General features: G+C 29.4%; 6 protein-coding genes and 1 non-coding gene across 39 annotated transcripts in view; 2 read left to right on the top strand and 5 right to left on the bottom strand.

The window, feature by feature from the left end:
• Nucleotides 1-6707: 6707 nt before the first annotated feature.
• Nucleotides 6708-16118, bottom strand: LOC112707666 (annexin D3). Of its 2 annotated transcripts, XM_025759534.3 has the most exons (6): nucleotides 15961-16118; nucleotides 15632-15777; nucleotides 15330-15557; nucleotides 8011-8223; nucleotides 7367-7456; nucleotides 6708-7013 (listed from the first exon to the last, which is right to left on the bottom strand). In XM_025759534.3, the coding sequence occupies exons 1-6, from the start codon at nucleotides 16034-16036 to the stop codon at nucleotides 6801-6803; spliced, it is 966 nt and encodes a 321-aa protein (XP_025615319.1). In that variant the 5' UTR covers nucleotides 16037-16118; the 3' UTR covers nucleotides 6708-6800. The 2 variants fall into 2 exon arrangements, with proteins under 2 accessions (XP_025615319.1, XP_025615320.1); XM_025759535.3 differs by lacking the exon at nucleotides 15961-16118 and having other exon boundaries at nucleotides 15643-15952.
• A 9712-nt stretch (nucleotides 16119-25830) lies between these two features.
• LOC112707665 (annexin D4) lies at nucleotides 25831-38275 on the top strand. Its single transcript, XM_025759533.3, has 6 exons — nucleotides 25831-25966; nucleotides 26251-26426; nucleotides 30511-30729; nucleotides 36263-36487; nucleotides 37205-37273; nucleotides 37810-38275. Exons 1-6 carry the CDS (start codon nucleotides 25921-25923, stop codon nucleotides 38020-38022), a joined length of 948 nt encoding a protein of 315 aa, XP_025615318.1. The 5' UTR covers nucleotides 25831-25920; the 3' UTR covers nucleotides 38023-38275.
• Nucleotides 38276-39252: 977 nt separating this feature from the next.
• On the bottom strand, nucleotides 39253-42186 carry LOC112705406 (annexin D3-like). The gene is made up of 5 exons (XM_072200255.1): nucleotides 41911-42186; nucleotides 41060-41290; nucleotides 40389-40601; nucleotides 39524-39613; nucleotides 39253-39462 (listed from the first exon to the last, which is right to left on the bottom strand). The coding sequence occupies exons 1-5, from the start codon at nucleotides 42184-42186 to the stop codon at nucleotides 39253-39255; spliced, it is 1020 nt and encodes a 339-aa protein (XP_072056356.1).
• Nucleotides 42187-48137: 5951 nt separating this feature from the next.
• On the bottom strand, nucleotides 48138-78997 carry LOC112707661 (naringenin 8-dimethylallyltransferase 1, chloroplastic). 32 transcript variants are annotated; one of them, XM_072201415.1, is made up of 18 exons: nucleotides 78536-78993; nucleotides 78245-78327; nucleotides 77498-77701; nucleotides 77278-77424; nucleotides 77080-77159; nucleotides 72932-73101; nucleotides 59062-59109; nucleotides 58487-58754; nucleotides 55885-55971; nucleotides 54526-54600; nucleotides 53828-53911; nucleotides 53282-53371; nucleotides 52453-52554; nucleotides 50502-50594; nucleotides 50324-50395; nucleotides 50133-50228; nucleotides 49304-49408; nucleotides 48138-48422 (listed from the first exon to the last, which is right to left on the bottom strand). In XM_072201415.1, the coding sequence occupies exons 6-18, from the start codon at nucleotides 72985-72987 to the stop codon at nucleotides 48381-48383; spliced, it is 1218 nt and encodes a 405-aa protein (XP_072057516.1). In that variant the 5' UTR covers nucleotides 72988-73101; nucleotides 77080-77159; nucleotides 77278-77424; nucleotides 77498-77701; nucleotides 78245-78327; nucleotides 78536-78993; the 3' UTR covers nucleotides 48138-48380. The 32 variants fall into 32 exon arrangements, with proteins under 32 accessions (XP_072057516.1, XP_072057520.1, XP_072057524.1 ...); XM_072201419.1 differs by having other exon boundaries at nucleotides 77278-77409; XM_072201423.1 differs by having other exon boundaries at nucleotides 72932-73051; nucleotides 78531-78971.
• Nucleotides 78998-86437: 7440 nt separating this feature from the next.
• Nucleotides 86438-89770, bottom strand: LOC112707660 (annexin-like protein RJ4). Its single transcript, XM_025759515.3, has 6 exons — nucleotides 89513-89770; nucleotides 89173-89318; nucleotides 88715-88930; nucleotides 87836-88048; nucleotides 87394-87483; nucleotides 86438-86859 (listed from the first exon to the last, which is right to left on the bottom strand). Exons 1-6 carry the CDS (start codon nucleotides 89583-89585, stop codon nucleotides 86656-86658), a joined length of 942 nt encoding a protein of 313 aa, XP_025615300.1. The 5' UTR covers nucleotides 89586-89770; the 3' UTR covers nucleotides 86438-86655.
• Nucleotides 89771-105840: 16070 nt separating this feature from the next.
• TRNAR-ACG (transfer RNA arginine (anticodon ACG)) lies at nucleotides 105841-105913 on the bottom strand. The gene has a single exon. It is a non-coding gene; the product is annotated as a tRNA-Arg (tRNA).
• A 12837-nt stretch (nucleotides 105914-118750) lies between these two features.
• The window catches only part of LOC112707658 (uncharacterized), a 3379-nt gene continuing 1352 nt past the window's right edge, over nucleotides 118751-120777 (top strand). Inside the window, exons 1-4 of the mRNA XM_025759512.3 lie at nucleotides 118751-119179; nucleotides 120116-120188; nucleotides 120274-120367; nucleotides 120684-120777. The exon at nucleotides 120684-120777 is cut by the window's right edge and continues 35 nt beyond it. Of these exons, the coding sequence (XP_025615297.1) occupies nucleotides 119147-119179; nucleotides 120116-120188; nucleotides 120274-120367; nucleotides 120684-120777 (294 nt within the window). The 5' untranslated portion in view covers nucleotides 118751-119146. The remainder of the gene's footprint in view (nucleotides 119180-120115; nucleotides 120189-120273; nucleotides 120368-120683) is intronic.

Genomic DNA, 120777 nt, shown 5'->3' with positions numbered 1-120777 from the left:
TTATTAATTTTTTTTTTTTTACTACTTTAATTTGGTGACAAATCACAAAACTATAATCAAAGATCATGTGCAAATAATATTATCCATGAAATAATAATCAAAGTCAGTCTAGTAGCTTTCCAGCAACAGATGATGGTTCAGGGGATAAATTTACTTATGAAAATTCCAAAAAAAAAATCCACTATAGTTTGCTAGATTTGTTCATTAATGAAAATATTTTGAACAATTTGATGAGTTTTGTTATTTTATCTGTAATTTTATTTGCATATTAGATTTTTTTTTTTAAATTTTATTTCTACACTAAAAGTCAGATACTAAATTAATCATTTCATATTTGTGTATTATATTTTTTAAAATATATTTTTTATTTTTATATTTTTTATATAAATGACTTATTTAATAATTAATTTTAATGTATATATAACGTAATTGTTATATTTTACTAGAATTTTGACTTTTTTTTAAAGAAGGAGACAGAGACTTATACTAAGAGTATCTACCCTTGCTTTTAAGAAATAGTAAATTAGGTGATTTCTGTTCAAGCTTTTTGGATGAAAAATTAAAGGATGGCAGCAATAATAATGGGAATGGTTTCAACCATAAACGCAAGTTCAAATCATTCATTATTATCTTCAGTACACTAACTTTACAAATTTGATGAAACATCATCGTTAGATCTTGAAATGAAAGGTGAACTATTGCGGTTACATATCATTTTGTGGCAATAAAATGGGTTAAATAAATAAGGGGAGTGTTAGGTAAACAATGATTATATTGAATAACATGAATAATTACCAATCAAATAAAAATACACTACACCTCTAAATTAATCATTTATATTTTAATATTAAAATAATTTTCCGTACACTTAGTGAAATAAACATCTGATATATCTATTGTTCACAGTGTTTACTATTTTCATTGTCTATCTATACTCTTTAATAAATAAAGAACCTTAGAATATTTAATTTACTTCATGTACTCTATTGGCTACTAAGAGCAAGAGTAGTAATAATGGCAATTGAATTCACATACTCTTCCAAAACTCAATCCTTTAATTTTATCCTTCTTTCATTTAATAAGTTATTTTGGTATCCGAAATATTCTAATTTTAATTTTATCAAATAAAACTAATATTTAGAGTTAATTTTATCAAAAATAAAAATTAAAATCCATTATATTAAATTTAAAATATTTTGAATATTAAAATGACTATTTACTTAAATAAATTATCATTTTGGTTTTTAAAAGACATTTTTTTTATAAAATGATTAAAAGATGATATTTTAATTCTTTAGAGAAACCTCAATTTGACAAAATGTATTATTTTCTTTCGCAAGTGGCAAAGGGCTATTTTATTGATACCATTTATTCTCGGAACATTTAGAAAATTATTTCGAAGTACATAAAATACTGAAAAAAAATTGGATTTTTTTTCCATTTTCTTTCTAAAATTTTTTTACCATTCATGTAAAACAAATTCCCAAAAGAAAACGCACTTGGCGTAAAATCGTTAAATTAGGAGGATGAAATGTCTTATCTTTCTAAATAAAGTTTGCGAAAAAATTTGTTAAAAATTAAATTTCTTAGCTTATAACCAAAATGATAGTTTATTCTCTTAAATAACCAATTATTTTGGATGAAGTATAATGGTCTAGACTTTATTATTAGAAATTTAATTAATCCGGTGTAAACATGTATATAAATAGTAATTTATCTACTCTTACATTTTTATATATAGATGTATAAGTTTAAATTAAAACTTTAATTTTATATTTTATCTAATACATATATTATATATTATAGAAAAATTTTTAAATATACTAAAAATATTAGTATTTTAATCATTTTAGCCGTTGTTTTAATTAATTTATTATATATCTTATAATTTATAATCAAAATTAATAACTAAAATTGTTAAAACATTGGTATTATGGAAATACCTAAAATTCTTCTTATATAAACATAAATAATTTAATTGTAAAACATAATAAAATAATAACAAAAATTAGGGGTATAAGTTATTGAACCGGACCAAAAATTATTACAAAATTAAACCGAAATTTATAATAACCGATTTAAAAAAAATCGATTTTTTTCTATTAAAGTCGATGGATTCGGTTCGATTTTTGGTTGATTTATAATGAAAATCAAACCAAATCGAACCAAAGAATACCATGCAGTGCTAATGTTTTTAGAGTTTTACACTTTAATCTCTAACAAAATCTCACTCAAGCCGCTGCGCCTCCCTCCCTCTCTGAAACTCGAAATCTCCATACCTCCCTCCCTCCGTTCTCTTTTATAGAGCCTCCTTCCCTCCATCCGTAGCGTCTTCCTCCCTCTTCTCCATATGCAGCGCTCTTTCTCTCCATCCTTCTCACGCATTTTGCAGCAGTGACGGTGCGTTCCTCGTTGCGCCATCTTGCAAGTTCTAATTATGACAATAATCTTTTCCGTCACTAAAAAGTCTGTGCCATCACCAAGCACTTCTCCGTCGCTAAGAAGCCCTTGCCGTCACCAAGCATCTCTCTCCGTCATCGAGGCGCCATCTCTAATCAGTCGAAAACTATGCACCGTCATCAATCCCTCTTTTACAACTCAATAATGTCTCTTCGAAAGTTATTATATTCACCAATTTTTAGAATAAAATTTGTTGTTGTTGCTATTTCTAAACTTCACTTGTCCTGATTGTTGCTGATTTGCTGGTCCTAAATTTTAATTAGAATGAAATTTGATATTGTTGCTGGTTCTAAACTTCACTTGAGTTAAATTTATTGTTGCTGTTGTTGATTTGCTAGTCCTAAATTTTAATTACAATGAAATTTGATATTGTTGCTGGTTCTGAACTTCACCTGAGTTAAATTTGTTATTTTGCTGGTTCTAAACTTCACTTGAGTTAAATTTGTTACTTATGTTTGATAACAAATTTTTTAGATAAAAATTTGATGCATGTTGTTGTTCATTTGTTATGTTTATATGTATGTAGCCAGCAAGTAATGAACAACCTTGAAGTAATGAATCTGGTTTGGATCTAGATTAATCATGGTAGCTAATTTTGTTATTATTTAGTTCTAAAGTGTGTTTGTTGATTTATAGTTTGGTTTTAAGATGGTGTTTTATGTTTGTTAGACATTTCGATGTGTTTGTTTTATGTTTAGTTATGTGTGTTTATTTTATGTTTAGTTATTGAGATGGATTAAAATTGTATTGAATTTGGATGTGACGTATTCTTGTTATTTGAAGTTTATTAACTATTTTGAATCTTATTTTATTCTGATTAATGACTTGTTTAATAAGATTTAAAAATCGAAAAAATTGACTGAATCAAATTGTTTATCACTTTTGATTCGGTTCGGTTCGGTTTGTGTAAAAACAGCAAACGGATTAGTTGATTGATGCTAAAAGGGAACTGATAAGGTTGGTTCAGTTAGCTTTTGGTTTAAAATCGAACCAAACCAAATGAATAACACCCTTAACAAAAATGCTATTCGTATATTAAAATTAGTTACTAAAATTAATCATAAATATATTTGTGTATAAATATATGTATAGTTTAATTTATATATTTTTAATATATATTTATATTTCAACATATATTTTATATTAGTAGTTGAATTTGCATTGACAATTAATTTTAGTGTATTCGTAACAGAGTCGAATAATAATTATTCCCTGCATGGCACGGACATAAAAATCAGTTGTATAATAAATATAAATTGATGGGTCTGCATCCAGGAAATAATTCAATTGGAGTTCAATTTTGTGGATGATTGGCTTAGATTCTTGGATGAGTGGTCCATCCCTTCATTCCCTTGGCAACTCAAGTGACCCAATCTCCAAGGCCTCATCACGGCCTTCAACCTACTTTCTCTTATGATTTCCTCACTTCTTTCACTTATGTCCAAGCTTTTATAAACATAACTTTAATATTATTAAAAAATAAAAAATAATCGAAAAATAAACATGCATAGGTTATAAAAACAAATAGAACTTTAGTATTATTAAAAAAAAAAGAAAATCAATTTTCAGAAAAATAAATATATAAGATTGCTAACAATAAACACAAATAAAATAATTTTATAAGTCATGCATGCCTATTTTGATGGCTATTAGGTTTTTGTGGCTACAATAGCTATAAGGGTTATTTTAATTATTTACTTTTTGACTTTTAAAAAGGGATTCTTCAACACGGTAAAAATAACTAATAGAGGAGGTAAAAATTTTAAAGGGTAATTAGATAGAAAATCACATTACTTTTTGATAGAAAATTAAAATAAAAGATAGACATCTCCTTTCGAAATTGGTGAATGATCATGTATAATTGACTTAGGGTTCTTGGTGGATTGTTGATGGTGTCCTGTCGCAAAGTTTGGCCATTGAAGCGTAGTTGTTGTAATCGAAAGGAGGAGGAAAAGTCATAGAAAAGTCGCGCGTCGAGATTGCTGGTAATAGCTGGCGTGGCAACGATGAGTGGAGATCAGAGAAGACAGGGCAGATTATAAACAATAAATAAATATAAAAATGTTAAAATAATATACGAATAAATAAATATAAAAATAAAACTTTTTTATAAAAATAAATTAATTTTAAAAATAAAAATGATTAAATTTATTTTACATGAATAATTAAACAAAAATATTTTTATATAAACAAAAATGTAAAATATTTACCCAAATCAATAATTGAGATTTTTAAAATTAGAGACTTTAATCTTCTAAATTTTAAAATATATAAAACAGTCTCCAACTTTTATTTTTGTTCCTCCAATTTGATTCGAAGAGTAACGCATAAAATTCTTTTTAAGAATTTACAATTATCAAAACAGTTTTTAAAATTACTTAAAAATTTTAAAACAATCATTTCGATTACAAGAATCAAGTTAAAGAGAGATTGTATTGTATCACAAAAGAGTAAACATTATAGATTGTTTTGTATATTTTAAAATTTAGAAGATTCAAATGTTTAATATTAAAAATTTTAAATACATTTTTGAAAATTTATTAAAAATTGTATTACATAATTATAATTTAAAATTTTAAAATCTAAAAATTTTCAGATAATTTTAAATTAATATTACAACATTTCAATTAAACATCTATAATTTGTAAGATATGTCAGTGTTCATAATACTAACATAAATAATAAAATTTTATAAAAAAAAATTTCAGAAACCAGTAAAAAGAGAAAAGAGTTTCAGACAAAAAAAGTGTCATAGAGGATATTTTTTCTTCTTTTTTTTTTTTGCTTGTAAATTGGATTTTCTCTTTATTTAGAGTCATATATTATAAATTTGGTTTTCTACCAGTTTAGTTTTAAAAAAAAAAAAACCCCAAGATCTTTTCCTTCTGGTATTTACCAATTTTTGTCCGCATTAATGTTGTGTTTTCCATATTTTTGTTGGCCTAGCACACAGCCCACATCATAAGATTTAATTTTTGGTGCTTAAATTTTTATTTTGTCCTCACAGTAACATTTAATGAGTTATGGCACCTTTATCATTCTCACTATTAATTAAGCAAATTTCTTTTCATAATCTTTTGACCAGGTATTACATATCTATTAGTGGGTCAACAATTAGCCATTATTAGACACCATTTTTTGTGTCACCGTAGAGTTGGCCTTCTAAGAATAAGATCAAACTTTTAAATTTTTTAATATCTAAGTCTACTGATTTAGTTTTTAAAACCTTGTCTATTTCTATTTGTAATGAATGTTTATTTTTCTTTCTATGTAAAATATGTTAGTAGTGAAGTTGATATAAGGTGTATACTAAAAATATAGAGTAAAGTATTGTTTTTTTTTTCAATATTTGAGGTAAGTCTTATTTGTGTCTCTAACGTTTAAATTGTCTTATTTATATTTCTAACGTTTATAAAAGTGATTTAATGTTATCCTACTATCAATTATACTAACAAATCAGATTATATTTTTCAATTATTCTCACTTGGATATATTCATTTTCAATTAGCTATGTCTCACTTGGATGTATTCGATTTTAATATTATATCCACTATTTGTATTTAGATTCAATTATGTCCTTAGAAAAGTGAATTATGTAAATGTTGTAGGAATTAGTTTCAATTTTTGATGAGCTATTTTTTGAAGTGGATCATCAATTTTATCCTAAACATTTGTATTATAATTTCAAGAAGAGATTTTTAAAACTCAAACTAAAGCGTTCATGATGTGTAATTGACGACAAGATAACATTAAATCACTTTTACAAATGTTAGAAACACAAATAGAATTTACCCCAAACATTAAAAACAAAAATGATACTTTACTCTAAAAATATATATAAGTTCATCATATAACAACACTTGCATTGTATCCAATATACTGTAGAAAATATAACATATTTCATATCATAGGAAGACATTAAAATTAAAAAAAAATTAGCTGAGTAAACTGAATAAATAGTCTTTAATTATTTCAATCTTTATTATTAATTCTTTTAAAATACAAAGACAATACATGTGGAGTCTGCGCGCACACATATGAAAAATTTTCAAATGTACTTGAAATATTCATATTTCAGTAATTTTAATCGTTGATTTTAATTTATATATTATATATTTTTTATAACTAAAATTAACAGTTAAAATTATTAGAATACCAATATATTTGATACACTCCAAATATATATATATATATATATATATATATATATATATATATATATATATATATATATATATATATATATATATATATATATATATATTCTAGTCCATCAAATGATCCAAATTTACGCCTTGAACAACATGAGAATTGGTGGATGTTAATTAGGGTGTATGAAATTAAACTCCATTGGGACCTTTCCCTAGCAAAGTCATCAAGAAGTCTCTGTAGTCACCGGAGGTATCACCAATAACGTCATCATCAAGGCTAGATTTGTAAATTTCTGCATATTCGAATCTGACTTTCAATAAGTCAATTTCAGCTCTAGTTACAATAGCTCTATTGAGAGAATCTTCATCGGTTCCAAGTCCAAGAATTGAATCTCTCACAACCTGTTCATGCATAATTCCTCAAAATGAGACTAGAAAAAGTAACTATTATAGTTGCCATGCAAAATGTTGATGCAGCTTGAAAGAAATTAATCCGATCCTCATAGATTTCACTTCTATAAAAATTAGTCAACTATGCAGTTATTCATATAAAAATATATATTAAAATATAAAATAAACATTAAAAATAAATTAAATAATAATAAATTTAATTGTTAATTTTTAGTGTATACATAGTATTTTTTGTTCAACTATTAGCTCCAAATGAAAAAGTGATATCTATATTTAGTTCACAAACCTAAATCAATTTCTCATCTATCTCTCCACACAATTTAGTGAGAAGAAAGGTAAATTACCTTGGCAAAATGTTTCTCAGGGCAGTCTATGCAACAAACTACGACATTTAAGAGAGATTCCAAATCACCCTTACCACAATTCTTTATGTCCTGTAAAAATAAAAATAGCAGAATTCAAATGGTGATGAATACAAAAGCGAGACATAGATAAAATTTTGGTTAACATATAACGAAGATCATTTATACCAAAATTCACCTAAATCGAATTTTAAATAAACATTTCATCAAATACCTTTTGTTTATGTAAATTTTGAAAAAAATATATTCCGTTGATTTTCAAGTATATAAAAAATATAACAAATCATTTTAAATTGACATAAAAGTTTTTAGATATGATCTATAACATGTAAACTTCTAATACATCAGTTAATTTTTTTTTAAATAATCATATGAATAAAAGTTATTCAGCAGTGTAACATTTACTTAAATTGATACCAATCTCATTTAATTCTAACTTTAGTTTCTAAAAATTTCAGTTTTCTGTGTCTTCACTTTTTTGAGGTATTGAAATATTAAAATTTTGAGGACAGCAACTGAAATTTTAGGACCAGTCTCTAGACTAATAAATATAATACTGAATTTCAATCTTTTAATCTCTTTTCCATTACTTCAAAACAAACGCTAACTTAGAGATAGAAGATAACCTGATCCAATGTATTCCCATAGAGGTTCTTGTAAGATGCAAAAGTTTGTCTGAGCTGGAAGACATTCCTGGTGCTAAGTATCCAAACGATGTGATCATCATCCAATTTCTTTTTCTTTATTGCTTCATGCAGTGTTGATGCCTCTGCCCTGCCAACTTCCAAATTTGCAATTACTTTATCATACCTATAAGACCTCACTAGCCCCACTAAAATCTGCATAAATATCGATGGAATTGATACGAAAGCCAAATCATGAATCCAAACAATGTAAGGTTAGTTTGGCAATATATATGATTGGAAGAATCAGTGAATGTTAAATAGTTTCCAACAACGTATTCTGTGATACAGTTTATTTCAAAAGATTTGCATTTATGTTACTATCCAACATTATTGACCCTATTCTTCATACATAATATGCTAACAGCAAAAAAGAAATTTAAAAAATATTGACCTTTTTAATCATATTGTTAGTGTTGCAAGTGTGAGGAGTGTTGAAGTTAGTCCCACTTCAAAGAAAGCAAGGAAGAGTAAGGAGTTTATAAGATGAGAGATCCATTTACTTGACACTTTAAAGTTTTGAGTTGGATGTGGTGTCTTCTCATCTTATGTTCTCTCACCCCCGAAGTCTCCTGGTTGTCGAGAGCTCTCCACGTTCGGCCTAACAAGTGGTATCAAAGTTGATGGTTTAATCGGTCTGGTGGTTTTAAGGGGTATTCAAGGTGAAGCATCGAAAGTCTTCTCGGCAAAGGTGGTCCGGGCGGCGTGTACTCGTGGTGGTGGAGGAGCTAGAGGGGAATTGATGCAGGAGTGTTGAAGTTAGTCCCATATCAAAGAAAGCAAGGAAGAGTGAGGAGTTTATAAGATGAGAAACCCATTTACTTGACACCTTAATGTTATGTTCTCTAACTTGATTCTTCCCCGAAGTCTCCCAATACATGTTCAAGTACCCGAGCGACAAGTGAGGTTGAGTGTGACTACCTCTCTTGTTACATCAGAAAATTAGGTAAAAAGTTGAGTGAGTCTCTTCGATTCTAACTATGGTGTAGACAAGAGTCTGATCCTTTTCTTATCACATCAAGAAATTTGATAAAAAATTGAGTGATTCTTTTTGTATTCAATTTCAACTTATCACTTTTGTTTTAATTTATCTTTTTATTTGGTTTTACTCATTATATTTTTGTTTTTACTTTATTTCCTTATCATTTGAGGTTATAAATAACAAAAATTTTAGGTCTGTACATCAAACTCAATTTAGTAACTAAATAAACAAGATCAAAATACATCAAACTAAATTAAACATTTTAAAAATATAAACTAATAAATTTTAAATAATACTTGATTTTTTCAAATTACGAACATTTGAAGACTAAGATCGAAATTTAGTATTGTGTTTGGTGATCAGAGGCTAGAACTAAAATGTCAGTCTTGCGACACAAAATTTCAGTTCTTTTAGGACATCTAGAAAGTGGAGACATAGAGAACTAAAATTTTTGTAGACAAAAATTAAAACTTTAATAACATTTCTTTTAAAAAATATTTTCATTTATTTTTTCAAATTCTAAATCTACCCCTCAATTTTCATATTTATTTTAAAAGAATGCTAGAAAATTATCAAAATTTATTGTTTTTAACTATTAATTAGCTATTAATGTTTAAAAGTATGGACTAAAGATATGTTATTGAATGAATAGACTAAAAAAATTGAATTAATAACTAAAAGTGATCACCAAAAATAATAAATTTTGATAATTTTTAAACATTTCTTTTTATCTTAAACTAAACATAATATTCAGGTATAACTCCGTCAAATATATTTTATCTTAAATATAATATAAAAATTTAATTTAATTTTTGTTTTTCAATATTTATTTTTCAGTTTTAATTTCTCTTTTGAATACGGTCTAAAATTTTTAAAAAACATAATATGTCTAAATTGTTTTTTTTTATGAGTGTCTAAATTGTATTTAAATATAATGCGTATGTTGTATAAGTGTATTGCTGTTTTTTTTGGATATTACAATAAAAATTTTATAATTGTCTTTATATAAAAATATTTTTTTTTTACTATTGGAGGATAGATTGTATAGTTAAATTTTAATATTTATAAAATTATTGTCTTTATTTAAAATATGACTAAACAAATAAATTATACTTTTAAACAAAATATTTTTATAAAAAAATATTTTTATCATTTTTTTTTATTAAAAGTTTCATCTCTAGAGGTGTGTTTGTTTGAGAAAAAAATGGAAGGAAGGAAATAGGAAGGAAAATAATAATTTTCTTTTGTTTGGTTGAATGGAAAAGTTAAAGAGAAAAAATGAATAGTGTAAAAAAATGGGTGGGACCCATTAAAAAAATTTTTCCTCCAATTTTGTATCAATATTCCAATATTACCCTCTATTTTTTAATATATTTTAAAATATCTAAAAAAAAATTGTCTTTTCATAATATTATATACTATTTCTCTCCTCCTCATTTTCCTTTCAACCAAACATATTTAAGGAAAATAAAATTCCACTCAATTTCTTTTCTTTCTCTTCTTTCCTTTTTATTTCTTTCCTTTCTATTTCTTTCCATCTAACCAAACAATTGTTAATGAGAAAAAAATAGAAGGAAGGAAATAGGAAGGAAAGAAATTTGAAGGAAAATAATAATTTTCTTTTGTTTGGTTGAATGGAAAAGTTAAAGGTAAAAAATAAATAGTGTAAAAAAATAGGTAGGACCCATTGAAAATTTTTTTCCTCCAATAATGGATGGAAAATGGAAGGAAAATGTATTTTGTATCAATATTCTAATATTATCTTCTATTTTTTAATATATTTTAAAATACTTAAAGATAAAATTGTATTTTCATAACATTATATACTATTTCCTTCCTCCTTATTTTCCTTTCATCCAAACATATTTAAGGAAAATAAAATTCCACTCAATTTCTTTCCTTTCTCTTCTTTCCTTTTTATTTCTTTTCTTTCTATTTCTTTCCATCTAACCAAACAATTGTTAATGAGGAAAAAATGGAAGGAAGGAAATAGGAAGGAAAGAAATTGAAAGGAAAATAATAATTTTCTTTTGTTTGGTTGAATGGAAAAGTTAAAGAAAAAAATGAATAGTGTAAAAAAATGGGTGAGACCCGTTGAAATTTTTTTTCCTCCAATAATGAATGAAAAATGGAAGGAAAATGTATTTTGTATCAATATTTCAATATTACCCTTTATTTTTTAATATATTTTAAAATACTTAAAAATAAAATTATCTTTTCATAACATTATATACTATTTCCTTCTTCCTTATTTTCCTTTCATCCAAACATATTTAAAAAAAAAAAAAAATTTCATTCAATTTCTTTTTTTTCTCTTCTTTCTTTTTTATTTTTTTTCTTTTTATTTTTTTCCATCCAACCAAAGAAAGCCTAAAAATTTCGGTGGAAACTATATAAAGGAGGAGAATAAGAATAAGAATGAGACACAATTTCTCTATGGCAGTATCTGAGAAGAGTTTGGGGCTCGAGGACAGAAAGCATAGTCACCCTGCCTCCGCCCAATGGACATTTCTATGTTCATGAGTAAAATATTAAAATAGTCCATAAAATTAATGACGTGTACTAAAATAATTTCCAAAATTTCTAGTTACACAAAAAAATATATATATATATATCTTGGAATTGATTGATGTAATCTAAATTAGTCCCTAACCTATTTATGGTTAATGACATGCATACTAAATTACTAATATGCTCTAACAGTGTGGATGTTATATCATAATTTGATTATATATAATAAAGACGTGATTTATTGACATAGATAATAATGTCATATTTTATAATATTATTATACATGTGTCATTTTGCTATCATGTGCCATATTATAATTTGTCTACATGTATTTTATAGGAACTATGAAATCTTATTTAAACTTATTTTTTTATCTTATTAAAAATAATTAAGTAATAAAATAACATTTTAATCAATTATATAATTATTTTATTGAAATAACATACTTATATATTATAAAATTTATTAATATTAAACTATTGTAAAAAAAATGATATGATCAAAATTATATCTTAAAAATATTTACAAAAATATTTATCTTTAAATATGAGAAAAAAATAAAAAATATTAATAAATTAAAAAATTATTGAAAATTTTAAGTTTATAAAACAAAAAAATGAAAAATAAATTTATTTATGTACTAATTTAACGATAATGTTAGGGAGAAAAAAAACTATTTGTACAATAGGCTATTGAGTTATAAAATGAACATTCTCGTACTATCTAGAATAATCATCCGAGTACTAGGATAATAAACATCTTCTCAAAAGATTGTGGTTCACTAAAGATTGAACTCTTGACCTTTCGAATCTAGTGTTTTAATATCATGTTATGATACCACTCATCCCAAAAGTTTCAACTGATAAAAAAAGATAACATTATTGGTTATATCTCTAATACTCTATAAATTTCTATTGTACACATTATACAAATATTTTATTGATTCCTCGTATTTTTTTTAAAATAAATTATGACTTTTTTGGTCATAATTTAGTATAAAATCAAAGACTAATTTAATTCATCTGTAAGAATGACATGAGAAAAAATAGGTGAACAAATCATATTATATTACGTGGTATCAAAAGAACAAATAAACAAATAATACGAAAATATAGGTTATTATTGCTTATATTAAAGGAAAAAAGACAGATAGGTCCCTCACTTTTCAAACTTTTGATAAATATATCTCTGACAAAATTTAAATAAAAAAAGTCCCTGACTTTAACAAACGGAAGACAATTTAGTCCTTCCGTCTATTTGCCTCTCATACACCTAACGGAACTGGCTGACGTGGCTTAAACGGTGTACAGGTATCCGTTACGGTGCCACGTTGGAAGGGAAAAAAAGTTCGAAAGACAAATAAGTCATTGACGTCATTTTACAAATAAAGTTCGAAGGACAAATAGGTCCTTGAGAATTTTTTTTTTCATTATACTTCTATTATGCTTCTATTATGAGAATTTAGTTTATAAAATTAGGCTAATTTTTTTTTGTATGGAAAAAATATTGGTGTTTTTGTTGAAAATGGGAGAATGTAGTGTAATTATAGATGGGTGAATTTTTTTTGGGAAGTCAACACGTGGGGGGCGTGGTGCAACACGTGGGGGGCGTGGTGAACACGTGGCATCATTCTGGCCAACACGTGGGGGCGTGTTGAACACGTGGCAGCATCTTAGCTAACACGTGGGGGCGTGTTGAATAATTTCCACAATACTGTAATACACTTCAAATGTCAATATTCAACCAAAACACTAATTTTCTTTCCATATTAAAAATAATTTATGATAAAATTATGCTTGTATTTTGAAATCTAGTTAACTTGTTTTATTCTATAATTTAAATTATTTGTATTAAAATTGTAGAAATTGGGCTTGTTATGTTTCTACTCTTTTTCTTAAATTGCATTAGTTTAGTTTTAGTGCATTTGTGTATTATATTAGAATTTGTTAAATTGCATTAGTTCAGTTTTCATCATACCAGTGGCATTAGTTAGCATCAGTTCATTTATGCATCAAGTTAGCATTAGTTCATTTGTGCATCATTCATGTATTAAGTTAGCATTAGTGCATTTGTGTATTATATTAAAACTAGTATTTTTATGCATAATAACATTACGAGAATATATATTTTTTAAATTATAGTTTACTTTGTTCTAACAGTATAAATTATGCATGACACAAAAGATTTATAAAATCAAACTACTTTTACAAAAAAGTCGTAAGTTGACAAAAGTTTTTGACTAAAAAGACCAAGATATCTGCAGATAAAAAATTAAATAATAAGATTTTTAGTTATTATTTTTATATGAAAAAGTCTAATTTTTTATTAGTAATTAATTTTAACATTCGTTATCTAAAATTTAAAATAATTTAATGTGTATAATTTTACATTTAAAATATTTTAATTGTAAAAAAATATCGAATGACATATTTTGATTTGTCAAATTACTAATATAAAATATAATTATATATAGAGTAAAAATAGTAGAGAGAAATATAAAAATGGAGAGAGGTAGATGAGAGAATTTAGAAAATGAGTTTATTAATTTTGAAAAAAAAAATTCTCAAGGACCTATTTGTCCTTCGAACTTTATTTGTAAAATGACGTCAAGGACTTATTTATCCTTCGAACTTTTTTCCCCTTTCAACGTGGCACCGTAACGGACACCTGGACACCGTTTCAGCCACGTCAGCTAGTTCCGTTAGGTGTATGAGAGACAAATAGACGGAAGGACTAAATTGTCCTCCGTTTGTTAAAGTCAGTGACTTTTTGGTATTTAAATTTTGTCAAGGATGTATTTGTCAAAAGTTTGAAAAGTCAGAGACCTATTTGTCTTTTTTCCTATATTAAAATATTATATATTATTCATGCTACACATCTAAATTTTTTATTAATTAAGTCCAATCAAAAAATTATTCTAAAGGATTATTACAAAGATTTAATTATTAAAAAAATCTTTAATACTAAAATTATTAAGAAGTACTACATTTGTTTATAATATTTAAGAAGATGAATTAAATTTTTTTATAAAAAAATAAATATATCTTTAATTATTTTTTATTTATTTTTTAAAATTTTTATGTTGATAAATTTTATTTCTCTTAAATTTTTAGTAATTTTATTAATTATTTATTTTTATTTATCTATTTATTTATTTTTATAATCTTCATCTAACAAAAAAAAGACAAAAAATCATAAAAATAAAAATAAATAAATAAATAAATAATAAAATTTACTAAAATTTTAGAAAAAATAAAAATTGTTAATATAAAGTTTATAAAAAAATAAATAAATAATAGTTAAGAATTAATATTTTAATAATTAAATCTCCTTAACAATTTTTTAGAATAATTTTTTTAAAATTAATTAATTAATTAATCACAAGTGAATATTCATACATATCTATATAGGATTGAGAATCAAACAATATATATTAAATATTATAAAAAATAAATAAAAAAATAATTAAAAATATATTTATCCCTTTATAAAAAGATTTGGTTATTCTTTTTAAATATTATAAAAAAATTTGATCATTTTTAATAATTTTGACATTAAAATTTTTTTTAATAATTAAATCTTTCTAACGATCTTTTAAAATTATTTTTTTTAATTTAATATAACAAAAATCAATTATACCTAATATTATTTTAAATTTTATAATTTAATTTAATTGAACTTAATTGATAAACAAACTTAAATATGTAGCATTAGTGTCCACTTATTCACACACCATCTCTCCTATGTTCTGCTTTTTAATTTATGTTACCTTTTGGAGCGGTGGAGAAACAGAGGCATGGATGTCTTCCTCGAGCGAGCAATGAAAGAGAGAGCAGTAAGCTTGCCTGACAGCCATCAGATGGTTAGGCGTTGATGCGCAGCTTATTTCCACCAAAACTTGTAATTCTTTAATCCCCTTCCACCTCGCTTTCATCGCTTTTCTCGCCACTTTTGCGTCCCTTTCAGCAGGGTCTTCACTCCACATAATCACAGCATTCTGTTATGTTGCACAATGAATTAATATAATAATAATAAACAATGTAATCAAATAGCAAGAAAACCTCGGCATACTCTAAAATCACCCGACAGTTCAGAATGAAGACGATCAATGAGTGATTCATTGTAAAGTTTTTCATAAGTTTCTCTGATTTCTTTTATTTGCCTCCAGTTCCTGTGCCCCAAAACCAGGATTATCGCCTTCTCATTTGTTCCCAATCCTGCCTCCATTTTCAACATCACAATAATAACCACTCAAAAATTATACAACACACAGAAATTATCATTTTTTTAATGTTTTGTAAAAAAGTAAAGAAAAATCACTTATGAAACATGTATAATTCTCCTGATTGAAAGAAAAATTAAGAGAACCCAATTATCCGTCATCATTAATATATGATGACCTTGGAAAGCGTTTCTGAGCCGTTGACTGTCCTCAGTTGGAGAAGGAACAACCTCTGGCACTTTCAACGAACCCATTTTTTCTTTTATTGCTCTCTTCTTCAGAGAAAGAAACTGCTTCAGCTGCGTTTTCTTGTTAACTTGTAATCCTGTCTGTCTATTACCAAGGACTTAGCTTGGTTAACCAATTTACGATTTTACTATTTTGCCCCTGCTTTTGAATTCGGCAACGATTTTCATTATTTTTAGCAGAAGCCCTTCGTTTTAATGAATTTATGGAAAGCTCAGAAAATTTGAAATATTTATGTTTTCACCCCATTTTTTTATTTTTTTTTAGTATTTATTTCGATACGATAATAAATTTATATGTATCAATACAATAAAAATATAAACAAATTAAAATACCACACGTAGATTATAATTTTTATATCATCATTTAAATTTTTTTAAATATATACCATATCATTATTTTTACTAAAACATCCTTATAATTTAATAGAAATAAAAAATATTTTTTAATATAATTATACAAAAAAACTTAAATATCCTTCTTTTTATATTGGACATAAACTATTTTTAAATTAATTAAAATTCAGAATTCAATTAACTTTAATTTATATACAAAAAAATTTAGACTAATGATAAATTTCTAGAGCTTTCTACGTTATTACGTTTTCTAAATATTGGTATATATTTCTATACTACTTCATTATATTATGTTTTAAATATTTTTCTTAAACTACTATTAGTAATGTAAACAACTGTAGTGATTCTAACCAATCGTATAGCTTTTAATTATATATTCAAACTGCAAAAAAGAGTCATTGTTATTAATAGTAGATATTATTTAATTTAATTTAACATTCATTTATAATTTTATATTTATAATATTTATAATGATATACACTAATTACATCTAATATTACAGAACTATAATAATAATAATAATAATAATAATAATAATAATAATAATTAAAGAGTACAAAATAAAATAAGTAATAATTAAGAAATATAAGATAAAATAATTTTAAACTGTTTAATTAATTTTTTATTCTCTCACAAATATTTTTTTTGAAAAACTAAAAGAATCTTAGTAGAAATAATTTTAATAATCAAATTTTATAACTTATTAGTTTACTTAAATAAATATTAAGGGTATATAATTTTTATCTTGTACATTAAGCAATTTATTAATTAATAATAAATTTTTAAATAAAATTTAAATTTATAATAAATTAATCTTTAATTTATCAAAAAAAAATATCGTAAAAAAAAAAGCTAAGTTAGCATCCTAATAAATAAACAAAATAAAAGTGGATACAGCTGTGTCCATCATCTTTAATACGTAATTGAGTTAATATTACTTATATTAAAACAAATTAAATGTTCTCATCAGCTTTTTCCTTTTTCTTTTCTAAATATAAAATATACGATCTTTAATAAATTATTTGCAAGTTGCAACCATAGCCGCATAAAAATATACATGAATTTGCACTTTGCACTTTACACTTTACAATATTCATTCATCTTCTCCGATGCTAAAGTATATATGAACGTGCTTGGGACTTTCACACAATATTTTTTACTGTGTTTTCAAAAGAAAAGGAAAGAAAATTGTAAAGGTCGTTTAATAAGCACGTGATGAATATGATCAGTAGACTATAAATATTAATAAAAACAATAAAATACGTGTAAACCTTTTAATTTATTAAACATAAAATATCAATTTATATTTTTGAAAAATAATTAATTCTCCTCTAGTCCTGAATGAAAGTGTTATATATACACGAGAAGGAGTTAGATCGTGCTTAATTGTATTTCTTTCCAAAATAAAATTAAAAAGATTTATGAAGTTGTTTAGACTTGTGAGCAGTAAAAGTTATATGTTAGTGAAGAAAAACCAAAGATACAAGTTTAGATATTAGTTTTTGAAGTGTGGGACTATTTCAGAATTGTTTTAATTAAACATAACTTATAAGGTATCCAAGAAGTATAAATAATATTTATTTATTTATTTATTTATTTTTAATTTTGACAAACCTCACTTGTGAATTAGGCATTATCTATCGCTGTGCGTATATCAATCATCATTCATAAAATAATGACTTCAATTGTGTGGACTGATTTGGTGTTCACATCATGTATGTAAACTCTATGGAGATTTGAAATTTTGAATGTATGACAATTATGTGAAAAAATAAACATTTTTAAAATGGGAACGTGTAATGTGAAATGTATTTAAACTTTGCTTAATATACATCTCTATCAAATATCATCATCATAAGTTTCAAAAATATAATCGGATAATCTAGTTTTATAAATTCTAGATGGATAGAAATTATGTTGCCATCTCCACATGTCATATTCATTTATATATCCAGTTAAAACTTAAAAATAATAAGGAAAAGTATAGGTTACTAATATATTATCTGCCAACTTCTGTCAACTCTTATTTATATTTGTGTTTTATGGAAGTGTGTTCGTAGATGTGTCTAATAATTAATATATTTTAAATACATATATAAAGAGACACATCCAAAAAATATATCTATAAAGACACTTCTATTAAATACAGTTATAAAAAAGATATTTTTATTAGACACATCTATGAACACACTTCCATAAAATATAATTATAAATAAGAGTTGGCAGAAATTGGTTGATAACGTAGCGGAACCGAAATAATAAAATAAAGTCAACACGTTCGGTTGACCTGTCAGAGAAAATAAATCAACGTTTTTACATGTAAGTTGTGAGGATATAGGAAGTGAATATTGTACAATACTACAATGTACACCTAAATAATTGATAATCTTAATTACATTTGAATGATTTAATTTATTTTACTTCTAATATAATAAGGTACACTTACAAATTACAATAACATCTTATCAAAATAAAAATGATATTATGATAAATGGAATGATAATATTCACTATTTAAAATTTAATTTAATTTAATTTGTTTAATTTTAAAAATAGGTTTAAATTTTATCTATTATTTCATTATGTATGTTATGAATTATTTTTATAATCACTTTCAAATACAACTATAAATATATTATTTATGTAAAAATTCAACAACCACATACCTCACCCTTATCAACCTTAAGTCATATATATAATAAGATTGTATATCATATCGTGAATTGCAAGGGATCACACTTAGCCAATATGGCAATATTAATAATAGGAAAAGTATAGGGTACCAACATATTATCTGCCAATTTCTGCTTTTATTTATATTTGTGTTTCATAGAAGTGTGTTCGTAGATGTGTCTAATAATTAATATATTTTAAATACATATATAAAAAGACACATCCATAAAATATATCTATAAAGACACTTCTATTCAACACAGTTATAAAAAATGCATTTTTATTAGACACATCCACAAACACACTCCCATGAAACCCAATTATAAATAAGAGTTGGCAGAAGTTGGCAGATATGCTGTTGGTAACGTAGCGGAACCGTTAATAATATTAGGAAATGTTGTAGAAAAATAAAAAAATGGTGAGCAAATAATGCAATACAATTTTTTATCAACAATGCTAGGAACCAACTCTATATAAGCCAAGAATCAGCCAACTGGTAAATTAAAGGTACCGGTGACTTTAACTGGATGTTACTACTGATAGGCACACGGATGTTTCTTTTTCTTGTAAATTGGATGGTTTTGGATATGATTTCTATGTTTCATGTGTTACGCATTAATAAAACATAATTAATTATATGGAATCAACTAATGAATGATCAAAACATCTGTTCCGTGATTCTCTCCTATCACTAGCGTATCTTTCCTCATGTTTTAAACATGGTCAACAATAATTTAAAAAATAAATTAAATTATAAATTAATAAAACTAATTATAATTAATTATGTTGTTCTATTCTTGGCTGATTATTAGTTGTTCCATATATTTTTCTATTTTTTATTTATTAATCGAGTATGATCTTTAATTATCAGGGATTATTGGCTATCACCTTCTAATAGACTGTGCTATTCGAAGGTCAAAATTAATTTAAATATAGATTACAATTCTTAAATGCATTAACCATATATGCGTTACACGGAGATCATTCACTAATCACTAACTACGTTATTGAACAGTTAACGATTGATTAGATTTATTTGGTGGATATTATTTTTTATGATTATAAGTTAATTTTAAATTTTTTTATGATAAGATTTGTTAGAATTATAATTTTTTATGATTAATTTAATGCTTTAGTAAAAAAATATATATGGCAAGTTACGAAGATAACTAGTAGACGTTCTCATGAAATTCTTCTATAAGGACAAAGAAATCAAGGAATTTACATTTTTTGAGAGCTTGCTATAAAGTTTTAATATGAATTTGAGAGTAAAGATAGCAGCGTGTGTGTGTTTGAAGCAGAGCAGAAATTGAAAGAGAATTGTGCTATACATTTGACACAAGAAACGAAAGTATCCACTTATTCTCTTATATGAATTAATGATATCTCACTCCTAAATTACTATCATTAGAATTATATTTTACATCTAAGTCTTTTTTTAATTAAGTCCAATTAAATTAGTTTAATATAACAAAAATAAATTATAACTAATATTATTCTAAATTTTATTATTTAACTTAGTTAAATTTAATTAATAAAAAAATTTAAATATATAGCATTACTCTTATCATTATAGTATATATATAGGAGTTAAGACTCCTTTATTCAAGAAACCAAAACCAACTTATAACAGGAATTAACTTTCACCCACTTATATCAGCAGTGTGTAAGTAGTTTTAAGTAATTATCCTCAACATCCCCTCAAACTTATGGAAGGTTTATTAACTACCCTAAATTTGTGCTTAAATTTGCTAAACAGAGGGAAGGACAATGGCTTGGTGAGAACATCAACTACTTGGTCCAAAATATGAATTATATGTAACTTTTTTTTTTAGGTTAAATACGATTTTGGTTCTTAAGGTATAGATCGAAAAAATTTTTTGTCTTCAGCCTTTTTTTCATATAAAACCGTTCCTAAAATTTAATTTAATTTTAAAATCGTTTTTTTTAACCTAAATTTTAAAATTTTTTACTAAATTATCTCTAACAAAAAAATTATAAAATAAAAAAAAATAGAATACGAAAAAAGGAGAAAGACAAAAGAAAAAAAGAAGAAGGGGAAATGGTAGAAGGGAAGACGAAGAAGGGGGAAGAGGAAGGACGAGAGACGGACGATGGGAAGAAGAAGAGGAAAGGGCGAGGAACAGACGGACGTCGACGCCAGTGTTTGACGTTGATGCCAGCAGATCTGCGAGGGTGGACATCGCGCGCCGCTTATTATTTCTACTCCTCCTCTTTGCTCGCTCACCGATCATTGTTGCTCCTCTCCAGTCGCCGCTATGCTTCGCGTCTTCGCCGCTGGTCCTCCATAGGGTTCCAATTCTGCTTCTGATGTGTTGATTTTGTTAATTATATTGTTGATTCTTTTATTTCTTCTATTAATTATATTGTTGAATTTTATTTATTTGTGGATTTGTTAATTTTGTTAATTACATTATTTCTAATTCTGATTCTATTATTGTTGTTGATTCTAATTCTATTCTGTTTCTATGATTCTTTTGTTTCTGTATCATTTATTTCTGATTCTACTTTTGATTTCATTATTCATTGTTATTGTTGATGCTTTTGGTTGCTTCTACTTCTTTTTCTTTTGTTGTTGTTGTTCTTTGGAGTTGAGAGAGATAGTGGTGGATATTATACAGATTTGTTTTTTTATTTATATTTTTACTTTTTTTTATGTTTATTACATTGTTTCATTGTTATTGTTGCCGATGCTTTGACGAAGAAGAAGAAAAAAAAGAAGAGATGATACTGTGATGGAGAAGAAGAAAAAGAAGAATAGAAAATGAGGATTTTGGTAAAAAAGGAGAAGGATATTTTGGTCCAAAGGATGATTTTAAAACCAAGTTAAACCTTAAGGACAAATTCAAATGCAAAAAAAGGTTGGGGACAAAAAAAATTTTTAACCCCTACCTTAGGGACCGAATCGTACTTAACCCTTTTTCTTATTTACCATGTCTCTGAGGCAGTGCAGATCATCTCAAGGTGCTTACATCTGCTGTAAAAAATTGGATTTATAGCAAGAAGACATGCACTTTTATTGTCACAAAACATTGTAGGAGCAATCAATTGAAAAATCCTAAGTTCTCCCAATAATTGCTGAATGTTGAGAAGTTTAGATTGTGCTACTGCAAGTGATCTGTACTCGACTTCAGTGCTACTTCTTCTCACTTTGCTTTGCTTATTATTCTTCCAAGAGATTAAATTATCGCCAAGATAAATGCAATAACTAGTGATTGATTTTCTATCATCAATATTTCTAATCCAATCAGCATATGCAAAAGCAAACAAATGAAAATTAGTGCTTTTATGACAGATTAAACCATGATCTAAAGTTTTTTTGAGTATCCATTTGGCATTTTTACTGTACTGAAAATTCATGGGTTGAGAGTTCTCATTTCGTATATATTCTTATTTTTCAGATGCAGGTCCTAGTCTTTCACAATGAGCTAGAGTTCGTATGAAAAATGGCAAAGTTTATTTTGACTATGCTTTGTATTTTGTTTAGAATCTCTCCCCTTATTTTGGAAAATATTAACGATGTATATGTATGTATCTTTATTTTGGAAACTTTGCCTATAAAGGCTTTGATGTATCTTTGGGAGAGTTAGGATTTGTTATCAGCTGTTTTATTTTACTGTAATTCTAGTCGACCTAAATTTTGTAGCTCGTGACTAATGGCTATCATACACATACATATATATATTCTGTCTTTAATCTATTCTACCTTTAAATTTTTATTTTACCCTGCTTTCCAAGAGTGTTACTCTTCGTCACGTGTGTATTTTTTTATCGTGATTTATCATTGACCTATAACTCGAATATAAGGATTTGAATGTTAAAATGTTACAAAAGTCACAACACCATTGACGACTCTTATGCTATGAAGCTAATTCTCATTCTTGGTGACCCACCACAAAGCACCCCTGGCAGAAGTATAAAGGTGAAACAAAAACGACAGGAAGAACAAGTGGCAAGAAGAGAAGGTAGAGGGTGTGGACATAAAGAACCTCACCGTCATAGAATGTGGCCCTGTGGGTGCAGTGGTCTTGAAGGAAGAAAGGCAGAAAATGGAGAAGAGCTACTAGAAGAGGGAGTTAAAGGCGGCAAGGTAGTAGGCGACATTGCAAATACTGACAGCGGATACAGTGACCCATGTGAAAATGGAAGAGGCAGATATAGAGATGAAGGATAAGAGAAGGCGCTTGAAGGAAAGGGCGATAAAAGGGTTCTCGAGAGGGAGAAAGCGGAAATTGAGGGAGCACCAGATGTTGACAAAAGACCGCATCGGCTTCATCATCTACGTTTCCATCTTCTGTCGTGCCATTCGCAGCGCCACCACCATCTATTGTGGCTTCTCCTCCGACGACAGTAATAACCTTCTCTAGTTCAAATTCGTAAAGAAGCTTCTACTGTTGAATGAAGTCTTTTTGTTTTGTGATTTTTTAATTTGTGTGTAGATTCAATTTTTATTTTTTGTGATAATGGTAAATGGTAATGATAATGAGAAGAAGATGAGTAGAGAATTCATAGTGAGGGTAGATAGAAGTTTGGGAGAAGAGAATATTTTTTTAGTTTTATTTTTATTATGAGTATTTTAGTCTAAAAATTAATATTTAAATAAAAAAAGATTTTTAAAATAATTTCTAATATTGATGAGGATAATATTAATAGAAAAAGATATCGAAGGTGATTTTAAAAAAATTTATTGACGAAAAAAATATCTAAACCTTAAATGGGCGTTAGTTTGAGCACATTTCGGATTAAAAAAAGGAAAACAATACTTGTTCAATCATACGTATAGTATAACCGTAAACTAGATTTGAGCTTTCACACCCCATACCTTAATGTTAAGAAAGGAATATGGAGTTAGGTACACAACAAGCTGATGAATTATTAATGCCTTTTGCATAATAATAATGACAATGGAAAGAAGAATAAAAGAGACCAAATAGATGACTATGACAAAGGAATATATTCTTTTTTCATTGTATCTATCTATCTATTATTAAAATAATGATTCTGCTATATTTTAGATTACCACGCTCTGAAGCAACAATATTTTATGTATACTGGGCCATAATAGAATTTTTATTTACCTTTTGTAAATTGAAGGGGCCAAACAAGAAATTGAAACAAATATATGGCGTTATTTGTATATACACACAAAAGAGGGACATGGCCGCAGTTACAAAATATTGATATCTTTTATTAACTTGTTGAAAGAACGAGTAGTGCATGAATAATCTCTCATTATTTTTCATCGTATATATCATTTGTGACAGAAGCATCGTCAATTAGAAAAAATTAAAATTAAAATTAAAATTAGGGGTGTGCATGGGTCGGGTAAAATCGGGTTTGATGTGACCCAGATCCGACTCGAAATATATATCGAATCTATTTATTAGACACGAATCCGACCCTAGACCCGATGAAACCTATATACTTTCGGACCACAATTATACCGGGTAAAAACCGGATGAAAACCGGACTGTTAATATTACATTACCTTGATACCTTCTTATAAGTTAGCATGTGAAAATATCCAATTTTTCAAAACTCCAACTATTATTTAGTATGGTAAAATTTACTTAAAAAAATATAACAAGAATCAATTCTTCTCTGAAATTAAAGCATAATCATAATCAATACTAATATTGTCTAATAATACCAAATATTTAAATCAATACAAATAACACAATATTATGCATTTTAAACATAAAAACATTGACTTATAGTCTTATAATAACTAATAATACAAATATTAAGGTTTACAATACTTAAATTCCACATAAGAATAGCCATCATCCATCACTAATAACACAAAATATTAATTGTGTATGATGATCGGGCTACCGGGCCGTCTTCGGGTGACTCGAGTCATGGCCCGGACCCGACCCAAAATAATGGCCGTGTCTATTTTTGAGACCATTATTCGACTCTATACCCGATAAAATCACACCAAATTAACCCCTAAAATATTCGAGACCGGACCGGCCATACATACCCCTAATTAAAATATCTATCAGGCTTTTGTAACTCAAGTCTGTATGTAACTTAAAGTTAGAACTAATTTGGGTTTTAAACATTAATTAGTTTAAATGTAACTTTAACATGTTGATGGGTTTGTAACTTCAAATTATAACATAACTATCAACTACTTAAGTTGATATTGGAAAATTTATTTGTTATCAATTTATCCTAATCTATTTTCTGTTAGGATTATATTTCATCTTTGTCCTTTTAATTTTACAGAATTTTTTTTAGAATTATGCATAGAATAACAATTTTTCTCCTCTTCCCATAAAAATATTTTTAGTTAAATTGACAAAATCGGAAAAAATCTAAAAAACGTATCTAAATCGTAACAATTTTAGACAAAATAGGTCAACAAATGTTAATAATTATTATTTATAGGTAAATTAAAGTCATTAAATTTTTATTATAAATGATTAAAAACACAAAAAATATTTTTGGCCATTTTCAGTTTTATTTTAATAAAATAAAAAAAGAAAAGTTACATTGAAGGTTTTATACATTACCAAACACAGAAGTTTAAACTGGTTCCTAAGGGACAAATGTGTCATTTCAAGTCTTTGTGATGTAACCATTTTTCTAGAGTATTTATTCCACGTGCAAAAACTACATTGTTAATCAATTAATAAATATGTTGTTACAGCAAATCAAGCCTTAATTTGAATTTTTTTAAAATTATTCCTACATTTCAATACACACTAAAATGACGAAAATAACCTTCCAGGCTAATATAAAGTGAAACATACATGCCCTTCGTCATTGAACACATCTCAATCTCATAATCTCATTTTCTTGTGCTACATACACAAAACTCCATAATCTTGGAAAATGGAACTCAATCAAGAGTTAGAAGCTCTCACCCAAGCACTCTCAGGTTCTTTTCTAATTTCTTTCAAATCTATCCAACTTCTATACTATTCCATCCTTTTAATTTCAAGAATTACATTAAGTCACTGTCACTTTTATAGCATATTAAAAAAATATATCTATATTTTATTTATTGATTTTATCTATATATTTAGAGAACCAAATTTTCATGTGGTCCCTGACATATTAATAGATAATCATTTGACAATCTAGTTATATGAATTAATTTAACTAAATTAATAGTCGATCAGATATTTTTAAATTATAAAAAATATTTAATTTTATTGTCAGGGCATGGAGTGGAGGAGAATGCATTGGTAACAACATTGGGAAAGTGGGATCCATTGGAGAGAGAAGCTTTCAGAAAGAAGACACCAAATTTGTTCATTGAGGATAAAGAACGCCATTTTCAGAGATGGGATGATCACTATGCTCGTCTTCTCAAGCATGAATTTGTCCGTTTTAAGGTACATTCTTAATAATTTTATTTCTTCGATTTATTTACTTTATATATATTTCACAATAATTAAACGTATAGTCGTGTATTTATCCCTTATTCCTCCTTTTTTTTAGATATTTTTATAACCTTTATTATCTTTACTAAAAGAAAAATATGAAATTCATGCTGACTAATTCATATATGAACATATAAAAAATGTTAATAAAACAATACTAATTGGTTTAATAATATAAGGGAATACCACGGCGGCCATAACTAGTGATTTTAATGATTATGAAAATTTGGTAAAAATTAAAAAATATAACTAAAATTAAGGTTTTTTATTATTTATAAGCAAAACTATTTAATAATTTTTTATTTTTTATTTTCAAAATAAAAATCTTTTCAAATAATAAAAAAGATTATTTTGATTTTAGTTAATTTTTTAAAATATTGTTAAAATTCATTATCACTATAATTATAGTGCATAAAATATACCTTTATATAACGATATTTTATTTTAGAAATTTTGATTTAGATTTTTTTAGTCGAAAGATATTTTTGAATTAATTAGTTTTAGATTGCATTTGACCCAAAAAGAAGAGAGAAAGAGTAGGTAGCTTTTTCTATTTTTTTTATTGTTAAGTTACATCTTCGACCTAAATGGGGAGAAGAGTTTTATCAGTGACTTATGGTTGATTATATAATCTCTTCGACATTGCAATAATCTTCCATCTATCGATGTGTTCGAAATCTTTTTCCGTTATGTTGAAATTGTTAGGAAATTATTTTAATTTTTTTATTTGTTTGTGTGTAATATATATATTAAATTATATTATTTTAAATTAAATAATTTATATAATGGTAATATTATTTATTGTTTTAAATGCTGAATTGAATAAGTTATTATCATGTTTTATTTGGAATTAAATGAGAATAAAATTGAATATTGTTTTTTGTTTTTTAGATAATTATCTTTTAAATTTTAGATATATTATCTTTTGGACTTTAGATACAATTTTATTTGAGATTTAGGGTTTAATGCATGATCTGGGTTATTGAAATTAATTTAGAGAAAGTATAAGGAGCCAATGAAATATTTATACAATGTGTACAATGAAAATTTAAGGAGTATTAGAGATATAACCATTAGTGTTATTTTTTTGTAAACTTTTGGAATGAGTGGTATGATGACATGGCATCAGCTTAAGTTTTTGGGATAAGTGGTTTTATGACATGAGATGTTTATTATCCCTAGTACCTAATTTTTGAGATGAGTAATTTTATGACATGAGATATTTATTATCCTTAGTATTCAGATGGTTATTCTGAATATTATAAGTGATGTTCATTTTATAATTCATATAACTCATTGTACATATTGTAAAAATATTTTATTGACTCCCTAACACTTTTTTTCTAACAGAAATTTCAGTATCTAACAATCTTTTAACAAATTCACCCATTTGTTTCTTTCAAAGTTGTGGTTTCAACTTCTGGTATATTTGTTTGTTGTCAATTGTGTCAAAGTATGATTCTTTGTGACAATGACCAATTTTTCCATGGCTGTTATTACTTCTTTAAATATAAATTGGATTACCGGTTCTACTTCTTCAACCTCTGCTGCCATATTATTAACTGCATTTAAAAATTTACACAAAAATACTAGAGGACAATGGTTTGTATTTAAAATATATCCTTCTAGAGAGGGACGGACATAAGGGGGAGTGACTGTCTCGGCCCTCAACTTTTATTAATAGTAATAAATTATTATGTATAATTTAATTTAAAAAAATTATTTAGTATTTAGTCTAATATAAATAAAAATTCAGTCTAATTTAAATATTAATAATTTTTAATATCTAAAAAGTAAATAACAATATTAAAGAAATCTGAAAAATATATTATTTACTAATATTTTTTAATTAAATAAAATTTTTTAAATTTCATCAAGTGAATTCTTTTTCTTCTTGTGGTCGTCTTTTTTTATTCATTTGATATTAATTCTCTTTGTTTCAACTGATATAATTAAGAGATCTTTTTCAATTATGAATATTGTGAAAAATAACTTAGAAACAAATTAAAATAAAAGATGAATTTCTTGCTAATTGTCTTTTAATTATATTGAAAAGAAAATTACTAAAAAATTTGACACAAATTCCATTATCGGTGAATTTTATTATACGAAGAATCGACCACTTCGTTAGTCAAAAGTATATACATATTTTTTTATTTTAAAATATATTCTCTGTCGATATATTTTTGTAAGACATCTTATATTATATAATTTTTTACATAATTTTTAATATTATATGTATATATCATTTCTGGATCCGTCCCTGCTTCTAGTGTCATCATTTGTTTTTTTTTTTTTTTTGATACACTCCACACAAAATTACTATCATATTTTTCTATCTCCTTTTTAAAATTTTTTTTCTCCAAACTCCTCCCTAGACTTTCTATCCTCCTATAATAACTCACATTATTAAATTTATCCCATTCATACCAATGATATAATTTTCTTTTTTCAAACCTCTTCTCCTTTAACTTATTTATTCTTAAATATTCTTTTATTTCTCATCTTCCATATAAACTATATAATAGCAAACCATAAATTGATTCATTTCTTCCTTACAAGTCTAACCACTTTTGATTACACCATATATTAAAGAAAGCCTTAAAGTCATTCGATCTAACCCGAGTTATCCCACTCATTTATATTGTTTTTATCCACACCAAATTCACGTAATTGTAATGGATAAAGAGGTAATTTTCGTTCTCAACAACTTCCGATCCCCACATAACACACAACCAGCTTTATTATGATTTATAATATTCAAATTTACCAATCTTTTTTTTCTGTTTAATCTTTCAAGGATTGTACTCTAAACCATGATCTCTATCCTTAAAGGTGTTGTTCTCCTCCACACATTGTCAAAAATTTGTTTCGATTCAATCAGTTCCAGATTTTTTTTTTCTACCGCCGCATTAACGAGGAATTTGATTGAAAAGCTTCCATCTTCTCATAAACACCATATTGCTTCATTTTAGATATATACCTGAAACTAAAAAAATGTTTTGTAACAAGTAATATAATTTCTCAGTGTTTATTCTTTCACTTAAAAAGACATTTATGTCATTATAAATTCCAGTACCAAGATAAACCATTCGAGAAACCACAATTTGCTATTACTTTAGCTTTGTTTGACAAGATTGCATAAGGTCTAGAAAACTTATCTTTAAGGTATCATTTCAAAATCATGTTTTATATTCATTTCCCACGTATATTTTAATTCTTTTTCACGCAATATTCTTTAACCAATTACATACTTTGATGCCTTTAATAATGTCACTCCAAGGCCCATTTGATTTAGGTTCTCTATTTTCTATGACAAATTTTGTCATATTACTACCATTACATGGTACAAAGTGCTTTTAAAGGGGTTCGTCTTTCGTTAAAAATCTCCGCTACCATTTAAAAAGTAATGTAGTATTTTTTTTATGATATTTTTGACTTCCAAACCTCGGTATTCTTTAGGATTTTGTATTTGTCTCTAACTAATTGTAGACATCACATTTTTCTTTCTCTTCTCTCCAAAAAAAACTTGATTGGAAGGAAATAATTTTTTTACCATTGTCTTCGACATTTTGAACAAGCTCATATGATATAATGAAAGATTATTTATTACTGCTTTATTATGACTAATTTTTTTTAACTTTTGATACGTGTTCCACCTTCCATTTTACAAGTTTTTTTTAATTTTTCTATCATAGGCTCCTATATAGACACTCTTTGAATTTGCCCTGATCGGTATATTCAAATAAGTCATTTAGAAGTCTACAAATTAGACATCTCATCTTTTCTACCAACACCTTTAGCAATGATATTTGATATGTATATTCACATCTTTCATAAATGCAACTACACCAAATAAATTGTTTGATAAGTAGTGATAACTAATAAATTGTTTTTATTTTTTAATTAATGTCAAACTAAACTATGTTTGAAATAATCAAATTTGAGTTATATTAGGTATTAAATCCTTTTTTTCAAAAAAATATTTTATTCTCAATAATCTAAAATGTGCTATCCTAAATGTATTTGATTTCAGAACACAGTTATGTTGTGGTCCATGCATCCATGGGAGAGGGATGCCCGTTTAGTAAAAGAAGCAATAAAGAAGGGAAAAGCATCATATGGAGTGTTGGTTGAGATAGCATGCACAAGATCTTCTGAAGAGTTATTGGGAGCTAGAAAGGCATACCATTCTCTCTTTGATCACTCCATTGAAGAGGATGTTGCCTCTCACATTCATGGCATTGAGCGCAAGGTAATTCAAAAATACTAAATTACTAAAATCGTCTCTAATTTTTAAAAAGCTATTTTTTCAATTTTTTAATTGTTTGATAAAGTGTAATTTTTTATCGTTCAATATCTTTTCTCACGTATTTTTTCTTGGTTCCACTTAAAAATTGTAAGGTGAGATATCACACTTTATCAAACAATTGAGAGAAAAAATTGAGCGGATCCATTTTTCGATAAAATATCTTCAGTTTTGTGAATGATAAAAATGTCTTTAAAATATTTTAAAACGTGACAAAAATATCTAATGTAAAATAGATATTGATGGTTTCAGTGGCTAAGAGAAGGGGGTTGAATCTTAATCCTTTTTTTCACTTAATAACACTTGCTGGTCTTTGGAACAACTTCTGGAGACTTTTGGATTTTTGTCTCGTACCCAATCACGAGAGTTTTTCTTTTTATCTCGTGACCCGGCATGAGATATTTTTTGTTTTATCTCCTGTACAGCAGAAACAGAAATAGAGTAGAAGAGAGAGAAAATTACACCCAGATATATCCTGGTTCAGCTGTTAAGTGCAGTGCAGTCTACATCCAGTCTCCATCACAACAATGATAGAATTTCACTATAATCATCTTTGATTACAAACACCAATTCTCCCTAGGAACTACCCTTCCTATCTGGGACAAGTCCAGAATCAAAACCCAATCCTGAACTTGACTTGGTCATTGCCAAGTTTTCAACTATAAAGTGCTAACCCAACTTACAAGGGGATTCTCACAGAATCATGATACACAACACAGATGTACAAAGGAACTCTAAGGACATCTATGACTTTTTCTTTTATTGCACTCTCTGCCTTTTTTCGCTCTATGCCTTTTTCTTACAAACCTCACAGTTTGTCTTTTTTCATGAGATTCAAGACAGACAAAATTAAACAGAAAAATACAAAACAGAATACATTAAAGGAGAAGAACATATGTTAGCTTAGGTAGTTCTGAGAACTCTGTGCCTTGCACTCTCACTCCTTTCTTCAAGCCCTGGCTGTTCACCCTTATTTATAAGGGGAGAAGCCTCCACGGTTGAAACCAAAAGAACCAAGCTAATCTTCTTCTTCTTCATGCAAACCGGTTCGGTCAGAGAGAGAGGAGAAGTAACCGAATGCAATAACCAACATGCAATTACCTCTGGTTTTTCCTTGGTCACCAATAATCATCAATCCGAGCCTTTCATCTTTCTTTGCACTCAAAAATGGACTCCTAGCCCTTGATGCTTCATGATGATGACAACTTCATCTGCTCCATCCTCTGCCTCTTCCATCACGTAGCCACTATAGCTACCTCCTGTGGTGCTTGAGCAGAATCAGAGACAAGTCATCCCTCCAAGAATCTTCTTTCTCTAACCGAGATCTTCTCTTTCATTTTTGGTATGGAGAGGCTGAGATCTCTTCACCAAATCTTTCCTTTCTTGGTTAAAGATCTTAGCCACAACATACTTTTTGTTTTATTTTTCTTGCCATCATTGTAATGATCTTTAGCTGCTTCTAGCTTCATCTTGGTAGCTTGCAAAAGCTTACATGGTTGCTGTGATGGAAGTGACCGAAAGTGAAAAGAGAGATGAGAGAGAAGATAGAGTAGAAAGAGAAGCAATTAAATGAGTTTGAACAAAGTAATCAAAAGTGAGTTACTTTTGTTTCCCTCTTTGCTGAGTAGCGTGCTTTCATTAAGGCCAACCATCTAATTAATCATAATTTCTTTCTTATGGTTCTAAGGACTGCATTAATTCATCTTAATAAAATTTGAATTCCATCACATGATAAAGAAATAAGATCCGTTGGAAGCATGAAGCTTTGTTTTCTTTGCTTAATGGTTTCGGACCAAGCAAGCTAGTAAACAAAATAATTTGGGCTCATAGTAAAGATTAAATTTTGCCCTAACTAAACAATTCAGCCAACATTCATATTATAATTGTGCATGAGGCTGTCTTCACTGGGCTTGATATTGGCTCAATTTTGCAAGACTTTATTTCAGCTAACATAATCTTATCAATTTAACATCAAGGCTGAAGGTAAAGTGCATATATGGGTTTGCAACAATTTTCTTTTATTTTCGATCGGCCCAATTAAACCTGCATAGCAAAATTAATTAATCAGCATATGAATTAAAATCATATTAATAATTTTGTAATTAATCATATTAATAATATTTGATCATCATCAACTTAAATTAGAGTTTTTCAAACTCATCAATCTCCCCCTTGATGACAAATATTATTAAAAATTGAAATGGAAAGAAATTGAGGATTAGAATACTCCCTTTTGAATACTTGGATTCCTTCCTTTCCACTTGTTACATGGCTCCCCCTCAATGTATGCTATTTTACCAAGGGAAGCTCTTACCTGTAACATTTTTATCAAGCCTAAGGCAACAATGTTATTCAACATATAACATGTAAGATATTGAATGGCTTGATTTATGAGCAGAATTGGAGTGATAAACAAAACTCATTTGTTATCATAAAATTGATTTTCTGCTCAAACTTACAAGCAATTGAGTACATATCAACCAATAATATTTTTGATGCTTCAAGAAGTTGCTATTCAATCTATTCGAAAATATTTTTCAATCAACATATCAGAGCAAAATAATCAGAGCATGGAAAATATTTTTAATCAAGCATGATCATCTCAAAACATGGCAACTATCAGAATTTATTTACATATTACAGCTTAAAGGAACTGCCAAAAGTAAAAATATTCTTAAAACAGTAAACATATTCACCAAGGTAAATCAAATATATTCCTAATCCAAAGCATATTTACCAAGGTAAATCAGATGCATCCACAAGATAAATCAAGACAGATCAAATGCATATCTCTAACTCAAAATACAGTAGTCATATCTACAAAGATAAAACTGCATCACAAGCTATAGGCACAAGCATCAACCAGATTCACCACAACAAGGGTTATCATAAATCCACAAAGGATTTCATCCCCTGTTTTCTTAATTTCAATTTTTCAATCATTTTCTCCCACTTTTGTCATCAAAGGGGCACCTGCAAAAAATGGCATTGGAAGCAAAATATTCAAAGTATAACCAAAATACCAAGAGTATATCACAGTGTCATAGGTCTAAAGTATCTAAGCAAACGACTACAATATCAGATTGAGTCGAAACAAGCCAAATATCAACAAAAGAAAACCACAGTGATTAATCATCAGATAAATTGTACTCAGAACCATCTGTATCATCATCAGTGGCAGCATCCATCTCTTCCTCAAAACTCTGTAGCATGAGATCTACCCTATCTTTGCACTTGACCCAAGCCCTTTCATTTTCATAGACTAGTTTGTGGGCTTCCTTGTATGATTTCACCATTAGCTTTAACATGTTGGAGAACTCTGTGAGAATTTCTTTGATCGATTCTGTTGTCTTGGAAGACTCAGGCCGACTTTCAAACTCACTGTCCGAGGGTAATGACTTCTTTCCTTTGGTTCCCTTCATAGCTCCTCCTCCTTTAATCATTGAGACCTTATTCTCTATAGCTTATTGGTTAAATCAACTTTAAAATATTCAAAGATATTGGTGAAAAATATGCCATAAGGCATATTTGTCTTTTTGGTACTCTTAACTGATTCCCACATGTGTCTTATCATAAGATAACTGAAAGAGATAAAAGAAAAAGTAACAAGAGTAAAGAGTACAAGAGAGTCAGAAACAGTTACTCTGTTATGTGAACCACTTTGAGGAGTAAGAATACGGGTGATGATTCAGTGCAGAAGAGAGTTTTTAGTCCGAGGACCTTGTGAGTAGGAATAGAGCCATCCAAGCCAGATAAGTTAGCACAAATGTGTTGCAGAACAACTTTGTGTGTGACTCCAACCTGAGAATCCCATTTCTCAGTCATGTACGCTCTTGGTCCCTCATCTGTATAGCCTAGGGCAGCGCTGATGGTCTCATAATTCAGAGTCATGTATACCCGCTTCACATAAGAGTGAATGGTACCATCAATCAGTCTCATATTAGCATAGAATTCTCGTACCAATCCAGGATAAATATGTTTCTGAATGTAGAGTAGAGGAGTCCATTGCAGTAGTTCAAACAGAGGAGAGACGTTGATTCCTTTTGTCGAGAGTGAGTCCAGATTCACTAGGTAGGTAGGATAGAGGTGGCGTTTCTCCAACACTTTCTTGTGGAATTCATAGGAGGCACATGAATTGAATCTGGCTGGGTTATAGTGTGAATGAGGTTTGTTGAACTTAGTTTTGAATTCCAATGATTCCAAGTTTGTTGGCTCCCTCGTGTTGTGTAACGTGAAGCTCTTGGTCTTTTGTGAACTATGTCCAGGTGTTGTCTTCTTTGGTGGTGATGACGGTGGTGATGGAAGAGGTGAGGTGTGGGATTCTTCTTCCTCTTCAGCCACGGGTTCCTTCTCCTTCTTTTTTCTTGAAGATGTCTTTGTTGTTATTACTTTTCTTTTCATGGTGTCTGTGTGCTTGGATGGTGGTGAGGGAGAGGATGAAGAAGTAGAATGAATGTGTATATGAGTGTGGGTTTGAAGAGTGAAAGGTTTTTGGGAGAGGAGAATTCGTTCACTTTTTCTTGGAGCAATTTTTTTTTCATGATAATGAAAATGGAGAAGTAGAAGGAAGAAAATGAAAAGAGAACTAAATTGAGTGGAGAGATGTGGGAGGTTAGGGGTGCATTAAATGTTGAGTGGTGAGAGAATTTGAGGGAGTTAAAGACCATTAATGAGCGGTTATTAATCAAAGAGGTTTTCTTTTATTTGAAATTAAAAAACTAAAAAGTTGTTTCCTAAAATCAAGGGATGAAAAAAGAGAAAAGATTTGATATGACAATAACCTCTTCCAACAAGATTTGATGAGACAAGAAAAGAAATTGTGATTTACACAAAGAGGAACTAACAAAACGGTAAGAGTGAGGTCAAAGGAATTTGGTGGAACCCAAAAGAATTAATGTCTGCGCAGTCTCTCCCTTGATCATAGCCCTTTCAACACATCTTGATTTTTTATCCCTCCCTTCTCTTAGCCACTGATATTAAGTAATTTTTTTTTGCGATTTTATTTTGTCAATAACCAAAAATACTTTTAAAAATAAAAGTTTATAGAGATTGAAATTATATGCATTTTTTTATTTGTATATACTTTTTAAAGAGTTATCCAATTATTCTACTAAAATTTTGGATAATCATATAAGTAGTTTATCAAATACAAAAAATTATTTATCATCTATATAAAAAATAATTTTTTGTGGTCGTTTCTAATATTTTGAGGATATTTTTTACGTTATCAAAAGTATAAGATATTTTTGTTTGTATTATAAAAAATTGGAGACGATTTTGATATAGTTTACCCTAAAAAGAAAATAGAATAATAATTAAACCTGCTTCAATTATAGTTGTATGTTGTTCGAGAAATTATTTTGCTTTAATTCATTATTAACTTTTACATTGATTTGATCGTATATATTTTATGCCAATATTTAACAATTTATAATAATTTAATTGAATAACATTATTTATTGCTTTTGGAAACAAACAGCTCTTGGTAGCACTTGTAAGTGCTTATAGGTATGAAGGACCAAAGATTAAGAACGAGCATGCAAAATCAGAGGCAAAAATAATTTATGATGTGATTAAGAATGCTCATAAGAAACCTATCAATGAAGATGATGAAGTCATAAGGATATTAGCAACAAGAAGCAAGCCTCATCTCAAAGCACTATACAACCACTACAAAGATATTTCTGGCAAGAACCTTGATGAGGTATCTAATTATCGATAATGTTAGGAGGATAAAAAATAATTAATTTAAATCATTTAAATTTATCTTATTTAATATTTATTTATTATTTTATTTAATATTTATTAATTATTACAATAATTAATAAATACTAAATAAAATAAATTTTAACTTTTTTTGTTTCTCTAGTATTAGCGTTATAGTTTTTAATATTATTAACCTCTGATAAACTGAAATAAAATAAGAATAAAATAGTTTCTAATATATTTTAGAAAAATAACAAATTGATCACATATTTTTTTATGAACAAATTATTTAATATAATAATTAAATTGTTTGATTTTTTACCGTAGTTTTCAGTCCAACAGACTAAAGACTAATCCACCGCGGTATTGAGCTCTATTTAAGAGTTTGTTGCTACATGCATAAAACGGAAAATTAATTAATTTTTCCTTTTATTTTATTAAGAATTCATTCCACTATTGATATTTTAAATGATCATAGACCTATTTTTTAGTTTACAATCAAAACATTCACGGTCGAATACAGTGATTAATATTAATCATAAGAATTTGACCCTCTATTATTAAAATTTTGGTTCGGCCTCTGTATCTATTTGTAGACACTAGAGAGCAAGAATTTTATAATAGTGTAGTCCTCATGTAATTTTATTGTACACCATTTTCTGTTGATAAATCTTAATAACTAGTTCTTACAAAAAATTTCACCTCCTTTTACTAGGATCTTGATGACATAAGGTTCAAAGAGGCTGTGCAATGTCTTTGTACCCCTCAAATATATTTTTGTAAGGTAATATTTGAAGCTGTATATACATATATTGAGAAATTAAATCATGGTTTAATTATTCTGTTAGTCCCTGTAATTTTACTGAATTTTTAATTAGGTCTTTATATTTTTTTTTGAGTCCCTATACTATATCAAATTTTGTAATTAAGTCCCTATCATGATAAAAACGCTGGAATTAACGGAATATTCCGTTAAGCAAAACGAATATACCTAACACTTGATTGAATATTCTATATAGTTTAACAGAATATTCTAATTTCAACGTTTTTGTCGCGGTAGAAACTTAGTTATAAAATCTGATATGGTATAGAACCTAATTGAAAAATAAAAAAGTATAGGGATCTAATTAAAAATTCGATGAAACTATAGAGATCGACAAAATAATTAAACTTTAAATAATCTATCTCTAAAGAATACATTATTATTCTTTTAATTTATTTTTTATATCTATAAGTATTATTATTATTATTATTATTATTATTATTATTATTATTATTATTATTATTATTATTATTATTATTATTGTGTTGTGTCCTCAGGTTTTGGATTCAGCATTGAAAATTGATGTTGATAAGAACACTAAAAAAGCACTTGGTCGTGTGATTGTTACTCGAGCTGACATTGATATTAAAGAGATAATGGCCGATTACAATAACCTTTATGGAGTTACTTTACCACACAAAATACAAGAGATTGCTAAAGGGAATTATAAGGATTTCTTGCTAAACTTAATTGCAAGAGGATCTAATTAATTAGTTGAAGAAATTAAATTACAAAAGAGACCCACTTCCCATTTGAAATTTGAGATTTGAGATTTGATTTTGTATTATCTTCTTAAATAATTTGTATCTCCCCCCTTCCCAAAAAAAAAAAAAAAAAAATTAAAGGGGAAAAAAATATTCCTTTGGTTTGTTATTGATCTTTCAAAGCATGATGCTTTACCTATTGCTTCTATGATTATCTGTTATTATTAAGAGAAAATAAAATAACGCATTAATAGATAAATGTTGCTAGTATTGTTTAATTTTTATACGGTGAATTTTAATATGATTATTTTATGGTGGCTATAGTAATTATATATGTAAGTATTATTAAAATTCAAGGTATATTTTTTATATTTTAATAATATTTTTTTAATTAACATTTTTTAAAAAATGTTGTTTAATAATAAAAAATATTATTTTAATTTTAGTAATATTTTTTAAAATACCATAAATATTATAATCACTATAACATAGTCATATTAGTCAAAATGATTCCTTTATATAGATAATAATAAAGTTGGTTAAGAGACAGTAAAATCGAATATGCCTAAAGTCTCAATCAATTTATTAGACTCTAATTACTTTAAAACTAATTGATTTAAGCTAGTTATCAAGAATTATTCTTGTGATGGGATTACAAAATCTGCATCCCTTATTAAAAGTTTGGTTCTCGTTTCGGGATTAAAAATGGAGTGCAAATTTTTATGAGAAATGTTATTTATTTTTTAATTAAACTTGTGTTTCAAGCAAAACATGGGAAGAACAAACTAAACAAAATGGACTTCAAAGGGAATATTCCCTATGCTTTCAGGTTGAGAATCAAATGCTTTTCAACACAATTATTCAAGCTACTCAAATTTGAGGGTAATACTATGAATTTCATTAAAATTTAATTATTTTATTAATTCTTATAGTTTTACTAAATTTATAATTAGATCTCTATATTTTAATCATCAAGATCTTGTGTTTTGCGAGAATTTCTTCAACCTGAGTTTTTCGTAAGATTAATTAACCCTAAATCGAACAGCCACGTTCACAACATTATCATCGTGACAAATCCCGAAATATCACAATTTCGTCTTAAATAAGTCGATGCTACTTTAAAAAATATTTAATTAAAATATTCTTACTTATATTGAATAAGTATTTTATTATTATTCATTGTGCAATCTACAAAGAAATTGAATGTTGAAGAGCATGATACATTATCCATCAAGATTATTCAAGAGGATCTTTCCCCATCAAAGTCATCAAGAAATTTTGATAGCTTCCTGAGGTATCTCCACAGACATCTTTTACAAGGTTGGAGTCAAACATGGCAGCATATTCAATTTCTATTTTCAACATGTCAACTTCTGCTCTACTCACAATTGCTCTGTTCAGCGATTCTTCATCGGTTCCAATCCCAATCATAGATTCTCTTATAACCTGTTAAAGATTCTTTTTAATTTATTATTCTTAACAACAAATATTATTACAAAGCACCCACCTTTGCAAAATGTTTTTCAGGATTGCATGTGCACCGTATTGCTGCAATTAACAGATTTTCTAAATCATCCTCGCCACAATTTGCTATGTCCTACAAACAAAGAAAAAAAAAATCAAACGTGCATCTAATAATTAAGTAATGTGCTTTTATAAATACCAACATGGATAAATATCTACTCAATTTAATTACATAACTAACTATCTTTTGGTTGATATTAATTTTTTTTAAATTATATTTTTACTTTTTTTTATCTCTTTCTTCTTCTTTTTCTCAACAACTCAATTTCACTCTGTCGGCTAATCACTGTTATTGTTGGCCACTTTAAATCCTAAATCCTAAAAAATCATAACTCATAAATTCTAAATTCGAAACGATAAATCTTAAATTTTATATTCTAGACCCTCCAAAAAATTAGTGTTAAAAAAATAATTTTACTATAAAAAAGGTGACTAATAGTAGCTAATTAAAAAAATAAAAAATAAATAATAATATGAATGATAATAATAATAATAAGGTTTAATTACATTGTTGGTCCCTATAGTTTAACGAAATTTTTAATTAAATTTCTATACTTTTTTTTCTTTTAATTAGGTCCCTGCACCAATTTTTTTTTTCAGTTAGGTCCCTCTTAGCAGTAATTGACTTAATTTTATAGGGATCCAACTAAAAAAAAATTGATGCAGGAACTCAAATAAAAGGAAAAAAAGTATAATGACTTAATTAAAAAAAATTAGTGCAAATACTCAATTAAAAGGAAAAAAAGTACAAAAACCTAATTAAAAAATTCGCAAAACTATAAAGATCAACAGAATAATTAAACCTAATAATAATAACAATAAAAAAATAATAAATAATAATAATGAACCTGCTCCAATGAGTGGTCAAAGAGTTGTTGGTAAGTTGCAAAAGTTTCCCGGAGCTGTGAAATGGATCTGGTGGAAAGTATCCAAAGAAAGCTATCATCATCTAATCTCCTTTTCCTAATGGCTTCATGCATTTTAGATGCATCTTCCACTGCAATTTCCTTCTTTGTTGTCTCTTTTGAATGCCTGTTTGAGCTTATTAGAGCTAGCAAAGTCTGCACAAAAATATATAAAATTATAAATATCTTCATCCTTGCATGTATATTGTTAATTTGATTCATGACATTTTCAATGGCAGTAATATAATAGAACCAATAATTGTTTCTCAAAAATGCTAAATTCCACTAAAAATCAGTCATTAAATTAGTTATATATGTATTTATAAATAAATATATGTGTTGAACTTATTTGTAAAATATATTTTATATTTTAATATATATTTTATATGAGTTATTAAGTTGGTAGCAGATTTTTAATATATATTATATATATATAGCATAATTATTGTTATTACTTTAACATGTATTTTATTCAAGTTGCAACTTTAGGAAAAGACTATATTATTTTGACTGAAAAATTTTTTTTACGTAATAATTATTACATGTTAATAAAAATCATTAAAACACAACTAAAATAATTGGGAAGAGAATTTGAGATAAGTTTATGTTCTCACCTTTTTAAGTGGCATATCATAAACACAATCTAGAATGTCCTCCTCAATTGTGCAACCATAGAGATCAATATAAGCTTCTCTCACAGCATTAACATACAGAGTTTTATTACCACATGCTATTTCAACCACAACTTGTAGTTCTTTAATCTTATTAGTCATAGCCTTCAATGCTTTGTTTGCCAACATTGCATGCCTTACTTCAGGTTCATGAACCCAGAGAACTAGGGCATTCTGGTGCATTTCACAAATTCTCAAGTCAGTATGAAAAAAATATCATGTATAAGTAGATGAAAATAAATAGTCTAATTAGGGAATATAAACTTCTAGTAATTAATTTCAACGTCTCTTTCTAAATGATCTTTTTGTTTTTAGAAAAAGTATATAGGAGCAATGCTTTTTCTGAACAACGTAAATAATAGATTAAAAAAAGAAAGTTAATTTTAATTTTAAAAATTAAAGTTTGAATTAATTAGGTTTTATCATAATTTTGAATTTTTTGAATCATTTTTTTCAAACGATGTCACCTTCCATCTCTTTGCACCGTTCTCCCATTTTCTCTAACCGCCTGTCGTTCAGACTTCCGCCGCTAGGCTGTCGCTGCTGTATTGTGACTCCGGTATTTTTCACAGTTGCTGTCTCGTTATTTATTTCTTATCAATTAAGTCGGATATTCATTTTACTATGTATGCAGATGGTTCTTTTCATTCTAAAGTGGATGTTTATTTAGATATACCATTGGTAATTTACTTAATTTGCTTGATTCTACATGCACATACTCCTTAGGATGTTCATTTTACAATATATGTGGATGATTCTTTTCACTAAGATGTAAATGTTTATTTGGGTTATACCATTTGGGTGAACGAAGCAAAGCGGCACGCGATGAAAATGGTGAAGACACGATGCAGCAGCATGGAAGCAATGGCAGAAGTGTAGCGTTGGAGCAATGGCAAAACAAGACTTCTAGCTCGACGACAATGCCATGTCATGGAGGGGAGAAGAAAACACACAGCGGCATCGTCGTTTGCGGGAAGAATAGGGGTAGTGTGACACATGGAAGAAGAAGGTGTGGCAACGTTGAGAGCAGGGAGCGCGATGCATGAAAGAAGAATGTTCAGTGGAGGCATCGGTTGCAGAGAGCACAAGAGTAGCATGATGCATGGAGAAAAAGGCACAGCGACAATACGGTGCGGTGCATAATGCATTGCTTCTTCAAACAGTGACGGTGGCAGTGGCGGTGAGGTGTGTTGGTGACGGCGCGACAAGGAGAGTGACTAAGGTTGTGGTGGATAAATGAAGTGAAATATTTTTTTGTTTTAGTCAACACATATATAGTACAATCCATTATTCACATTATTTGTAGCTCCATTGTCTACTCACCAAAATTCTTACTTTTATATTCACAATTTTTTCCACCTCTTTGTTTTCTAATTAATACATTCTTAACACTAATATATATAACTTTATTTTTATGGTTGTCATAATTTAACTCTAAATTTTTACTCTTAATCCCTAAATCTCAATCATCATTTTTTTAGTGAGAGTTAAAAAAAATAATTTTAACAATAAAAAATTAGTTAATATTAACTAATATTTATACACTTTCGATGAAATAATACTAAAATTTCTGCAATAATCAAATGAGAATTAGATCAAATTCGAACAAGGTTAAAGTAAGGAATAAGTAAAATACATGATTTTATTAATAATGCTTGTTATCTAAGAGCCTACCTATGCATACTTAATTAATCAATTATGTGCATAAAGAAAATTAAGCCTGACAACTTCAAATTACGGAAAATGCACAACCAATTGCTAAATAGATTGTGTATATATAATTATATATACACACATATATAATGCATTGTTCTATTTACATTGTCAAAAAATATTTACGCATTATGAAGTTAATTAGATTACCGATCTTTTGATATTAGAAACTTTTCAAATTCGGCATACTTAATTATCAAAATAATATAATATAATATGATTTAAAATTAGATCAATAAAATTTATATAGTATAAAGAGGTATTTTATTATTCAGTAATTTAAGCCAATTAAATTTACTCGAAGTAAATATCCGCATATCCAAACATATATTTAAACAATTTTATTAGGCAATCAATTAGGCTACTAGTTAACTATAACCACTGTTAGTTGAGTTAAAAAAAAAAACTTCTTTTCTTACAGAAACACTCTTTCGCACTGCTGCCTCCACCACCTCACTACAATTGGTTCTCCACTGTTTCCGTTCACGGCCTCGTCCATTGTCTACGTTCTCATTTGTCGTCTATGTCGCCTGCCATGACTCGTCTGCGTTGTCTCTGTCAAAGCGTCACCGTCGTTGTGGAGCTTGAGCTTTGCCGCCCTTCCGAGCCCAAACTGTTGTTGTTCGGAGACCTTACCTTGGCTACTCTCCTTCACTCCGCCACCAAGGATCGAAGACCTCATCGCTCACGGTCGTCGTCTCTCGCTGTCCCGCTACTTCTCACGTTAGCAATGTGTTTAGGTTTTGCATGTTTTTTTGTTAGGTTTTAAATGTTTTCTTATGTTTTGATTATGGATGTTTCTTTTTTGTTTTTTGATATTTTTTTTTTCAATTATTTTATATTTTTTTTGTTTTGATTTAAATATTTTTTTTAGAGTTTCAAATCTGTTATTCAATTATTAGTTTTTACGAGGTTCAAATTTTGGATATTTTTATTTGTTATTTTGAATTTTTTTATGATTTTAGATGTTCTATTTTGTTAGATTTTGGACGTTCTTTTCAATGATTTTAGATTATTTTTAGTAGTTTTTTTAATATTTTTTCTATAATTTTAAATGTTTCTTTTTGTTAAGTTTTGATTTGTTTTTCAATGATTACTGATGTTTTTTTTTTCAACATTTTGTTATAAAATTGACTGATTCGTTAAAATATTAGCAAAATATATAGTGTTGGTTACATACACTTTTTTTCTATTTCAAATATAATTAGTTACCTATGATCAAATGACATTTATATAACTTAAACCAAAATACATAAAATCATATGTGCCAACGAACTTTCATCGAAGTTGAACAACCACACGAGTCTAACATCAAAGAACTAGCTAGTTTTTATATCCATTATAAAGACAAATACATTAAATTTATTTAAAATGAAATTTTATAACAATAATATATCTATGAACTTCAAGATTCTAATTCAAAATGGGTTTCATAAAAAGAGTATACACGGATGAAATGGGCTTTAATTCATACACCTATATAAAATGATTACTTGCAATTTCTTAAATATAAAATCAGAGATTCAATAAATTGCTAGGCGGTTATACATGGATGCAGTCATGGTTGTAGATTTGTATAGTTGTTGCAAATGCGAGTATTGTGGCATGAAAATTGGTTTTTTATGACTTTTTATAATCTACTTTGATATGACTCACTCTTTAAGATTGTTTACAAGAATAAGAAAAAAAAAAGAAAAAGAAAAATAAATTAGCTGGGGGTAAAAACGGAACATACTTTTAAATCACCAGAGAGTTTAGAATTGAGATCATCAAGAAGGGAGTGATTGTAGAGGTGTTGATAAGTTTCTTTCACTACTTTTATTTGCTCAGCACTCCTGTGTCCCAAAATTGACACTATTGTTTTCTCATCTCTTAAGAATGCTGTGTAAAAAAAAATTAAAAACAACAAGGTTATGTTATTTGAATGTAATATTTGAACCACATTTTGTTTTCTTAAGGAAGGAGTTCAACACTAAAAAAGGGAACTTACTATAAATTAGGAAAAGAAACAAAAAAGATGTCGATGATGAATAGAACATGTTTTTATATGTAACATGAGATTCAACTCGAATGAAGCTCGATATTTCATCAAATAAAACATAAAAATAAACCAATACTATATCAAAAAATGTTATATATACATAAAATTATTCATATTTTGAAAGCAAAAATCTGATATATGTAGAGAAAGGAAAGAGTTTACACTCTGAAGCTTTTTTGAGTCGTGTACAGTCTTCTTCAGGAGGAGGCAGAAAACTTGGAAGTGGCACAATCAATGAGGCCATTTCTCTGAGAACCTTTCTTTTTTTTGGAGTTGAAGAAATTGAACCTTAACATTTTGGCATTTTGCTTATTAAATAGCTAAGTTGATTTCCAATTTTCTATTATTGCCCCTGGTTTTAAATTTGCCAAATAAAAGAGAGTTTGTTTTTATGTTATATTTGACATGCATATTTGTTCTAATGAATTGCTTTTTTTTTTTAATCAAATTTGTTTTAAGTTAAATTTAAATGCAACTCTCCAACCTAATTTCTAGCGAAATTCACAGATTTGACCAATGTTACTTGGGTGATTTGGAAAGTGATTTTTATGGGCCAATTATTTTAATAGCCGAGCTATAAGTGTTTTTAGTAACTAAGTCTAATCAAGTTGGCTCAAACTCACTAAAAATAATTTTTATCACACCAACGTGTACACACGCGCATTTCAATAACGTAAAATATATCTTTTTTCGTCTTTGTCTTCTTCTTTTCCATTTTTGTTTCCATCTTCTTCTTCTTATTCTTCTTCTTTTTCTTTTTCTTCACATAAACTCTTGAGGGAACTGATTCCTTACTTTGATCTCTATCATGTATTCTTGGACACGTACTATGAAAAAAATCTACATAACCCTTATCAAGATAGGACATGCACGAATTCAGGCGGTATCATACTTTTCAGTATTTATATTTGTATTTTTTCTTTTTTTGTTATTTTTATATTAATTTATTTATATTAAAATATTTTGGTGATGGTAATAAATATTGACCAAATATTTTATTTCTTAAGTAATTTCGATTCATTCCTTAACTTATTTGAGGTTCATTTGGATACAAAAATGAATTTGATGTGTTTTTGTTGATGATTGAGTCTTTTTGAGTGGTTGTTCAAATCTAAACTGATTTGTTTATATTAAAATATTTCAGTGTTGGTAGAGGATAATTTTCCTGAAAATTAAAAGTTGTGTAAAGCAAATTGAATAAGCAGCGGAAGGAGATTATTGATAGCTTTAAAGGTGCTACTTTGGCGTCTTTGACAAAATCTGTGACGGATATGAGTGTTGAAGGAGAAGGAAACTTGTTGAAATTCAAGACGACTTTCAACTTCTTTGTCCAGAAATGGTTTTTGTTGCCGACAACAATAAGTACCGTCTCTCCGATCCATAAGCCACATGTCCTTCATGTGGAGATAGTCCGATAATAAAATTAGCTTTCTAACATATATCGTTAGAAAGCTCTGAAAGTTAGCTTTCTAACATCGTTGAGACTACGTCAATTAGATCTCTATAACTCAAGATATACTCATTGGAATGCACGAAGGTCAGGTTTGACAACATCTTGCTATTCTTTCTTCGTCTCTGAACAAGATTCTGCCAAATTCGCCCAAAATTCACCTAAAATCATAAAAATAATACAAAAACTCAAAGTAGCATTCAAAGATGAACTTTGCACTAAAACATAGTAAAACTTAATAAAATTTAACTAAAAACACCATAAAAACAATTAGAAAAATGGTATAAGATGCTCACGCAGCAGTGTTCCTTATTTTCGTAGAAAAACTAGCAAGTTTGAAATAATATTTGTAGAACTTTCCAACTTCTTCAAATGTCTTGAAAGTTATCCCAACCTTTGGGACAAATTATTCATCGACAATACACCTGGACTGTAAAATGAATCAAAATATTGTCATAATAAGGCCATTATGTAATAACAAATGAACCGAAATATGTGCATTCTATAAATTCAGAAACTTTTGCATTCTATCCAAATTCATATTCATAAACAATACTGATTTTAGCAAAGAAGGACGAAATTATTCATGATTACTTTATTCAATGGCATTCCATTCCATTTAATTCAAAATTGTTGAAGAATGAACCGAAATACTATCATAACAAGACCCTTGTGTAATAACAAATGAATCGAAAATTGTCTATTATATAAATTCAAATTCAGGAACTCCTGCATTCTATAATGAACCGAAAATATTATCAAAACAAAATCATTGTATAACACCCAAATAATGAACCGAAAATTGTGTTCATAAACAACACTGGTATTAGCAATGAAGAATAAAATTATTCATTATCATTTTATTCAATTCAAAATTGTTGAAAAATGAAACTAAATAAAATTAAGACCAATCCAAACCTCGTCCACTTGATTCGATTCAGAAGAATAATCTAAGTCGCTCTCAATGATTTGAACTTGAATCATTCATTATTTTGATACAGAAGAATAATACATTTTTCGATTCAAAAGAATAATACGCTATTTAAACACAAATCAAAATTTAAAGAGAAAGAGAATAAAATCATATGAGAAATACAACGAAAATAAAAATCTAAAGAGAAAGAGACAATAATCAGAAAAATCATAAAAGAAGGGAAGCTTTCCGTTGAAGAAGAACAAAGAAGGAAACTTTAGTTGAAGAGAAAACTTTACGTTGAAGAGGTTTACATTAAAAATCTGTTATAAAGTTTACATTGAAAAGGTGGTACAACGCGTGAGAGAAAATTAGTTGGACTTGATTAGTGAAATTACTTGAATGCAGAGTATTATTATAAAATTATTTGATCATTTCAGTAATTTCTAGTTCAAATATCTTATATTATTACATTAGGTCACAGTCTAATCTAAGTCTTAATTAAGAAGATTAGTCGAATATCTAAGATCTTAGTTGATGAAGTAACGAATCGAATTTTGAAAGGCTTGAAACAATAATATTTATGATTCTTAAATTGACAGATAATACCCTTTTGTACATTTATTTTAATAATAAAACTCAAGTAGTATAGTATTTTAGAGGACTAGATATAAGCATTTTAATCGAACCATACTTTTCACTTATTTTAGTTAAGAGATTCTCAGTTATGTATGAATCACAATTTGTTGATATCTCATATTTTTCTCTAACCTAATTTGAAGTCGTCCAAAGATCTCTTAAACAATCTTACCATTTAAAGCATCTCATATAGCGTTTTTAAAATATATGCTAACATATCATTCAAATAATCATGTTTTATATCAATATGTTAAAGGATCGGATCTCTAAAAAATGATATTTATTATAAATAGAAGAAAACTCTACAACTTTTACTGGTTACCAAAAATCAACTCTAGAAAAAGTCCAAAGTCTATTACTTTCTGAACTCTCAACAGTGAGGCATAGTCCCAACTCCCAACATCAATCGAAAAATATGAAACACATCAAATTTTGAACTTATTGATAGTCTCCATGGTGACATGTGATAAATGTTGAACAATTTATAGAATCAAATATCATTCCATCTTCATCGAACAAAAAGTACAAGGAAGTTTTCCACAGAAAGAAACTGCAATGGAAAAAGACAAATTGGTAATAAGTTTTTCATTGTATATATATTCACAATTGTCATCAACATTGAGTTTTCACACACAATAACTTTATGTATGAGGTATATTTTAATTATTATTAAGTAATTGAGTTGATAAAGTAGCTAAACAATTAGCACCTCTCCTTTTTAATTTTTTTTTCGACCCACTTTATCATTTAATCAATAAGGCACACTAAACTATCGAAGCTAGGAATAATTATAATTGTATATGTGGCAACCTTCTAGCTATAACAAAATTAGTGAAAACTACTATAAATATTCTTTACATTTCTAGGAATTTATTGAGAAGTAATTATGGCTAAAAAATTTAAATATGGAAGTAAAATATGTGATATACTTTAACATTGTAATTTTGGGTATTTTTTAAAATTGTCGGATGTACACAAATCGGAGGGGTCCGATTTGTGTTTAAAAAATTAAAAAAAAAATTAATTTTTTAAACACAAATCGGACAGTTTGATTTCTATACTTTTTACAAATCGGACTGTCCGATTTTAGCTTCTGACACCACAGCTACGTAAAGCACCTATACACTTCATAACTGCGTCCTACACCATTTTTTCTTCCATATCTATATTATATATCTCGAGTAATTATAGCTGGTCGTTCTTTGGAGAAAAAAAAGGAAAAAGAGAGACAAAATAAAATAAAATATTTTGTTAAAATAAATTTAATTTCTAACTACTTTTTGTTTTCGGATTAAACAAATATATATGACCTTTCTTTACCAAAAAGAGCACATGATTTATATATATAGTACAAAATTTATTATGAAACAATGTACACTCAACTTGAAATAAATTCCTCAAATCATTTGATTATGTAAAGTTATTTCTTACCACAAAGATAGCCATATAAAAGGATTGTAACGAATCATTGTTCGATAAATCTACGGAATTTGCACGATACCAAAGGATTATGGACATGATGAAATGTGTCACAACCTAACAAGCAAGTTGAAATGTTACTGAAATAATGAATAACTTAACTTTTATTTGATATCAATCAACTATGACAATAGAAGAAATTAAATCAGTAAAGAGAACCATTAGTTTTATCTTTGTACAGAAGATTTTGTAGCACAATGATTTCTGAAATAAATATTACTACTCTCTCTCTCCCTCTCTCTCTCTTCCAAGGTTCCTAATAATAATAATAATAATAATAATAATAATAATAATAAGTAAAGAGAAGAGGTGGTGGGTGATGGGTGATGGTGACGATAGTGGTATCGAGAGTTGGATGAAGAAGAATCGGCGGTAAAAAATTATGGATTCAAATGGTAATAATAAATAATTGAAAATTAGAGATTGAGATGAATAGGTTATGGTAAAAAGAATAAATTCAGGAAATTTTTGAATAATATTTTAAGATTTGGATAATTTTATCAACAAAAATTCATCTTTCATAGGTAAAACTTTTTTTTTTTAGATAAATTTATCAGTGTCTTGAACTTTCGTTGGTAGAAATAATTGTTTATTAATAACTTTCCATCAAACATTTAAACAAAAATAATCATAATAAGATTACTGAATATCACATTATCAAAATAAAATTCCAAAAATATTAATTTCTTAAGTTCATTGATCAAAATTTTACTACATGTTTAGTAAACATTTGTATATGATAAAATATAGTTGTAAATTGCATAAGTAAATAGCACATTACCGTAAAAATTTTGCTCCATAGGATAGGAGATAATGCTCCCATTATAATAGCAATTCCATATGTCATTTGAAGGAGCGAAATGCAAAACCAAAATACCTAGTAGAAGATGAAACAAATAAAAAATGTGGGTATATATATAATAGCACAAAAATTTAGTATTCATATATTGCATGAAATAGAAAAATATATACTCGTCTAGGACCCAAATGTATTGCCAAGGTTTTGTGACCTGCTGCTTTATCTCCTTCAATGTCAGGTATATCCTATTTGAATTCAAGCTAATAATGTTACATCACATAATTAAATATATAAAATAAAAAGATTCATGTAAAAAAAAGAAAGATTTATTCAAAAAATTAAAAATATTACCTTTGCCAAGGATATAACTGTATAGAAAAGGCTGACGACCACAACAGTAAAAACTAGTGATCTCGGATAGTTAAGTGCCTTCTTGAGCACAGTCTTGATATCATGTCATGTATTATTTAAAATAAAAGAAATATGTTAAGACTTCTTGAAAGCTTAATCATAAGAGGAAAATTTAGTTATTAGAAACCATATTAAAATATATTCTTATTTTAAATAAAGTACACTTTTTTTTCCTAATGTTTGTTAGAAATTTGTAAATTATCTCTAATATTTTTTATATATCTCAATTTTGTATTTAATATTTTAAGTAAATTTTAACTTTACATTTTCTGTCAAAATTTAACTTGTGAAATAATTAATGGTTTTTTTTTCTTTTTGTGTTTTACTCTTATTCCTTTATCTTTCTTTATTTTCTCTTTCAGTCACACGAAAGAAGATGAAGAAATAGGGTTAAGATTGGGAAAAATGTTAGGTGGATTCTATTATGAAGATTTCATAATTGTCTTTATGTAAAGATACATTTTTTTTATTATTAGATGATGAATTGTAGGATTTGATGTGATATGTTATAAAAATATTATTTTTTTAAGTATAGCCAAATAAATAAAGTACACTTTTAACACAATATTTTTTATAATAAGATATTTTTAATATCTTCATTTGAGTAGGTATCAAAATGTGAAACTATTAATTGTTTAAGGAATTTGGACGAAAACGGTAAAATTGATTTTTTTTTTTACAAACATTAAGGATAAAATCATATTTATTTTTGTTATTATATACTGTTAAAGATATAATTATTTCTGTTATTTCCTCCTATCAGTTTAAATTTGGGAGAAGTGGCTGGTATTATAACATGATATTAGAATTTTATGTCAAAAAATTTAAAGTTCGATCATTGGCGAACTTCAAAAATAAAAAAAATAGTATAAGACAAATAAAAAAAATAAAACCTATAAAAAAATCAAACAAACACAATAAAGGTTCTTATTTAAAAAAACTATTAAAGATATACTCATTCATGATAATTTTTTCCTATAAACTTAAGTTGCACTTTTTTTTTCACAACATTAATAGGCTTATCTTTCAAACTTCTCATTAGTTTTAATACTTAACAAAATTGATCATATCAATATGGGCAATATTGGGTATTGGAAATATCTATTAGTCTATTTTCTAGTTAACGTGAATATATTATTTTATTTATTATTTATAATGGTCTCAAAAGAATCTTAAACTCAATACTTAACAGGTCTCACCAACTATGAATTTGGTTCTATTGTGTAATTTAATATTTATTTTTGTACTCTTAAATTTTAGTATTCATGATAACATTCAGAGAGAAATGCATAAGTTGAAAGAATTGATAAACTCATAAGAACAAAGAGAGTAATAGCAGAGATGAGAGAGATGAATGGAAACTTATGTTAAAAGTAAGTGATTCTGTGTTACAGTGAAAGTGTGAAGCTATCTAGATTAGCACAATACCTGAAATTTCGATTTAATTTTTAAAATTTTTTAATATTATAATTTTAAATTAGTCAATCAATTTTATAAAATTTGTATTAAGTCGAACGAATTTACGATTTAAATCTTATTAAGATGGTACGTTTTACATACTTAATTTACTTTTTCAATTTTACATAAAATTTCGATTTTTTCTACTTGCTATAACATGGATAATAGTATAAACTCCACTGCAATTATAACAGAAGTAACAACAGAATGAACTTTCTAAAAAAAGTAATAAAAGAATTTTGAGTTTTTTAACTGTTATTATTCTGATAATTCATGTGATGATTAATAACTCTAGAACAATTTTATTCAATATACATTATTTGTGATGTAGTTTTGGAATTTTTTTCAACAAAATATTGTTGTCACTGTTTGTGAAAGCTAATGAAAAAAATTTGCAACAACAAGTGTCTAAAGATTATATCTTAGTTGATACCTTCATGTGAAGAAATGGTGCAATATGTTGTCCAATTGTCATAGAACTTGCAAGAGATAATGTTGCAAGGATTGTGGATCTTTTCCATCTCAACAAGGGCAACTGAAAATTTTAGAAATAAATAAGTTACAAGATTATTATAAATAACGTTATCATAATTAAATAAATATTTATACTTGAGAACATTAAAAAGTGTGAATAAATTTGTATAATTCCCAGTATGTGCGAGCTAATGTTTCATATCAGCAGTCACCATTAATGATTAACTAAGGATCATCAGGAATATATTATCTAATAAAAATAAATATTAAAACTATTTTATGTATTTTAAAACTTAAAACACAAAAATATTAATTTTTAAAAATCTCAAATATTAATTTGAGTAACTACCCTGCATATATTTTTGCCATGAAGTTGCAATAGTGGCAAAGGAAACTTCAATTTCAAACATTATGACATCACTCCCTCCATCCAAGTCCAAATTAAGATTACCCAGTTGTATTTTGTGAAAAAAAAAAGAATGATCTTACAACTTTCATGAAGACAGTGAGAGTTGGTTCAAACATTTAGAGGGTCAAACAACATTGAGAATTAGAAAACTATTAATGATGACCACCCGAGAGATCTTGGACCACTTAAACTATATATATTATCTTTCTAGATTTTATTTTGATGTTCTCATTGTGGAAACCCTTTTTCTAATGGCCTGAATTTGCTATGTTATTTTCAAATCAAAATAATCTTTAGTGATAAAAATGTGTCTTTATAAGAAGAAAAAATCTAAAAGCAATTTAAATGAAAAATACATTTTTTTTATAACTTAACTCACATTAACTGAATAAGCAGTCATGAGCATAGTACTGATGACTAAACACCAAAACATTGGCCTTGATCCTAACACCCACGCAGATCCAAAGCCCTATAGAAAAAGAAACATAAAGAATAACAATACTAGCAACATTTATCTTGAAACAATAATATAATTAAAGTAATTACATCAAACGAGTTAAAAAATAGCTTTCATCATATCATATAGGCATTTTACTTGTGAAAAGCTAATGATGAACAATAATTTAGAGAATTTATTAAAGAGTAATCGAGTGCGTGTTATCATGTTATTTTTTAAACTGCCACAAAAATAATAAAAAAAATGCCACAATGCATTAATTCAAAACCCTCCACTCCCACAAAATGGACAAGAAACCGCCACTAAAGATGTCCTGATGGTTTTATATAACTTCAACAAATAAACTTGTGACACTTCTAATTTTGGGAGTTTGAAAAACTGTCGTAAAACTTTTTATGAAATTTGAAATCGCCACAAACTAAAAAAAGAAACCAGAAATAATAAGAATATTATAGATATATATGTTACCATTAGAAGAGATGATGCGACAATTATTATTGCATTTCTTAAGGAATATTTCCCGGATGCCAATGGAAGATATGGTTTGTTAATCTACAATGAAACATATAGCACATGTCAAAAATAAGAGGGAAAAAAGCCTTATTAAAAGGAATAAGCAATTAACAAATGCTTAGTGACCAAAATATATATATATAGTTGAAAATGTATATGTATATGTAAGTGTAGATTTAGACTTAATTTGATAAAATTATTATTTTTAAAAGTAATTTATTAAAGTTGTCTTTTAAAATATAGCATTTTAAAAATTGTGGTATTTATGTTCGGTAAAATTAAATTAAAATTAGTTTTTAATAAACACAAATAATAATTATATTTGATAAAATAATTTTTAAATTTTAAAAAAATCATAATAAGGATAAATATAAAAACAAATTTGGATATTTATTAATATATGATATTATATTAAACTTTTAATTTTGATAAACGCAAGTTAATAGACGAGCCTTATTTGTTTTCATCATTTAATCTATACAAGTGATTGATATCTACTTTCATGAAACCATACTGATGAATAAAATACTTATCATAATGATGATCTTCAAGTAACTATATAAAATATAGAACTTTGAAACTAAAAGTAATAAAACGTTGAATGTTCATCCAAATTGTTTACTTTTAGTAATGAAGGAACTAAATACTCATACCTTGTCTATTTCAATATCGGCTAATTGATTCACACCAACAATATATTGAAACATGATGCAGTTAGGTATCAGAAACTGAAATAATAAGGGGGAAATGAGGATTATGAATTATTCCAAATTAAACTACATATAATACTCCATAAATACAAAAAGAATTGATCATAAAGACACTTCCGCTGTGAGATTGTACATAATAATAATAATAATAATAATAATAATAATAATAATAATAAAAACAAAAAATAATTATTCATCCCATTTTTAGACCAAATCATAACTGTATATATATATTATTAATTTTTATGAAATAGTTTCAAAAAAGGAAAGAAGGTTAATTGGATTGTAAATAAGGGTGAAAATTGGCTTAGTCGAGTCGAGCTTCGATTTAGACGAACTTGATTTGTGTTATAAATATATGGTAGTCTGTTATTTTTTATAGGTTTTTTTTTAGGCTCAAGTTTGATCTGTTTAAAAGTCTGATAAATCCATGAACCTATTTAAAAGTTTGTTTTGTGAATTATAACTCAAACAAAAAATTAAAAAATATATATAAATTAAGAAAATTTAAAAGAATCTATAATTTATAATTCATATTTTGTAAATCACAATTCGTTTATATATATCATTAATGGTTAGTTACATATTATAACCATACATATAATTTATAAACATAATTTTTTTTTGAAAAAAAAAAGCTAAAATGTTATCTAATCTTGACTATTTATTTGTTTTAGTTTTACTTTAAATTTATTATGAGTGAATAATTGAAAGGTCAATTAAGAATAATTTATTTTTATAAAAAAATATTTTGATGAACCGGCCCGACAAGTTTCATTCTATAATCTAACCTTTTTGACTAATAGATTTTAAAGAGTTTAAATTTGGCCTGTTTAATAAAACAAGTCCACTCAAACAAAACCTAAAACAAACCGAATCACAAACTCACGCCTAATTGTAAATAAAATATATATATATATGTTCCAATAACAATTGGCTATGGCTACTGCAGCACATACAATCTTGCTAGATGATTAATTAAAGAATGTGCATCAAGAAACATAATATTTTTATTCCAAATTCTAGAAATCATTTTGAGAAATATAAAATATTGTTATTTTTCAGTGGAATAATCATAATGAAATCCATGTAAGTTTAATAATCTTTTAAAATGAAGATGTACACTAATAATATAATAACTAGCATTTGAACGTATGAATCCGTTAATTATTGCTCTTCTTTTATAATAAGATGGGGTATCAACAATTAATATAACAATAATAAACATTTTGATAATGATATAATAAGTTGCCTTTTTCTTCTTCCATGCCATTTGTAAAGAACTGAAATCTTAGAAACTACCTGCAAGAAGCCTATTAAGAACATTTTTGGAGATATATTTGATAAATTGTCCACCGCAAGGAGTGATGAAGAAAGTCCACTTGATATCTATCCAAAAACACAACATTAGCAATTCTTCATTTGTTGCTTGGTTTCAAATTGCAGTCACACATAATATTCAAACTCAGAAAACTAATAAAATAAAAAATAATTGTCTGATCATCTTTAGAAAAAATAATCCTTTGCATATATATGTCTTTTCTTAGATTAAAAATTTGAAATAAGTTCTCAAAATAAAAAATAATGGTTAATTATTTTTATTTGTTTGTCCATTAGTCTATATTCTATTATATTATGTTAAAATTAAATTTCTATACTTAATATATAATAAACTGACGTAGATATATTTTTAAAAGTATTTTTTAATTTATTTTTTATAATTTATTAAGCCAAATTAATTATAATTAAATAATTATACTAATAAATTAATTTAATTTAATTAAATATATAAATATCTTACAATTTATTATAATTTATATCAATTAATTAATTTAAACATTTATAAGTTGTATATAATAATGCTACAAATAAAACAGAGGAAGATAGATATGTTTTTTTAATATTATTATGTTATTATCGTATTATATTAGTATTACAAATGATAAATTAATTATACTTTTTTTGCATAATTGTCATAACTAAACCAGTGATCAAACTAGTTAGATTATTAGGTTATTGATTATTGGTTCAACCAGTAGATCATTAATTAAATTGATTGATTTAATTTTATGTAAATAAAAAATAATTAAAATTTAAAATTAAAATTTAAAATATATATTTTTATTAACATTTTAAGAATATCTATCTATTCTAAAATAATATAGAACAAGAACAATAAATATTTTGTTATTTTTAAAAACGACGTCCTTTTAGAATTTCAACAAAACAAAAAGTTAAAACTCTTCCTTTTGATCACTTCGTCTTCTCCTTCTTCACTAAACTTCAAATAGAAAAAACTTAACTCTTCTATGAATGAAAAGAATTGAAGGTTTCTAGAGGAGAAAGTGTTTGTGGTCACCTTTTGATTTTCACGAAGTGTGTATCAACATTGTAGAGGTTAAAAAGGGGTTTAAGATGATCACAAACACTTTCTCTTCGAGCAACCTTCAATTTTTTTCATCCATAAAAAAGTTAATTTTTTTTTTGAAGTTCAGTGGAAAAAAAGAAGACGAAGTGATCAAAAGAGAGGGGTTTAATGTTTTAGTTTTGTTGAAATTCTAAAACGATGTTATTTAATACCTTTTTTAATATCAAAATGCATGCAACGTTGTTTTAATATGTCCAGTGTAGCAAGAATTGAACTACATTACTAAAGATGTTGAACTCTGATGACAGAAAATATATGAGAGATTATATTTGTGCACTTTTTTTTATATATGAGAGACCGAATTGTAGTAATTGAGAAGTCAAAAACTAAATCGTTACAACTCGATAATTTGAAAGATCAAAGTGTAACTTAACTCATACTTAAACTTCAAAATACAACTAAATAAAATTGAGGATTCTACATGGAACATCTAACCCTATTCTACTAAGAAAATGTTGTTAGTGAAAAGCAAATTTTCAATTTGGAAAAAGATTTATATGATTAATAGATACTGTTAATTATGAAACACTTGAGAAATACTTAAATGCTAGTAGAAGTTTTTCTTTTTTTACATATAATAAAGATTTGTGTTTTGAAAAAAAAAAAGTAGATGCAGTGTCATAGGTAGATTTTGACAAAAATAATTTTTTATAATAGTGTCTTTTACTATTATGATAAAAAAAACTTTAAGGACAAATTTTATCTTATATTAGTTTGTACTTTCTCAAATCAATTTTAACATAAAAAAAATTAAAAATTAAAAATTTTACTTATAAATGATGAAAAATGTATGCAATAATTTAACTATTAATATTGTTTAAAAAAATTTTAAAAAATAAAATTCTGATATAAATATTTCAGTTTAAATAATAATTATTTTACTTTAAAAAAAATAAAATAATTATTCATTATTTTTAACATTAAAAATAGTTAGACTTTGAATTTAATAAACTCTACAAAACTTTTTAACAATAATTTTTATGTGTGTTTTTATTTAAAAATGAAAAATAAATATTTTATATATTTTCGTATATTATCAAAATAGGCATTGGTACATATGCTAGTAAGTTATAAATTGTGGTTATTCTCAAAATTCATACAATGAAATATTTTATGAAAAACCAAAATTTAAAAGAAAAAACTGTTTCATCTCACAATTTATAATTTAAAAGTAATGGCCTAATAAACAAATATAAAAAAATAAAATGGGTGTTAAAAAAAATTTAGGAACAAATTTGAGAATTTTACTCTATATATATTTGTAAACCATTTCCCCATTCAATACAAGAGTAACGTAGTTTCAGAATAATAATGTGTTTGATTATAAGCTAATACAGAAGAAATTTGTATAGAAAAGTTTCATCACGTGTAATTTTGTCAATCAGATGAAACTTATTCTTAAAAAGAAAAAATCAATATATTTTCAGCCAAATATATAGTTGATGCTTAAGGAAGGGAATTGAGAATGAAACTTACGAAGCTAAAGAATGCGTATAATCTGGAAAACTGGCGAAAAGTATCCATGCCATCTTTGATAAACTCCAAAATAGGTTGTGATTTTTTTGGTTCATCATGTGAATTTTTTGAGGTTGCATTCACCAAGTATTTTTTCTCAAATTTATCATCACTCATCATAGATCCTCCTTTAAGGTTGGTGCAATGATTCTTCCAATAATTATGCTGCATCTTGATACAATATTCTTTTGATAGTTTCCCATTGTTGTTCCATAAGGCTCTTCTTGTACTAGAATTTAAACAATAATGAAATTAATTACCTTCATATTGAGAGAAAAAATTTTAATTTATTATTCATTATTTACCATGTTTTTTAAAAATTCACATCTAGTTTATCCTCATTTAAAATTGTTAGTTAAAAATTGTTAAATAATAATTTAGTCAAATCAAATTATTCAACGATTTTCAACCAATAATTTAATATGAAGATAATTATAGGTGAATTTTTTTTTCCTGTTCATGTACTTGGAGAAGTGGTTATTAAAACAGCAACAATAAAATTTGAAAAAGAGAAATCTGAATATGTAAACATATACTTGCGTAGTGGTTGTTTGTGAATTTCTCGCTCTTTCAGAAACTTCCACCTACATATATTAATAAAAAATTTTGATTAACGTACAAATTTTAAGATTTATTAGGGTTCATAATTCATGGAATGATTTATTTATTTATCCGTGACGAGGAGGCCACAGTGAGATAAAGGTGGAGCCGTGGAGCCATGGAGGTAATTGCGCGAAAATAGCGGCAGGTGAATGAGGGGTGGTAATAGTGGAATAGTGGATGTTGTGTTCAATTAAGATATTATTTATAGAATTTAAGACTTAATTGTTTTTAAAATATTAGTAAAAATATATATTTTAAATTTTAATTTTAAATTTTTTATTATTTTACATTTTTTATTTACGTGAGTTTGATTTTATTTGGTGGGACCAATAATTTATTGGTTGAATCAATAAACTAATAATAAATCAGTAATTTATAGTTCGATTCTGATAACTATGATTCTAATACAAATACGAAGAGAGGATTTTGAAGGTCAAGTGGAGTAGTTGGATAAGATTTTTTGAATATTATAATTATTATTTGTATTAAAGATAAATTTGTTAAGATTTTTTAAAACACAAAAAACAATAAAAATGATTTTAGTTTTTGATAAAAAATTCAAAGAACAAAACAGTAATATGTAACTTATGTGATTTTTTTTTAAGAATTAATTATATTCATTAAATAATTTTCTACATTTAAATAATTTTATATTTAAGTGATTTGAGTTTCGTATTTTTTTTCGTTTTCTTCTCTTCTTCCCTCCTTCTCATTATTTATTCTAATATAAGGTTCATTAGCATAGTATTAAAAATTAATATAATTTAAAAAATGAATAATATTTAGGAATTTGGGCATATAATGAGGAGGTGATGATGATAATGAGACTTGTTCAACTATTTTAATCGATTAGTAATTGTTTAGCAATTGTTTGATATGGTTGGATAATATTATTTATCAATTATTAGTGACCCACGGTTTAATTAAGTTTATATTTCTGTTTGCTAGTCTATTGTAAGTATTGTCATGTGACTTTGAATACTCATATTCTATTACTTATCATAAAAATAAGTTCAACCGGTTCACATGATGTCCAACTTTTTTATTATTCAATAAGTACCTTGCTGCTATAAGAAACTAAAATTCTATTCACAAGAGATAAAATATATGTATTCAACCCAATAAGGTTCCAAAATGTCAAATATTTCACGTCAGACGTGTTATTGTTAACAACTATCCTCATTTTTTTTTTATTAAAAATAAAGAGATTCGAATTCACAATCTGTTAGATAAAAAAAATATGTAAATTAAAAAAGTAAAAATCTAATTATCCTTAAATCAAGGTGATAAAACTTACACATGATAAAAATTACACATTCGATAATGATTAAGCGTAATCACCCTTATATATAAAGATAATAGGATTTCGATAATGATTAAGCGTAATCACTCTTATATATAAAGATAATAGGATTTACGCATGATAAAAATTTGATGTTTTTAATTATATTTAGGGCAAAAAACGTATTTAAGCCATGGGAGTGAAAAATTTATCGAAATCAGCCAAACTGAATTCCTAGACACCATTCAACCAGAACCAAATTTTTATATAATTCGAATCTAATCGACTCGAATTATACTCTCATGTAGTTCGAAATAAGTTAATTCGAATTACATCGAAGGAATAGCATCAAATAATTCGAAACAATATGTTACGAATTATAAAAGAGTAATTCGAATTAAGTTAATTCGAATTACTATGATAGAGTGAAATAGCACATAATTCGAAAGATATTGATTCGAATTATTGAGCAATTGTAATTCGAATCCAATTGATTCGAATTATATATATATAGTGCGAATTTAGTTGATTCGAATTACAATGAGCCGGAGCTGTATATATATGCTGTGAACTCATGTTGCTCTCAACAAAGAGGTGAGATGGCTAGTGAGGATAGTTTCCTAGTGCTGGTACATCACAGAGGGTCGATTAAGAGAAAAACTCGAGACCTGCAGTTGCTTCATCCTCCGTTCCTGTGTATGAGCCACCGATGCAGCCTGTTGCCACCCCTTCGTTTGCCGTTGATTTGAGCGGCAATGTTGGAGACGAGGTTCGATATGGGGAACATGTTCCCACCGAAGTGCATTGTCCTACACCCGCTGGTGTTGTTGAGGATTTGTTTGATGATCCAGATGACGATGACGTCAAGCCGGATATGATCGCTGATGAGAGCGGCGATGATCTTGGGACTACTGATCCGAGAAGGGCTACAGGTGGATCTAGTTCTGGCACACAGCAGTACCCACCCCATTTTCATCGTTGGACCTGGATGCCATGCGGCAGGACGAAAATACTGTGCAGGCCTCTGGATTTGGTGCTAGAGATACGGAAGGGTCTGCTGGTATCACCGAGTTCGAGGTTGGCCAACAATTTCAGGATAAAGATGAGGCGCTGTTGAGTGTGAAGACGTACAACATCTGCCGAGGGGTCCAGTACAAGAACATCCCGACTCGTGCTCTTCTCTCAATACGACGTCTGTCAGGAACATCCTCAACTCGGTCCATATCTGGAACTCGGCCTGTACCCCTCTGCGTCGCCTCATCCGGAATAGGAATACCTCTAGGATCCCTCAATAACATCTCTGGCGACAGGAACCTCTTTCCGTGCTGATACCACCATGTCAAGAAATCATGCGACGGACCGGGGTCGGCCACGATGTCGAACTGTAAAATGTGCTCCGCACGCTCCTGCCAGTGAAGATGCCACTCAGGTAAATGTGCCGGGAACCAACGGTCACCTCCTCTCCTGTCCTTCGACATCAAGAAGTCGATGTTCAGGGCGGGACGCGGTGTGGGCTGAACGCCGCCTAACTGCGGTAAAACTCTATCAACCTGATGCCACTCGACCACCGCAAAATTAATCAGGGACGTCCTATACCGCCATAACATCGTATGCCGAGGCTCCAACACCTCCGGATGGACAACCTGGATGACGTCGAGTGCGCTATAGGGCATCCATATGAACTGAAAAAAACAAAATAAAAACATTTTTGCACTTCTGCTAGACAATATAAACTGAAACAACGACTGCAGATACATATGGGCTCAGCGTACTTACATCCCGAGGTTGTAACAAGTCGATCTTCAGGCGAGCCATCTGTACCCGAGGTCCCTTGTTGCTAATCCCAGGATTGTAACCAGACCATTTGTGTAAGAAAATTAAAAAATTCTATTGTGTTCATGACTCACTCTACAAGGCATGAAATTGCTTGCATAATCGAAAATAAATACACCAAAAATACATAGTATAAAACAATAACGGTACCTCGAGGCAAGGGGCCAGCTAATCTCATCATACCCAGTAGGGCTAAAAGTAGGAAACCTCCAGAAGATCCAAGACTGCAGTAACTGTAAAGGGCCAGCTAGCTTCACGACATGTCTGTTGGCGACCCGGCACATGCACCGGTACAACCATGCTAGTGCTGCCGACCCCCAACTGTAGCGACCCATCTCCTCAAGCCGAGCAACATAAGGTAGCCATCTGATGTGTATACGATTGCCGGACTTATCGACAAACAGCTGCGTGCCCAATAACATCATGATATAGGCACAGGCAAAGCGCCTAACTGTCTCCTCATCAGCCCCGTCTGGACACTCTTCAAATGTCTCCTGGAACTAGGTGCAGTTGACTGCGAATTTCTGCACCTGGTTCTCGGGAGGTACAACACCGAGCAACTCACGGAACCACTGCCAAGCTGGCCTCCCACCCTCAATGTAAAGGTGGAAGTCTGTCAGGCAACCACTGACGTAATCTCCGTCCACTGGCAACCCCAGATGGTATGCGACGTCCTGAAGCGTGATGGTGCACTCTCCAAACGGCATGTGGAAGGTGTGCGTCTCAGGCCGCCACCTCTCGACGAATGCGTTGACTAGGGGCTCGTCTAGTCTGAACCATCTGTCGTTCAGTCTCGCAAGATGGTACAATCCAGCCATCTGCAAGTACGGAACATACCTCTCATCAAGACGCATCCCCTGCTGCCGCCTAACGCTGGATATGCAACGACGACGCTGGCCAGTACATAAACCGCATAATTAGAACAGATGCGCAAACCAGTAACATATACAATATATTTCATAAGGAACCAGAAAATAAATCGTTCAACATAACATATATGAAACAAGCGACCAACATTTTATTCTCAAAAAACGCTTACAAAAAACCATTTCACTAAAATCACTATCCAAAACCATTCGCTAAAACCACTATCCAAAACCATTCACGAAACCACTATCCAAAACCATTCACTAAAACCACTTGCCTAAACCGCTAACACTAAAATAAACCGCTATAAAAAACCATTAACAAGGTCCACTAGCCTACACCAGCATCCTAAACCACCACCCTTAACCGCTAACCATCACTAAAACCACTATCCAAAACCATTCACAAAAACCGCTTACAAAAAACCATTTCAAAAACCACTAACAAAAACCACTTGCTTAAACCGCTAACACTAAAATAAACCGCTATAAAAAATCATTAACAAAAACCACTAGCATACACCACTATCCTAAACCACTATTCTAAACCACTAATAGTAACATAAACCATTATCAAAAACCATTAACAAATACCATTATCATAAACCGCTTTCATCAACCACTAACAAAAAACACAATCAACAGCGCAACATCTTAAACCACTAACCTTGTCGTTGATCACACCGGCGATATGAGCAACTCCATCCAAACGATAAAGCCTCCCTGGATCGTCCCCCATCGACTGAAAATGCCGCTCTGGTCTTACTCGACCCGAATGTTGGTCGTTTTCTTTGGGATTTGGTGAGGTTGGAGAATGACAAAGTGATTCGAATGAACTAGGTTCGAACTCCTTATATAGCCGAAACCCTTGTAATTCGAATCAACTTGATTCGAATTACTTAGTAGAACGAAATTCACCTAATTCGAATCAACTTGATTCGAACCTCTCTCGTGCACTTCTCCATCTAATTCGAATTAATATCACTCGAACTAGCCTTTTATAATTCGAATTTATTCGTTTCGAATTACTAGGGAGGATTGCAAGTTTAATTCGTTTTGTATTGATTCGAATTAGCTTGTAGTTGTTTTTGAGAGTAGTTCGGATTGATTCAATTCGAATTACATGTAAATTTAATTCGAATCTTATTGATTCGAATTATATATAAATTGGTCCTGGTAGATTCAGGTATGGAAGTTTGATTTGGCTAATTTGAGTTATATTGAGCTCTCCTTGGCTCATTTGGGTTTTTTACCCTTATATTTACGGGTATGGGTAACTTGACCACCTGATCAAAATTGATCTGACTAAATTATATTGGTTTTATATTCAATAGATCGGACACAATAATCAGGTCAAACTTAATTAAATCTTACCTTAATTAGTTATGGTGTTGATTTTGAGGTTTAAGATTTATATTAATTTGATCTGCATCCAATTATTCAATTAGATTTATATTAATGTTTTAAAAAAATATAATAATATATACAACTTTATTCTTTTCTCATCCAAATTATACAATTTATTTATTTATTTAAGTATAACTTTTATGGTGTATTAATTTTTTTTTACTATTACATATTATTTATATACATTTTTTATAGGGTAAAAAACTCAAATGAGCCAAGGAGAGCTCAATATAACCCAAATCAGCCAAATCAAACTTCCATACCTGAATCCACCAGGACCAATTTATATATAATTCAAATCAATAAGATTTGAATTAAATTTACATGTAATTCGAATTGAATCAATCCGAACTACTCTAAAAAACAACTACAAGTTAATTCGAATCAATACAAAACGAATTAAACTTGCAATCCTCCCTAGTAATTCGAAACGAATAAATTCGAATTATGAAATGCTAGTTCGAGTGATATTAATTCGAATTAGATGGAGAAGTGCACAAGAGAGAGGTTCGAATCAAGTTGATTCGAATTAGGTGAATTTCGTTCTACTAAGTAATTCGAATCAAGTTGATTCGAATTACAAGGGTTTCGGCTATATAAGGAGTTCGAACCTAGTTCATTCGAATCACTTTGTCATTCTCCAACCCCACCAAATCCCAGAGAAAACGACCAACATTCGGGCCGAGTAAGACCAGAGCGGCATTTTCAATCGATGGGAGACGATCCGGGGAGGCTTTATCGTTTGGATGGAGTTGCTCATATCGCTGGTGTGATCAACGACAAGGTTAGTGGTTTAAGATGTTACGCTGTTGATTGTGTTTTTTGTTAGTGGTTGATGAAAGCGGTTTATGATAATGGTATTTGTTAATGGATTTTGATAATGGTTTATGTTACTGTAAGTGGTTTAGAATAGTGGTTTAGGATAGTGGTCTATGCTAGTGGTTTTTGTTAATGGTTTTTTATAGCGGTTTATTTTAGTGTTAGCGGTTTAAGCAAGTGATTTTTGTTAGTGGTTTTTGAAATGGTTTTTCGTAAGCGATTTTTGTGAATGGTTTTGGATAGTGGTTTTAGTGATGGTTAGCGGTTAAGGGTGGTGGTTTAGGATGCTGGTGTAGGCTAGTGGACCTTGTTAATGGTTTTTTATAGCGGTTTATTTTAGTGTTAGCGGTTTAGGCAAGTGGTTTTAGTGAATGGTTTTGGATAGTGGTTTCGTGAATGGTTTTGGATAGTGGTTTTAGCAAATGGTTTTGGATAGTGATTTTAGTGAATGGTTTTTTGTAAGCGTTTTTTGAGAATAAATGTTGGTCGCTTGTTTCATATATGTTATGTTGAACGATTTATTTTCTGGTTCCTTATGAAATATATTGTATATGTTACTGGTTTGTGCATCTGTTCTAATAATGCGGTTTATGTACTGGCCAGCCTCGTCGTTGCATATCCAGCGTTAGGTGGCAGCAGGAGATGCGTCTTGATGAGAGGTACGTTCCGTACTTGCAGACGGCCGGATTGTACCATCTTGCAAGACTGAACGACAGATGGCTCCGACTAGACGAGCCCCTAGTCAGTGCATTCGTCGAGAGGTGGCGGCCTGAGACGCACGCCTTCCACATGCCGTTTGGAGAGTGCACCATCACGCTTCAGGACGTCGCATACCATCTGGGGTTGCCAGTGGACGGAGATTACGTCAGTGGTTGCCTGACAGACTTCCACCTTTACATTGAGGGTGGGAGGCCAGCTTGGCAGTGGTTCTGTGAGTTGCTCGGTGTTGTACCTCCCGAGAACCAGGTGCAGAAATTCGCAGTCAACTGCACCTGGTTCCAAGAGACATTTAGAGAGTGTCCAGACGGGGCTGATGAGGAGACAGTTAGGCGCTTTGCCCGTGCCTATATCATGATGTTATTGGGCACGCAGCTGTTCGCCGAAAAGTCCGGCAATCGTATACACATCAGATGGCTACCCTATGTTACTCGACTTGAGGAGATGGGGCGCTACAGTTGGGGGTCGGCAGCACTAGCATGGTTGTACCGGTGCATGTGCCGAGTCGCCAACAGACATGTCGTGAAGCTAGCTGGCCCTTTACAGTTACTGCAGTCTTGGATCTTCTGGAGGTTTCCTACTTTTAGGCCTACTGGGTATGATGAGATTAGCTGGCCCCTTACCTCGAGGTACCGTTATTGTTTTATACTATGTATTTTTGTTGTATTTATTTTCGATTTTGCAAGCAATTTCATGCCTTGTAGAGTGAGTCATAAACACAATAGAATTTTTTAATTTTCTTACACAAATGGTCTGGTTACAATCCTGGGATTAGCAACAAGGGACCTCGGGTACAGATGGCTCGCCTGAAGATCGACTTGTTACAGCCTCGGGATGTAAGTACGCTGGCCCATATGTATCTGCAGTCGTTGTTTCAGTTTATATTGTCTAGCAGAAGTGCAAAAATGTTTTTTGTTTTTTTCAGTTCATATGGATGCCCTATAGCGCACTCGACGTCATCCAGGTTGTCCATCCGGAGGTGTTGGAGCCTCGGCATACGATGTTATGGCGGTGTAGAACGTCCCTGGTTTATTTTGCGGTGGTCGAGTGGCATCAGGTTGATAGAGTTTTACCGCAGTTAGGCGGCGTTCAGCCCACACCGCGTCCCGCCCTGAACATTGACTTCTTGATGTCGAAGGATGGGAGAGGAGGTGACCGTTGGTTCCCGGCACATTTACCTGAGTGGCATCTTCACTGGCAGGAGCGTGCGGAGCACATTTTACAGTTCGACATCGTGGCCGACCCCGGTTCGTCGCATGATTTCTTGACATGGTGGTATCAGCACGGAAAGAGGTTCCTGTCGCCAGAGATGTTATTGGGGGATCCTAGAGGTATTCCTATTCCGGATGAGGCGACGCAGAGGGGTACAGGCCGAGTTCCAGATATGGACCGAGTTGAGGATGTTCCTGACAGACGTCGTATTGAGAGAAGAGCACGAGTCGGGACACGTCGTAGCCAGCGTGAGTGGAATTGGGTGGATCATGCTATGGATGACGTCGAGGACGCAGTTAGGGGTGGGGGGAGGCGGCGTGGTCGTGGAGGCAGGAGGAGGGTGGCTGCTGGTGGAGAGGGTGCCCATCAGCTTGGGGGGGTGCAGCTGGAGGAGGTGATGTTGCGGGGGTTTATAGGGCCTATCAGGGCGGGCATGATGGTGAGTGGCATGGATCTGCTATGGGAGATCCCACGAGTCACACTGACGCTGGGCTTGGGGGCGGACCTCTTGGAGATTATTTCGTAGGTGTTCCCGGTGACGATCAGACCCTTTAGGAGAGTACTCCATGGGTGAGTCCGGGCTCGATGTTTCCAGACTTCCTTGCTAGTGATGGGATTGTGGCCGAGTTCGGTGGACCGCATTTCCTAGATGATATCCGGACCATCATGCAGGAGGATGAGGCTGCACCAGGACGGGTTCACACGAGAGGGACACAGACACCGCTAGATGTAGATCTGAACGAGCCTGCCATGGTGCCTCCTGCGCATACTTTTGCCATGGGTGGGACGCCAGCATTGGCCTAGACTCTGGGGTCACATTCAGTTGCCGGCCCGTCATCATCCAGACCCGTGCATGTTCTGCCCATGACCCCGACAGACGCAGTTCCGGATGACAGCGACGACTCGATTGAGGATGAGGAGCCACTTATACGTAGGGGTTACAGGACACGAGTGCCACGCCGATGTGGCACGGGGTCGCACCTATTTAGATGATTTATGGATAGTGGTGTATGTCGTGTTATTATGTTTATATTATGTACCTTCTTTGTTGGTTATCAGTGTTATGTTATGTACTTTGATGTTATGTTATGTACTTTGATGTTATGTACATGTTATGTTATGTACTTTGATGTTATGTTACATATTATCAGTCATCCCATCAGATAGTGTAGTTTGTTTTAGTCACTAAATTCCAAAATTAGAAAGACATTCAACATACATATGTGGTACGAATTACAAGTTTCAACACTTATAGAATACAACTTACTTCCACGTAGAACAATGGTTGCTAACTGAAATAAAATACATCTGCTGATATAGTAAGAAATAAAAACAGACAAACCAAATCTCCTATTAATTCCCAGCATTCCCGCTGGGTCCTGCCGCTTGTGGACAACTACGACGGGTGTGTCCTGGCTGCCTGCAAAGGCCACATCTCTTTGGCCGGTTCGGATCTGCATTATCCATGTTGGTGCGAACGTGTGTGGACCTTGGACGACCCTCCCTCGCACAACTCATGTTCGGATCCGGTATAACGATAGGCCCGGCATATGGTGGCCAGAAACCCTCCGAAATGGGAGGTGTAAATCCCATCTGATAAACACCGAAAACGGAACTAAGGCGATAGACCTGGTGGACGTAAGGCTGCCATGTAAGACGTGAATAAGCACAGCAAGCTAGTGCGTGAGGACACGGGAAATGAAGTGCTTGGAAGTATCCACAATCACAAGTCTTGGACCCTAATGAGACCCTGTACGTACCAAGTGAGAATGAACCTGTCGGAGTCGTCTCAGCCACGGTGTACTCCGAGTTATCCCTGTCATAAACAGTCACCGTGAAGCACATGACTGTCTTCAGGTTGGCCTCGATACACTTTACTAGGTCTTGACTGAATTGTTGTCCAGTACCCATCTGAGCCTCGACCTCCCTACCCTTTCGGACAAATAGCTCAGCCAGCCTTCCGTATGTGGCCTTCACCAGCGAGCAAACAGGGAGGTTTCTTACCCCTTTCAGGATTGAATTGACACACTCCGAAATATTGGTCGTCATGTGTCCGAATCTTCGACCCTCATCACAGTACTGTGTCCATAACGAATACTCAATTCGGTTCGCACAGTCACACATTGCCGAATTCTCAGCGCAGAATGTCAAACCAGTAGTCGAACTCCACTTCAGTCTTCGCATATGCTGCGTTAACAAGAAGCCTCCGGGCATCTTTTCCCTTGAAGGTCAGGGCGAAATTCGCTATAACGTGTCGAATGCAGAACGCCCGGTATGCAGCCGGAGGTAGCCATCCCCCATCGGGAGCCTTGAGGGTTGCCTTGATGCCGTTATGCCTATCTAAAATAACTAACAGACCCGGCTGAGGTGTCACGTGCTCACGGAGGTGGGAAAGAAAGAAAGACCAAGACTCAGCATTCTCACCCTCAACTAGTGCAAATGCCACGGGGAGTATGTTAGAGTTTTTGTCCTGTGCAATCGCGACTTGCAATGTTCCCCCATACTTGCCATATAGATGGGTGCCGTCAATACTCACCAACGGCTTGCAATGACGGAATCCCTCGATACAAGGGGGAAAGTCCAGAACAGCCTATGAAAATAAGCCTGAGACTCGTCATGCTGTCCCCCAACTCGAACAGGGCAAGTCCTGAGGACGGCTACAGTGCCAGGCATCGTCAGCTAAACTCCTAAAACCCACCTAGGGAGCTCGTTGTACGACTCATCCCAGTCCCCATATATGATGGCAACGGCCTTCTGCTTCGCCATTCATACCCTCCTGTACGTTGGCATGAACCCAAAGTGTGCAGCCGTGGCATTTTGAAGCACCTTGATGTTGACGGCGGCATCAGCCCTAACCATCGGCATAATGAATGTCGCTATCACATGGTAGTCCAGACTCCTATGGTCGCTGGAGATGGAGGTGGCGAGACAGGTATGCGGTCCGTTGTACCGCTTCACTTCCCAAATCCCCTTCCGCTGTCGGAGACTCAACCGAATCAACCATGCGCACCCATTCCCAAACTCAGAACACTTTCCCACATACCTGCGATAGTCAGACTCAACGACCTTGTACTGGACCCCTCGGCGGATGCTGTACGTCTTCACACTCAACAGCGCCTCATCTTTATCCTGAAATTGTTGGCCAACCTGGAACTCGGTCATACCGGCAGACCCTTCCGTATCTCTAGTGCCAAATCTAGAGGCCTGCCAGTATTTTCGTCCTGCCGCATGGCATCCAGGTCCAACGATGAAAAATGGGGTGGGTACTGCTGTGTGCCAGAACTAAATCCACATGTAGCCCTTCTCGGATCATAGTCCCAAGATCATCGCCGCTCTCATCAGCGATCATATCCGGCTCGACGTCATCGTCATCTGGATCATCAAACAAATCCTCAACAACACCAGCGGGTGTAGGACAATGCACTTCGGTAGGAACATGTTCCCCATATTGAACCTCGTCTCCAACATTGCCGCTCAGATCAACGGCAAACGAAGGGGAGGCAACAGGCTGCATCGGTGGCTCATACACAGGAACGGAAGATAAAGCAACCGCAGGTCTCGAGCTCGAGCCGGCAACTGCGGCTATAGTATTGGCATTCCGGTTCGAACCACCCGAACTAGATACCACATCAACCAGCTTTGCCAACAACTCTGGTGTCCTTACCTCGGGAAACTGCCTACGACAAATAAACATAACCTGCAAGTCCTCATCACTACCGATCGTGAAAGAATCATACTTCATGGTGTCATGGAGCACCGTTGTTGGAATGCGATAGAAAAACTTCTTTACCCTTTTAACTCCTTCGAGACCAAGCTTCTCCAGCACATAGCTAACAAGAGCATCGTAGGTGGTTGTTGGCCTCACGATAATACATAGGGGATCCTTATCAGTGAACTTCACGCCAGATCGAGTTTTTCTCTTAATCGACCCTCTGTGATGTACCAGCACTAGAAAAATCCTCACTAGCCATCTCACCTCTTTGTTGAGAGCAACATGAGTTCACAGCATATATATACAGCTCCGGCTCATTGTAATTCGAATCAACTAAATTTGCACTATATATATATAATTCGAATCAATTTGATTCGAATTACAATTACTCAATAATTCGAATCAATATCTTTCGAATTATGTGCTATTTCACTCTATCATAGTAATTCGAATTAACTTAATTCGAATTACTCTTTTATAATTCGTAACATATTGTTTCGAATTACTTAATGCTATTCCTTCGATGTAATTCGAATTAACTTATTTCGAACTACATGAGAGTATAATTCGAGTCAATTAGATTCGAATTATATAAAAATTTGTTCTGGTTGAGTGGTGTCTAGAAATTCAGTTTGGCTGATTTCGGTAAATCAATTTTTTTTATTTTATTTTCAGTCAGATATTCCAATTACCCGAATCGATCAACCCCCTATTTCATTGATTTGGATTAGTTAGAATTTACACAAAAAATTTCATATTCGAACTAACTCCACCTATGATACTCTTAACTTTATCATTATTTTATAATTTTTTTCAGATAATAGAATTTATTTTCTTTATTTTAACAAAGAAATAAGGAAATCAACAAATAACTAAATTTGATCTCTTTTTTTGTGAATCGAAATTGAAAATAAGGTTGTTGCCTAGATTGAAAAACTGTTCATGACCAGCTAAAATAAGGAGAAAAGCATTAATAAGAATAATTTTGTATATAATGGCTTCAATAATTTATCTAAATTAAATTATTTTAATTATTTCTTAATTTACGTAAGTAATCATAACTGATGAATTATATATTTATTTTCCTTCACTTTTCTCTTGGTGATTCTATTCTTTTGGAAATTAAAGCATAATTGCTTTCTCCGTGTTCCTCTACTTTTGCAAAAACTTGTCCTGCTATTATTTATATAATTATTATTAATTTAAATTCTTTAAAAAATAGTTTTATAATATGATATTAGAGCTTTTTTAACCTAAATCTAAAATTCGGTTATCAACTCTTGATGACTAAAAAAAATGAGCATAAGATAAAATAAAAGAAAAAAAAATATCTATGCAAAGTTTGTGAAAAATAAGGACATTATTTGAAGAAAAAATATTATATGTATATTAAAATTAGCTATTAAAATCAATTACTAATATATTTTTGTATAAATATATTTGTAGTTTAATTTATTTTCAATATGTATTTATATTATATTTTAATATGTATTTTTCACTGATAACTTATTTTGATAATTGATTTTACTGTACATGTTACATGGTTATAATAATAATAATAATGGGATAAAATATATTTTTCATCTCTAAAATTTGCCAAAAATATTAAAAATACTTTTAAGTTTTATTTTGTTTTAATTTTGTCTAAGAAATTTTCGATTTGTATCAAATATACTATTGATAGCTATTTTTTTTAAGTTTAAGATTATTCAACAATAATACATGATAACTATATCAACTTTGCTTATGTTAAATATTGTTATTGTAAAAATATTATTGAATTAGTCATAAATCTTTTAAAAAACTAAATGTTAGAGATAAATTTGATGCAAATCGAAAAATTTTTATAATTAAATTAAACTAAAATAAAATTTATATCTGTGAAATTTTTAATAAACTTTGAAGTCAGAAGATTTTTACTGTAATAATAATAATAATAATAATAAAAGGTGTACCCGTGGTGGTGGAAGGAGCGAGATTTGAGAAATGAGGCGGAGAGTCCGAAAGGCATTTGAAAGCAGCAAATTTGGGCGATGGGAAGTTGAAAGTTGGAAGCTGTGTTGAGTCTGTGAGCACTGAAACTAAAGGAGAGCTCTTTGTGGAAAGACTAGATAATCCATCACTTCTATATAACATGAAACACGAAACAATGTAGTCACTGTCACTACTTCCTAACTACTCACTAGTTGTTACTTGTTTGCTACATTATCATTATTATTATTATTATTATTATTATTCGTTTTTCTAATTTTTGTAAATCAGTCAAAAGTTTACTTTTTCAACATCTAGATTTAGTCAATAACTTGTTTCAGCAATTTTTTATTTAAATTAATAAAATATAATATTTACAAAAACGTTTAATTTATCAAATATTTACCAATATATGTTATGTGACACATTCCGAGAATTGTGCTCTACATCAAGGGAAGAAATCCAAGATTCTAAAACTCGAATTGCTCTTACTAATAGTTTATCGGTTTATTGATTCGATTGTAGTTTAACTTTATAGTTCAATTTGAATAATTATTTTATAATAAAATAATAGATAAACTATTAAAAATACATCTGAATAATTGTTACTAATAAAAATATATTTATTATCAGCAAAAATATTCTCAAATAATTTAAAAATATAACAAAAATACTTAATATTAAATATGTGTTCTCAAAAATATTTTAGAGATTGAATTTTAATGTGATTTTTTATAAATATGATTAAAAAAATGAGATATTTTTATTTTTAAAATTTAATAATTTTTTGTTAAGTATATAATTTTTTTTGTCAACAGCCAATAATATTTTTAAAAAATAAAATAAAAATAGATATCAAAATTTTATGCTATTTTTTGCGTGTATTTTTTAAATAGTTATCTAAACATTCTTATAAAATTTTAGATCAAATATATAAACAATTTATCAAATACAAAAGTCGTTTGCCACTTAAAAAAATGAGGCACCTGCGCCTGACAAAAATAGTGGTTTTATCCTGCTAACTTAGTATTGCGGTGTAAATGTGGGGATGGTGGTTTTGTCCGCCCACATTCCCTCTAAAGTGTTTGCGACATACTAATATTTAGGTAGTATTAATTTCTTTTTTTAAATTTACTCCTAATAATGATATAATTTTTAACATTTCAAAATATCTCTTGACATTGTATTAATTAAAATTTGTGCTAGAAAGTAGTTACTTCTGTCTTCTTACCTACATAAGATTTCATGCATTTCATTTTTCTTAATTTGTGAAATAAATGGTTAAATTAATCTTTAAATTTTTTTTAAATTAGTTTTCCAACAAATCTTTTAATTAAATTCGTTTTTTAAAGATTTAAATTAGTCATGTTAGTTCTTCTGTCACTTTCATTATTAATAGCGTTAGAATTTGTTGATATGGTATATTAAGTAACATCACAACACATACTTAATAGTTTTAATTAAGGGATAAGTATTGTTTTGGTCCCTAATGTTCAAGGTCAGAATCGAAACCATCCCAATATAATTTTTTATTTAGAATCGTCCTTAACGTTTTATTTCGTATTAAAATCGTCCTTTTTAATAAATTTTTTAATTTTATTACTAAATTACTCTTATTCTAATAAAAAAATTATAAAATTAAAAAAAAAAAAGAAAAGACACGAGGGGGAGGGGAGAGGGGAAAGGACGCGAGGGGGGAAGGAAAAAGGGAAAGGGAGAGGAGGAAGGGGGGACGACGCCGACGAAGCTTGGAGCCGCCGTCGCCGTTGTCGTTGCCATCGCAAGCCAGGGAGAGAGCTTCTACTTTTGCACCACTGTTGCTCGTCGCCTCGCCGCTGCACCTCGCCGCTTCTGCTTCTTGCTTCGGCCTATGTTTCTGCTTCGTCTTCTACTTCATCTTCTGCTTCTTACTTCTGTCTCTGCTTTCTGCTTCTACTTGATGAGCTTCTGCTTCTTCTGGGTCTGCTTCTACTTCTACTTCTAATCTGATTTTGATTTGTTATTTTCTGATTTTATTGTTATTATGTGTTGATTTGGTTGTTGAATTTTATGTTGTTATTTCTAAATTTGAATAATGTTTTAGTTGTTGGTGTTGTTGAATCTGATTATTAGTATTTGTTGAATCTGAATTTGAATAATGGATTTGTTCATCATAATCCCTAATTCCCTAATTTTTTTTTTTGGTTTTGTTCTTGTTCTTATTTTTGGATTTCTGTTGCTTTTTTTGTTTTTGGATTTCTTGTTTCTCCCTAATACCAAATGATACGAAATAAGAAATAAATAAAAAGACAAAGATTGAAATTGAATAAAAAAATAAATTGAAATTGAAATAAAAAAATAAAAGGAATAAATTAAAATTGAATAAAAAATAATCATTTCATTTAATTTGATGAGTTTTGTTTACATTTGTTATTTCATCCATCTCATGATCATTCGCGAATTGATTATAATAATAACAGGTTAGCATTTTCTCTATTTTTTTATTTAATTCACAGTACTACAACTTGTAATTCCTGCATTTTTCATATGTTTAAGTGCAAGTTTTTACTTGTCTCTCAAAAGAGTTTATATAAAGAGTTTATATTTCTTGTATCAATGACGTTTTTGGACTGACCTTTGATAAGGAGACAGATAAATTTGACATCTAAGTACGTCTTGTTTTAAATGAAATACTCGTATTTGAAATTATTCCATGTTTTTGTCTTGTTTTAAATGAAATATTCGTATTTGAAATTATTCCATGTTTTTAGGGAAAACGTTTAGCTTCTATGACTTTGGATGGCTGTCTAACCTGTTAAATAAATTCAGCGAATCGATTATTATAGAGATGATCAACATTGTGAATGGTTAAACAGCCATCCAAAGTCACAAAAGCTAAACGTTTTCCCTAAAAACATGGAATAATTTCAAATACGAATATTTCATTTAAAACACTTAGATGTCAAATTTATCTGCCTCCTTATCAAAAGTCAGTCCAAAAATGCCATTGATACCAAAGAAATATAAACTCTTTTAAGAGACGAGTAAAAACTTGCACTTAAACATATGACAAATGCAGGAATTACAAGTTGTAGTGCTATAAATTGAATTTGAATTAAAAAAATAGAGAAAATGATAACCTGTTAGCATCATAATCAATTCGCAAATGATCATGAAATGGCTTAAATAACAAATGCAAACAAAACTCATCAAATTAAATGACAGATCTAGGGCCCACCAAAAAAATGACAAATCTAGAAAAATTAAATTATAATTTTCAACTCACCTTGAAGAACAAGGTCGCGTAAATGCTCAGACATCGGGCATACAATATCTATGGGAAAAATTTGTAACCTATAAACTAAGACACAACATAGTACTGCAATAACATTAATATACTTAATCTAATTAAAAAACTCGCCTCAGAGAACGATTTGTGCAGAGGACCTAGTATATTCCTTAAAAATCATAGGCACATACCAAAGAAAAAGAAGAAAGAAATAAATAAATTACTTCAAAAGAAAATGTAAGGATTTACAATAGATTGAAAAGAAAATGAAGAAAATCAACATCAGTTTACCCCCTAAATTTTCAATGGAGTCATTTTTTTAAAAAATGAGAAAGAAAGAAGAAAGTGAGACAGTCTCTAGGTAGCAGTAACTAAATTGCAGCAATGAAATGAGGAAAATTGCTATCGAAGAGGGCAATTTTGAAGAGAGAAAGGGAAGGGGGATTGAATAATTGATGTCTCGACCCATTCCTCAATTGCTTCCCAATTGACGCAATTAATTAAAGTGTTATAGACTTATACCCACTAAAGCATTCATATTTTGAAACCAGTCTATTAAACCGGCTTTGGGAGGTCAACAGGCTCTTGCCTCCTAAGAATAATCGAAACAGAACGCCACCATCAGCCACATGGAAGCCGAGAGAAAGACGCATACACTTATGCTAACTTGCTAAGACGGGAGCCTAGTCAATCAAAACAGGGTAACAAATTTTTATTTATCAATGACGCCATGAATGAAACCATGAACCTCCCATCATCCTCTACCCTCCCAAATCCTCAACTTTACTTGGCAAAGCATGAACCATAACATATAAACAAATTCTTATGTCAAAATGCTTTGTCAGTTAAAAGAAGAATTATTACCTCCTCTGATTGCTGCATTGGCGACCAGCATGATTAGACTGCACAGCTTTCTGATTTAGTTGCCAGCTACAGTAACCGATCTGTTGCAAACAACACAAAATTAGTTGTATAGTTACCCCAACATTCAGCTAATGGAAAAGGTGTCCATCTGGAAAGAGAGGAATGACACCATATTCTACCCAAGGTTTCAAATCATACCTTCGAAATCAAAGAGCAATATCTCTGCTTTTGTAATCACTCAAGATCGATCAGGCAGCCATGAGATTGGAAGGCCCCCACGCCAACAATGACCAGGCCGCCGCGTCCTCCACGGTCTTCCATGCTCAAATACTATGCAGACGCAGCCTGGATGCCTTAGAAGCGATAATAAGGAGACAATAACGGGAGCTTCATCAGAGAGCAGGTTTAAAGGTTTTACCTGTCCGTTTTAACAAGATGGCCGCCGCTCTGGTAGCAAGCAACTGCCTGAGTGAGTCAATCATCAGATTCGGATTGCCTGGATCTCGTGGAATCTCGCAAGAAAGAGATCGGTTTTGGTTGTGGTTTTGGAAGCCGCCATGGTGTTCGAGGAATCTGGAACTAAGAAGAGGAGTTTCTTTCCTTGCATATCCGAAACTTGTTACTGCACCAGAAAGCCAGATCTTGGATGAGCCCAAGGTTGCAAGAACCGAACCGGTTAATAAACTGATGGAGTGATTGGTTTAACGGTTCAAAGATTCAACCGGAATTCAACCGGAGTTTAACTGGTTTAGTAATTTCTAATATTTTTATACAAAATGCAACATAAAAATATATCAGTTATTATCATTTTAAACTCATGAAGAATAACATAAATAAAAAATAAATAAAAAGAAACTATTCTAAGCTTTAGTAATTTTCTTCGACTTCAAAGACTCAATCTCCATTTAGTGAAGAATTCTTTTTTATTGGCTTCAGCACAGTTATATTTCAGAATCAATTCAATTTTCATGTTTAAACATTATTATTTGTGCACAATAAAAACTTTAATGCAATCATAGCATTTCAAAGACATCAGGTATATTATATCTGTGGATTAGATTTTCTGCATATACCAATCCAAAATTCCATCTCTAGTAATGTCTATAGTAACAAATAAAAATCATAAACAATGACTACCATCTCCAACCTCTCTTTGGATCCACACCTTACAATTCTAGAACAGGCTTGCTATCAAGAAAATCATCAAATTCATCGTCCAGTTCTTCGTTCTTTCCATCATCATTAACCCTATCATTTAAGTCCTCATCATTGTCACTTAAGTTAACAAAATCTCAAGCAGCAAGCCTATGTGAAGCTTAATTAGTTTGAAGTAGTAGAAAAAATGAAAGGCTAAATTATTTTTCAAGAGAAAGATGTCAAAATAAACTTTTCGTCAGAGTCATTGTGCCAATAGAGAAATGCTTTGAAGAATTGTAACAATGAATTGCTACCTTACCCACTTAACCTCTTCTAGCTGCCCATCACCACCAGTTAGCTGAACACCCAACAACTCAAGAAATTGACAAACCGTCAGCCACTCTTGCTAATTAATTCTTTTCTTATGAAGAGTGAGGAGCAGAGAAGCAGAGACCACCTAGCAAGACTGGTGAGAAGGCAGAAAAGCAGAAATGACAAACGGCGAGGAGCGGAACAACGACGACCCACGGCGAGGAGCTGAGTAGCGACGACTGACAGCAAGGAGAGAAGAAGCAGCGAGGGCGCACGCAGTGAAGAGAGACAACGAAGGGAAGGGAACGACGACGGAAAAGGGGCTGTGGGGGCTGCGAGGTTGCGGAGCTGCGGGGGCTGCGGGGCTGCCGGCTGAGGGCTAGGGTTCTCTGATCTTTCAATTTCAAAGTTCAAAATTTAAGATGGGAGAGGAAAGGGAGGAGAAAGGGAGGACTGGGCGACGTTGGGGAGTTTTAAGCTTTTGGCCATTTAGGTTTTTTTCTTTTAATAAAGGTCAAAACGCGCGTCGTTTTGGAGGGTGCACCAAACCGTGAAATATCTAAAAAATTGATCGGTTTTATCGGTTTATCGATTAACTATCGGTTTAACCGGTTTTTTGACCAAATTTTTTGCCAGATGGTTTTTGAGGTTAACCAAACTGTTTTAATGACCGATTTTAGGTTAATTCGGTTGAATCGACCATTTCGATTCGATTTTTAAAACTATGGATGAGACTCTCTTATTTAGGTAGCGTTTGTTTTGAGGTACCGAAATAGAGATTGGGAGACTGAGACTCAATATCATGTTTGTTGGTTCAAAGATTGGTACTCAAATTTTTGTCTCTATCTTCAAAATTTCAACATTTCAGTACCTCCAAAAAGTAGAGATACAGGGAACTGAAATTTTTAGAAACAGAGACTAAAACTTTAATAACATTTTATACCTAAATAAGCTCTTTTCAATTAATTAATTCCAATTTTATTTTTTGTACAAATTAAATTAGAACTTCATTTTCTAATTTGTATCAAAGAGAATACTGATATTTCAGTTTCTGTTTCTAAATCTCAGTCTTTCAATTTTTGTCTCTGTACTAAATACTACTTTTAGGGTACATTTTAGACCGATTAGTTGTAAGATTTTTTTTAAAATAAATAATTTAAATATTTTATTTAAATAATAAATATAGGTAATTTCTAATTTGTAATATATTTACCCATCTTCATTTTACTTTTATATTTCGATTATAATGTAAACGAATTAATATTACTTATATTTTATTTACAAAATAAATAAAATATGTATATCTATAAATATAAAATTATAATTTTTAAAAAAATTAAAAATATTAATAAATTAACTTAAAAAATAAAAATTATATATTTTATTATTATTTAAATTAATTTTAATTAATTTATATTTTATTTATATTTTAAATTTTAAATTAATAATTTTATTTATTTGTACTGAATTCTTAGCAATAGAAGCTTTTAAATAATACAGAATAATGAGAATATAGACCGTTTAAAGTTATAAAGAGAGATGGGCGGTTTTAATTAGAGAATATTTTTTGTCTCTTTTTAATTAGGAGAATATGAGAGTAGAGAATTCCTCTCTCGACGTTCCTTATACTTTTTTTTAGAGTAAATACCCAGTTTTGTTTTTGTCTATTTTTACGAAAGATAAAGTGATTTTTGTCTAAAATAAAGAATACTTCAATTTTTAACTTTTTTTATTTTGGGACAATATGATTTTTTTGTTAAAAAAATTATTTAAATAAAAATAAAAATTAATTTTGTGAAAATTTTATTTATATTTTATGGAATTGTAAACTTCCACAAACTATTAATGAGTTTATTTTTAAAAAAATTTTTCATTAATAGTAGTTAAGTGAAAAAAAATTATCGATAAAAATGATGCCACAAAAAAAAGTAACTGTAGTACAAATACTTTCTAAAAGAAAAAAATAACATCGAATAAAAAATGCAAAAAATAACTTTAATGTTGATAATATTAGTATTGGTGATAATGAGGGTAGAGGAGATAATGATGATGATAAAACAATAAAAATAATCGAAGTAGGAGTGATAATAATGAGGATAAAGAAAGTAGTGGTAGTAGTGATAGTAATTGATTATATTATTGAAAATAATTTTGTGAAGGTTTAAAACCCTACAAAATACAAATATAACTCCTACAAAACTAATTTTTATTATTATTTAAATAACTTTTTTAACATAGAGAGATCATATTATCCCAAAATAAAAAAACTGAAAAGGAATAACTTTGTCTTTAGTAAAAATAATAAAAAGTATTAATATTATCAATAATCTAAACTTTTAGCATGTAATTATTACATAAAATGGTTGGTAAAAGAGATTAAAATAGATATGTTTGATCAATTAGTACTCAAAAAATTAATAGAATAGTGAAAAGAAAATTGAAACGATTACGTTATCTCCCATTATCCAAGTGAGAGATAAGCGTTAATTCTTTCTCCGTTATTCCATCAATTTCTCTTAACAATTGATAAACAGTTATTTTTATTTTTCAAATTTAAATCAATCCAATTGAATCATAATTTAATTTAAAATTTTTTAAAATAGATATATTTGATCAAATTACTACTCAAAAAAAAGAGTAACTACAAAATTTTAGTTATTAAAAACTCATGTATGTGGTTTCAAATTTGCACGTGCCTTTTACTACATGTGTCATGTTTCCATTATAAATAAAAAAAACTCTCGTTCTTAACAAAACCTAATTTTTTTAAATATATATTTTATTTTAAAATTTATTAAAAGATGTAATAAATTTAAACTAAAAAATTATCCGAATATATTTATTTTTTGATAAAACTAAAATATAAAAACGGTTGGAAATAAGAAATATGACCACAATCCAATCAATTATGTGTTAAATAATTTGTTATTATTATATTAAATATTAATATAATAAAATTCTTGATTAAATTTAGAAGTTTATAATTATGATAGTGATCATAATATTGAGAGATGAATCTTTTATAATTTAATCTAAATTATTCTTGGTCATGGAATTATTAAAAAGGACATTAATAATCTGAAAAGATCAATATATATATAATGGTCTTCATTGGATGAAGATTAATACATCTCATTTATTAAATTATATATATAGATGGTGCATATAGAGATATGACCATTGAACGGACTCACTTTGAGAATTCCTAATAGTTGTAATTACCGTATATTTGTCAATATGATATTCTAAAGATGAACATAGTAATAGAGTTTTCTTTGACCAGCGAATGTCAGAGTAATTAACAATGTATTTATTATACTTTGATTTCAGGCACCTAATACCCTAAGGTGCTTGTTGAATGCATATTGGGTATGATTTAAATACTTGTAGAATTAATAATTAGTCAATAAGGAATCCATCAACTTTCGGTAAAGAGTTTGAACTCTATGATTATAATGACTGAGATGAATAAAACCTTGGCCAAGAAAATTGAATGAATGAATAAATGAGTTTCTTAAGTCATTCACAGTACATTATAATAACAGTAACAAGTTAGAGTTTGACAATTAAACTATACTCTAAGGGTTAACCAAGAGTTGAAAAGATGGAAGAAATTCTACTTTGTTCCTCTCAGGTTCTTAATAAAAATATATTACTTCATACTATCGGGTCGTTGAGGAGTGTTGCTAGACGCCAACCTTGATTAGTAAATTTAGTATGATTAATTTACTACCCGCTTAGTATTAAACCTATGGGGTCACACACTAATGAGTGTTCTAATATTTGCTGTAGAATTATTTAATTATTATTTTGATTTGATCAAATAAATAATTATATTAATTCAAATGGAATATTATTGTATTCTTTGCTAGCACCAAGAATATAATAATAATATGAAAATTGAGAATGTTAAATGAGTTTTGAGAATAATTAGTTATTCTGTTTCTGAATTTGAATTATAAATTTGGATGAGATCCAAATCGATTATGTTTTAAATTGTTATGATATGATTCATAAAATTTGAAGGATTCAGATTTAAAGTTTCAAGATATGATTTAAATTTGAATTGAGAATCAAATTTAAAATCAATAACAAATCTCATATTATATATATGTACGTCAAGAGTACAGAAAAGTGACGAGAATAACAAGAGTTTTATTCATTTACCTCTGCACATATAAGTGTATGTAAGCCTAATTCTTGGAGAAGAATTTTATGGTGTGCAAAAAGTTGCAAAGAGATTCTCAGTTTTGATCAGATATCCATTGGTCAAAGAGTTGACAGCAAAGGTTGGTCTCGGTGTGGATACACATAACGCCTTCGTACTATTGAAGGAGAAAAAGATTTTTACTAGCGTACTCAGATATTTAGATCTGATCTACTATATATTTATTATTAGAATAAAGTTTAAACACAAAATAAATCTTTAGGATTACCTTCTTTTCTTCCGCTGTGTGTTATGAACACATGGTAGTATTTCAAAAGCTATACTTATTTTAAAAGTGATGGAGTATAAAAAACACATGGTTAAGTATAATAGCTGGCTAGCTAGAACAAGATTATCTTTTTGAGTATTAATTGATCAAATATATTCATTTTAAAAAATTTTAAATTAAATTATGATCCAATTGAATTGATTTAAATTTAAAAAAAAAATAACCGTTTGCCAATTATTGGAGAGATTGATGAGATAGTGGAGAGAGAATTGAAACGGGTATCTTTCATGTGGATAATGGGAGATAGCGTGAGAGATAACCGTTTCAATTCTCTTCCCACTATCCCATCAACTTTTTTGAGTACTAATTGATCAAACATATCTATTTTAATCTCTTTCACCAACCTTTTTATGTACTAATTGTATGCTAAAAGTTTGGATTATTGATAATATTAATATTTTTTATTATTTTCAATTTTTTAAAAAAAAATACAATGTAAACGAGGGAGGTCGGAAGGGTAGGATATAGGTTGCTGGCACCCATGGATAATGGAATTTTCCGATTTTGGCTATTTCGACTTAAAGGGGACGAACATGTGCGACTCATGTTCGATATCTATGGGAGGATTATGGCGGATCAAGTGATGGAGCTTTTTGCCGAGGTTAGAGATGTTGGTCGTGGTGGTTCTGTACACTCGACCTATGTATAGGACGACCACCTCTCGCACCACTACCCATTCATGTCGCCATTCTAGTGGATGAGGCGAAGGAGGGCGATGAGAAGTCAGACGAAGAATATGTGCTAGATAGTGCTGACATTAATTCTTTCGAAGGGGGCAATTTGGAGGAGTTTGTACCGAAGATGTCCGCCCAAACTGTGGCGCGCCATGTCTTGCCTCCACCTCACTCAATACCGGCGCTATCGGTAGTACCAAGTCACTATCATAGTCTGGATCTAGACGTCATACATGAGAGGACTCCATTTTCTGACACGGGTGAAGAGGATTATAACCTAGACGGTGGGGGTAGAGTTTCAGGTCAACCATAGATTCAAATGCCGAGATGCAATGCTGCAGGGTGTGAAGAATCAAACGTTATAAATAATGAAACAGCTAGGAAACGATTTGCTGCATGCTATCATAAAAAGAACCCACCGAACCGAACAACATTTACTTGGTGAATCAAAATTACAAAAGCCACCGAAACGAACAAATCTCAAAACCCTAATTACACTATCCACTGAATTGAATGAAAATAACAACAAATTTAATTCCAAGGCCTAGTTATACTATAAAAATACATTCACAATAGTTTGATCTACTAAACGAAGCAAATCAATTCGGTAAACCTAAAATGCAACTAAGAGAAATGCGACATTGTAAAATTTTAAATGAACAGTAGTTTTCTCATACCTTTGGAAGTCTTTGTTGCAGTTTTTATTCGTTTCTGGTTGTTGCTTGCAAAATCTTCTCTCGATTTCTTTCCAGTAGTAGTCTCTACAGAGAACGTGATTGAAGTTTGAGTGATGTTGAGAAAGATTCGAAAAGAATGAGTCGTTTCGTATATTGGTTTCGTGTTGAAGAAGATATAACGTTTTTTCACAATGAAGTGCGAATGAAAAAGGAAGAGTTTTGTTCGTCTCTGGCGCGTGTTTTCACTTGCCATTTAATGCGCCTGATTCTATTTGGGTTTGGGCCAACTTGGTTACATAATTATATGGATGTGTAGCAGCCCTGTATAATTTTTAACATTTCAAAATATCTTTGACATTCTATTAATTAAAATTTGTGCTTCTATAGGAAGTAGTTATTTCTGTCTCTTTACCTACATAAGATGTCATGCATTTTATTTTTCTTAATTTGTGGAGTAATTAATTTGTGGAGTAAATGGTTAAAATTAGTCTCTAAAAGATCATCTATTTTTTATTGTCACTTTCATTATTAATAGCGTCAGAGTTTGTTGATGCGGTATAATCTAATTTCATAAGCTTATTATATTAATAATTGATTAAGACAGTGTTATTAGAACTGGACCGGCCAGGCCATGTCTGGCCGGTTCGATTAGTCGTTTGGATTGGATCCGCAATTAAACCGATCAACAGTGGTCAAACCCGTTAAAAATCGGCCGGACCCGCACGTCGCCGTACCATGGTAGAAGCTCCTGTCAAAATTACTCCAAAAATGAGGGATGCAGAATTCGAACCCAAGGAAGCTAGCAAACACGCCCCTCATCCTACCACTGCGCTAGCATGCATCTCAGTATAATGGATGACAAAAATTAAATATATCATAAACTATAACTGAATTTTTATGTTTTTTTATCCTTTTAAATATGGATTCACATAGTAACAACACATAGTATATAAATATATTAATATATTGATATTGATTATGTTATGTTTTATTTTTTTTGTTCATTAAATTGAGAAAGTATTTTGTATTAGTGACTAATTTATTATCTCATTTTGCACCATAAATTATATATAAGAATTGATATTTGATTGTTATTAATATATTTTTGAAAATATGTATTAAATTTTTAATTTTATTTCTATAATTGTATAATAAATATAAATTAATTAATAAATTATTGAAAATTAAAAATAATAGTTATTTTAATATAAAAAACAAAATAAAAATATCTATAATAGAGTAAAAATAATAAAATATTTATTGTTCTTATTCTATATTATTTTAAAATATCTTGAAATTCTTAAAATGATAGTAAAAATATGTATTTTAAATTTTAATTTTAAATTTTTAACTACTTTTTTATTTTTAATTATATAGGACCGAGTCAACCAGTTCAACCAGTGACCCACCGGTTGAACCAGTAACTTAGTGACCCAGTAATCTGACTGGTTTGATCACCGATTCGATTTTGACAACTATGAATTAAGATCCCTAACCGTGTGTTGATGTGTCACTTGACGTACTACATTAATAAATTTTGACACCATCAATAAAAAAAGTAACAAAAAAACTAACATGATTACTTTAAAATCTTTAAAAAATAAATTTGATAAAAAAAATTTCAGACATGAATTTGGAAAAGTGTGTTTTTCTTTTTTAGAACTTGATTCTTGTATTTTTTATTTTAAAAAGTTATATTTTCGTTACAATTTTTTTATTTATTTGTCATCCATAAACACATCATGGACTCTAAACTACAAGTTGAATGATTTAAATATTGGTATTTAAATTTTGAATTAAAATTTTGGTTCATCTAATATCAATATATCATTATTATTGATCTTTATATGTAACTATCAGCCCAAAAGAACTAGTCCTACAGGTACACAAAAAATTGAAGACTTATAAGCGCAAATAGAAACATAACGCTTTTTAGCATGTTCATCACGCACGTAATTAAATTTGTGTTAAAGTAATTTTTAAAATATTAGATTTTAAAATTAGTTATTTAATTTATGTAACAATACACAATTGCATATGAAAAAACTCTGACACTAGCATATATATATGAAAATAAAATTTATTATAATAATATCATATTCATAGTAAATATTAAAAGAAGAACATCCAAGTTCCAAAAGAAGACTGAAAATCAAAATCATACTCAACACTCAACAATGAAAACCAACACAAATTAAAAAGCCAATAGAACACTTGATGTCTTAGAAAAACTCATAATATATGATCCCAGTAACCAAATTAACAGAAAAAGCTATTTATTTATTCTTGTTTGCCCAAGAGAGTGAGGAGGAAGTGCTTGTAGTCCCCTGAGGTTTCCTTGGCCACAGCATGCTCAAGAAGAACACTGTTTCTTTTGTAATACACTTCTGAGATGATCTTCAAATCCTTCTCCGCCCTACTCACCACCACTCGAGTCAGTGCATCCTCGTCCGTTCCCACCTTCTTGATCGCGTTGCGCACCACCTTATACGATATCATCATAAGATTTTGTTGTAAATATTATGGTTTAGGATTTAGGATTTATTGTTGCGCATCACTTTATACTTAAGAATCCAATACATTTTACAAACTAAGAGTGTATTTTGTATTAGTACTTTTTTATTTTTAGAATATTATGAAAAAATATAAAAAATAAAAAAATTTTACATAAAAATAAAAAAATACAAATACAAATCAAGTGCCCTCTAACATTTAACCAACTAGTAGATAAAATTAAAACACAAATGCTGAATAGGATTTTTTGATATTTTGTTTTTGGGTGCATCTTATATGCTATTGATGATTTAACTATCTTATAAGCACAAGGAACAAAATTCACCAAAAAGTAGGGTAGAAGAAATTATAAAGAAAAGGTGGGTTCCAAGAATATATACACAATTGTGCAAAAATTCAAGTACTGATTTTGTCGCATTGAAAACACCAATAAAATTTTTCAATGACAAAAATAAAGAAATAAACGATATTGGTGTAAACTAGTAGGTAGAGAGTTGGTTTTACCTTCTCATAGTACTTAACATGATCATTGATGCAACGAATGGCAGTGTACAAAGCCTTCTGAAACTCATCGGAAGCTTCATCCAACAGTTTCTGCATCCAAAATTCCAAATATTTACAAATAATAAGTTAAACATCGGAATATCCCTTTTTTTTTTCCAAAAAGTAATATATTATAAAAACATAAAAGCTTTCAAAAAAATTATTCTGGTATTACTCATTAGATTATTCGAATAAATATTAAATATGATAAGACATATGGAATTAGTACTTAACCTACTATGTCAATATTTAATAAAATAAATTAACAAAAAGAATAAAAAATAATTAAACGTTCTAGATCAAAACAAGGGAATAAAAATAATAAGCATCTATCAAACTCAAAATTCATCTATTTTACAGTATAAACTATAGAGAACATAAGAGGGTTAAGATTTATGTATACCTTGGTGATGGAAGTGCCATGGGTCTCTCTGTAACGGTTGAAAGTAGCAATGAGTTGAGTCTTGCTCCTTGTGCTAAGGACTCTTATGGCTTCTTCTTGGCTACCTTTCTTCTCTTTCACAGCCTCATGAAGAATCTCAGCTTCAGATTGTGCCAATTTTGCATTGATCTCATCACCAGTGTATCTGTATGCAGTCACTAGCCCCAACAAAAGCTGCACAAAATCATCCGCAATAAAAAATCACATATCATCAATAGTTTAGGAGTGTTCATAGATCGGATCCAATCCGTATATTCATGGTGTTTATCTCAATTCGATTTGAAAATAAGCAAGTAAATATTTTTTTTATGTTTTATTTCAACTAATAATTATCATACATGTTGTATTATTTTAATTTATTATTTAAAAAATATATGTTTAATATTATTTTAAGAGTAAATATATTTAAAAGAATAGAAAAAAAATTTTATTAATATTTTTAAAATAAAAAAAACTTTTAAAAATATTTTTGTGTTTTGCAGATATATCCGATATCCATTCCGATCCGATTCACAAATATGCGGATTGGATCGGATCCAAACTTAAAAACTGCGGATATTAGATCTGATCTAATGATTTTAGTGCGAATCAGATCGAAATTTTTTCCATATTTAATCCGATCCGCGTTCATCCCTAAATACCATAACATATTATAAAATAAATATGTTTTTTTCTTAATAAAATTTAAGATATTTGATTTAGCTAAATACCTGTACGTACCAAAAATTAATCACTAAATGGTATGTACAAATTTGATAGCTGATTTTAGTATGATATAACATTATTATTTATTTATAAATTAACTATTAAATAATAAGATAAAATGAAAAAATGACTTGCCTGGCGAAGATGTCCGGAAGTATGCGCCGCAACATCTTCCTCCAAGGACCGCTTGTAACGGTTGAGGTAAGCGCGCCTCACCGCTAAAAGCTCCTCAGGGGACAGAACACATGAAATTTCCACAATGATATGGTAGTTCATGCCATTCCTAATGGCTACATTAGCCAAAACAGCATCGCGATCCGCAGGTTCTAGAATCCACCGATAAACAGCTTTCTGTTTTTTCAGTACCAATAGTAAACAACAGAATTAGTGACGGTTTTCAATAATTTTCTTTTTCAATAGTTCAAACACTCACAAATATTCAAAAAATTAAGTGAGAAGGTTCAAATACAAGACCACAAAAGACACAAAATATTACCAAGACTAAAAAGAATCAGGTAAAATTTGTAATAAACAAATAGAATTAGTGAGAGTTTTCAAAATAACATTGATGATAGAATCATATAACATGGTACCTCAAAGTCTCCTCTGATCTCCGATTCGAGGCGCTTAACAAGATCTTCATGGAAGATCTCTTCATAAGCTCTTCTGATTTGCTGCCTCTGATGAACATTTCTATGACCCAATATTGCTATCACGCTCCTTTCATCAGTACCCCATCCTACAATATAAGTTCATATATTTACTTAATTAATTCATTTCAAATTCCGATCTAAATAGGACAATCAGATGACATAAACTATTCAATTCTCCGAAGTTTTAAAAGAAAATAATATAACAATAAAAAATGTACTAACAAGTTCAAAATAGAATCAATGCATATATAAGACTGAGAAACAAATGTAATTGTTCCACCTTGGAAAGCCTTGTTGAGAGATTCAGCATCTTCCTGGGGAGAGTGGTTGGGTGGAGCAATAAGGGTAGCCATGGTTTTGAATCAATGTATGTATAGTGTTTCTATGAACTATCACAGATGTTTTGATGATGAAATTTTCGTTCAGAGATCATCTATTTATAATTCATAACGCCAATGCTTTGTACTTATCCTGTAATTTTTCTATTGCTAATTGGTAATTACCAATTAGAATATGGAATACAACTATTAAAAGTTTTTATTGAATAATAAATCAACCTTAAAATTAGTTATAGATATAAAATATATATTAAAAATGAATTAAATAATAATACATAGAATTTAAAATATAATAATTTTTGGATTAATTGTCTTATTGAATAATGGAAAAATGAAATATGTCAAAATTTTTTTCTTTGTAAAATTGGATTTTGAAATCTATTTAATAAAAAATAGATTTTCAATTTAGAAAATAAAAATAAAATAAAATAATTTTTTTTTCTAAATTTTAATAAAAAAAATAAACAGAGAGAGAAAGAGAGAGGGGGACGGGTAGAATTTATTATTACATTAATTTTCTTTCCTTTTCATTTTGAATTTTGACTCAACGGATACGAATTCTAAGCCAATTTTGGGTAATAATTAATAGCGGCATAGCCTGTACTCAACTACAAATGGTTTATTCAGATTGGAGATCATTCACAAATCACTGTATCACTGCCACATACATGGATTAGTGAACGGTAGATTGATTTCATTATAAATTAATACCTTGATGATGATGATGATAGATGCTGTGTACCCACTAAAATTTTCTTAGTTAAATATAAATATGAGTATATGTCTAAAGTATTAAAATAATATTTGAAAATTTATATTTAAATTTTTTTAAAATATATAAATAATTTGTAAAAAATTTAAAAATATCGCAAAAAAATAAAAAATATCATATTTTTATTAAAATAACTTTTGTATTTAACAAGTGATTTATACATTTAATCTAAAAATATTTTCCAAAATATTTGAGTAATTATTAGCAAAAAAAAAGGAAACACTTGGATGACTTTTTTTCCCCATTTTCTTAAAGAATTTGTAGTCGTTTCCAGAAAAATTTGAAAAAAAATTCTTTAGTGTAAAATTATTAAATTTTAAAAATAAAAATGTTTTATTTTTCTAATTTGATATCTCAAGCCTTTTTAAAAATATATTTCATGTCTTTTAATTTTTGAGGATTATTTGTTTTTCATATTCTTTTTATCAACGAGAGATAAATTTTGAATTCAATTTTAATAATTTATCCTAAAAATATAAAACTTTCAGTAATTAATGTTTTCAATTAAAAATAAAAGCTGCATATACAATTATATATAATTCTGTGCAGCTTTCTTTTCCATTGGTCTTTTTTTTTTTAATTTATTAAAAAGTTGATGTACTTGGATACACTTTTGTCTAAATTAAATTCTAAATATATTAATTTTTTAGTAAATGAAAATAATGAAATAAACTAGAAAAGAAAGAGTTAACATTAAAAAAAAAAAGAGGTTTTGATAATCTTTTCTCTTGTCCTCTTCTGCTCTTGAAACACACACACTATATATTGAGTATTAACTAACTAATAAAATTGTAGGAAAGTCCAACCTAGTGTAGAAATGATCATGCAAAATGATTTATGAAAAACGGAAAAATAAGTAGAAATTAGTCTCCGATCTTAACTAAAACGGTACAAAAATCATATCCTATTTATAACACAAATTTTATAATTTCAGAATATTTCCATAACTACTAGCTCGTAATAAAGTGTGAGACTACAGCCACATGTTGGATTAGGTACATTATTCTAATGTCAGAGTTTGTTCAACTAATTAATAATCATGTTACTGAAATTTCTGGAATCCTTGTAGGATATAATGTAAATTGAAGCCTAAGGTGGGTGGTTACTTTTGTCTCCCCTTAATTTTATTATTAATAAATATTTTTTGACCAACCAATTTGGGTTAATTGAACAATAATAAATTTTTAAATAATAAAGATATAATTTAAGATAAATTAGTTATTAATCTGTCAAATTAAAATATATGATAATAAAAAAAACAGCTTTTCGATCAACTTGTAAGTTGTAAGCAAATAAATTAGAAAACTTATGAAATAGTTTAAAAAACCACATAATATCCATTGTTTATATTATTATTTCAGATCACTAGAAATAGTTATTAATGACAAAGAAATTAAATTATCTGCATGCAATTTTGTGTTTTAATTTAATTTTCTAAAATTGTCATAGCTATAGAGATAATTAATTAATTATACAAAATTCTTCACCAAATTTGAGTTTTTGATCAAAACTTGTTTAAAAGATATTTTTTTGCTTGAAAATATATTAAAGGAAAGATAAATATGGGCATGATATGAAATTATTATATTAAGGAAACATATATATTTTGTTTCTTTTTTTATTTTCTTTTCTGGGATGAGTAACTGATGAAACATAATCTACTATCTGGACATTTATATCAAGTAGGGAGGTTTTCTATTTTGTAATTCAAATATTTTTTGTATATAAGTTATTTACACAAATAAGTCTGATTTATACAAGTTTTTTTAACTTAATTCACCTCATGCGCCATTATTTAACTAATTTTTCAATCAATGTGCGAATATATTACTGCATTTTTTTAAAGGATTTTGTTTTCTTTTCAAATTTTCTCAGCGTTTTTTTATCTGCGTTCTCTTTTATTTCTGCATTTCTCTTTGTTCATTCTCTGTGTTTTCTTTTTTCGTTTTTTGCGATTTTTTCGTTCTCTACGTTTTTAAAATCAAGCTCTAAAATCAATTTTAAACAGTTATGTCATTGTTGAAGATAATAAATTATTCAAGTTCAAATTGCCAATTGAATCAAAACAAAGTGGATTAGTACTGTTTTAAATTTTAGCAGCAACGTTGGATGTGTAATGCTAGCTCTTTAGGATTTTCTCATTTTTAAAAATAAAAAAAAGCAGATAATGCATTTTCATGTTTGAAGTGATAACAAAAAAGAAAATTAATGTATTTTATAACGTATTTTCATGTTATAACAAAATACGAAAATAATTCTTAATAAATACAGGATAAATGCCATTTTCTAACGTACCGTAGCTCTTCCCAATTCACGGAAAAGAAAATCGAAAAAAATACGTTATGACAACTTATGATAAATAGTAGTGGTAACAATTTATGAGAATCCAACGCGTTTGCACCACTATCGTTTTTGAAACGTTTTCAATTTATCGAAACATGCGTTACTGAAGTTATTTAATTAAAGATCAAACCAAGCTATATGAATAAACAGTTATTTTTTAATAGATGTTACAATATATATACACCACTTGGTCTTAAATCATATTGCATGCAAAAAATGCGTTAGAAAGCGTGTAGCATCATCACGGATGGCTAACCAACTTTGGTCTAATGGTTAGTTCATTAATTCGTTTGAGTATGTGTTAGAAGTTTAAATTCCGTCTTATACATATAGCAACTTATTACAGTAGAAAAAAAAAATCATAGATGGCTTGCTTGTATCCCTCTAATATCTTTATGAAGTAGTATATATGGATATATAGAATGGCAAAAAACTGGAGGAATCCTAATATATTTTATAACGATAAAGATTTTGTGCATAAAGTACGTAAATAAGTCACATGGGAATGCATCTAGATTAAGGAACGAAATGCTTGTGAAAAGTTCATGCAGAGGAAAAGGGTTTCATACTTGATGGAACTTGTTGTATTGTAGTGTGAAGAATGTGAGTGCATATTATGAGTGCTGTAGTGAAGTGTAAAGAATGTGAGTAAAGTGCTGGCTGGATTATATTATGCTACAGACTTACATAAACTAAACCAAAGAATGTTTTAATTTTGAACACACGTTTCAGTTTGTCAATAAATAATATATTTTTTTCCACGAACTTTTCTCTTTACTGAAAATATTACAACGTATGCATGGCTTGGCTGGAAAGTGGTTTTATTTAATTTCACAAACCCAAAAAAATGTTTAAATATTATTTAATGACAATTACACTGATATCCTTTGGAAGTTAGAAGGTAAATTTCTTTTCTTATATATTATTGCATAATAAATCTAAAGTGTTTGCTACGGTACATTGATAAATTCATACGTATCGATATATTTAAAATATAGATAAATAATAATTAGCCATGTGAAATTTATTTTCCATATCAGCATGTATTTTTTTAAAAAATATATATATATATATATATTATATCACCACTTTTACTATAATACCATTTTAATTAAATAAAAATAAAAAATTTATTTTATTTAATTTTATAAAAAATCTTAAACATTTTTTTTATTCGATTAGGCAAAAATACCCTTTTAAATCGATCAAATTTTAAAATTAAACAATAAAATATAACAAAAATATATCTAAAAAACAAAAAAATAAAATAAATTGTTTCTGAAATTTAGGTTTCAAAAAGCATCTTCCCAATTTTTTTTAATAAAACATTGTTTTTGAAATCTGGTTTCAAAAACTCTCTTCATCAAGTTCTTCTCTCCTCCTCTACGTATCTCTATCTCTCTTCACCTGGAGCTCGGTCTCTCTCATCTCTCTCACCGTGGCGATGCTGTTTCTCTCGTTCTCGTCATCGTCTTGCACATATATAGTCGTGCGTCTTCGTTGCGCTCTTCATCGCCGGTGGCAGAAACAGCAGGTTCTGGGACTCATCGTCTTCTTGCTTCGAGTGCTGTCGTCAGCCCCCTTCGCGCAATCAAAAGCTGCTTCATGATTTGGTGAGTTCTAACAAAGGTAGGATTTTATTGTTCCAAGTTAGATGAAATTTGAAACCGTGACACTGATATTTTCTTCCCTTTTTATTGGAATCATCGAAACCAAAGCCACACACTGTTAAAACCAGTGTTCCTCGGTTTTAAAGATGCTGCCTGATCAGAGAAAAAAGGTAAAGTTCTTTTATACTCAATTGGATCTCATGACTGATCTTCTTGGAACATTGGTGTTAACAAGTACAAATAAATGCATAAGAGAAGTTAAAAGAGATGGTGTTCCAAGAAGATCAGTCATGAGATCCAATTAAGTATAAAAGAACTTTACCTTTTTTCTCTGATCAGGCAGCATCCTCAAAACCGAGGAACACTGGTTTTAACAGTGTGTGGCTTTGGTTTCGATGATTCCAATGAAAAGGAAAGAAAATATCAGTGTCACGGTTTCAAGTTTCATCTAACTTGGAACAATAAAATCCTACCTTTGTTAGAACTCACCAAATCATGAAGCAGCTTTTGATTGCGCAAAGAGGGCTGACGACAGCACTCGAAGCAAGAAGACGATGAGTCCCAGAACCTGCTGTTTCTGCCACCGGCGATGAAGAGCGCAACGAAGGCGCACGACTATATATGTGCAAGACGATGACGAGACCGAGAGAAACGGCATCGCCACGGTGAGAGAGATGAGAGAGACCGAGCTCCAGGGGAAGAGAGATAGAGATACGTAGAGGAGAGAAGAACTTGATGAAGAGAATTTTTGAAACCAGATTTCAAAAACAATGTTTTATTAAAAGAATTTGGGAAGATGAGCAGCGTTTTTGAAACCTAAATTTCAGAAACAATTTATTTTATTTTTTTGTTTTTTAGATATATTTTTGTTATATTTTATTGTTTAATTTTAAAATTTGATTGATTTAAAAGGGTATTTTTGTCTAATCAAATAAAAAAAATGTTTAAGATTTTTTATAAAATTAAATAAAATAAATTTTTTATTTTTATTTAATTAAAAGAGTGTTATAGTAAAAGTGATGATATAATATATATATATATATATATATATATATATATTTTTTAAAAAATACATGCTGATGTGGAAAATAATTTTCACATAGCTAATTATTATTTGTCTATATTTTAAATGTATTAATACGTATGAATTTATCTACGTACCGTAGCAAATACCTAAATCTAATTGTATATTTATTTTTTTTGCGATTAATTGTATATATATTTAACATATGAACTAAATCCCTTCACATATTTTGATTTAAATATTTATTTTTATTTTAGAATTAAACTTTAAATAATTAATTTATCGCATCATTTCGTTCTATATGACTAAAACTTGTGTAATTTTAGAGTATATTTAGTGCTATGTTCCAAAAGTTTATTTTTATTCAAACTGTAATTATTTGTTGAATTTGTTAAATGATGACGTCTCTGGTGGTGAAGATGGCTAAAGATGACTCTCCAATCAAATTCTTACCAAGATAATTTTAGAGAGCTAAAACCAACAACATTAACTATATCAAGGACGATAAATTTTTAATGAAGACTGAGTAAATATTTTGTGTATGTAATAGAAATTAATTAAGAAGCAAATCATGAATGTTGGAATATTCAGGCCCGAAAGTATGTCCGAAATTAATAGAACCTCTATTCCTGATCAGACTCAACAGAAATTGCAAGATGACACATTTCCTTTCTTTCTCTATGGTTACTGTTGTGCTACGAAGAAGACCACTTCTCGAGCGCCTTCGCTTCCAGTGTCTTCTGCTATTGCCATCAGCCGTTGGTATCCACCGTTGCCAATCGGTTGTGAGACAAGATGTTTTCGAAGACATCGTCACTGTTGATTACTGAAAGCCTGGTAACCACGGTCGCTATTGCTTAATATTAATGTTTGGATTAGTTTCTTGCCGGAAATTGTTGATGATGATTTTGACCCTTATTGCAGTTTTTTTTTTTTATGGATTTAAATGCAATTCATTTTTAAAACTCAGACTGATTTTATTGAAATTTTATCGGACAACTATTTTCTTCTTTGTGTGGGTTTTGGCCTATATTAAATTTTTGTGTTATTTTTATTTGTTATTTTATCTTTTTCTTCTAGAAAGAAAATTTGTTAAATTTATCTTTTTTAAATTAGTTATACTTATATTTCTCTAACGGAATCATTTAGAGATTTTGGTTGTTTTAACTTATTTTAAAATTCAAAATCAGTTTAGTAATTAGTATAAATAGGCAGCATTATTTTTCCGTAATTCAATAACAACACAATAATAAAAATCCTTAATTTTTTCTTTTTTTTATTCTCTCATAGTTTTATTATGGTATCAAAACTATAGTATCTTCCTTGAGGAGGATATATAACCTATCATCTTTTCTGTGAGAAATCACCATACTTTTTTTTCATCCCTCCTACAATGAATAATCAATCTTTCAATTTAGTTCAGGATCCAACCAATCCCTATTACATCCATCAAAGTAAAAATTCTATCTCAATCTTGATTATCCCTGTTCTAACAGAAAATAACTATCATTCATGGAATAGATCATTCACTATAGTCATAATTTCCAAAAATAAATATGAATTAGGGTTAGGGTAATAGGGGGTGACCGCACTGTGTGTGAGAAAATGGATGAGGCAAGTGTGTGTTAGGGTTAATGATAAAGAAATAAAAGATAAATAAAAAGATAAGAATTTAAACTGAATAAAAAAAAATACATTGAAATTGAAATAGAAATAAAAAGGATAGATTGACATTGAGTACAAAGAGAATCACTCTATACTTCTACCCAATTTTTTGACGCAACAAGAAAGAGACTCCTCAACCTAACTTGTCAACGCCATAGTTTGGGAATTGATTGGAAGGGACTCCTGAACTTTCTATCTAATTCCCCGATGCAACAAGAGAGACTCCTCAACCTCAAGTCCTCAATTGTCCACACCATGGTTTCATCACGAAACCAAAAGGAATTTTCAAACCTCTAAATCATTCTATCTTGCGACTACCCTAGTTTATGAGATATTTATAACCTCTTATTAGGTTAAAATATAAAAAACCCTTAGTCCACAAACATAAGGCCCAATCTAGTAATTAAATAAATAAAATCAAAATACACCAAATTAAATTAAAACATTCTAAAAATATAAACTATCTTCTAAATAACACTTGAATTCTTCATATCAAAAACATTTGAAACACGTATCATTACCTTCCTCTTCAAAAAAGATTCGTCCTCGAATCTTGTAGGTGAAAAAATAGTATATGAAAAGGACAATAATTACAAGGAAGATAATTTTTTTTGTTTTTTTTCTTTTTGTATATATTTCTTTTTTTAATTTTTTTTGCACTGTATATTTTTTTATTTTTTTAAACAATAAAATCAACAATAATAACAAAACAATAATGAAATGCAAACAAAAACAAGAACAAAAGAACTAATGAAAGATGCGAGACTCTTTTTTATGATAAAATAAGAACAAATATAGATTAATAAGAATTAATATAATACCTGAGTTCTAATACCAAATGATAAAGAAATAAAAGATAAATAAGAAGATAAGGATTTAAATTGAATAAAAAAAGATTCATTAAAACTGAAATTGAAATAAAAAGGATAGATTGAAATTGAGTGCAAGGAGAATCACTCTACTTCTACCCAATTTCTTGATGCAACAAGAAAATGACTCGTCAACCTAACTTGTCAACGCCATTGTTTGGGAATTGATTCGAAGGGACTCTTCAACCTTCTACCCAATTCCTCGATGCAACAAGAGAGAGACTCCTCAACCTCAATTGTCCACACCATGGTTTCATCACGAAATCAAAAGAGATTTTCAAACCTCTAAATCATTTTGTATTACAACTACCCTAGTTTATGAGGTATTTATAACCTCTTATTAGGTTAAAATATAGAAAACCCTTAACCCACAAACATAACGCCCAATCTAGTAATTAAATAAATAAAATCAAAATTCATCAAATTAAATTAAAACATTCTAAAAATATAAACTAATATATTCTAAGTAACACTTAAACTCTTTATATCACAAACATTTGAAACACGTATCAACAATGATATCCATCACACCACTATTTACAAACAACAGAGGACAAAATATGAGCCAATGTAGTAACAACACCCCACACTATATTTAAATTAACGTGTAAAATAACATTTTAAAAACAAATACAAACACACTCCTACCTAAAAACTAATAAAAATCTCTCTGAAATGAACTGAAAATTGATCAAAACGGGTATAGATATATGCAAAGAGTTCAAACCTAGGCTAGTTCATGACATTATAGTGCAGAGAGTGTTTAAATTGCTAACCACATCTATATTGTTGTTACAGTAGTCACTATCACAAAATGTATTATATAAGGAAAAGTATAACTAGACAATGAAAATATTAAACAATGTGAACAATGGATATATTGGATGTTCAATTTACTAGGTGTGCGGATGGTTATTCTAATATTAAGATTTAGGTGAGTAATTTGAGGTGTAGTGTGTTTTACTTGAATTGGGCCAATTTTAGAGCCTCTTATTCATGTTGTTCAAAAAACTTATTGGTTACCTAGTATAACCACTATATAATTGCAGTAAAGCACGAACTAAAATAAATAATAATTTAGTCACAATAATGTAAGTACATTTTCTATGTCTCATGTATCGTTTAAACTCAATAAGAGATAGGAGAAACTTTCAATCTCTTGTCATCTTTTTTTGATCGTCCTTACCAGTTTTGACTCAAATAAGATAAATATGTCTTTATTTGACTTATAGTCAATTTTCTTTACTATTACTATCAAGGACTAACTACAAATCACAAACTTTTGTGAATGACAACAAACACACTTCAAAGCCTCAACCACTAAGGCATATAACAAAAGCCTATATACAAATTAAACTAATCCTCACACATACATAACTCATAAAAGTTTTAATCAAATAAGCTTCCATTTGCAGTTATCATCCTGTTAGCAATCCAGGTACACTTTTTGCTATTTTTGAAAAAATAAAGACAAATCCCAACCAAAAAAATAACACCTCACACATCCAAATAAAATGAGCCACAACACCTATAGTGGAATGGAACCCTTGTAAGGAAAAGATACTTCAACAAATAAAAAAAATTACTCAAGATTCTTAGTTGCTAAAATGGAACGACAATTCTTCCACAACTAAAACAAAAAAAAATTCAACATTAGAATGTAAACCCACTGCAAATAGGGTAGTCAACATTGTTGTCAAACTCGCGAGGTAACTCGTAAACTCGTCTTTAGGTAGTGGAATCGAATTAACTCGGATACAAACTCGTTTATGGATAGACTCGGATAAACTTGATCAAACTCGTGAGTCTATTCATGAGTCAACAAGTTTGCTTTGGTTGGCCTTTTTCGCCAAAACGGCGCGTTTTAGGATTAAAAAAAGGAAGGTAGCAACGTAACCTAAACCAGCTAAACCCCTCACTTTGCTCGCACTCACTCTCTTCTCCAAGCTCTCTTCGGTCTTCGTATTTCGTCGTCCGTCCCTCGCCGCCATCCGTCCCTCACTGTCGTTTGCCATTCGCCATTCCCCAAACAGCTCGACACTGTCTCCCTCTCCACCGTTCTCTCACTCTCACTCTCTCATTCTGCTCTGTGTTGACCCTATTCTGCATCGAAGAACGTGAACTCGTGGAGCCTCTGCTGTCCGCCACGCTGCCGTCGCTCGTTGTGTCCTCTGACAGTCATCGCGCTTCCGCCGTTCATTCTGTCAGGTGTCAGCCCGTCACTTGTCTACACAACATAGCACAGCAACGCCTATGTCAGCTGAGCCTACTTCATTTAGCCATTCAGATTTAGCCTTCAGGTATGTTTAAAAAAAATTAGTTACTGAATTGATGCATTTGGTAGTTGTTACTTGTTACTGTGAGTTTGGTCTGTTCTAAATTGCTGCATTTTGTAATTTGTAGTTGTTACTTCTTACTTGTTAGTGTTAATTAGTTGTTATTGAATCTAAATGTGTGAAACTCTGAAATCTGAATTTGTTGTTATTGAATCTGAGTTTCTTCTATCGCTTTCTTTCCCGTATTCAAGAGCAGATCTTGTTTACTTATTTGTATTTCTTTGTTCTTCTATTTGATGCCAAATAATTAAGCTTTACCTTCTCCAGCCATAGGAAAAAATTGTCAAGTGCTAGTATTTATTGCTTTAATTTTCTAGGAATGCATTATGCATTGTGGTATTTTGTGGTTTTTAGTCTTGGAGTTTAGGTGTTGTCTCCATTCTGTCCTTTTTTTTTTTTGCTCAGCACAATGCTATGCAATTAAATTTTTTATTTTCTTTATATTGTGTAGTTTGTCAGCTTTAACTTATAAGTCCATAACTACAGCTCACTTGTAAAATAGTTTTTATATCCTAAATCTAAATTTGTAGTTGTTACTTCTTACTTGTTAGTGTTAGTTAGTTGTTATTAAATATGAATATCTGAAACTCTGAAATCTTAATTTATTAACTTTGTTAACAAGGATAAGTGGATACTTTTGCTTAATTATTTAGTTTGTATTTTGTTGATTTGTTGATTTAGGGAAAAAATACAACATGGGTGAAGGATGTGAGAATGAGTTCATTAGGGATCCACAACAAAATTTAATGGAGGAAGATCATGAACATGTGAATGATGATAATTCTATTGGCTGAGTCGAACCTGAACTTGAAAAAATGATGTTTCTAATGAAGATGGTGAAGATGGTGAAGATGATGATGTTGATGCCATGGATGATGAAGATATTGGAGGATTTTAGTTTTAGACTTTTAGTTTATTAGAACATTTAATTGTTGCTTTGTTGTTTCTTTTTTTCAGTTGTGTTATATGAAACTTTGATTGTGTGTGTGTGTTTTATGTTGAACTAGATGCATACTTGTGAAGGATTTGAATGTGTTCTAGAGTACTTGTTATAATTATAGTATTATGTTAATTTATTATGTATTTTAATGTTAAAATTATTAAGTTTGAATACCTATATTTGAGTAAATATATATATATTATACACGATATATATATATATATATATATATATATATATATATATATATATATATATATATATATATTTATAAAAAATTTATAACAGGTAAACTCGTTCGAGTCTAGGTCAGCTCCACGAGTTTACCTAGACTCTTGAGTTTGACAACCTTGGTGGTCAAGCTTATCATGCCACCTTTATAGTAAACAAACAGAGGTAAAGATAATGCCAAAACACAATCTTACACTTAAAATAAAAGAAAGACAAAGAAAACAAAAAAGAGAAAGGCTTAAAACACAAATGACATGAAAGCAAAGATATGCATCACACCACTGTTTTTAAATAACAGAGGACAAAATATGAGCCAATGTAGTAACAACACCCCACAAATGATTACAAACAAAAGCAAACAAATTGCAAGAAGTATAAAAATAAAAATAAAAAACACATAAATGACAAAAATTACTCGAAATTAGAAATGAGCAAAAATGAAGATCGAAGAACACTATGCCTTTTCCTTCAAGACAATTGAAGCTTTCAAAAATGATGAAAAAACTGATATGACAACAGAAGAATAATATTGAAAATGGTCACTTATAACTTCCTCAAAATGTTTCATAAGATGGAGCAAACGAATGAACCTACCACATTAGCAAAACCATTGCATTCGAAAAAACATTCATGTTCTCCCACTAACACTTTATATCCCGAACAAAAGCATAATCATGTCAGCATCATCATTCGCAAAATGCAATGTGGACAAAGTGCATGAGGTGGAAAACCTCCCGTAACGCTTATGCGTAGCTATGAACCTTAGCAAACCACTCTATCATGGAAAACCATACATGAACTTCTTAACAGTATCGACTTTAAGTGGACACAATTTACGACAAATCTACTATTTTAGGCTTAAGAAAATAGCTAGTCCAAGAATTCCACTTCTAGACCATGCCGACCATAAATGCTTAATCTGATCCACACAAAATTCTTATTTAGAACAAACCTACTTGGATTTCTCTTTGGATTTTTCTCCAAATGCCATAAATAAATGCATGATCCACCTAAAAGTATATTATTTAACAATAATCATTGTACCTCTTTAACTTTTATTGTCTTAAGTATCGGAAGTTTTTATGGATATCTCACTTAATTGATTAAAAGTCCGTCATTTTTTTCCGGTTTAATTACTTTGCAGGTCTTTATAATTTATCGAATTTTCAATTAAACTCCTATACTTTTTTTAATTGGGTCCCTATATATTATTTTTTTTTTCAATTTAGTCTTTGTTAACATTAAACGTCAAAAAAACGTTAGTAAATTGTGAAATTACTTGTATACCCCCTATTTTTCACCTATAAAAGGTTCATGTTTCTCTTAGATTTCTCTTTTTTTTTTCTGTTTTCTCTTCTTTCCAATTTTCCTCTTCCAACACACATTGTATTCTACCCAACTTCCCTCACAGCTCGGTTTCTTTTGATCGATGGCACAAAGTTCATTCTTAACCAACCCAATAGTTTTGATAGTTAAATAAAAGAGAGTACTAATAAAAGAAGTTGTTCTACACCTAATGGAGCTTCACCTACAACATAATGAAAATATATTAAAACATCGGACATAAAGAGCAAGCCCCGTATACATGATGGCATGAAAAGAGAAAACCAATAGCAGTGTTATTCAGTATATATCTTCATATACAGCAACTTACAAACTTGCTTACACATTTCCACTTGCGAACCAAGCAAAAATCATAGGAAAAAACATATGGTAATAAATGCATTTTCTTAACATCATAATTTATAAAATTATAGCCTGTGTTAAAAGGAAAATATTTATAAAATAAATGGCAGCACAAAATAGCTAACCTCAGCTAAATAAATTACAAAATCACACGAAAAAACACCACCAAGCGAACACAATTCCTGTTGTAAGCCACAAACAAAAAAACCCATGACATCTTGATTCAGCTTGACTCCAGCTTAGCAGAAAATTCAAACTCAAACCTCAAACCCATAAATGTTAAAGTATGGCTTCAATTTAAATAAAAAAGACTACTATGCGTAACAAAAAACTAAGAAGTAAGAACCATAAGAAGGAACATGATTTATCCCTTTCTAATTGAGAAAGATTCATAAACTCTACATATTAAATAAAACAATAAAAATAAAGCAGCCGAAACCCCTTCAGAACCACTCATAACCCAATCTAAAGCTCAAAATCCATTATCTAAAAAAGTCATACCAAAATGTACTAAACTGTATTGTTGCAGCCAGCTACACACCAAGGCTTCGAACGTTGTAATAAAACATAAAATAGTACCAAATCAATTTTACAAAGAAATTCCTAGCAATCAATAGCCTAAGCCAAGCAGGTTATTTTTCTAAGACTTTTTACCATGATGTAGGTCTATGAAGAAATCCAAATCTCCTATCACTGCAGAAAAAAAAAGGAAAAAGAACTGTAATAAACCAGCATCATCACAGCAACAATAATCAACAATTAACAAATTCATAATCAGTAAACTAATTAAACAATTAACAAAACATATATATATATATTATAAATCCTAAACCATTATATAAAAAAATTCAAAAATCAATTTAAGAAATAAATATTCAACCAGTACCATATTCTTTTTCAATCAGCTCATAAACTATTACATCAAAAAAATTGAAAAACTGGAAATATATATATATATATATATATATATATATATATATATATATATATATATATATATATATATATATATCATCACCTCTTGTTGCAGAGCTAGATTAGACAGCAAGGGCGAGACAGAGGTGCGGCACGGCGAGGCGAGGCAATGGATCCACTAATGGCAGACGAACAGAGCATAGCAAAGCACCCGTCGACAACGTAGAGGGACGACGACCATCAAGCAACGGATGACGACCACGCCACGGACAACGGCATCACAATGCGACGGAAGAGAAACGCGGCTAGACGGGAACTTCGGAGAAGAACTTAGGACTAGCTAGGGTTTTCTGACTTTGGGACAAAATGCTAAGGATTTTTTTGGTATTTTGAAAATATGGAAGTGTCCTCAATTAGGTATTTTAACCTAATTCTGAGAATATTTATTTTTTTAACAAAATATTTTCTTATTTCAAATGTTTTTGTCATAATAGAGAATAAATTGAAAAAAAAAATTAACGTATAGAGATTTGATTAAAAAAAAGTATAAAGACCTAATTAAAAATTCGGTCAAACGATAGAAATATATATAATAATTAAACCTTTTTCTCATTTAGGCTAACCCACGTTGTTGTTCTCTTTATAAAAATAAAACAAAGATAGTAAAGACACGTAAACGGCATTCTAAACGCATGATGTAAATTCAAAGTATTCAAATGAAATGTATGAAATTTAACAACTAAATTCTGTGTTCAACTACAATACTACCCGTGTTTTGTTCATATTAAACTTGAAAAAAAGTTATTTTTTATTTTTATCAAGTTTGCTAACAAGGATTGAAAATTAGAAATTTTGTATAAAAGGTAAGTTTTTAAGTTTTTAATATGAATGCTGCATGTATTTTTGTAAATTTTTACTTTTGAATTATCAACTAATGTCCTTAGCAAAACGTAATATTAACCAAACTTCTCAATCGTTAAAACATCTTTTCTGTTGTTGCTTTTTATTAGTACTACATAATTTTTCGATTAAAATTTTTACATATAGATAATTTCATAATGAAATATAAGAATATTTGATTATTTTAGTATTTTATATTATTATACTGATTTGTAAAAAAATATTTTTTAATTATCAAAAGATAAAATATTATTGACATTTTGTTAAAAAATATCATTTTAGTTATTAAAAGACAAAATGTCACTTATATTTTATAAAAAAATATTATTTTAATTATAAAAAACCAAAATATTTTGTAAGAAAATATTATTTTACTTATAAAAAGATAAAATATCACTGATATTTTATAAAAGACCACAACAACGTATAATACATAACTTAAATCATCTTTAAAAGAATTCACTACTTATAATCTAATTTAAAAAAAAAATCTAACTTTTTATCATTTATGTTTTTTTGTGTGTTGCTTTTTTGTTTTTGGTTCGCGTATTTTGTTGTTTTTTTTTTTCGTACACATATTTTGTTGTTTTTATTATTACTATATCATAATATTGTCTTTTTTGGTCTTCATCATAATGTTTTTTTCTTCAGTTATCAGTTATTCGTATAATTGTGCTGGAGGACTCCTTTTATTTATTTATTTTTTGGTAAGAACTTTTATTTTTTGCCATTGCTAGAGGTCCCTTGAACGTTAATGATTTGTGTTTTTATTGTTGATGGATTATTCCCATTTCTTTAGCCCATTATAGTAGGTTACATTTTACTATTTTAGTTTTCTGGTCTGGATGAAGACTTAAAAATAAAATAGGGATCGTGTGAAGAGAATCTAGGACAGTAAAAAGAATAGTAAAAATTTACCAAAAAAGAAAAGAAGTAAAAAATTGAAAAGCGAAAGTTGAAGGGGAAAAAGTAGAACACACGACTCCACTGGGGATCGAACCCAGAATCTCTGGTTCCGTAGACCAGCGCCTTATCCGTTGGGCCATGGAGTCCTTATACGAAGACGACAAAATACATCACTTAATCGTAAAAGTTTAAAGTAATAAACAAAACCTTACAGAAATTACACCACCCTAGTGCCAAACCAACGTCACCTTTGCAAAACAATTTTACATTCATTTTGTAATAGGTTGCAACAAAAGGGACTTTTTCAATAATAAAATAAAAAAATTTATTATTTTTCGAAACATGATTTTTGTACTTTAATTCCTCAAATACAATATTCTTTTGTATTTAAAGTAAGTTCGTCTACTCCCATTTAATTTTTTTAATTCCGCGTTTTTAATCCATTATCATCATCTCCAAATAGTATATAGATCTACAAATAGTATATAGAAGTACACTAAAATACACTTTTAATTATAAATTAAAAAAATAAACCATATTTAACAATGACAATTATTATCATCATCTCCAAAAATACACAGGTACACCAGAATAAGCCTATTTAACAAGGATTTTTTAAATTATACATCGTATTTTATTTAAAATATGACTTTTTTTTAATTTATAATTAAAAAAATCCTTGAAGAAACCATGCTTGTTGTCTGTGTATTTTAGTGTACTCTTATATACTATTTAGAAATAATGATAATGGATTAAAAACACGGAATTAAAAAAAATTAAAAGGGAGTTCGCCGGGGAGCAGCGACCTTACTCTAAAAAAAATGTATTTTAAAAATTAAAGTTCAAAAATGATTTTTGAGAAAATATGAAATTTTTTTATTTAAAAAAAATCCATCATTATGGCATTATGTGTCTTTCTCTTCTTTTTTGTCTCAAAAAGCAAACACTAAATGTATGTTAGGGGTCATGTTTTTAACTGGTATGTCTGCATATTTTTCGTCAGTTAATACTTAAATTGATCTCCAAAATATTGCATCAAGTTTTAAATTGGCTCTAAAATTTATAATTGTCTCAATTTAGACCTGAATTTTCACTTCTTTACTCATATTAGTCTTTTAAATAATTTTCATTAACATCGTGCTAATGCATGTAGTTAGTACTGGTACCGCATATAAAAACAACATTTGACTAAGTGGAAGGAATAATGAAGTGCCTATTATTATCACATAGCTTGTTGACTAATTTGATTTGTGTATTTTAATTTTTAGGGACAAATAAATTATGAGTAGATATTCGGAGGTTAATTGGAATAACTTACAATGATAATATATTAGTGGCACGAACAAATTGTGTTATGACACGTGATATTATTGTCTTATCAGTAAGACACGTGTCACTCACAGACACTTCATTATTCTATTCCACCTGGTTGAATATTGTTTAAATATATATATGACACTATACACTTCATTATTCTATTCCATGGTTGAATATTGTTTAAATATATGACACTATTTATCTATGTCAGTATGAGACATCAGTACAACGTTAATAGGAATGGTCCATCTAGTCTACAGATGTGTTTTGGTACAGATTTATAGATTTTTGTTTTTTATTGATTTAAAAGTGTATCACTAAAAGTGTTGCTTAAAGAAAAAGTGTTACTCTTAATCATTAATTTGGCTCTGATACCAAATTTTTTAAAGTAAAATGACTTTGAATAATTCATAATCAAAAGTATTGACCATAATTCTGGTTTTTATAGTTTTTCAATCTTGTTTTAGTTTATAATTTTTTTTTTGTATGGATTATTGTATATAAAATCTTTTATCTGTTTGTCTTTTTCTTTAATATATTTTCTTAAATCCTCAAAAACTTCTTTTATTTTTACACTTTCTGTTGTTTCTAAATATCTTTTTAATTTTTCAACTTCATTCTCCATTTTTTTCTTTTAACATCCTTAATTCTTTTAAGTCATAATATGGTTTTCTAGACATTTATAAATTTTTTAAGTTTAACTCCAACTTGTTTATATTTATTCTTATTTCTATCCTTTTTATTATAAGGTCATTAATTTCAATCTGAAAATTATTTAATTCCCTTTTATACTCCTTTATTTTACTTTTTAATTTTTTCGCCCTTTTCCTTTTTATTTTATTTTCTGGTTTCTCAATCCTTGTATGCTTCATTATTTATCTTAGAATTTCTGCAAATTCTATCATCGATTCATCACTATTTTCTAGAGATTCTATTAATTTTTCTAACTCTTCGACTTCTCTTTTTAACTTGTCATAGATTATTTTTAGAGCTTCAAATGCTCTTTGATTTATTTCAGAAAACTGTAAATAATTCAACCGATTTTCTCTTTCAAAGAGCTCTTGTTTCTTGTCTTGATAAGTTACATATATTTTTTCTTTATTTATTGTCATAATTTAATGTTTAGGGTTTCATTTAATTTTTCGACCTTTTTTGTTAATTCTTTTATTTCAGAATTTTCTTCTTTAATCTTTAACTTGGATAAACTTAAAGGGCTATTAATTTTAGATTCTCTTATTTGAAAATTCGATGAAACTAATTTTCCTGATGGTTCTTTTAATAATAGAACTGGATTCTCAATAGCTTTATATTTTGGTATTTCTGTTTTTACAATTTTTTGAAATAATTCATCAACATAAATTCTTTCTCTGTTTTTAAATATTATACTATGATGGCTATTTGTTAAAGCATAATTTATTGCATATGTAATTGAAAATGGTTCATTGTCTTGTTCCATTAGATTCTTTCTGTGGAATTTATAGGCCAAACTTATAGATCTTCCAAGGTTTTCAGTTGATAAAGGTATAGCATATCCAAGATGGGCATTGAATTTAACATTTACGTTTGCCAAGTTTCCATGAACAATTCCAATTATTTGATCTATTGGGTCGTCAGTAATTCTTTTGTCACAGATTGCTAAGCTTATTGGTGAATTAATTCCTTTCATATATGTAGATTTGATTAAGACTTGTATAGTACTAATATGAATCCATCTAATTTTAGATCTTTTTTGTTGATCCTTAATTTTTTCAATCTGTTTACTCAATTCTTCATCATTTATCAAAGCTATTTCAAGTTCTCCATTGGCGGATTTTATCTTTATAGGAGCTTCAAGTTGAATTTTTCCATAGTATATTATATTTTTTCTATTAAAAACTTCTTTTAAAAGATTTTGTTTATTAAAATTTTCATTTGATTTGAGATTTAATTCTGTTTTTAGAACAGCCTGTTTTTCATTATCTAATAAAGCAGATAATCTATAATAATCAGATTCTTCCGTTAATTCTAAACTTTCTAAATAATTCATAACTAAGAGATTAGGATAAAGGCGTACCTTTCTGAAAAAACTTCCTTTATTTAGAATATTTTACATAAGATATTTTTATCTCCAGAGGGGAGATTGTAGATACTAACTCCATAGGGGAGTTTAGAATTGAGTTTTCCTAAGGGAATTCTTCTTCAGACTTTAGAATCGCCTTGGCAGCTTCCTCCTTGCTCTCCTAGCATATGAGTACTCTTAGCCTTCTGCTTTCTATTGTCTGATGCCTTTTACAATTGCCTAAGCAACCTATTTATAATGGTTGGGTCTGATGGAAAATTCCCATCCTTACCCTTCTTATGACGTCATTGCTTACGTCATTGTTTATTATCTTGCACCAGCTACATTGTTGGTGCTCTATGACCTAAGCGCTTACGTCACTATGCAATAATGTTGAGAGATGCTTCAGATGTGCTGTCTTCTCCTTTCATCATGTGACCTTCAGATGCGTTGTCTTCTTCCTTTATCATGTGGGTTGATTCCGTTTCATTATTGCTTTCTTCAGATAACTCTGAGACACATAGCTGGCACTTGTGGTCTTCTCTGTCTTTTATCAAATAGCAGAGATTCCTCTTTATCCCTTCGGGGAGCTTTTCTAAGAGTCCAGATAAGTTGTAGAATGCTGATTCAAATTCCACTAAGAGTCTCATCTCTCTTTCTTCAATTTCATTCCTTTTACTGGACACAAGCAAAGTATTTCTGCTTTTATAATTGATTCTTGTGTGAGATTCCCTTGTTATCTTTTGAGTTCTTTCGAAGACCCTTGCTAGTGTGCTGGCTAGTCTTCCTTCATGACTGTAGATTGTTAAATCTTGAACTTGATCAATTGGTTGAAAATTTCCTGGGAAGACGGACATGAAGATTACTTGATGTGCTGGAACCAAGCATTCTTCTTCTTCATTAAAAATAGGTTGACTATTTGTAAATTTTAGGGATATATCCCTTGGATTTACGTTGTCAATCATATTTTTAAATCTCTTTACTGCATCAATGAATCCTGCAGGAAACTCACTAATAATTTTCAAATCATTAAAAATTAAAATTGTATCAATTAATCCATACTGGAAAAACTGATAGGTGTCAGATGGGGAAGCCTCTGGAAATATAACCAGCTTTATTAGCTGTTCTTTGGCAATAGGATAATATCCCAAGATTGCCCTTTTTCTTCAGTCCAATTTAGGACTATGTTAAGGGTTTCTCTGAGATTTGATCTACAGACCCTTTTCTTTTCCTTGATTTCAGCCCTTGTAGGAATGTTTCTTATTATTCATGTTCTCTGGGTTTGAATTGGAGCTTTATCTGCTCTTTTTAGGGTTTGCTCTGGATGAAGAGCTTCATATTGCCTGAAAGATTCATTTGCTTCTTCTAGTGTTAAAAACCCTCCTTTATGAATTATCCTTGATTGATGTGTAAATGGTGCTGCTTTTTCCCAGGAATCATATACTCCTTTCATGGGGCCATTATAAATTACATAATATTTTTTATCTTGGGTGGATTTTTTGATAATTTCAGCAATTGTTTTATTTTCTGAAATTTTTTCTTCACCTGATTTGTCCACCACGCTTAGCTGGCTGAACTCTGATGGTTTTGGTTGTTGTGTTGATTTCATTGCTTCGATGGCCTTTTTGAGGGATTGAATCTGTGTCCTTATTTGCTGACAATGCTTGCACTTTTCGAGTTTTTGTTCGTATTTTGAATTTCTTGATCTAATGCGTTGTAGACGAATTCCATTCTCTTGTTAATGTATCTGCAATAACATTTTTGTCACCCTTAATATATTCAATTTTTATTGGATATTGTAACAAAAATAATTGCCATCTTACCAATCGTCCATGATTATAATCAACTTTTAAATTATATCGTATAAAACCTGTTAGGTAACTTGAATCTGTTCTTAATGTAAATTCTCTGGGTAGTAAATCAATTTTCCATTTCTTAAGAGATTTAATTGATGCTAGAGTTTCCTTTTCATGAGTGGTATATCTCTGTTCTGTTGGAGTAAAAGTCCCTGAAATATACCTGCAAAGTAATTCCCTTGGGGAATATTTAGAATCTAATGATTCTTTTTATTGTTCCAAGCTTTTTATAGCTTTCTTAGCTTTTAGACATCCTGACCAGGTTATGTCTGAGGCATCTGTTTCTACTATTAAGTAGTCATGTTCTTTTGGAATATAAAGTTCAGGAAGTTTTTCACATAATTCTTTAATTCTTTGAATTTGCATACTATCTTTTTCATCCCATTTCCATTCTTTTTTAGTACTTATTTTTGGAAATAAGCTTTTAGTGTATTCTGTTATATTCTTTAAAAATTCTTGATCAGAGATATAATTTATACACCCCAAAAATCTTTGTAATTGTTTTCTATCTTCTATTTTATTAGGAAATAAATTTACCTTTTCTAGAACATTTGGTTGAAGTTTTAGCTTTCCTTCGGTGGATAGAATTAATCCAAGAAACTCTATTTCTTGTTTTGCTATTCTTGCTTTCTTTTTGCTAAGAACTAATCCTTTTTTCTTTACATCTTTCTAAAACTATTAATAATTTTTGAAGATGATCTTCCTTTTCTTGTTTTGTAAAAACTAGTATATCATCAATGTACACTAAAACAAATTCATTTAACTCTTTTAGATTTTCTTCCATAAATCTTTGATAAATACCTGGGGCTTGTTTTAATCCGAATGGTAATACATTCCATTCATAGAGCAACACACTTGTTGATTCTTTTGTTGGGCAAGTAAAAGCAGTTAATTTCTTTGTTTATTCGTCTAAACGAAGTTGCCAATATCCTGATTTTGCATCAAGAGATGAAAACCAAGTTGCTCCTTTGATTTTTTCTAAAATAGAATCTTTTCTTGGAAGTTTATGAGCATCACCAATAGTTGCTTCATTCATCTTCTTATAGTTAATAACCATTCTTCGTTTTCCCCTTTTAATTTCATTATTGTTTTCGACATAAAAGGCTGGAGCTGCATGAGGACTTTTACTTAATCTTATAATTCCTTTTTCCAAAAGATCTCTACATTCTAATGAGAACTCTTCTCTATCTCTTACGAAATAGGGAATTTTATTTGGAACATTTATCTCTTTTGTAGGGTCTTTTAATTTAATGCTTACTAATTCGTTATTTGTATTTTTAATATCTAAAGGATTTTCAGCACAAATTTCATCAAAATTTCTTCTATCTTTGTTTCAAGATTATTTTTTGGAATTTTTATTTGAAAGTATAAATTTAAATAACATGTCTCTAATATAGAAAATATTTTAAATTTTAGAATCTTATCTATAGTAGTGGTTGGTATTTTTATACGTTTCGATTTTTGATTTATTGAAGAATCGTGTGGAGCTTTTAAAACTATATATGTTAATTCTTGAATGAATGGATGATATAGCTTTAAAAAGTTATTTCCTATAATAAAATTCATTCCAGAATCTAACATATATATAGATGGAACAATGAACCTATAATTTTGAATAAAAATTTCAGCCATTTCTGCTTTTTAGTCAATTTTATGTATTGATTTGTCAGCTATTCTAACTCTTAATGGTTTCTTTAATTTTTTCCAATCAAGTTTTATATTTGAACTAGCAAAGCATTGTGTTGCTCCAGAATCTATGAAAGCATTTATAAACTTTTCTGTTATTTTTATAGTAATAAATGTGGCATTATTACTCAATCTTTGAGTCTGTTTCTGAGACATATTCAAAAATATAGTCTAAGTTATCATCAGATTCCTCTAATGGTTCCATGAAACAAGACTTAGCAATTTCTATTTGTTTAGTAAGATTCTTTTTATCCTTCTTTTTTGGACATTCATTTGCATAGTGTCCTTCTTCTTGGCAATACCAACACTTACAATTTTCTTTTTTATTTGGGCAATAGTTATTTTTTTGTCTTTTGTTTTTATTGTTATTTTCCTTCCTAAAATACCTCTTTTTTCTCCAGTTTGGATAATATTTTCTTTTTCTAAATTGATATTTTCTTTTTCTTTGAAGGTTTTTATTAAGACAATATTTTTGAGGTATCTCTTCATTATCCTGACAGCAAATTCTAATTATATTTGCAAATCTTTTTTGAGTCGCTTCTTGCATACAACGTTCTTTTATTTCCTCTCTTATTGCCGAGGTTGCTCCACCAAAATTATTTTCAATTGTCCCTCTATTTATCTCTCTTATAAATCTTCCCATTATAAATTCATTAGCAGGATATGGAAGTTTTGTTATATACATACTAAGATAATGATTTTTATCTTCTTCTTTTAATTTGTAATAATGTATTCTATATTCACATATATAAGACTCTACATTACATAGATCATATATCTGAATATTAGCTAGATGGTTTTTTGCTTCTTGATATTCTTTATTATAGACTTCTTGTCTATGATCTATAATATTTTTTCCAAAAAATTCTTTATATAGAATCATCATTATATATAATATTTTATCATAAACTGTTGTTTTTTTTGCTAATTCTTCTATTATTTGGTTCTCTATTGATGTCATATAATCTCTTATAGTTCCTTTAGTATGAAACCCTATGTAATTCCAAATATCTCTTCCAGACAAATCACTAAGTTTTGGATTAGTAAAGGCTTCTAATAAAAAGGAATTCAACCAATTTTCGAAAATTTCCTTTTCATTCTTTTTACAGTCTAAGTCAAGCATTCTTTCTCCTTCCATTTCCTGGATTTTAGGAACGTATTTTGATGGTATTTTTGTATATTTTGAATCTTTATTTATAAATCCTTTTTTGCAAGCATAATTATCAAAACCTGTTTCCCATTTAAATTGAGATTGATTATCTTTAGATGTTCCAGCTTCATTCTTTACTTGTATTGGAATTGCTGGTTCTTCGTCACTTGAATAATATAGGATGTGTTCTTCATTTTCTATATTTTCAGAATTTACTAATTCTTCTTCTATTTGAAATCCTTGTTCCATAATATCATTTTCTTGAGCCATTTTTAATTGTTTAAAAAGCATTGTAACTTCTTATAATTTTTCTCAATATTCATAATTTTAGTGGTGGTTTTACTTTTAAATCTGTTATGTTGATTATATTTTGAAATTTTTCTTCTTTGGGATTCTCTTTTTCCTTATTTCTTTGAAATTTTATGGATACTAATATTTTTTCAAGCATATCTACTATAGAATTTAATTGTGGGTTAAAAGTATGATAAAGATGTGGGGAATCATTTCCATGGTAACATTTCTTAGAAATTCCGTGTGAAAAATAAGTTTTTTTCAGGTTTTTGAAGTCCTTCAATAAAAACTTATAGTAAAATAAAGATTTTGAGAAAAATCATTTTGTATTGATTTTAAGAATTCGGTGTCATTACAGTTAACATTAGTTAAAATCATTAATTTTTGATCTATTAATTTTGATAACTTAATTATTTCTTCTCTTAACTCTTCTAATTTACTTTTTTCCATTAGGTGACGCTTTTCTTTGTGAAGAGTTACGGTTTAAAGTGTGACTTTAGAAAGTGTGGTGTAAGCAAATCTTTAAATCTGTACAGATTTAGATCTGTACCATATAATTTTCTTAATAGGAATCATTTGAGAAGCTAATGTAAATTATGAATTGAAAAATTTGGATTTAAATTGAGACAATTAAATATTAAAAAACTAATTTAAGATTTAATACAATTTTTAGGGGCTAATTTGAATATTAACTTTGTAATATTTTATCACACAAAATTTTATATTATAGTCATAAATCAATAGTGGTGAAATATTACGACACTTAAAAAAGATATACTTATATAAATATAGAAGAAAAATATCATAACTAAGAATCCGTGAAGAAAATAAATAACGAAAAACCGTTAAACCCACACGGACTTGTTGAAGTGATAAACGTCGTATACAAAAACAGAATATACATATTTATAAGTTCAAATGAAAATAGAGAATAGCGTATATACATAATGGTTACTAGTCTCGACCAGAAAAAAAAAAAAACCGACTAGAATATTACAATACTAGAGAATATATAAAATAGAAAGTCTACTAAATAAAATTCTCTAAGAGGAATATATAGTCGTATACAACAAAGTTTCAAAAGTGGAGAAAACTCTAGTGTCAAAATAAAATATCTCAAAAGTAATCTCTTCGCTTCGTCATCTAAAACTTTCACACTCTCAGCATGGTGCGTTACATCCTATATCTGAAAAACAGAATAATAATAACGGATGAGAACCCAAAAGTTCCTAAATAAGAGTTCTAAATAAAAATTACATAAGAAAATATAAATTCTTTAGGCAATCCTGATTTTCAACTTCATAAAAAACCAAACCCAGGGTCTTAACTAATCTATACAGGGTTAAATTTGTTAAGGTAAAGGCACTTTAATCTACTACTAGTCTCATCCACTCCTAGTAGTCATCTTCAGTGTTCTCAGTCTCTATACTTTCAATGGAATGCTAACAAAAACAAGCATTCATACCAAATAATCACAAATAAGAATATTTAGAACAATTAATATAATTAGTAGTTAAACAAAATTATCAAATAGACAAATCAAAGCAATTATGCACCTCAAATAACGGCAAACAAATACACATGATGTATGCCTGTTCTACTAGTCATGAGCTCACGTGCCGGTTAAACTACCAGACTCGACACATCGGGTAGCTAACCTAGATATCGTCTATCTATCGCGCATCCCTAGAATGAACATCCCAAACTTATCACAAGTTGGTCTCAGAGAAAGAGTACCCTGTCACCTTCTCACTAAAGGCAATCCTATCTGAGATATAGTGTTCGACCACCCTTAACGACCAGAGAGAATGTGGGCGGGACAAAACTACCAGCTCCCACATCCACACCACAACATTGAATAAGTAGGATGAACCACCATCTTTGTCAGGCACGTGTTCTTCATTAATAATGCAAGCAGGACAAAACTCACATCTTTGCCAATTCAGTTATCATTTCAAATTTATAATCATTTTCAATTCATGAGCGTGACTATGCCACCATTCTCGCCGTGTGCAGGATGAACTACTATCTCCATAATATTTAAAAGATTTTATTTTGCAAGTTTCATAGGTAAGTATCCCAATTTAAATTCATTAATTCTCATTAATTTCATTCCCAATGGAATCAAGGTCCAAATACAATTTCCGGAGTTCATACGGAGGTTACAAGCAGTTTAAAAACATGTTTAAAAAATAAGCACAATCATGCACACGCGGAAACCTGTCTTGGTCCCTTAAGAGTGCGTCAATGCTGCGTACACAGGAAACTTGGTTCAGCCACTAACTCTGCAAAATCTGCATAATCCAGTTTTAACCACCAATTTTTAAACATCTATAACTTTTTCTACAAAAATTATTTTTCTTCGGTTCTTCAACGATCTTAAAGTAGACATTCTCAATTTTCAAGTTTTGAGAGCCATGACCCTCACAATTTACCAAAATTATCAAATTACACATTTTCTACAACATTCAAAATTCATACTACTCAAAATCCTTTTATTTTTAAAAACATTACCCAGTAGCCTCATCCAAGTCCAAGCCTAACAAATTCATCTTTCACCTTTCAACAACGCATCCATTCAATTTTCACCTAAATTATCATTTTACCTTTCATTAAACAAACTTACACACAATTTTTTCCAAAATCAATAATTAATCATCCCAAATCTAATTTCACATACTATCTACAAGAATTTCAACATCAACAAATACACAACACATCAATACATATCAAGATATAACTCCATCAATCATGGCCTTCGACCCAAAATTCATTCAACATTTAAACCATCATTTAATTTCACACATTCATGCTAAACCATTAACATCAACGATATCAATCCAACAATATCTTAAAGTCAACTAGCCTAGAATTTCACATGCATTACATAATGATTACTTGAAACCGAACCCGTACCTTAATTAACAGCGGTTTCAATTCTCTTGAACCACCTTCTTCCACTAATTCAATCCAAGCACTCAATTTAAGCCTTAATTCACACCAACCAAACCAAACATTCAAGTAACTCTATTCAATCTAATAACATCTAAATTTCACATGGTTCATACTAAGTTTTTCACACAAATTAGATAAAGTGGAGGGAAAGAGTTCTATTGCCTTATTCCATACAAACAAGGGTCAAAACTCCACTAGAAATTGAGTTTAAGCTTTTTCTAAAGCATCAAAATCATCAATTTCAACAATCACATACCCCAAAATGCAAAATTAGTAAGAAATAGAGAAATAGGGTAACGCTCTCATGATTACTCACTGCAAAAGTGGTATAAAAACGTAGAGGGAGTTGAGAGCGATGCATAGCCACAAACAGGTCGTCGACCAAAATTTTAGTTTGTGAAAAAATGGATTTGAATGAGATGGTAAATAGTATTTTAGGGTTGTGTTCTTTCTCTTCTCCTTTCAATCTCGTGCTCACTCTTTTTCTTTTGGCCAAGTGTGTGTGAAAGTAGGGGAAGGAGTCACGTTTTGACTCTTTTAAGCGAAGGACATTTTTATCCTTTTTTCGATTGGAGTTATTTTGGGCCAAATTTTTAGAGATAAATGTTCCTATTTGTATTCTAAATGTTTTTATAGTTATTTCTACTTTTTTATTTTTCTCATACGCAATGTTAAATAATTCTAAGCATATACCGTTAATTATAATGCTGATACGCATTTTTTCATAAATAATTATACTTTTGCGTTCTAAATAAATTTTTGAGTTTAAATTTTATCTATAAATTCTCAAATTATAAAATTTAATTTTTTAATGCAAATCGACCGTTTAAACCATCTTAACTCAATTTTAATTATATAACTAATAATTAATTCGTTAATATTTTTCGGGTCTTACAAACTCCATTTTTCTAATATGTCTCTTTTAATCTTTTACACATAGACACTTAGTGTATGTTTAGCATTCACATGAATGTACGTTTAAAGAACACTAGAACAAATTTGTTTGGATGATTTTTTTAACATGATTTTTATTCTCAAAAGTATGTTTACTTAAAGCAATATTTTATAACTTTTGTTTTTAATTCTTATAATTGAAAATTGATTGCAAAATTTATTCTCCCTACTACTTTTTTTTACCTCTTTCTTTTTCTATGAACTACTCATTTCTATTTTATTTTATTTATCAAAAAATAAAAAATCATACTTGATCTTTTAAAGTAAAAATATAAAATTTAGAGGATCTAAATTTTATATTTATATTTATATATTGTAATGTATTTTTGTATTTTATGTACTTTATTATTATTTTTATTTAATTTTATAAACTTATTTACCTTTTAATATTATAATTTATAATTATTAGATATGATCAATTATGTGTATATAACTATATATATATATATATATATTAATATATATATGTATTTTATTATAATATGTATATAATATTTAAGATAATATTTTATATTATAATATACTATAATTTAAAATTCTATAATATAAAAATTTTCAAAATGATAATATTAAAAAGTTAATTTTTACTTCTTTTAATATTATTATTTAAATAATATTTTATCAATTATAATTATTTTTAAATTAAAATATTCAAACAAAAATAACGTTAAAACAAATTTAATTTTAATAAAAAATTAATTCTAATATAATCAAATTAAACTCATCTTGCAAATCAAACACACACTTACAAATAGCATTAAATCCACTTCTCAATTGTGATGCTACTTTAGTGCTATTTCATCTGTCACCGTCGATCACCAATTTTCTTCCTCATATGTGCTCTCCATCTACTGGGTTGTTCCACAACTTGGTAACCGCACTGTAGCTTTAACAAAACCCCTCTAGTTAGTGAGGCATCTCTTCCTTTCGTTAGAATTGAAAAATGAATCTGAGAGAGTAGCCTCCGGATCTGAAATGGGTTTCATAGATTACATCTTGTTGACGATGGCCACAATCTTTCTCTTCAAAGCTTTCGATATCACCTTCTGGCTCTCCTTCTTATGCTTCGTTTGATCTCCAATTTCGAAACCCTAATTCTCTGCACCCCGTAAAAAACATAAAACTTGTTACCATGAGGAAGAAGCTCGATACCCGATTCCCTGCGGTGAGTAGTGATCTCTGCCTTCTGTATTTAAAGTTTTGATCTTTCCAAAGGTTTGTGCTGTTTGGATTTCTGGAAGCCCCTGAAAAAGTGGTTTCTTTTTTTTTCAGCTGATTTTGATTGAACACTTAAATTTCAGTTTTTTTTTTTTTTAAATTATTTCTTGTGTTAATTACAGGTGGCTATATGTTAGTTCTAAGTTAGATGGGTTTCAGTGATCTTTGGCTACTGTGAATTTTTCTTTTTTCTTTTTATGTTTGGGTTTTTGGGTGGTGTAAATTTTGTTTGGTATTAAAAGTATTTGACTTTGGAGTGGACGCTGGACCAGCATAATAAATTCTCCACCCCATTTATATCTTCTTTGTAATCCATTTCTTCTCTCTGTGCTGCTTGAATTTAAATGAAATGTAACTATAGAGATGAGTAATTTGGTTTAGGATTTAGGGTTACTGAATGTTTTAAGTTTTTTCTTTTAATAAATGCAAAACAAATGCATTGAAATAATCTCAACATGTGTCGATACTCGTAAGGACACAAGATAGCTAAATCTTTCAGTTTAATATCTTTTTTAATAGTTTTATCCTTACCGTGCATATAAATTAGGCTCTAAATAGTTGCTCTTTTCTACTATTTTATTCTTATTTTGTTCCCTTCCTAATTTATAAAAAGCCAAAAGTACAAGATATCCTTGGAAAAGAGACATTCAAAGGTGTAATAATTCAAACACTTATAGTAATTCTGTTTATAAAATAATGTTCTTGTCTTATATCAAGATGTTGATAGGAACAGAGTCTGCTCGTATGAAATTTTTACTCAGTTTTAAGTTTTGATTGTGTAATTTTTAGGATTTGTTGGATGTTCTACTTGTTTGTTAAGTATTTTGAGGAATCAAGAACATTGTAAAAACACATGGTATTTGATAGAAACATTAAATTGCAGGCTCGGATAAAGAAGATAATGCAAGCAGATGAAGATGTTGGAAAGATAGCACTTGCAGTTCCTGTTTTAGTCTGTGAGTTCCTTTCACTCACTGTCTTGTTAACTTTTTAAGCTATTGGTTTTTCTCACACTATGTTGATGACATGAATGCATTGCAGCTAAAGCTTTGGAGCTATTTTTGCAAGATCTATGTGACCGCACGTATGAAATAACTCTTCAGAGAGGAGCAAAGACCATGAACTCATTGCATTTGTAAGTCAATGACTATTAAGCTATCTCCCCTTCTGTTGAGCTAGAGCTATCTCTGAATTGACAATGACCAAATGTGCTCAGCTTGTGTTTTTGGTGCTATGATTTAGAGGGTTCATCTTGTTAACCCAAAACTCTTAAGGAATTGATGGCAATAGAAAATACCTAGCATTTGTAATTTGTGTTATCTGTTTCAGATATCTTCTCTAATTTGATTGATTTATTCATGTATTGTTAATTTTTTTTCCATTATGCTATTCTACTGTTTGCTTGCTTCCTTCCGAATCAAAGTCTAACAAACGGTAAATGTAAATTGCAGAAAACATTGCGTACAAAGCTACAATGTCTTTGATTTTCTGAGGGATGTTGTCAGTAGGGTTCCTGACTACGGCCATGGCCATGGCCATACAGAA

The sequence above is a fragment of the Arachis hypogaea genome, chromosome 8 (assembly GCF_003086295.3).
Source record: "Arachis hypogaea cultivar Tifrunner chromosome 8, arahy.Tifrunner.gnm2.J5K5, whole genome shotgun sequence".
Taxonomy (NCBI): Eukaryota; Viridiplantae; Streptophyta; class Magnoliopsida; order Fabales; family Fabaceae; genus Arachis; species Arachis hypogaea.
The sequence above is the reverse complement of the archived record's forward strand: the minus strand, read 5'-3'. Positions and strand labels throughout refer to the sequence as shown.

What these genes read in the sequence shown, in the direction of transcription:
- LOC112707666 (XM_025759534.3), bottom strand. Translation starts at nt 16,036, where the DNA reads ATGGGTTCGTTGAAAGTGCCAGAGGTTGTTCCTTCTCCAACTGAGGAC. An exon ending in GCTCAGAAACGCTTTCCAAG is followed by an intron (nt 15,778 to 15,960) that starts GTCATCATATAT and finishes AAATGGAGGCAG; the next exon opens with GATTGGGAACAAATGAGAAG. An exon ending in AACTGTCGGGTGATTTTAGA is followed by an intron (nt 15,558 to 15,631) that starts GTATGCCGAGGT and finishes GCAACATAACAG; the next exon opens with AATGCTGTGATTATGTGGAG.
- LOC112707665 (XM_025759533.3), top strand. Translation starts at nt 25,921, where the DNA reads ATGGAACTCAATCAAGAGTTAGAAGCTCTCACCCAAGCACTCTCAG. An exon ending in ATGAATTTGTCCGTTTTAAG is followed by an intron (nt 26,427 to 30,510) that starts GTACATTCTTAA and finishes ATTTGATTTCAG; the next exon opens with AACACAGTTATGTTGTGGTC. An exon ending in CTGGCAAGAACCTTGATGAG is followed by an intron (nt 36,488 to 37,204) that starts GTATCTAATTAT and finishes TCCTTTTACTAG; the next exon opens with GATCTTGATGACATAAGGTT.
- LOC112705406 (XM_072200255.1), bottom strand. Translation starts at nt 42,186, where the DNA reads ATGCCTCCACTGAACATTCTTCTTTCATGCATCGCGCTCCCTGCTCTC. An exon ending in ATGATATGCCACTTAAAAAG is followed by an intron (nt 40,602 to 41,059) that starts GTGAGAACATAA and finishes ATTTTTGTGCAG; the next exon opens with ACTTTGCTAGCTCTAATAAG. An exon ending in CTGAAAAACATTTTGCAAAG is followed by an intron (nt 39,463 to 39,523) that starts GTGGGTGCTTTG and finishes AATCTTTAACAG; the next exon opens with GTTATAAGAGAATCTATGAT.
- LOC112707661 (XM_072201415.1), bottom strand. Translation starts at nt 72,987, where the DNA reads ATGCCTTTCGGACTCTCCGCCTCATTTCTCAAATCTCGCTCCTTCCAC. An exon ending in TCTTAATAGGCTTCTTGCAG is followed by an intron (nt 54,601 to 55,884) that starts GTAGTTTCTAAG and finishes TTATTATTTCAG; the next exon opens with TTTCTGATACCTAACTGCAT. An exon ending in CACCATTTCTTCACATGAAG is followed by an intron (nt 50,595 to 52,452) that starts GTATCAACTAAG and finishes CATGATATCAAG; the next exon opens with ACTGTGCTCAAGAAGGCACT.
- LOC112707660 (XM_025759515.3), bottom strand. Translation starts at nt 89,585, where the DNA reads ATGGCTACCCTTATTGCTCCACCCAACCACTCTCCCCAGGAAGATGCT. An exon ending in CTTCCGGACATCTTCGCCAG is followed by an intron (nt 88,049 to 88,714) that starts GCAAGTCATTTT and finishes GATTTTGTGCAG; the next exon opens with CTTTTGTTGGGGCTAGTGAC. An exon ending in ATGGCACTTCCATCACCAAG is followed by an intron (nt 87,484 to 87,835) that starts GTATACATAAAT and finishes TTTTGGATGCAG; the next exon opens with AAACTGTTGGATGAAGCTTC.